At 41.0% G+C, this 144,179-nt stretch overlaps 1 protein-coding gene across 1 annotated transcript; it reads left to right on the top strand.

Annotated features, from left to right (window-relative positions):
• The first annotated feature begins 54,167 nt into the window (after positions 1 to 54,167).
• LOC126106390 (F-box/LRR-repeat protein 7-like) lies at positions 54,168 to 143,138 on the top strand. The gene is made up of 8 exons (XM_049912660.1): positions 54,168 to 54,365; positions 64,199 to 64,569; positions 84,280 to 84,448; positions 90,737 to 91,056; positions 105,169 to 105,357; positions 119,524 to 119,697; positions 138,311 to 138,535; positions 142,646 to 143,138. The coding sequence occupies exons 2-8, from the start codon at positions 64,202 to 64,204 to the stop codon at positions 142,800 to 142,802; spliced, it is 1,602 nt and encodes a 533-aa protein (XP_049768617.1). The 5' UTR covers positions 54,168 to 54,365; positions 64,199 to 64,201; the 3' UTR covers positions 142,803 to 143,138.
• Positions 143,139 to 144,179: the final 1,041 nt, after the last annotated feature.

The following is a 144,179-nucleotide window of genomic DNA, read 5'->3' as shown; positions in this document are numbered from 1 at the left end:
ACTGGCGGCCTAATGTGCAGACTCAGATACAGGAACTAAGACCCAACCGGGCGACCACTCACTGAGTTCTCTTACTGGCGGAGTGGAAAGACTCACTTGGTCGGCCTTAAAAGTTGATCCGAACGACAGACAGACACTTAACTGCCTAACAAAGACAGACTAGCAAGCTGGGGACGAGAGACTGACCCAGACTGACCGACTGGCGAGCTTATAGCGTCCCTTAAATGAACGTGAACAGGCAACCTTTCCCCTTTACCACCAGAGGGAAACAAAGCAGCGATTGCAACAGCGGCGCTACCGCCAGAAACGGAGGGCGACTGCTTCACAATACGTGCTGCGGCGCGCTCTTCAAAACAGCAATTTTTACCACGGCTCAGTCATATGACCTCGCCGTGGTAGCTGGGCTTACGTAACTAACAGTATCACACCCTTACACCCATGCACACTGAGTAGTACAGTTCGTTTAACGTCAAATATACACCTTAGGCATTTTCACATGATTCATTATTCATTTTTAGTCGACCAGTATTAAATTATGTGCTTACAACGCCATCTATTGCTACATTTTGTAACTATTATTTTGCTTCTGCCATACTTTTCCCCTTCTCCAATTATATTCCATTGCAATTTGATGTCATTCTGACCAGTGGTGTTATTCCTCCTGTATTTGAGGGGTAGATTTCCTGTAGTTTATTTATTATGCTGATACAAAAGACTCGACCTGACGTGCTTGGGGTCACAATACATAGCCTACAGACCTGCAGACTACTCGTCAATTACCGAAATAATACAGACACGCAAACAACTCGTAAATTGTCAAAATAATGGATGTAAACATGCTGCAAACACGATCACTAATTGTAAACCATCGAAGTAAGGCATTACACAACCAACAGATATGTTCACAATATAATGTAGAATACCGAAGTACAGACACATTCACTACACATAAAACTGTCAAAATAATGCATGTACTCTAACGATTCAACAGCTGAAACAATGCAGTGCTCAAACACTTATTGCATGTAAAAACGCTTAAGAAATTCTACCGCGACATATCAGTGATCTGTTCCTTAGAGATGCCCAAGGCGGAATAATGACTGGCTGCGTTGGGTGTGCATGCTTGCCACACAGGCGAGACGCTTTTTGGCGCGCAAGCCAGTAAAGGGCAGTAACGTGCTTACCTAGTCTCCGTGGCTGATGGGCTGTAGCATCACCTTTGTCCTGCAGGTCCAGCGCCGCCCTAATTGCCGAACGAGATGTTTTCCTATTCCGCCTTGGACATCTCTAAGGAACAGATCACTGATATGTCGCGGTAGAATTTCTTAACAATAGTTCGAAAGTGTTTTTACATGCAATAAGTGTTAGGGCACTGCATTATTTCAGCTATTTAAGCGCTGTGAGCGAGTCTGCAAAGTGTGATACACCCATTATTTTTACAATTTTGCGCGTAGTGAACGTGTCTATACAATAATATTCTACATTATTTTGTGAACATGTCTGTTGGCTGTGCCACTTCGGCAGTTTAAAATTAGTGAGCGCGTTAGCAGCGAGTTTTACATCCATTATTTTGACAATTTACGGGTTGTTTCATGTCTGCATTATTTCGGTAATTTAGGAGTAGTTTGCAGGTCTGTAGGCTATGTATTGTGACCCCAAGCACGTCAGGCCGAGTGTTTTGTATCAGCATAGTAAATAAACAATGTTAAATGCACCCCCTAAATATACTGTAGCAGCTCCCCAACTGAAAATAAATAAAGTACACTCCTTCCTATCCTGCACTTGGATCTGTAGGCTATGTACAGTGATCCCTACATGTCAGCACGAGTGTTTTGTATCAGTGTAATAAATAAACTATGCGAAATCCATCCCTAAATAAATGGATCCAGCTTCCCACTGAAAATAAATAAAGAACCTTCCTTCCTCTCGAGCACCTAAGTGGAGGGTGACCGTTTCCCGCGAATGCCAAGGAAGAGGTGGTGGTCGGACGACTTAGATTATTGGAGGTAGCCCAACTGACCCATTTTCCCGTAATTTTTTCCCGCCAAAATTATCGCGCCACTTTTTTGGGTTAGTGGAGGTAGCCCAAGTGACCTTTTTCTCGCCATTTTTTTCCTGACATTTCTTTCCCACTATTTTCCCCCGCAATTTTCTTAAGTTAGTTTAGGTAGCCCAACTGGTCTTTTTTCCCGCTATAATTTGAACTTCCCGCCATGATGTCATTGCGACATTGCCACATCTATGGCCGCCATCTTGAATAAATTTGGCAACAATGGAAGTGAGGTCATGTCCTTGTTGCCCTACCAATCTCAAATAAATCCCCAAGTCTATAGGAATCTTGGTTTAATCAACATACCCCAATGTATTTTTAACACTGAACGACTGGAATGGAAACTTACCAAATGATTTTATTCCTGTTCTTCATTTGTGAAATATTAAAATAACGACGATCGTACCCGTCAGGCAGAATGACATGCACATGCCAGGTACTGGTTACTTACCTATGAATTGCCAAACTGACAATGTGTTATTCACTTAGAAAGTAGTTGGCGTTTTAACTGAGAGGACAGAAGTGTGTAAAGGGCATTTCTGGGTCCACTTGAACGAATTCAGAGGCTTCCTTTACCAGGATACAGGTTGGCTGGCAGCTTTTCGAGGAGCTCTTTGCAGTGTGCGGGAGTAGCCATGTATGTGAAAAACAGCATCCCATTTGAGTCAATTGATGTTTCAAAGTACTGCACTGAAAAGGTGTTTGAATGTTGTGCAGGTGTGCTTAAATTTAACGGAGCTAAACTTCTAACTGTTGTTATTTATAGATCCCCAGACTCCAATTTCACAACATTTTTGCTAAAGCTAGAGGAGCTTCTTGGTTCACTTCATAGGATATACAAAAAGTTGGTTATATGTGCTGACTTCAATATTAATTGTATAAGTGATTGTGCAAGGAAGAGGATGCTGGTAGACCTCCTTAATTCATATAATCTTGTGCAAACCGTATTCTTTCCAACGAGAGTGTAAGGGAGCAGTAGAACAACCATAGACAACATTTTTGTTCATTGCTCATTACTAGGAGGGCATTCTGTTAGCAAAAAGGTGAATGGCCTTTCAGATCATGATGTACAAATTTTAACTCTAAAAGATTTTTGTGCTGCAACACGTGTTAAATATAGTCATCAGCTGTTTAGGAAAGCTGATCCAGTTGCTGTAGAGACCTTTGTAAACCTTATCAAGGAACAAGAGTGGCAAGATGTTTATAGCGCTGATACAGTAGGCGATAAATATATTGCTTTTCTCAAGACTTTTCTCGTGCTCTTTCAAAAGTTGCTTTCCGTTAGAACTTTCAAAACAGGGTACTAGCACAAACAGGCAGCCCGGGTGGCTGACTAGAGGGATAAGAATATCTTGTAGAACAAAGTGGCAATTATATCAAAACGTTAGAAACAGTCAAAATCTAAATGCAGCAGCCCATTACAAACAGTATTGTAAGGTGCTTAAAAATGTTATTAGGAAGGCAAAATGTATGTGGTATGCAGATAGAATAGCTAAGTCTCAGGATAAAATTAAAACCATATGGTCAGTCGTAAAGGAAGTGGCTGGTCTGCAGAGACAGGTCGAGGATATAGAATCAGTGCGTAGTGGGAATGTCCGTGTTACTGATAAGTCGCACATATGTACAGTATTTAATAATCACTTTCTGAATATAGCAGGTGAACTAAATAGAAACCTAGTCCTAACAGGGAATCATATAGCGCTCTTAGAAAAAGTGTTCCGAGACTGTTACCTGAAATGCTCCTCCATGATACTGACAAGAGGGAGATTGAGTTAATAATTAAATCACTGAAGACCAAGAACTCTCATGGATATGACGGGGTATCTAACAAAATACTGAAGTATTGTTCTATGTATGTTAGCCCAGTACTTAGCCATATCTGTAACTTTTCCTTTAGGAGTGGTCGGTTTCCTGACCGATTAAAGTACTCGATAGTGAAGCCACTTTATAAAAAGGGAGACAGGGAGAATGTTGACAATTATAGACCTATTTCTATGCCATCGGTGTTTGCTAAAGTTATCGAGAAGGTTGTATATACAAGGTTACTGGAGCATTTAAATTCACATAATTTGCTGTCAAATGTTCAGTTTGGTTTTAGAAATGGTTTAACAACTGGAAATGCTATATTCTCTTTTCTCTGTGAGGTTTTGGACGGATTAAATAAAAAGTTGCGAACGCTAGGTATTTTCTTTGATTTAACGAAGGCTTTTGACTGTGTTGACCACAAAACGTTACTGCAGAAGTTGGACCATTTTGGAGTAAGGGGAGTAGCTTACAATTGGTTCGCCTCTTACTTTAAGAACAGAAAGCAGAAGGTAGTTCTCCGCAATATTGAGAGTGGTAGTGATGTTCAGTCCCAATGGGGCACTGCTAAGTGGGGCGTTCCCCAAGGGTGGGTGCTGGGGCCACTGCTGTTTCTTATGTATATAAATGATATGCCTTCTAGTATTACAGGTGATTCAAAAATATTTCTGTTTGCTGATGACACCAGCTTGATAGTGAAGGATCTTGTGTGTAATAGTGAAACAGTATCAAATAACGTAGTTCATGAAATAAGTTCGTGGCTTTTGGAAAATAATTTGATGCTAAATCACAGTAAGACTCAGTTTTTACAGTTTCTAACTCACAATTCAACAAGAACCGATATTTTGATCAGACAGAATGGGCATATTATAAGCGAGACGGAACAGTTCAAGTTCCTAGACGTTCGGATAGATGGTAAGCTGTTGTGGAAAGCTCATGTTCAGGATCTTGTTCAGAAACTAAATGCTGCTTTATTTACCATTAGAACAGTATCTGAAATAAGTGACACTTCAACACGAAAAGTAGTCTACTTCGTATATTTTCATATGCTTATGTCGTATGGTATTATTTTTTGAGGTAATTCTTCTGATTCAAAAAGGGTATTTTTGGCTCAAAAACGGGCTGTTCGAGCTATATGTGGTGTAAGTTCGAGAACCTCTTGTCGACCCCTAATCAATAGTCTGGGAATTCTGACATTGCCCTCACAGTATATATTTTCTTTAATGTTGTTTGTTGTTAGCAATATTAGCCTATTCTCAAGAATTAGCAGCTTTCACTCAGTTAATACTAGGCAGAAATCCAATCTGCATGTGGAATGCACTTCCTTGACTCTTGTGCAGAAAGGAGTGCAGTATTCTGCTGCATCCATTTTCAATTAGCTACCACAAGAACTCAAAAATCTTAGCAGTAGCCCAAACTCTGTTAAGTCTAAACTGAAGAGTTTCCTCATGGCTCACTCCTTCTATTCTGTCGAGGAGCTCCTGGTAGAACTAAAAAATTAAGCAAATTCCAGTGTTACATTGTTGATTTTCTTTATTTAAATTTACGACTTGTCACATGAATATGTTTTTTTATATTTCATTTTATCTGTTTCTAATATCCTGTTATAATTTCATGTATGGACTTGTTCCCTGACCATGGAGACTTCTCCTTAATTTGGTCCCACGGAACAATAAACAAATAAATAAATAAAAAAAGAAGCAGCCACCAACATACTTTACCTAGTGACATTGGATTAACACATACTATTTCCGTTCAAATGCACACATTGCAGCGTAGAGCTAGTTTTAAGTTAGAATAGGCTAGGATCAGATAGGCACTTGTCAAAGATTTGATTACAGACAGTAGTATAGTTGGTGCTGATCATCAGGCTTTAAGTAAATATCATCATCGGTAATTGTTGGCACAGCTTTCAGTTTGCAACTGTACCATGGAAACGGTGGAATCACCGGCTTGTGATGTTTTATATTTTTTGGTTTGGGTTGACAATGCATGTGTGTAGCTTGTTTTTAACTTGTGATGAGGCGTAATGGCAAAAAAAAAAAAAAATATTTTTAATGTGGGTTATAACTCAGGATATCTGAAATCCTTTTATGTCTGTCGATATGAGGTGGAAGTTTTATTTGGTTTCCTTGTTTTCAGCACATGAAAATTGGATAATGTTGTCCTGAAACATGTTGTGGCAATAATCACACGACTGATTACTGGGCTGAATATCCTCAATATTGCTTGAATGACAGTTGTATGATGGCATCACATTATTTATTCTTTTGAATTGTTGAACTGGTAATTATACATGTCTCTCAAAGCTTTATCAATATCTCCACGAAAGGATTGACCGGGTTTCAATATACAAGGAGGTAAGTGAAATAACTTACCTTTTTGTAACAAGACGGGTGGTATCTTGCATCTTGTGCCACCAAGTCAGAGGCTTCAGGTTCTGGAGCTGTAAGTTTGATCTCTTGCTGGGGCCACTCATCACACCGCTCTCCAACTGCCTTGATGATCATCCAATGCACAGACAGCTGCTCCACCTCACGTACAGGATCACGCACTGTCGTAGGTAACTTCCCCTGTCTATGAAGATACCTTCAGTCATTTCTACAGTACAAAAAAAAAATACTTAGGCTTAAACTGAAATTTGGGACCACTCGATCTGAGGGAGTGAGTTTACGCTGGCGCTCCACCTATGTGAATGAACGCTAAGATGAGTTTTACATTCGTGTAGTTCTTTTGACAAACATCATGAACGTTGACTTCCGTCGAGCTTCTCAATAGCGATTGATGTGAGACGACTACTCGGTTCATACTTGTGTTACAAAGTGGGACAACTCTTCTCACCTTCACTGAAAGCACTTCATGGACACAAAAACTTTCGCCACAAATGAAACATTTTCCTACTTCCAAAGCTCATATTTTAAATCATCTCAACACAGTTACCTTTAACAATATCGACAATTCTTTCAGTCGGACTGCTCAAGTAAAACCGAAGCTTTGACAGAGGGTTTCGGTATTCAGGCCCCCTTCTAACCTTTTTATCGCGTGAGCTGTAAGAAGGAACCAAAAATAAGCAGACGCGCAATTCCGGCCCTTCCGACCGCTGTGACATCCTGGACTTATGGCGCTTTTTGGATGCAGTAAGGACGGGCTGCTATAAGCTTCCCAGACCTTATATCCGCTACTTCTATTTCACGTAGCTTATCAAATGGCATTATGAGGCTGAGTGGGCCGCTACTAATGAAAACTACTGGGAATTGAACTCGAGTCCTAGTAGTAAGCGACGCCTACCACTCAACTACACTGAAGTGCCAAAGAAACTGGTATAGTCATGCATACTCAAACACAGAGATATGTAGAAAGGCAGATTACGGCGCTGCGGTCGGCAACGCCCATATAAGACAAGTGTCTGCAGCAGTTGTTAGATTGGATAATGCTGCTACAATGGCAGGCTGTCAAGATTTAAGTGAGTTTGAACGTGGTGTTACAGTGGACACGCGAGTGATGGGACACAGCATCTCCGGATACAGATAATGTGCCTACTTTCGCGTACGATCATTCCACAAGTGTACTGTGAATGTCAAGAATCCAGTGAAAATCGAATCTCCCACATCGCTGCGGCCAGAAAAAGATCCTGCAAGAACGGCACCAATGACGACTGAAGAGAATGATTCAACGTGACAGAAGTGAAACCCTTCTGAAAATTGCTGCAGATTTCAATGCTGGGCCATCAAGAAGTGTCAGAATGCAAAGCATTCAACAAAACATTATCGACATGGCCTATCAGAGTCGAAGGTCCACTCGTGTATCCTTGATGACTGCACGGCACAAAGCCTTATGCCTCACTTGGTCCTGTCAACACCGACATTGGACTGTTGATGACTGAAAATATCCTGGCTGTTTGGGCTAGTCTCGTTTCACATTGTATCGAGCAGATGGATCTGTACAGTATGGAGGCAACTGCACGAATCCAAGGACCCTGCATGTCAGGAGGGGACTCTTCAAGTTGGGAGAGGAGGCTCTGTAACGGCATGCGGCGTGTGCAGTTGGACTGATGTGGGACCTGTGATATGTGTGGATGCAACTCTGACGGGTGACACATACTTAAGCATCCTGTCTGATCACCTGCATCCATTCGTGTCCATTGTGCATTCCAATTAACTTGGGCAATTCCAGCAGCACAATGCGACATTCCACATGTCCAGAATTGCTACAGAGTGGCTCGAGGAACACTCTCCTGAGTTTAAACACTTCCAGTGGCCACCAAACTCCCCAGGCATCAACATTACTGAGCATATCTGAGATGCCTTGCAACGTGCTGTTTAAAAGATATCTCTACCCCCTCGTACTCTTACGGACTTATGGACAGCCCTGTAGGATAAACGGTTTGAATCCCCTCCAGCACTACTTCTAACAGCAGTCGAGTCCACGCCACGTCGTGTTGTGATACTTCTATGTGCTTGCGGGGGCCCTACACGATATTAGGCAGGTGCACCAGTTTCTTTGGCTCTTCAGTGTAGAAGGAAACGAGTAGTGTTGTGTCACCAGTAGAGAACCAGGACCAGCAGAATGGGTCGGTAAGGAGAGCTCACTGACTTGAACGTGGACCAGTCTTTGGACGTCACGTCAGTACCCAATCCATCAGGGACATTTCCGGCATCCTAAGTCTGTCCGAGGCCTCTTCTCATGATGTGATTATGAAGTGGAAAAAGACAAGCAACAACCACAGCTAAATCGAGACCAAGCAGGGGTCATGTAGAGGTGGCCAGGGACCATCGAGCATTGTCGTAGGTGGTTGTAAAAACTCTTGGGAAATCAGCGAAAGGAATCAATTGTGGAGTCCAAAATGCTACCAGCAGTCCAGCTAGCACAATGACTTTGCACAGGGAGTTAAAAAGAATGTGGTGCAGTGGTCGAGCAGCCCATTAGAAGCCACACAGGTCTGCTGCTAGTGCTCAGCGACACTCGACGTGGTGTGAGGAGCAGCACTACTGAACAGGGGAAGACTGGAAATGAGTGATTTGGAGTAATGCATCGCCCTGTGGTGTTCCGATGGAAGGGTTGAGGTTTGCCAAATGCTAGGAGAACCTTACTTGCCATCACGTGTATTGCGAACAGTGCAGTGCGGATGACGTAGCGGTAGAGTGTGGTCGTGTTTTTCATGCTGAGGGTGTGGTCTACTTGTAGCGCTTAAGAAAACGCAAAATGTGGAAGTATTGTGTACTGTGTAGAGTAAAGGAACAGTGTGGAGACGATGACTGATTGTACCAGCATGACAGCAGAGCCTCTCAACAAGTCATCTGTGGGGCAATGGTCTGTGGACAATAACGTTCCCGTAAGGAACTGGTCTGCCCACACTCTCGATCTGAACTCGATGGAACATCTTTGAGGTGAGAGAAAGTCGACTTAGTTCTAAACCATAGCATCGAGCAACATTATTTTAGTGCATTTTCAGCTTTTCGCGGTGTAATGAATAGACCATTATGTTTCGGGATTATATCAGATCAAATCAATTTTGTTTCTCTGATATTACATTCTCTTATCGTCCAGCCATCATCAGACACCTATCACAAGGTGCCAAGAGCGCCCTTATATCCTCCACTGCGGTGGTAAGCTCCTGCGAATCACAGACGCTGGTCGGCAGCAAAGAGAGACGCTTACACACGCGCTGCTTGGCCTCCTCCTTACCCCCACCCAGTCGCCACTCCCATCATGCACTGGTGCTGCTGCTCACAATGTGGTTTCAGCTCTCTGAGAATGCAGACGTGTGTGTGTGTGTGTGTGTGTGTGTGTGTGTGTGTGTGTGTGTGTGTGTGTGTGTACTGCTGACAAAGGCCTCAATGGCCGAAAGCTATAATTGTGTGAATCTTTTTTGTTGTTGCGACTCAGCATCTCCGCTATATGGTGAGTATCAACTTTCCTTCTCGTATTGTAAAACTGAAACCATCCTGATGAAGATAGTATTTGAATTTTTAGGGATCTTTGTAAAATTTCCTTCTGTGCCATCTTTCAGCTGTTCTTCTCTTGTCTTTCTAAAATTAATTTGTTTTATTGTCCTCCAGAGCCGTTACCAAAACAGTCTATTTTTTATCATTCTTCAGAATTTTTTACATTCAATAACGTGGCAACATTTGTACCTGACTATTCTCTAGGTGTATTACAATATTTTGATTCCTTCCTATCCAGTCAACATTTAAAACATGTTTTCTGGTTTGGATTCATTGATGATATTTCCACGACTTTGGCTTGTGGCAGGAACAATGTTGCTCTTTCCTCCATTTCTTAAACATATACTCCCAAATCCATTTCACCTGATCCTTCTCAACCCAACAGGTCATTTTCTTAGATGTCAATCTCCACCTCTCAGATGGCTCCATAAAGTCTTCTGTTCATGTTGAGTGCACAAACCACTAGTGATACCCCTGCTATGTAAACTGTCAGTGATTCCATGTAAAAAAGTGTCTTCTTTACAATCTCACTGCATCTGCAGAGGAAAGCAAGAGTTGACTAAATATAATGATGACATTACCTACTTTACGTGATCAGGCCCAGAGGATCGTGTGCAGCTACGAGCCTCCTCTTCCACTGGATTCTGTCACTAATCACCATCTGTGACGATCTGCAGCAAGTCCTATACATTCCATCTCTCCACCTTTCTTTTCTCTTCCTAGTGGTTTTCTTCCACAGGAAGTAAAATCCATGGATTTAAAAGGCCATCAGTATTTATCTACCTGAGCGACATGTCCTGTCAATACTAGTTGCTTGCTTCTCATCAGGCCTGCAGTATTTGGTTTATGTAGCTTTATCACCTCATAATGAAGCCCAATCTTCCATTCTCAATGGTCTTGTCTTATATTAGACCATAGATCTTCCTTAAGACTTTTTACTGGAAAATGAGAAGATTATTTAAGTCTTTTTTTCTACACATTCCAAGTTTCTCACCTGTACAGACCTACAGGTAATGTCATGTTTTGTACAGGTGGAATTTGAAATTCCATTACAGACTACGTGATTTGAAAAGCAGACACAGATTGAAGTACAATCAGTTTGCGGCTCAGATCCTCACTTTGATTTCTGCCTCACATGATGTGTCTTCCATAAATATTATCCCCAGATATTGAAAATTATGAACCTTTTTGTATGATTGATAGTGACTGCCAGACGCTGGAGTGAGTATCTTGAACAGAAATGGGTTGAGCTCATCACCAGATACTCTTTCTTCAATTTATTCACAAGGAGATCTGTTCTGCCCGCTTTCACCCCAACACTGTTGCTCAACCACATCAGTTCTTCCTTGGATGTGGACGACAGGGCCACATCATTGTCAACTGGAGGTGTGTGATTTTCTCACCCTCTAGCTTGATCGCTTCAGGTTTGTGTGGAAAGCTTCCCTCATTATTTTTTTCAAACATTGGGTTGAAGAATATTGGTGATACTCTATCTCTTTGTCTCAACCCTGTTTTTATGTAAAAGCTCTCCACAGCTTGGTTCCTGAGCTTCACTTTCCCTTGGAATCAATGAGACAAGCATGAAGCAGGCCGATGAGTTTCTTGGGTATTGAAAATTTGGTTAGGCAACTCAAAAGGCTCAGTGCGTGCAGTATATGCCTTTGTAAAAGGTATGAAGAGCACATCTAGGTCTTCACCATATCCCCACATCTTGTTGGTGAGCCATTGCAGCACATAGATGTTGTCGACATTTTGAACAGCCGTTTTTGAAATCCCAATCACCTCTTCTGCAAACAGCTGGATTTTATCCAGTATAGAGTTGGACAAGATCTTACAGGAGATATCCAGAAGGGCAATATCTCTGTAGTCGGTGCAGTCCATTTTGTCACTTTTCTTGTATATAGAGCAGATGACTGTTGTCTTCCAGGCTTCTGGGATCTCCTCCAAACTCCAGATCCTCTTGATTAACTGGCGAAGTTTGTTCTCTCTCCTCCAGCTTGAATGACTTCTGCTTGGATTCCATCTTCTCCTGAACTTTTATTCTTCTTCAGCTTAATTATCTGAAGCTTTATTGCCTCCAATGAAGGCAGTCTGTATTTCATCCAGGAATCGAAATAATGTCAGAATGTAGAAACTCAAACATATCTTTTAGGTTCATCACAGTTGAGGAGCTCCCCAAAATATTGTTTCCGAATGACAGCAGTGGTCAAATCATTGGTGAGTATGGTGAGTTTTTGGCAGCTCTGGTATGCCTTCTTGAAGAAGTTGGCTTTACAGTACATCTTTTGCACCTCTTTCCCCAACAAATCTTGTTGAGCCTCCACTTCCCTTAACACACATTCTCTTTGTTCTCCTCAGAGTCGCTCAGGTATTTCACGATACTCCTTCAAACTGTGCTTTGCCTTGAATAAAATCTGTGCCTCGTAGCCAGCTTTCCTCAACTTCTCTTCATAATGACTTAAAGCATTCGTTCCCAAACCAAATATTCTTGCACCTTATCCACTTCTTGATGACTGTATTTGCCACCTCTTTCTGCATAACTTCAAAGCTTTCTCTACAGCTGTTAAGGTTCATTTCCCCTTTTTTAAAAATGTGAAAGGATGGAGGACAGGGAGTGGGAAGAAAGGGTGTTGTGAGACACACTTTATCTGGTTCGTCGACCTAGACCTGTCTGGCTCGGAAGACCCTCCCAGTAGCTATGCCACCACTGGCATAGCCCTTAGTGTCACACGAACATGCAAACCTCTCGACCTGCATGAATAGTACTGCTTTGAGGTGGTATCTCCTGGAGAGGTACTGATAATCATACCAGAACTTTTATTGACAGACATATTCTATCCAGTTCATCCATAAAGAGATCTCCAGTGCCATATCCTCTGGTGACACCAGTAAAGGTGTTAACCAGCCAATGACCAGCACTCCTCTGATCACTCAGTATCTCCCTCATCCTGAAAAGCTCAACCCACCCACCTCAAAGGCTTCAGCCACCTCTTGTTGTACCCTGATATGACAGATACCCTACCTGTATCACACGAAGTTATGTTCTGCGGCCACCGAGCTTACAGAATATCCTTGTTCATACTGCTGCCAGTCGTGCACCCCGAGGTCACTCCCTCCAGGTCGTCACACTGGCAGTACTGTGCCAAAGACTGCACACCACTTCCTACTACAACCCACTCACAGGCATTTCCTACCCTGTAAAATGTGTGGCCCAGTGTGAAGCAGCCATGTTATATATCAGCTATGCTGCAATTACTGTATACACCATTCTGTGTTCACATTACAAGCAACCAGCTGTCGACTCACATGAATCGCCACAACTAAACTGTGGCAAACTGCAAACTTGACCACCCAGGTGTTAAACATGCTGTGCAGCAAAACACAAATGTCTGCAACAGCTGCTTCACACTCTACGAACTATTTAGGTACTCCCTTTCGGCATGAGTTTCTCTGAACTGTGTGGGTGGAAATTGTGTCTCAAGCCTATCCTGTGTTCTCGTAATCTCCATGGTCTAAACCTCCACTAATCTGTTCTTACCGCATCACTTACCTCTTCCCTCATTTCTCCTGTCCACACCACTCCTTGCCCATCCAGAACATGTAGTGCCTTCTTTCACTTTTCAACTCCTCTCCACTTCCCCATGCTACCTACCTACCTACCTTCCTTCCCTCCTTCCCTCCCTCCCTCCCACTACCTATCTCTGTCCCTCCTTCCTTTCTTCTGACAGAATTACAGTGTCATCAGCAGACCACCTCACTGCACTTTGGTTCACTTTCCAATTTTTCTTTGTTTTCTTCACTAATCACTCAGCGTACAGAGTGAATCAAATTGTGATAGAGTACATGCCAGTCTCACTCCCTTCTTGACCACTCTTTCCATTCATGTCCTTAGACTCTCATAACAGTAGTATGGTTTCTGTATAAATTGCAGAGCATATTTTGCTTCTTATACACAGTGGCACACATAAAACTGACCCCTGCACTGAAAGGAATATGAATGAAGAAAATTGACGTACATCATCGCTTTCTTACATTTATATTGTACAGTTTCATTATTAACTATGTAATTAATAGTTTAAGTAACAGATTTACTTTTATTAGTTTAATAAGCATATTTTAGAAAGGAATTTAAAGTCTGTGTTCAAAATGTTCTCCATCAACATCCAAGCAAAGTTGTGCATTTCGAAGCATTTTAAGGAAAACACTTTTCAGTACTCTTTGAGGAATGTTTGAAATTTCTTCAAATATGTTGTTTTTTAATGTGTCAAGTGTTCTGGGATTGTCGCGGTAGACTCTAGCCCTTAGAAATCCCCACAGGTATTAAAGTGCGCGTCATTTATGTTGGCGGCCAAGTTTAGGTTCGTTCTGCGCATCTGACGTCACAAAACACAGTCAGCCAATGAACAGAGAACAACGTTGCCACATCTCGACTGCAGTGCAGAGCATCGACGAGTGTCTTCAGTTTTAGAAACGTTCAGTCATAAATAAAGTAATAGAACAAAAGCAATGTCTTGATAGCAGACATTCTTTTATAGAAAGTTTGGAAAAAGCATTCTTTACACCAATTGCTTCATATTCTATTAATTAATTAAACCAAACAAGCAATAAGACTCCTTAATTCAGGCGATAGCAAGGAAAGGTGTTTGTATCTCTCTCTCATGAACAGCTTTTTCGCAATAAAGAACAGCAGTAATTGTTTATTTCCTATTGTACTTCGACGAAGCGTGAGTAATTCATAGTCATACCAACAGTGTTATAGTCCTCATTGCGCTATGTGGTCAGACGAGGTGCATTAGCGCAACGGTTAAGGTGTGGGGCCACTACGCGGAAGGTTGTGAGTTCAAACCTTGTGTTATGCTTAATATTTTCATTATTTAAAAACAATATCGAAGTGCCTTACTTCCCGAATTATATTCGTTTGAATGCAATTTTTTGAAATATCTAGTGCTTTGTCTCTTCATTAACCCTTTCGCTGCTGCAGATACGTGCTCACCGCATTCCGCGCTGTGCGCGATTTTGTCATCACTGCACTGCTCGCCTGTGCAGACACATGGTGTTCCCACTGCTTTGACACACTTATCATTCGATTTCACAAAAACTATGTGGCCCAAAAATTTGATTCTTACATGTCTTCTTGACTGATACCTTCCCCCCATAAATGACTTAATTTTGTTTCGATGTTCAATGCAGTTATTATGCAGCATTAAATGTAGTAAACCATTGCACGAAATTTTGAAGAGTTTGCAGAGGTAGAAGTCCATAGTCGATGGTCGATTTTAGTTGTCACAATGTTGAGAATGAAATGTGGACAAGATACTTAAATTTCATATAAAATTTACTGTATAACAATATGTCATTTAATTTAAGTATGACAGAGGTGTCGTATGTAATATTGAGAAATATTCCGTCTTTCGCGACTGTAATAAAAGTATTATTTACACCGGACTCGTTTGGCTTTATTTTAAAGCACTTCAATCAAGGAAAGGTATGGCACATACACAATGGTACTCATGTTCTCTTTCTTGTTTTTGTTCCACAGTCGCAGTTTTACCAATGGTACTGAAATATATTCCTCTTCTGCAACTGTAATAAGGGGCTTATTTAGACCAGACGCGTTTCTCTCTTTTGAAGCATCTTCAGTGGACAGTATTTTGTCTCCTCCATTGCCAAGTAACCTTTCGTAGTTTTGTGTTGCGGTAACACAATATTCAACGTTTGTGTTGGCAGATCAGTGTTTTAGCAAATAAATGATGTTTGTGTGTGCCACACACAAAAATTATATTTGACATAGCTCAGAGCACTTCACTGATAGACGGTATATTCAAGTCCTAATGTTTTTGTAAGTCCACAGTTTTGTTTAATGTATTTTGTCTACTTCCTTTTGATTGATTGAAGTGCTTTAAAACAAAGTCAAACGGGCTCAGTGTAAATAAAACTTTTGTTACAGTCGCGAAAGGCGGAATATTTCTCAATATTACATACAACACCTATGTGGTACTTAAATGAGCTATCGTTATACAGTAAATTTTATATGAAATTTAGGCATCTTGTCCACATTTCATTCTCAACATTGTGGCAACTAAAATTGACCATACGGAAAGTATACTCTATGGACTTTTACCTCTGCAAACTCTTCAAAATTTCGTGCAATGGTTTACTATATTTAATGCTGCATAATAACTGCGTTGAACATCGAAACAAAATTAAGTCATTTATGGGGGAAGATATCAGTCAAGAAGATGTGTAAAAATCTAATTTTTGGGCCAAATAGTTTTTGTGGAATCGATTGATAAGTGTGTCAAAGCAGTCGGAACATGATGTGTCTGCACAGGCAAGCAGTGCAGTGGCAAAATCAGAATGCAGGAATGCAGGGAGCACGTATTCGTAGCAGCGAAAGGGTTAATGCGGCTGTGGTGGCTTTACTTCATGAACTGCGCGCTCCCCCCTAAACGTAAGCTTGCGAACTATGCTATACTATGGCGCTGCTTCTATTGGCGCGTGCGTCGTGTGCAACTGGCAACGCAGGAATCTCCCGCGTCTGGGCGGGCATGCGCGAGCCACCAAGATAAAAGGATTGAACTATAGTCACCTGGTGATAAGTCGGGAGAGCAGGGTGGCCACAAGCCCTTACTAATGGTTCTCTCTTCTGTAAAATCTGTATGTATATGAGCTAAGGACAAATTTGGCATATGAGAAGTTGACCCATATTGCTGTAAATATGCACAACATTTTTCGTTTGGAGTTAACAGAGCCGAAAATTCATTGTAGAGTTGTGAGTAAACATGTGTGTTGACTGTTTCGTGAAGAACAATGGACCAATAGTTCTGTTACCAGATACAGCACACCATACACCAATTTTTAAATCATGTAACAGCTTTTGCAGTATGCCGTGGGGATTCTCTATAGTCCAGTATCTTGTGTTTCGTGAATTAACGCAACCCGGCAGATGAAACCGAGCTTCATCTGTTGAAAAAAGGAGTAACGGATCAAGATGTCCCCCAGCGACATTTTCCAGCAACCAATTACAGTAATGTGTATGCTTACACTTGTCCGCTTCTTTTATTTGCTGAACAACACTCACACGGTAAGGTTTCATTTTTAAGCCACGAAGGACACGTTGACATGACCTGCGAGAGATTCCACATTGCTGTTTTAATCATCGTGTTGACTTGTATGGACTTCTTTCAGTGTGTCCTGTCATGTTTCCCACAACTCCATGTGTACATACAGTCGGTGCCTTATTTCTCTTTGAATTAACAACACTGCCTGTTGTAGTGAATTTGACTGAGTTGTGTTGCAGTATTTAGCTGTACACATCATCAGTATGTAAAGCCCTATTGTGCTCTTCTCCACAGGAGTATTGCTCCACTGCTGCCTGCTTGCGCCGAGATGCTGGAGCACCTCGAGCTGATAAACTATGACATCAGTGTCGAGGAAGCCACGGAAACATTCACTGCCCTGGGGAAACTTCACAACCTGCGCTGTCTTCACTTCGGTACCACTAAATGGGAAGTCCAACATTTGGTTCCTGCTGTGTTTGAGTGAGATGCATCAGATTAAATATTACACTTTTCTTTTAAAGTGGTGCTTGTACATGCCCGCAATTACACAGTGATCATTACACAAAGATCTGTCAGTTCTGCCATGCACGGAGTTAGTACACCACTATAGGACCACATCACACATCACACAGGTTGGTGATGTTACTAGTGTGTCTAAAATGACCATCCATCAACGTGATCCTATCTAGGAGATTGTGGACTCAGAGATTGAGGGCAGAGGGAAGAAAAAGCTCCGGTATTCACTGTGAGGAAAAACCTCTGTGAGTGTATAGACAGACAGCAGCACAAGTGGTGTGCCACTCACTACAGCTCATACTCTGTGTTGAGGTACATTAGTAATTGCTACTGTAGATGTCAGCACCTGCAAACTATATTGGTTTCTGGAAAAAAAAAAAAAAGTCGTAATTGGAATGACCAGTCTAGTTGTAAGTCTTGCTTCTTATTGTATTATTCACGTAGGGGCTGTTTGAATGGCTGTGCAGGAGGCTACCCAAGAGTTTTGAGCTCCACTGGGTGGAGCTTATGCTGTAAACAGTTCCCTCTCCCCTTCTCCCTCACACCCCCTTTGTGTATGTGTGCACAGGCATGCATGCGCACTGGTGTATGGGCATGTGCATTTCGTTTCTTACAGTGGTGAGGTGAGTGTAAGTGAAAAGCACCATCTGTGAAATTTTGCTTCCTCCTCAAGAAAAAATGCTTTAAAAGCTCTTGTGAAATCAAAGAAAATCACAAAGGTGACACTGTTTGGGAAACTTGAATATACCAGTGGTTTCCTCATTTCAAAGATGGTGAAATGTTGATTGAGGGCACATCTCATTCTAGATATCTTGCAGCCTCCTTTTCTTACAGTCCAGCAAAATGAGTATCAAGTGGAAGCATGCTGTGCTTTGACAGAATGTCACTGGACTGTCACAGAATTTTTTTCTGAAATAGTTACCGGTAATATCGCTTGGTACTAGGGTAATGGCCTCGAACCTAAATTGCAATTCAGGTGATAGATGTCAGTGTTGCCTCTCGCAGTGGGCTGCTTCTGAAATGAAGTTGCACATTGAGGTAGTGGTGCTTTGTTTTTGTTACTACTGGGCATTAAAATTGCTACACCAAGAAGAAATGCAGATGATAAACGGGTATTCATTGGACAAATATATTATACTACAATTGACATGTGATTACATTGTCATGCAATTTGGGTGCATAGATCCTGAGAAATCAGTACCCAGAACAACCACCTCTGGCCATAATAACGGCCTTGATACACCTGGGCATTGAGTCAAACAGACCTTGGATGGCGTGTACAGGTACAGCTGCCCATGCCGCTTAAACACGATACCACAGTTCATCAAGAGTAGTGACTGGTGTATTGTGACAAGCCAGTTGCTCGGCCACCATTGACCAGATGTTTTCAATTGGTGAGAAATCTGGAGAATGTGCTGGCCAGGGCAGCAGCCAAACATTTTCTGTAGCCAGAAAGGCCTGTACAGGACCTGCAACATGCGATCATGCATTATCCTACTGAAATGTAGGGTTTCGCAGGGATCAAATTAAGGGTAGAGCGACGGGTTGTAACACATCTGAAATGGAACGTCCACTGTTCAAAGTGCCATCAATGCAAAGAAGTGGTGACCAGGTGATATGCCAGTATGGCGATGATGAATACACGCTTCCAATGTGCGTTCACAGTGATGTCACCAAACACGGATGCAACCATCATGGTGCTGTAAACAGAACCTGGATTCATACGAAAAAAATGACGTTTTGCCATTTGTGCACCCAGGTCGTCATTGAGTACTCCATCGCAGGCCCTCCTGCCTGTGATGCAGTGTCAAGGATAACTGCAGCCATGGTCTCCAAGCTGATAGTCCATGCAGCTGCAAATGTCGTCGAACTGTTCGTGCAGATGGTTGTTGTCTTGCAAATGTCCCCATATGTTGACTCAGGGATCGAGACGTGGCTGCACAATCCATTACAGCCATGTGCATAAGATGCCTGTCATCTCAACTGCTAATGATGCAAGGCCATTAGGATCCAGCTTGGCATTCCGTATTACCCTCCTGAACCCACCGATTCCATATTCTGCTAACAGTCATTGGATCTCAACCAACAAGAGCAGCAATGCCACGATATGATAAACTGCAATCGCGATAGGCTACAATTCGACCTTTATCAAAGTCAGAAACATGATGGTACGCATCTTCATGTCAGCACATTGTAGGTGTTGCCACCGGTGCCAACCTTATGTGAATACTCTGAAAAGCTAATCATTTGCATATTACATCTTCTTCCTGTCAGTTAAATTTTGCGTCTGTAGCACGTCATCTTCGTGGTGTAGCAATTTCAATGGAAAGTAGTGTATGTGCCTAAAGTGTAAACCACTTTAATGCGAAAGAAATGTAGTAGTTCCATTCACAGGCCAATTGTGATGCCAGGCTGAACCCAATACAATGCAAAGAGTCCTGAGAGCAGAGTTCAGTTAACACGAGGACACAGAATAACAGAATGTAGTTGTGTGCACTCTGTTCTGGGATTATATCGGGTACATTGCCCGTGAGTCTCTCAAGGTTGCACTTTCTGTCATATGCACGTGTCAACCCTGATGTGTCCGATGTCTGATCATGCCACTGGGCACCAGAGCAGGCGAGTTGAATAGTGACAGTAGTGGCCGTGGAAGAGCTGATACATTATGAGAGGTGACACAGGATTATTGCAGTCCTGTCCGCCCCCGTTAATTGAGTGGTCAGTGTGGCAAGTTTCGATTCCTGGCTGGGGCAGGAGATTTTCTCCACTCAGGGACTGGGTGTTGTGTTGTCATCATCATCATTTCATCCACATCTCTGACATGCAAATCGCCCAATGTGGTGTCGAATGCAATACGTACTTGCCCTCAGCGACCCAACCACCCCAAATGGCGGACTCCTGGCCCACAATGCCATACGCTCATTTCCATTTACTGCAGTCCTCTCACCTCGGAGGGGTGACTGATGTGATGCAACCCCAGCATCCCTTCTCACAGCATGGGATGGTGCTCAGTACCAGCCACGGGGACAGTAACAGCAACTGGCTGGGACGGCTCCTTTGAACCACCAGGTGCCTCAGCACGATACAGCAGCTCATCTGTACCTGTTCTGAGGGCTGTTAAAAATGGTGGATGAGGGTGTTTTGTATTAGGTCTTACCTTATCTGGGTGAACTGCTGCAAACCGTATGCATTCTCCTCTTCATCCTGAAGTAGTCTTTACTTTGTCCTCTAAAGCTAACATGATTTTCCAATTTAGTAACAATAATGTCAGCTTCACCAATTCTCCTGATATTCATTTCCTCCAATATTGACAGTGTGAAAGCTCCCGGGTCAAATCCTAACCTATGTAGGGTCCGTAGTCTGCCAAAATTAGCACAGTTAGAAACTAAAGAAGTATAATATGCTACAACTTCATTAGCAGTTGTGAAAACAAATGTTGTCTTGGGGCATGGTTATTCTATCAGAGAGTTGTAACTTTCATTAGGATTTTTATTTTTTCCATGTGCATACTTTTGTATAAGTTCTGGATCTGCTAAACATCAAAACTTCCCACATTGTGACACATAAAACTAGAAAAAAAAACCACATGAATAAATAATAAGAAATATGGAACAACAGAGGGGTATAGCCCTGTGCAAGCTCTTGTTAATGATTATTTTTATCACACATAGGGGTGGAATTGGAACGTAATATTCAGGAATTGAAATTTCACTACCATGTAGTAACTGAAAGTCCAGTAAAAAATTTTTCACAGTTTTGGTCGCTTTCACATATGTCCACCATCCAATGATCCCCCCTTCCTTCATAATACCTAGTAAAGGCATATGCAAGGCTTAACCTCGCATCCCCTTAGAGCAGAACTAGGTTTTTTTTGTTTTTTTTATTTATTTTTATTTTTTATTTATTTATTTATTTATTTATTTATTTATTTTTGCAAGTACTGCGTTTTATGTTGTGCTACGTGGATATGCTTAAATATTGTGTTGTTGGTAACATTTTCATTGATTTATCACCAGTAGCATTATCAGACATTAATCAGTCTCTCTGCTTATTTACATGTAATATGTTACATTTATTTACATTCAGTATTATCTTCCCATCCCTACACACATCACCAATCCTCTGCAGTCTTCCTGTATTGTGCTACTACGTTCTGGGCCTGCGACCTCCCTACAGATGACTGTATTTATTTTCTGAGAAAAGCATCACAGAGATTCCAACATTATGCATGAGACAGCTTGCGTATATTGCATTTTTTACTATAATTGTAGTACACAGCTGTTTGTCATCCCTTTAGGAATGGACGATTGCAGAAACTACGGCAGCTTCAGCTGAGTTACATTGTGGAGCAGAAGACGTTGTGTGCTGTGGCGGAGCACTGCCCTGATCTGCAAGAACTTGAACTGCTCAGATGCGAGGGACACACGGACGCTCTTTTCAAGCCACTCCGCTGACTCAAAAAGCTGGAAACGTAAGTGTGAGCTACACAATACTGTGTTTGTTCTGCAATAGATGCTTGTAACTTAGTTACCTGTCTCTTATTATACCGTCAACTTCTGTCCATTAGAGGTAGGTGAAAACCTGCACACACAAAAACTCTGTACAGAAAGAACTTCATGCATTGGTGTCAGTTTAAGCTACAGGCACCCACAGTCATGGCCTAAAGTGCTGCTCATTTCTACAAGTCGATGCACGTCAGGTACACTGCAGTGTGCAAACTCACCTGTCTTTCATTCACTGTGCAAGTTCTTCACATTGCAAGTTCTTCTTTTGCTCCCCAAATAGCAAAACTCCTTTACTACTTTAAGTGTCTCATTTCCTAATCTAATTCCCTCAGCATCACCTGACTTAATTCGACTACATTCCATTATCCTCGTTTTGCTTTTGTTGATGTTCATCTTATACCCCCCCTTCAAGACACTGTCCATTCTGTTCAACTGCTCTTCCAAGTCCCTTGCTGTCTCTGACAGAATTACAATGTCATCGGCGAACCTAAAAGTTTTTATTTCTTCTCCATGGATTTTAATACCTACTCCGAACTTTTCTTTTGTTTCCTTTATTGCTTGCTCAATATACAGATTGAATAGCATTGGGGATAGGCTACAACCCTGTCTCACTCCCTTCCCAACCACTACTTCCCTTTCATACCCCTCGACTCGTATAACTGCCATCTGGTTTCTGTACAAATTGTAAATAGCCTTTCGCTCCTTATATTTTACCCCTGCCACCTTTAGAATTTGAAAGAGAGTATTCCAATAAGTCTACAAATGCTAGAAATGTAAGTTTGCCTTTCCTTAATCTTTCTTCTAACATAAGTCATAGTCAGTATTGCCTCACGTGTTCCAACATTTCTACGGAATCCAAACTGATCTTCCCCAAGGTCGGCTTCTATCAGTTTTTTCCATTCATTTGTAAAGAATTTGCATTAGTATTTTGCAGCTGTGACTAATTAAACTGACAGTTCGGTAATTTTCACACAGTAAAGTATGAAGTGTTATGTATACAGTGGGGGTGAAATAGAGCACGTGAATTTATTTTTTCATAATTAGTGTTTGAGATTTATAGCTGGCATCAACTTCACATCTTGGAGAAAAGAGCCTGCTGCCTCCAGATACAATAACATGGCCAGACCGATAGAATAGATAACTAATAGTGACCACAGAAACCTTTACATACCCACCTCCGTACGCCTGAACAACGGCAGACACATTATCTTCCACTGCAAATGGGTGTAAAATGTCTGTCGTCGTCCAAGATTGCAGATAAACTGTGCTTGTCAATCTTGTGATACGTGAGCATACTTAAAACAAACATCCGAACAGCAGGCTATACTAATTCTTCACCTAACAAAATTTTTTATAGTGGCGAACATCATTTGCAGTTCAGTGAATGCTTGTGCAACACATCCCTCACCAAAATCACATATTACACCATCAGGTAACTGGTTGCCTTTCCGATATTTCACATATTTTTCCATTCAGGAATTTCTATTATTGGTATGCACATGTATCATATTCCAAATCAAAAATACACTCCTGGAAATGGAAAAAAGAACACATTGACACCGGTGTGTCAGACCCACCATACTTGCTCCGGACACTGCGAGAGGGCTGTACAAGCAATGATCACACGCACGGCACAACGGACACACCAGGAACCGTGGTGTTGGCCGTCGAATGGCGCTAGCTGCGCAGCATTTGTGCACCGCCGCCGTCAGTGTCAGCCAGTTTGCCGTGGCATACGGAACTCCATCGCAGTCTTTAACACTGGTAGCATGCCGCGACAGCGTGGACGTGAACCGTATGTGCAGTTGACGGACTTTGAGTGAGGGTGTATAGTGGGCATGTGGGAGGCCGGGTGGACGTACCGCCGAATTGCTCAACACGTGGGGCGTGAGGTCTCCACAGTACATCGATGTTGTCACCAGTGGTCGGCGGAAGGTGCACGTGCCCGTCGACCTGGGACTGGACCGCAGCGACGCACGGATGCACGCCAAGACCGTAGGATCCTACGCAGTGCCATAGGGGACCGCACCGCCACTTCCCAGCAAATTAGGGACACTGTTGCTCTTGGGGTATCGGCGAGGACCATTCGTAACCGTCTCGATGAAGCTGGGCTACGGTCCCGCACACCGTTAGGCCGTCTTCCGCTCACGCCCCTACATCGTGCAGCCCGCCTCCAGTGGTGTCGCGACAGACGTGAATGGAGGGACGAATGGAGATGTGTCGTCTTCAGCGATGAGAGTCGCTTCTGCCTTGGTGCCAATGATGGTCGTATGCGTGTTTGGCGCCGTGCAGGTGAGCGCCACAATCAGGACTGCATACGACCGAGGCACACAGGGCCAACACCCGGCTTCATGGTGTGGGGAGCGATCTCCTACACTGGCCGTACACCACTGGTGATCGTCGAGGGGACACTGAATAGTGCACGGTATATCCAAACCGTCACCGAACCCATCGTTCTACCATTCCTAGACCGGCAAGGGAACTTGCTGTTCCAACAGGACAATGCACGTCCGCATGTATCCCGTGCCACCCAACGTGCTCTAGAAGGTGTAAGTCAACTACCCTGGCCAGCAAGATCTCTGGATCTGTCCCCCATTGAGCATGTTTGGGACTGGATGAAGCGTCGTCTCACGCGGTCTGCACATCCAGCACGAACGCTGGTCCAACTGAGGCGCCAGGTGGAAATGGCATGGCAAGCCGTTCCACAGGACTACATCCAGCATCTCTACGATCGTCTCCATGGGAGAATAGCAGCCTGCATTGCTGCGAAAGGTGGATATACACTGTACTAGTGCCGACATTGTGCATGCTCTGTTGCCTGTGTCTATGTGCCTGTGGTTCAGTCAGTGTGATCATGTGATGTATCTGACCCCAGGAATGTGTCAATAAAGTTTCCCCTTCCTGGGACAATGAATTCACGGTGTTCTTATTTCAATTTCCAGGAGTGTATATGTGCTACACATTAGAATCTGATGAGCCTTCATGGAACCATTATTTCTGAGTACATGTCTCCCCAAATTGATCACTACAAACTAACGACACCAGTGGAAGATAAGCCAACAGGCAGTCATTACACCCACACATTCAGAGATGCCTGTACGAAATATGCTGCCAGAAGGGACTTTATCATGTTTCCCCACTCAGTTGTGCCCGTAAGGCCAACTGCCATTATCTACCACAATATACACTGCAAAATTGTGTCCATAGCTCTACGTAGCAATGCAGTTGAGAGACGTGGTGCAGTAGACTGACATCAGCGTACGTGGTTTTAATTTGTGATGTCAGATAAACTACCAGTTCAGCTTAGAGCATCAGTGAGATTGTACTGCCTCAAGTGACACTGTCTACTCTCAGCCAAAGCCCGTCATGGTCTGCCTTAAGTAACAAGTGATGTCAGATACATCACTCTGCATAACAGCCATAATTAAAATACTTTTATTAGCCCCAGTGGTGACTAACACTTACAGTTAGTTAGAGCAACTCTAGCAAGACTTTTAGGAAGTATTTATCTTATTGTAACAATATTTCTATTGTCAGTTTCATGCCTCTCCCCTCCAATGTCAGGAATAAGTTTATTCTACTGTTGCCAAGGAACAGTTCTTCGCTCCAACTGCACCTTACTTTTTAGTTTCACAGGAAGAATTCCTATGTGAATCTGAATCTTACAGAGCATTCAAGATGCCCCTACGCCCCTCTTCGGAACACAGCTCTCTCCAACGTTTAGTGCCCTCGCTTCTGCCACAGCCATTCTGCATAACAGTAGTCAAACACAGTTGCTTTACATCCTTTCAGATTCTGCTGCTAAGCCTGATAATGTTCAGAAATGTGTGTAGGCAGGGAAAATGACATGTCACTGCCTCATTTCATCCAACCTCCATTGGTTTTAAATCTAATATAATATTGAAGATCAGTAAACCAGAACCAAATTTCTATACAAACTTAAATCTTTGGAATGACCACAATACCTTACTGTCAATTTTTAAACCATGTATAATTTTACATTTTTCCTTAGGTCTGTATGAATTCAAGTAGCATTCTCATATTATCATCATTACTGACAGTAAATAATTATTCAGTGCTATTCTAGACAAATTGTTATACCAGTATTTCTAGACATTCTTATCATTAATCTAAATTGTCCACGACCTCCTTGTCATATCAGATAATGTCAGTGGTGAATCAAGGGGGGCAGGATGCAGACTCCTCCTCCGCCCCCCCCCCCCCCCCCCTACCCCGGGGTCCGCCATTACATTGCTTTCACAATTTACAGTCTTAAAAATTTTCTCACTATTACACTTGGTTCTTCAGTCATACTTGTAGCTCAACAACAACTGTGGTGGAATCTGATCAAAAGAACTCAAACAAAATTTAGGTCAAATGAAAAGGCTATTAGTGGCACCAAAGTTAGTGTCTGGAGACTCATTGGTGACACAGTAACTCAAACTTAGTGAAGCAGAACAAAAGCAGAAATGATAAACTGCAGTTTAAAATGTCTTTCATAAAGGAAATAACAGGAGGACTCTCCCAGTTCAATTGTCACACGCTTGCCAAGAAGATTAATGTGAATGTTAGGGTAAGTGTCATCAAGAAACAGCTGAAATTGCTAGCATCAAACTAATTCCAGGGCCAGTGGAATCCCTGATTCTAAACAGAATTTGTGTATGAGATAGTCCCTCCTTTAGTGTAATCTACTGTAGATCACTCGAACAAGAAGCAGCCCGTTACTTAGAAGAAAGCACAGGTCACACCATCTGTGTGTTCGGTGACAGAATTGATTCGTGAAGCTGCCATCTGATATCTATAACATCCGCCTATTGCAGAATTTTAGAACATGTTTTCCACTCAAATCTAAAGAGTTATCTGGAACAGAATGATCTTCCGTGCTGACAAGCGTGAATGCCAGAAATATCGGTGTTGCGAAACCTACGTTATGTTTTTCCATGCGACGCTTGGAAAGCCACTGATTGATGCAATCAGGTGGATACCACACGTCTTGACTTTGAAAACCATTTGACTCAGTACTACATTGATGCTTATTAATCCATTGGCTTATACAGCTAGTTCACAGCCAGGTGCAGGTTTCAAGTGCGTTATTACATTGCTGGCTGTTAAGACGGTCTGAGGAGCTATAGCTGCCTCTTAGTGTTTCTTCTTTTCTGTTAACAGATGGTATGACGTACCTTCGGGGCTGTTGTGGACACCTTTGGAAAACTGAAAAACTGATCTGTTTACTGACGTATAACACACTCGTTTTCTTTTGATTTTTGCAAGATACAAGCAATTTTCACCAGCTGTGAAATAGCATGCAATGCTGTACGGTAAATAGTTTCTCTCAGATGAGGAAATTGAAAGTCTGTTGAAAAAAGTGACAGCGATGTAAATGATACTAGTGATGACAGTGAGGCAAATGAAACAGATAGTAACAGAGATGTTGCAGCAACAGGTGTGAGTGTTGCTAGAAAACATAAGGTAGAAAAATGGAAATGGGAATAAATCAGAATAAACCTTCTAAAATTTCATTTTTTTGGTTCTAGTGACAGTAGTCTTAGCGGTCAGAGACAACTCGCTCAAAAACTAACACCATTAGATATGTACAGAAAAATGGTTCATATGTCTTTCTGGGATAATGTAACGGTAGAAGCAAATACATATGCAACAGATTGTTATTTAAAAAAATGTCCTACTTGGAAATCAAACACTGCTTGGTTTCCAGATGAAATTGAAGCATATTTTACTTTATGTATTCTTATGGCACAGGTGCAGAAACCAAGACTCCGGTCATACTGGTCCTTAAAGTCGATTCATACTCCTTTCTAATCTGATGTCATGCCATGTAGGAGATTCTTAAATATTTCTATGTTCATTCATGTTGTAAATAATGAAAATGTTGACCCTGAAAAAACTGAACAAGTTTATCTGAAGTGTTTATTAACCTGAAGAAGATATTGCAATTGATGAAAGCCTCATGAAACTCAGAGGTAGACTCTGCTATGTCCAACACAGTCCCCAAAAAAAGGGCGTATTTCTAAATAAAAGTCTTCAAAATATGAGTGTCAGATACTGGCTATTGTTCAGGATTTGATATTTATCCCGAAAAAAAAAAGAAAGAAAAAAACCTGAGTCATGCAATAAAGAAATCCTGATTAGAGAAGCTGTTGTTATGGACCTCATGCAACTACAGGGCTATTATAAATGATTGAAGCAATTTCATAAATTCACTGTAGCTCCATTCATTGACATATTGTCACGACACACTACAGATACGTAGAAAAACTCATAAAGTTTTGTTCGGCTGAAGCCGCACTTCAGGTTTCTGCCGTCAGAGCGCTCGAGAGCGCAGTGAAACAAAATGGCGACAGGAGCCGAGAAAGTGTATGTCGTGCTTGAAATGCACTCACATCAGTCAGTCATAACAGTGCATCGACACTTCAGGACGAAGTCCAACAAAGATCCACCAACTGCTAACTCCATTCGGTGATGGAAGCGCAGTTTAAAGCTTCTGGATGCCTCTGTAAGGGGAAATCAACGGGTCGGCCTGCAGTGAGCGAAGAAACGGTTGAACGCGTGCGGGCAAGTTTCACGCGTAGCCCGCGGAAAATTGGCTCATGCCACAACTGGAGACCGACAGCGCCGACTTCATCTTTCAACAGGATGGTGCTCCACCGCACTTCCATCATGATGTTCGGCATTTCTTAAACAGGAGATTGGAAAACCAATGGATCGGTTGTGGTGGAGATCGTGATCAGCAATTCATGTCATGGCCTCCACGCCCTCCCAGCTTAACGCCATGCAATTTCTTTCTGTGGGGTTATGTGAAAGATTCAGTGTTTAAACCTCCTCTACCAAGAAACGTGCCAGAACTGCGAGCTCGCATCAACGATGCTTTCAAACTCATTGATGGGGACATGCTGCGCCGAGTGTGGGAGGAACTTGATTATCGGCTTGATGTCTGCCGAATCACTAAAGGGGCACATATCGAACATTTGTGAATGCCAAAAAAAACTTTTTGAGTTTTTGTATGTGTGTGCAAAGCATTGTGAAAATATCTCAAACAATAAAGTTATTGTAGAGCTGTGAAATCGCTTCAATCATTTGTAATAACCCTGTATATATGGACAATGGTCATACAGTATATGTTGACAACTGTTACACTTCCTGGTTTTCCAGTAATTGTTTGTGAGGCTTACTGAAAGAGGCACAAATGCCATAGGGACAGTTAGATCTACTAGGTGAAATATGGCAGACCAGTTCCAAAAATGTAAACTACAAAAGGAGAGGCTCTTGTGTTATTTTCACACGAGCTCATGACTCTGAAGTGGATAGATAAAAAAAGAAGTAAATATTCTATGAACTATCCATACAGATGTCAGTATAACAGCAACAGGAAAAACTGACAGGAAAACCAAAACCCCAGTCCATAAGCCCCAAGCAGTTATACATTTGAATGCAGTGACAGACAGGATCAGCAATTTGTCATCTCTCTTCTCTCCCATGAGAAAATATGCCAAAGCATAGAAGATAATTTTCTTTTATGTGATGGACATTGGAATTTTCAATTGATATATCCTACTAAACTAAGTGTTAGGGAAAAAAATCAGTTCAGAATTCAACTGTGGACATAATAGAGCAGGTCACTCTTCCAGACTACCCTAGACATGGATGGCCCCACTGGAATTTCCAATTACACTGGAAGTACCAAATTGGGCTATCCCCCCCCCCCCCCCCCTCCCAGTACCATTACGAAAACATCCTCTGTAAACTGTGTAGTGTGCAAAGTAAGGAAGAGGAAAAGTGACACATGGTATGAGTGTGAGACATGTCTAGTGGTGTTGCACATGCCTGAACTCAGGACCTTTGCATTTCGTTGGCAAGTGCTCTATCAGTAGACCACACAGTTTTAATCTGCTGGAAAGTTTCGTATCTCTGGTAGTTATGAAAATACAAGATGTGATAAAAAAAAATAATGGGAATTTTTCAATTTCATGGGCTTTTTGCATCTGATTGTCAATTTTTTTATCTTATTGGTACATATATTCCTGATGTATGTTTGCATTTTCATCTGTTTTGAATATTCAGTTTATTATTGACAGTCAAAAAGGTTATATGTGTTTTCAAATGCTGGGTGAAATTTTACTTTTAAAATTGGTGGCTCAAAGGATTTGCATTAAATTGTGCTTGAGAAATAGAATAAAGTGCAGCACCACATTTCAAATGTGCTATTGGCGAATCTGCTATGAATAAGACAAGAGTGAGTGATATAAATGTTTCAAATGGGGTCAAGAAGACAACGATCACCTTGGACTCCCTACCACATCAGTTACTAATGACAATGTGGAAGAGGTAAGAAAATGGTTATGGAAAATTGCTGAATCAACATCAGATGATGCTGTGATTCCTTTGGCTCATGCCAAGCAGTTTCTTTCAGATGTTTTGGGCATGAAACATGTAGCATCAAAGTTTGTTTCGAAATTGTTGAATTTCAACTAAAAACAGCATCATGTGGACATCACCCAGGAACTGATGAATTGAATTACAACAATCCAGAACTTCTAATGGTGTTTATAACAGGTGATAAGACATGTACATGGGTATGACATTGAAGCCAAGATGCAATCATTCCAATGGAAACTGCTAAAGAGCCGAAACAGAAAAAAAATTGACAATTTTGATCATGTGTGAAGGTTCTTCTCACTGTTTTCTTCATTTACAATGAGATAGCACATCATGAGTTCATGCCTTAGAGTCATATGGTCAATAAGAAATACTACCTGGAAGTTATGCAACATTTGAATCATGAGATACGAAGAAAACAACCACAATTGTGACAAAACCACTCACGGAAATTTCATCACGATAATACTACCTGCTCACACTTCAGTGTTTGTTCCAGATTTTTTCAAAAACCAAAACCATTGTGTTGCCTCAGCCACTGTATTTGCCCCCTGCAACTTCTTGCTATTCTCTGGGCAGAAGAGAAACTTGAAAGAATTTCATTTTGCTACCATTGATGAGTTAAAAACAGAATCACTGAAGGAGCTGAAGATCATAATGAAAAGAGTTTCAGAAGAGCTTCCAAGATTGGCAAAACTGCTTCCAAAGCTATATTGTATCTGAGGGGGAATTTCTTAGAAGGGGACAAAGTTGAAGTTTATGAATAAATTTGATCACACCTGGTAGACCACAAATGGAATATTGTTGATACGCAGTGGAAAAAGCAATGGACCAAGGACTTAACTTTGGAGGCCTGCAGAGAGCCACACCGAGCATGGTGGCGCAGTGGTTAGCACTCTGGACTTGCATTTGGGAGGACGATATTTCAAACCCAAGTTTGATCCAGATTTAAGTTTCCCTAAATCGCTTCAGGCTAATGTCCTAGTGCCCTCGAAAGGGCGCGACTGATTTCCTTCCCCATCCTTGACACAGTCTGAGCTTGTGCTTTGTCACTAATGACCTCGATGTTGACGGAACATTAAACCCAGCCACATTCCAACGATGACATCTTGACACATGTTTTTCAGGTAGCTGTTGAACTAATGTATTTGACTGTTTAAGCCTTTACATTCACTATTTGTTCATTCATTAAAAATCAGATGGACATCCCAGCTGCCAGACATAACAAAACTTAGCTCATTGTCACATACATGGGTTTACAATTATATAACTTGTTGCCAATAAAGGCATATGTGTGTTCAAAACCACTACATAAAAGTGGCTTAGAGAAAAGATGTTTTACACAGTACGAGAATTCATAAGGTTTTCTGAAGATTTTGTTAAGCAGGTACGGTGTCATGTCCAGACACAGAATAGAGGAAAGACATGGGTTTAAGGTCCATCTGCAATTTCCAAATGGTAAGGAGCAAATGCAGAAAGACAAATTCGTAGTGAGGACAGGACGACAACTCGGATCGGTGCCAAACACTGTCACAGGGCAGCTACGAGAGACGTGGATTTTGGGACTTGACAGGATGCTTGCAGCAGGAGACTCGTGTAATTCAGGAGTCTGATCAATACTATTTATTTGTGATCAGTCCTACTACTATGCTGAAAACTAATCCTAAACATTTTTAAGGAATCGTGGTGGTGCACCATTTCCCCCTTTCTATAATTGACCCACCAATTCACCTGCATTTAATGAGCTTTATCCAATCTGTCAAGTCATTCTACACCTCCAGGGTGCCTCCGACCAACCACATTTAGATTCCCCCCTACTCCTACTCGGTAGGCAGGGATCCTTCTGGATTTTACATTAACAAACTCCAGTTTGGTATCAACAGCACTCAGCTGAAAGCTAAATGCCACTGCCACTCCTATTATATCCAGAAAAAACAGTGTTTTACGTCACTCGGCCCTGCCTCCTGCCCTCCTCTGGGTGGGGACCGCTGTAGTAGCACTCTAACCTCTGTAAACCCACAGACGTGGCAGTTCTCAGGAACAAGTATCGAGCTCGCTGCCTCTGCTAAGACGTGCCTTTTTGTGACCATCTTCTACAGTGATGCCTTATGACAACATCTAGGTGGTGGATGGAATTACCAGTTAATTCTCTGAAGTGAAACTTCTCCAGTGGGACAGCATTAAGAGCATCTGCAATTTGCATGGCTCTAGTGTTACTGTTTATCACCGGTAAATTAAATGCTACCGCTTTTGCCTCCTCTCTGCATTGTATCTCTGATTTCCTACCTCGGGATGTCCTTGAAGGCTCCAGATAGTCTTAAACGTAACAACCCTACAAGTCGTTATGTCATCAATATATTACGGCAGCTTGTAATAAAATGGCCTGAGGTGGAACCACTCTGGAGGATGTATTAAAATATATTTCTCAACAACGAATTACAGAATTTAAATCACCAGGACATATTTTGTTTATTTAACACATGGGTGTAAATAATGACAGTGAATGTTTTTGGGACTGTTGATATCAAGTGACAATTTTCAAACCTGTAGTAGCCAAGTCATAAAGGTGTTGCATAAGTCCTATGTAGTACAGCTCTTACAGGCATTGTGAAGGCTCTGTTCATTCTGCCTAAGGGTCTCGTACCATCTCTGTACATACTGCTGCTGACGACGAAAGGGAACCGACAGAGTGGCTAAAACTTTGTTAGTGAAGCTCTGGCTCTGTATTTTTCTATTATGCTTTGATGGGTCATTAACCAATATTTAATATTAAACACAAAACTTTTTTTGTTCCTGACGTTGGCTATTGTATCCACTGCTGGAAAGACATGCTAAGTTAGAAATGGCTTCCTACATTTCACTAGAATGTGGTAGCATAAGTGGTACCATCCAGTGAGATTTCCATGAGTAATTAGAGGAAATAAGCATGCAAAACATGTCCCATCACCTGTAGTTACCAAGAATTTCCTCACTTCCTGATGGCATTTGAGGGATGAAGTGTGTTATTAGGAAGTTTCTTTTTGTACTGCATCATTTTCGAGTGCCTGTGGATTTTATTTTATTGTGAGTAACTATAGCATACCGTGAGTCTGAAAGTAGCACCATATGAATTCAGTGTAAAATTTATCAGGCAAAAATTTGAAACGCTATCTTAGGGAAACTGAAGAAACTTGGAGCACTCGTACCCAGTCTAAACATCAATTGAGAACAAAAAACAGTTCATATCTGTGCAAGGGTATAATAAGCAATATCAACAGATCAATGCACAGTAGCATGTTTGGTCACAAGTCACACTTCCTGATACTTCAGTACAACAAAAAAAGGTATTAAAAAGATGCCTTCTTCAGAGATCTTTAATGTGGTGTATCACTTAAACTGCATATTTTTGAAAGCCAACAGATACAGTACATTTGCTTCACAAAGGCTACAATCAACATGGGGGCTGCTCAGTTTGCTTCTTTCAGCCAAACACAGCACAGAATCCTTGACAACATATTACACAACTGTTTCATATCGTGAGCTCGTAAAGGCCACAGATTGAACATGTACAAAAAAAACATTAAACATTGCAGACTCGGAACTGAAAACATGAAAAACATTAAGTATGCAGCAAACCTAACATACACCACATTAAAAATTTCTGAAAAATGTGTTTATCATGATAAACTGTAAAAAAATGTGGCTTTGGTGGCTTAACATGATACCTATAGGTCTTATCTTGGAGTTAGCTTTTTGTGTAATTTAGTGGTTGATTACAAGAAGGAAAGGAGATACAGTCTGTAAGCTCTTTAGAGAGTCACGGTACCATAGTCCTGCTTGTTAGATGTCACAGCCTTCCCCTGTATGGAAACCGATAGTGGAATCTGATCTTGAGTACTAATGCTGTTTCATTTATATTGTTCATGTATGTGAGCAGATATTGAATGTGTCATACATCGTATATTGGACAACTAGTATCATGTGATATTTACAGCTGCTCCAGATTATAGACTGTTGTACCTATATTGGTAATAGTAGTAGATAACTTGTGTATGTACAAGGTATTTATAATTAAACTTTCACTACTTGAGAGGGCCCCATGAAAAAATGACTGATCATAGGGTGATGAAACTTTGTGGAAACATTTGTTAAGGACATGCAGAAGACAAATAGCGAATAAACCACTGAAAGAAACATCTTAAGTTCTATGTGAGAGGGTAACATTTCTTAATTGCATACCTTGTTTGGGTTCCAAGTTACAAATTGTGCACAGTGTGATGACCATCTGCATCCACAACAGCCTGGAAGTTTGTGCAGATTCCATTTCATAATTTTTCACAGCGCTTTTCAAATGGTGGACCGTGGAATGTTCAGGTGGCGTCACACTGCTTGTGCACTCCTTGAAGATTGCACGTCGCATCCAGCATTCTCAGCCACGACAACATAACTTCTGCAACAATTTATGCCACAGTTGGCTGTTGGCCTCTCCAATGAGCAATTCACAAATCACCAGTTAATTTGAACATCTGAATCACTGGCTCAAGTAGCAAAAGATTAATTATAACCACCCTGTGTCTTACTGTATCCTTTTCACAATGCACATGTGTGTGCGCGGTCCACATGTGCACAGAAAATGATGATCTTTAGTGCATTTAAATGCTTAATGATGGATTATAAATAGGTAAAATATTGCTGTTTTTAGAATGTTATTTGATTTAACGATGACCTGAACTATTGATGACAGCTTCCTATTACATTATCCTAAAAATCTTAATAGCCCAACTAAAAACCATTTCTGCTCAAATATTTACTGTTACCAACCTTACAGAAAGATAATTTTGCTATGTTTCAGACTGAAAATTACTTATTGTTGATGTCTTAGTGGAAAAGCAATGTCATACATAGCTAAGCTTCCAGCATTGCATGCTTTGGAATTCAGTGAGATTAAATTTTGTAAGTTAAAACCCAGTGTAAACTGCATCCTTGAAATGTCAGAGCTGTGCAGACTTCTCCTCAGTGGCTGTATCTGCTGGGCCATACCATTTGACAAGTTTCCTGGCAGACTGGTGAACCTCAGGTAACACTATATTCATACTAGTGCAGTAGTCTAGGCAATAGGCGTGGGTGTGTGTGTGTGGGTGTGTGGGTGTGTGTGTGTGTGTGTGCGTGAGAGAGAGAGAGAGAGAGAGAGAGAGAGAGAGGGGGGGGGGGGGGGGGGCTGCAAATGGAATAAGCTGTCAATGTGGCTTGTTCAACTATCCAGAAAGTAACATCTGCCTTTTATGTAATGTGAAACTGCTGGGGAAACACTGACTCACACAGTACATCATTGTGTACCATTCCTCGAAGTTAGCAATTTGGTATGAGCAGCAGAGTTGAAAATGTTTTCAGATATGAAATTCACTGCATAATACTGTTGTAGGTGGCAAAAATCTGTTGAGAATTAATGAAATTTGTGCTGTATACTGAGCAAATATGAAGTGTGAAGGTATTCCAGGCTATTGGCGTCTTCAGTTTGAGTATGGAAGGTCAAATGGTCTCAGTGATTTAGAAAGTGGCTCTCCGCCTGTAGTCAGCAAATATTTGTAAAAAATAACACTCAACATGAACAATGGAAAATCCAAGATTCAATCATGCAGGACATGTTAAAGACCTCTCCTTCTCCCAGTCCCTACAATGGAAAATTTTTTTTGCCACTAACCCTACTATCAATCAGACTAAACCAAAGACAAATGTTGAACTGTCTGACTCAGTTCACTCCTCTATCCAACTGTGATCCACTCCTCCTGCCCCCAAAACACCCCCTGTTAACTTTCCAGAATTTCTTAAACTTGAACTATGCCTCACCATCATTCCCCACATCCCTCAACTTGCAAACTAACCTTACATCTTCAGAAAGAACCACAGTGCACCATCTAAAAACTGATCCTGACCTTATGATCCTACCTGTGGACAAAGTCACCACCACCGTTGAACCACAAGGATTACTTGGCAGAAGAACTCTGCCAGCTTTCAGATATATCCATCCACAAACCTTGACACAGTCACCCTATTCCAGAAATCCAGTAGGATTTCCAGTCTCTACGCAAATCCTTAGGCCCACCACAGAACTTCTCCCCAGACTCCACCACTCTGCCTACCCCCACCACTCCCTGCAGTCCTACCTACTTCACACTTCCTAAAATAAATAAACCCAACCAACCAGGAAACTCCATTGTGGCCAATTATTTTTCGATTCCTGGGTGGGGTGGGAGATTTTCTCCCCTTAGGGACTGGGTGTCATGCTGTCCTCATCATCATTTCGTCCCCATTGTTGATGCACAAGTTGTCCAATGTGGCGTTGCACTCAATAAGACTTGCACTTGGTGGCCGAATTTCCCGCCTGGGAACTCCCGGCCACTGACGCCAAACACTCATTTTCACTGTGCTCCCACTGAGAGAATCTCTGTTCTCACAGACCAACACCTTCAACCTATTACCTGGAACCTACCCTCTTATATAAAAGATACTGACCATTTCCTCCACCGACTCTCCACAGTTCCTGTCCCTTTACTACATGGTGCCCTGCTCATCATTATTGATGCCACCTCCCTTTACACTAACATTCCTAATGCCGCTGGCCTTACCACTGTTGAACACTATCTTTCCCAACGCCTGATGAACTCCAAACCAACAACCTCCTTTCTAGTTGCCATGACCAACTATATCCTCACCCACAATTACTTCTCCTTTGAAGGCATTACCTACAAACAAATCCAGGGTATGGCTATGGTCACTGACATGGCACCATCCTATGCCAACCTATTCATGGGCCATCTAGAGGAATCCTTCCTAAACCCCAGAATCCTAAACCCCTCACCTGGTTCAGATTCATTGATGACATCTTTGCGATGTGGATCGAGATTGAGGATACCCTATCCACTTTTTCCAGAACCTCAACAGCTTCTCCCCCATTTGCTTCACCTGGTCCTACTCAATCCAACAAACCACCTTCTTAGATGTTGACCTCCACCTCAAAGATGGCTACATCAGTACATTTGTCCATATGAAACCTACTAACCTCATGCAATAAATTCACTTTGACATCTTCCACCCATTCCATACCAAGAAGTCCTTTCCATACAGCCTAGCCACACGTGGTCATCACATCTGCAGTGACGAGTGTTCCTCTCGAAATATACTGTTGCCTTCACAGACCGTAATTATCCTCCCAACCTTGTACAAAAACAGATCTTCCATGTCATGTTTCCAGTCTCCCACAGCCCCCCGAAGTCTCGTCGTCTGACCACAGAGGAGAGTTTCCCTCATAACTCAGTACCACCTGGGACTGGAGTAGCTGAATTACATTCTCCACCAGGGTTTCGACTACCTCTCATCGTGCCCTGAAATGAGAAATGTGGTGCCCACTATCATTCCCATCCCTCCCACAGTGGTAGTCTGCCATCTACTAAACCTACACAATATACTTCTCCATCCTTACACAATCTCTGCTGCTAACCCCTTACCTCATGGTTCATATCCCTATAATAGACCTAGATGTAAGATGTGTCCCATACATCCTCCCACCACCACCTACTCCAGTCCAGTCACAAACATCACCTATCCTATCAAAGGCAGGGCTACCTGTGAAACCAGTCATGTAATCTGCAGCCTAAGCTACAACCACTGTGCTGTATTCTATGTGGGTGTGACAACCAACAAGCTGTCTGTAAGCATGAATGGTCACCGACAAACTGAGTCCAAGAATCGATGGGACCACCCTGTTGCCGAGCACGCTGCCCAACATGGCATCCTTCATTCAATGACTGCTTCGCAGCCAGTTCCATAGGGATCCTTCCAACCAACACCAGCTTTTCTGAATTGCGCAGGTGGGAACTCTCCCTGTAGTATTTCCTATGTTCCCATAACCCTCCTGGCCTCAACCTTCATTAGTCATTTTTCTCAGCCTTCCCTGTTCCCATTCTAGTACTATACAGCTCTCATCCCACCAACACACCCAGTCTTTTTACTTATCCCCTTTTTTGCAACCCCCCTCTCCCCCCACCTCTCCCTTGCGCACTGTCTAATTTCCCAAATGCACCTAGCTGCCTACCCTCTCTCCACCTCATTGTTGTGCACTCCTAACAGCAATTCACTGTCCCCCATCCCTATCCTCCTACCCCTCCCCCTCCCTGCCATAGCATTCTCCTTACCCACACCCAGTTACCACTCCTATCATGCACCGCTGCTGTTGCTCGCAGTGTGGCTTCAGCTGCCAGAGAGCCTCTCTCTCTCTCTCTCTCTCTCTCTCTCTCTCTCTTGCTCTCTCTCTCTCTCTCTCTCTCTCTCTCTCTCTCTCTCTCTCTCTGTGTGTGTGTGTGTGTGTGTGTGTGTGTGTGTGTGTGTCTCTCTCTCTCTCTCTCTCTCTCTCTCTGTGTGTGTGTGTGTGTGTGTGTGTGTGTGTTTGGGGGGGGGGGGGGCGCACGTCATCTGTTTTCTACAAAGGCCTTGTTGGCCGAAAGCTTATATTGTGACAGTCCTCCTTTTTTTAAAAAAAAAAGGCTCGGCATCTCCACTATGTGGTGAGTAGCAACTTTCATGGAGAGACAAAACAATGGATTGGGATTTACCAATATGTTGCCTGTTAGGCAACTTCCACAGTTTTTGCAGAAGTATTTTACAGGAGATGCAAGTAGGTTACCAGAAGTTCTGTGGTCATTACAGTCGAAAATTCCATCTAAGAACAACTGCAGTCAACAGATGACAGCTTCTCTGGACTCTCTTTATCATTAAAATTTAAAAGGAGAAGTCTTACATAACAAAGCAGCGACCAGTGGTGAGAGACGAGTAGTCATTGCCAACATGGTGACAAAATGGCAGGCAGTCATGTGTGATCATATTGCCTAGGGGAACAGCAAAAAAAAGCTCACTAAACTGTCAGTGGAGAGGTTATGGATACTGTCTTTTGTGAAATCAGAGGAATCTTGTTTATGGATTTTATAAAAAGGATAAGGACTCTTAATTCTAATGTCTACTGTGAGTCATCAGGAGATGTGAGAATAACCATTCAAAATAAGTGCAGTGGTCTCTCAAGTACTGGTGTCTCAGTTTAGGATAACAGTTCTTGACTGTATTCTGCCTGACTAATGTCAGAATTGTTGCATCAGTTCAAATGGGACACTTTGGAACATGCTCCCTACAGTCAGACATAGCTGTGACTGATTTCCACCTCTTTTTGAACTTAGAAAAGAGACTCGGCTAGAATGAATAACTTGAAGAAGCTGTAACAGGTCGATTGTAATCTTAACTAGCTCAATTTCATGCAGAGACAACCTGTCAGTTCATTAAGAGATGGTGAGTATGTAGAGAAGTAAGGTGCTGTTTCAGATGGTTTTAATAAATGTGCTTTAACAAGTCCAGTATTTTATTTATAGCCTCATGAAGACTTCTTTGATAACTCACACATTTGATACAGCACAACATGTTCCTCAATAGTAAGTGCTCCCCTGCCTCATGTTGTACACAGTACAAATAAAATTTTTGTAGAAGGCGTAGTCTGACTTGTCTCCTTTAACCAGTGGAAGCTTTGGCTGAGTGTACTTATATTATATAGAATAAAAATTAACTGTGACAGTTCTTGATAATTATCATGTCAACTTGTCTTAACCAACCCTTTTTCGCCTTTTTTCACACCAGATCTCCATTTGCTTTCTAGTTTTACCTTTATCTCTCCCCATATATTTTTATATTTATTTTCATTTTCATTTCAGCCTCGTGTTCCACTTTCCACCTTCCAGTACCATGTCACTATCACAACACCTCCACAACGACCCCATTAAGTTTTATTTACATTCCCTCCGCAAACATGCCTTCGCCCTAGCCAGATTACACTCCCATATCTTATTTTCTCAGGCTTGTCTGACATTTGGCATCATCCCCAAAGGCCTCACACTTAAAGTTCCCATCTCTGGCTGCAACCCTTCTTTCCATCAGTCCCTATACCAGTTCCAAACCGAACAATCCATTGCCCTCACCCACCTAATCCTTCACCTACACATCCACTCAGCCAATCAACACACCCATCAACTCCTGTCCCTAATAAAAGTCCTCAATCTTTCCTCTCCCACATCCACACCAGTTGTTCAGAGCATCCTCCTACAGGCCAACCGCAAATTAGAACAGCATGCCACCCTCCACCTTAAAAAACTATCCAATCTCCTGGTTTCCCACCTCCGGAAAGGCAACTCACTCACCCTTCACAACCTTTCCAGCAAACCTCAACCTCCTCTCATTGCACACAAACCCAGTCTCTCCCATCTACCCAATCTCCCACTTCCAGCTCCACTCCCTCCAAAACCTCAAAACTCCAATCAACATAATCTGGAACCACAACACCCCAATTCAGTAGTTAACCTCTCCTCCAAACCTCTCTCCCAATCCGAAACCTCTGTCCTATCCAAAGGCCTCACCTTCAGCCCCACTCCCAGATTTAACCAAACAGCCCTTGTCAAAGATTTACTGTCCTACAGCCGTACTCTCTGCTGGAAATATCACTTTGCCATGAAGAAAAATGATCCTAATCCTACTCCTAATGATCCAACACCCCAAGATACTATCCAAATTGAACCATGCCTGGAACAGTTCCGTCCTCCGTCACAGCGGGACCCACCTCCTCTTCCTCAAAATCACCCTCTCCTAACCTTCCAGGAATTTCTGACTTCCAGCCTTGCCTCTCAATCCTTCTTAAAAAACCTTAATCCTACTCCCAACATCACCACTGCTGAAGCCCAGGCTATCCGTGATCTGAAGGCTGACCAATCCATCGTCATTCTTCCGGCGGACAAGGGTTCCACGACTGTGGTACTTGATCGTCGGGAGTATGTGGCTGAGGGACTGCGTCAGCTTTCAGACAACACTACTTACAAAGTTTGCCATGGTAATCCCATTCCTGATGTCCAGGCGGAGCTTCAAGGAATCCTCAGAACCTTAGGCCCCCTACAAAACCTTTCACCTGACTCCATCAACCTCCTGACCCCACCAACACCCCGCACCCCTACCTTCTACCTTCTTCCCAAAATTCACAAACCCAATCATCCCGGCCGTCCCATTGTAGCTGGTTACCAAGCCCCCACAGAACGCATCTCTGCCTACGTAGATCAACACCTTCAACCCATTACATGCAGTCTCCCATCCTTCATCAAAGACACCAACCACTTTCTCGAACGCCTGGAATCCCTACCCAGTCTGTTACCCCCGGAAACCATCCTTGTAACCATTGATGCCACTTCCTTATACACAAATATTCCGCATGTCCAGGGCCTCGCTGCGATGGAGCACTTCCTTTCATGCCGATCACCTGCCGCCCTACCTAAAACCTCTTTCCTCATTACCTTAGCCAGCTTCATCCTGACCCACAACTTCTTCACTTTTGAAGGCCAGACATACCAACAATTAAAGGGAACAGCCATGGGTACCAGGATGGCCCCCTCGTACGCCAACCTATTCATGGGTCGCTTAGAGGAAGCCTTCTTGGTTACCCAGGCCTGCCAACCCAAAGTTTGGTACAGATTTATTGATGACATTTTCATGATCTGGACTCACAGTGAAGAAGAACTCCAGAATTTCCTCTCCAACCTCAACTCCTTTGGTTCCATCAGATTCACCTGGTCCTACTCTAAATCCCATGCCACTTTCCTTGACGTTGACCTCCACCTGTCCAATGGCCAGCTTCACACGTCCGTCCACATCAAACCCACCAACAAGCAACAGTACCTCCATTATGACAGCTGCCACCCATTCCACATCAAACGGTCCCTTCCCTACAGCCTAGGTCTTCGTGGCAAACGAATCTGCTCCAGTCCGGAATCCTTGAACCATTACACCAACAACCTGAAAACAGCTTTTGCATCCCGTAACTACCCTCCCGACCTGGTACAGAAGCAAATAACCAGAGCCACTTCCTCATCTCCTCAAACCCGGAACCTTCCACAGAAGAACCCCAAAAGTGCCCCACTTGTGACAGGATACTTTCCGGGACTGGATCAGATTCTGAATGTGGCTCTCCAGCAGGGATACGACTTCCTCAAATCCTGCCCTGAAATGAGATCCATCCTTCATGAAATCCTCCCCACTCCACCAAGAGTGTCTTTCCGCCGTCCACCTAACCTTCGTAACCTCTTAGTTCATCCCTATGAAATCCCCAAACCACCATCCCTACCCTCTGGCTCCTACCCCTGTAACCGCCCCCGGTGTAAAACCTGTCCCATGCACCCTCCCACCACCACCTACTCCAGTCCTGTAACCCGGAAGGTGTACACGATCAAAGGCAGAGCCACGTGTGAAAGCACCCACGTGATTTACCAACTGACCTGCCTACACTGTGAAGCGTTCTATGTGGGAATGACCAGCAACAAACTGTCCATTTGCATGAATGGACACAGGCAGACAGTGTTTGTTGGTAATGAGGATCACCCTGTGGCTAAACATGCCTTGGTGCACGGCCAGCACATCTTGGCACAGTGTTACACCGTCCGGGTTATCTGGATACTTCCCACTAACACCAACCTGTCAGAACTCCGGAGATGGGAACTTGCCCTTCAGCATATCCTCTCTTCTCGCTATCCGCCAGGCCTCAATCTCCGCTAATTTCAATCTGCCGCCGCTCATACCTCACCTGTCTTTCAACATCATCTTTGCCTCTGTACTTCCGTCCCGACTGACATCTCTGCCCAAACTCTTTGCCTTTACAAATGTCTGCTTGTGTCTGTGTATGTGTGGATGGATATGTGTGTGTGTGCGAGTGTAAACCTGTCCTTTTTTCCCCCTAAGGTAAGTCTTTCCACTCCCGGGATTGGAATGACTCCTTACCCTCTCCCTTAAAACCCAATCCTTTTGTCTTTCCTTCTCCTTCCCTCTTTCCTGACGAGGCAACCGTTGGTTGCGAAAGCTAGAGTTTTGTGTGTATGTTTGTGTTTGTTTGTGTGTCTATCGACCTGCCAGCGCTTTTGTTGGGTAAGTCTCATCATCTTTCTTTTTAAATATGTCTTGTACAGAGAGTTGGAGATAAACCACTGTGATGGAGACCAAGATGTGCTGGACAGTATTAGTGCGCAGATGCCAGACCTGAGGGTGGAGGCTACCCTTGGGGCAGTCATCCCAGAAGATAGTTCCGAAGAGGGTGACTACGTCACAGATGATAGTTACGAAGAGGGTGACTACAAGTGACACCATTTCCAGCGTCTGTGCACACTCGGTGCCTGGAGCTGGGTAGCTTTGGGACTGGCACACTGCTGGACGCTGCACTGGTGTTTCAAAGACCCTGACTACAAAACTCAGCCTGTGCTCCATTTTTTTTAGTGTTCTCAGCTTCAGCAGGGTATTGGATGCCTGAAATAAAGAACGCGAAAGGGAAACAAAAGACAATATAACAATGGTGAAGATTTTAGTAACTGCAGATATGTCAAGTGCCTCAGTTTTGTTTTAAATTATTCTGTTTACTTATCAATGACTTGAGTGACTGTGTGTTATTGAAAAATCTACTGGCACAAATAAAAATTAGTTTTTGGAGTATTATGAGTGGCAGCCAATCTTTTTAATACTGTGCGGCTGAAAAATTTCTCAACATAATTCTAGATTCAAGTTTTTGATTATTTAGTGATGTCTGTCTACATTCACTAAATGATGTGTTGATCACACTAAAAGGAAACTAGTGATCTTTTTATTATTTAAAAGACAAATAATTGTTTTCTTCCTTAAGGATTTTGTTGTGAGGTGACATTATTGAAAGCAGCAAAGAAAATATATTTGAATTTAATCATAAAAACAGTTGCCAAGGATGTACAGGCTTGTTTTTGTGGTATGATTTGGTAGAGGGAAAAGGTTTGTGCTCCTAGGCTGTGAGTGAAGGATCTCAAAGGATTAACTGTCTTCAGAGTCCCGTCTTGCCATATAAACTGTGATTTTTCCTAAATTGTAAAATCTTGTAGTTTCTGGAAAAGATTCCTACAAGTTTTTATTTTATTTATTTATTTTTTAAATGGCTGTAGGTGATGTATTTCTCCATCTCTAATAATTTTGCCCTCCTTATCATGATGAACTGCAATCAGTGTTTCTTCAGGTTTCCAGAATATCACCCATTGAGATAAAAATTTCCATTCTCTTTCCAGCCTCCATTGCCAGTTCAGACTTTCTGTGACAACTATATTTTGCCTTCTTACTTCAGTTACTGTTGTCTGGTTTTACACAGCTCTCCAACCTAGTCTGCCCTTTGCTTTTCTTATCATAACTGTATAATTTGTGTGTCCTACATCCCCTTGAAGCTGTTAATTGTAGTCAAGCTTTGTTTTTCTTCAAAATATTAATATATTTCTCATAAAAGTTTTTCATGCTGTTACTAGTTTGTGTTTTATACTCTCTTTGTTTCTGACAGTGTCAGTTATTTTGCTGGACAATACTAATCTGCTGCAAGGTGACCAGTAGCAAATGGATCATTTTCAAATAAGCAGTAGAACGTTAATATTTAAGAAAAGGAAAATGTTATTTATTCAGTATCAGAAGTAAATGTTTGCTGTTATGTATGTGGTCACTTACAAAAAATGTCATCCAAGTGGCAGCCAAACCAAAAGTTACTTATAACTCAGGTCAGCAGGCATTTGGCAATAAAATCTGTGTTGGTCTACTATAATTGTGAAGACCGAGACAGATCGCCAATTGTACGAGATTCAAACTCCGGTGTGCCAGAACAAATAAACATTTATTAAGAAAATAAATGTAGAATAGATAACTGATAAGACCTGAGGCCAGTTAGCACTAGAGAATAGTTGACAAGAACTGTCTATAACTGCCAAGAAGTTATCGTTGTATAAGACAGTCAGGAATTATTATACTGTACACGGAGAATGAAACAAAATTCAGTGCCTCTCGCAGCTGGTGTGTGAAGTCTTTGAAAGCTGGTGTAAACACAGCAGCTGACAGTAAATGACCATCTTGGTTGCTGTCAGGCCCTCAGGAGGAATATCTCAAAAAGTATTAACCCCGCAGCCCATGAAAGGTTAGATACTTACACAGTATAATTATTGAGGAAATAAAACTGCACTGTAATACACCTTGTCTTATTTCAGTTTTATTGTGGCTTTTTTTTTTTGTAGATACAGTCAGATTATTTTGTTTTGGAGAATTGGCAACATGAATCTAACCCTTTTTTTGGGGGGGGGGGGGGGGCAGCGTTTGACATCAAATCCCTCCAACCTTAGTTGACTGGGCATAGTAACCGGAGGGGACCCATCTATAATCATTACGAAACTTCCTGGCAGATTAAAACTGTGTGCCCGACCGAGACTCGAACTCGGGACCTTTGCCTTTCGCGGGCAAGTGCTCTACCATCTGAGCTACCGAAGCACGACTCACGCCCGGTACTCACAGCTTTACTTCTGCCAGTATCTCGTCTCCTACCTTCCAAACTTTACAGAAGCTCTTCTGCGAACCTTGCAGAACTAGCACTCCTGAAAGAAAGGATTCTGCGGAGACATGGCTTAGCCACAGCCTGGGGGATGTTTCCAGAATGAGATTTTCACTCTGCAGCGGAGTGTGCGCTGATATGAAACTTCCTGGCAGATTAAAACTGTGTGCCCGACCGAGACTCGAACTCGGGACCTTTGCCTGATACTGGCAGAAGTAAAGCTGTGAGTACCGGGCGTGAGTCGTGCTTCGGTAGCTCAGATGGTAGAGCACTTGCCCGCGAAAGGCAAAGGTCCCGAGTTCGAGTCTCGGTCGGGCACACAGTTTTAATCTGCCAGGAAGTTTCATATCAGCGCACACTCCGCTGCAGAGTGAAAATCTCATTCTGGAAACATCCCCCAGGCTGTGGCTAAGCCATGTCTCCGCAGTATCCTTTCTTTCAGGAGTGCTAGTTCTGCAAGGTTCGCAGAAGAGCTTCTGTAAAGTTTGGAAGGTAGGAGACGAGATACTGGCAGAAGTAAAGCTGTGAGTACCGGGCGTGAGTCGTGCTTCGGTAGCTCAGATGGTAGAGCACTTGCCCGCGAAAGGCAAAGGTCCCGAGTTCGAGTCTCGGTCGGGCACACAGTTTTAATCTGCCAGGAAGTTTCATATCAGCGCACACTCCGCTGCAGAGTGAAAATCTCATTCTGGATATAATCATTACGTTTGACAGTGAAGTCAAGGCTGATGGCTGTTTTCCTGTTTTTTATTTACCGATTGGATTAATATTCACAGTGTCATGACAATTTAAGTTTCCTAACATTTATTGTGGCATAATTATTTGTAGACATAAATACCACAAATGTTGGTGGACTTCACATGTACTTTGTAGGTTCAGTTAATGTAAGGCAACACCATTGAAAAAGTTATTTAAGTCAGATCTGTGGTGAAAATTTTTGAATTTTAAGTTAGTTGTCTTTATGTCAGTACTAGCGTGTTTATGAGCACCGAATAAATCTTTGTTTAAGCTATATTCAATATGCATTTATTCCTAACACTAAGTTCTTGAGTATTCTTCTTAGAAGTAAAGGAAAAGTGTGGTAGAAGACGTCAGTGAGGTCTCGTCACTCACAAAAGCAAAGTTGTGCAATGAAGATCAGTGGGGAAACCTGAAGAATATAAGGAAATACACCCCTGAAATTGGTTGATTCCTTCAATGTTTAGCAGCAGCATTGAGGCAAACGTGGCAGGAGGTGACAACTGATTAATTCCATCAGTGTTTACCAGCAACATTGAGGCAGATGTGACAGGAGGTGAGGGTACTAGTGCTGCAATTGCATGGTTTCTATGTTTATATATGTAACCATTTTTGTCTATCACTATCACTTATTCTATTTTATGTTGTACCTAAGACTGTTAAGATAACTTTTCTGTAGTGAGTGGTGTTGTGGAAGTAGTTCAGCTGGCAGGTCATTTCTTTCCCTTACGAATCAGTAATTTTGTGTGACAAAGAAATCACAATCTCAGTGCCTGTAACTTCCAGCAGGATGGCGTCGGAAGTGATTTGTTTACTTTTTCGTCCAGGCATTTTTGTACAGTGACGGACGTTTACCGTTGCCAAAGGTTGGCATTTAGTAACATTATGGCTGTTGTTACGTTACTTTCTCAGGAGTATGAGAGGTCACTATTTACGAAATTAAAGTAAGTGTGCTACTGCAACTGTTAGCGTGTCAAGAAAATGCGGTCAAGATGCTCTGATTGTAGACCATCTGTAGTGTATGCACTGAAATGATTGTACCATTCCTGGATGCCATTCTTGACATCCTTCTTGGCTTACCTGCACCTGCTTTCTACAAATTAGCCTTAGTAAATTTTCTAAATATCTGCTTAGAAAGTAGCTTTTGAAAATGACACACAGTCTGGTTCAGGCCTGTTTGTCAGATTGCACTGAGAGAGAACTGTCCTGATACCAGTGTATTAAAAGTTTCACAGTGAATGAATTGTTCAATAGAGAACCACCCCAGTTTCTCTGAAAGCAATGACTTTGTAAAAGTTTCGTGAGCAAGTCCAAATGAAGACATTCTAATTTTGTTTTATTATGTGGGTGTAGTTAGTTACATATTCCATAGATAATTTGAATGATCCCTTCAGTCAAAATGGTGTAGAATGTGTCAGTACACAGGATATGTAACTCATACATGATTAGTGTTAACAGTAATAAACATTTTCTAGCCATATTCATGTAACTACACTTAAGAACTAGGTTCTTTTAATAGTCTACCATCTGCCAGTTCTTAAAAGAAAATTTTACAGGAGGATAGAAGGAGCTGTCCAGAAGAAATGAGTTTAAATTAGGTTTAAAACTTAATTATTTGAGTATTTCAGTAACAAGCTTCTGCGAGTTGAAGTTTCCATTAATGTGTACCCTTACAAATATGGACCATTCTACCCTGTTTATTGACTCCTCTTCATGTGTTACAAGTGATATCAGTTGTTAGTATGACTATATGTTGTACGGACTGAACATAGTGGTTTTTTCTCCAAATTAGTTTTACACTGAAGGCTTTCAGCACAACGGAGACTGGAGGTATTAGGTCAATGAATTGTTTGTGTGTCATATAAACTGTACAATTCCCTTTGTGTTTCCACTGCCCATTTGTTACCTTCTGTCACCTTGGGTTAGAGATCTAAGTTGTAAGGTGCAGTGATCACTGCGGGCAGCACCTCTGCAGCGTCAACTGATCATAGTTGTTACGATCTTCGGTACATTTTTGAGGAGACTGTGTTGTGCAAGATAATAGACAGACCGAAATATTTGATATTTGGATTTCTAGGAAAGTCACCAGTGATGTGTTACTTATGGTGTTAAATTTTATTAATGGACTGCAATTTTTGGTCAGTGCTTACATATTACAGTTCAGGAGAAATACCAATGAAGTATTTTTAATGCAGTCATTTCCCTGTGACAGTTTCCAAAATGGCCACTAGTGAAAGTGTAAAATATTTTCACATAATAATGGACATTCAATAATTCTCAACATTCTGCCTGAACAACTTGTCTTAGCTGAATTAATGAACAGAAGCTACTAACAGGTGGCAACCATGATTTCCCAAAACTACAGTTTTTGTTTCCTTCAAACATATGTTGTCAGCACCACAAGTGCACAGAGTTTTCATAAACATTGTCATACATTTTATTGTACTTAGTTCCCTGTACTGGTTAAAAAAATCATAAGGACTGGGTATACTTGTCAAGTATTGTGGTTTGTTCTCAGTGTGGAAACTTTGCGCACTCTGAAAGTGAGCAACATTTCAAACAAGTTTAAAAACTTACAAACAAAACAGCTTTGTCAACATGCCTCAAGGCACAGGAATTCTGTTATGAGATGTATTCTAGTATTGTGATTATTATTATTATTATTATTATTATTACTTTACATTTAAGGCCATGGCCTTGGTAGCCGGCTGGAGTGGCTTAGAGGTTCTAGGCGCTACAGTCTGGAACCGCGCGACCGCTATGGTCGCAGGTTCGAATCCTGCCTCTGGCATGGATGTGTGTGATGTCCTTAGGTTAGGTAGGTTTAAGTAGTTCTAAGTTATAGGGGACTGATGACCTCAGAAGTTAAGTCCTTAAGTGCTCAGAGCCATTTGAATCATGGCCTTGGTATTACACAAGAAACTGGCTGCTAAAAATGCAATAGATCTCAGAACTGACAGTGTAATGATGTTCTTGGATGAACACTTGAATTTAACATGTATTGTGAAGTGTGAATATTGCCATCAAGGTAGTAACTGGAAAAACTGTGAAGAGCACTGTGTATATTTAGCATTGGGATGACAAAGTTTTCTTCCCCACTTTCTGTAATCTTACAGGCACATATTTGTTCAAAAAACAAACTTATTGTAAGGATCTGGTACAAACTGCCATTTCTGGAAAGAAACCAAGCCAGATAAATCAATAGTGAGTATACTGGAAGAGCTGCATTTACTGTTAGTATAGGCTCATCCTTTGCAGAAGAAAGTTTTCAGCCGTTTTGGGGGGAAAAGGATTGGCATTGTACTGTGTTGTATTTATTGGTCCAGTAAATCTTACATGTACAGTACAGCACATCAGATATTGCACAGGTCAAAGTATATCTTACAATTAAAACACTTTAGAAACTAGAAAATTATGTTCACAAAATTTTACAGCACTTCATATACTGGGCAAGTCAATGTGTAAGTTATAATTAAACCACATTAGAAACTTGAAGTTAACAACTGAATACATGTATAAGTTAATATTAACGATTACAGTATTTGCATGATCCTCACTTAAGCTCTAAGGATTTTTGACAACAGAAGGGCCTGGAATATCTATCTATCTCCCCCATCCACTCCCTCTTTCCATTCCCCTCATCTGAGTCTCCAGGTATATTTAGTGATCTTATCTTTAGTGTGTATTACATTAATTTTTTTTGTAAATGTAGGTGGCCATTGTCAGAGTCAGTGAAATTCTTGTGTGTTTATCACCGCATTGTCAATGTGTAAAGCTTCTGACATTTCGGACGCTACTGCAAGAGGATGTCCCCCCCCCCAGCTGCTGAATTAGAAAAAGTATGATTCTTATATCCTGGCAGAAGATGCTGTTGTCAAACTTTGATAGGCAGTTGAGTTTGAGGAGAAGGGGTGTTAGGCATCCTTCATTGGTGTTTCCATTACTTCTTTTCATTTGTGGATACGGACATTCTTGACTGATGTTTGCTGCCCATTTTCCATTCACATATTTCCACCAGTGGCAAGCAATAAAGCAGTTATGAAGTAGAGCTGTTTACTTACTGCCTAGTGCCAGCTGAGATGTACCAGTACTCTCATGTACATGCGCCACTGTGGTCTCCTGCGCACCTGTGTGTGCTGTTTCACATAAACTGCTGTTCCATAATGCTGTTACTGCTGGTAGGCAAGACACTGGAAGTCAGAATCGTTCATGTTGGGGGGTCACCTGGCTGTTTCTGTCATCCCTCTAATCTTCCTCCTGGAGGTAAGAGGCAGTTTCATCAATATATCCGTATGCTAATGGGTTGCCCCATCTCACCTACGTACATGAGTTTGCACTCACACCTGGTTTCATAAACTGTGGCAGTATTGTAGCTTGTTAACTGAATCTTTTGTTGGGCCAAGAACATCATCTGTTCTGTTGCTGCTTCGAAAAACCGGCTAGCTACCTGCTCAGGAGAAAATTTTGGCCACATGTTCAGTGACCCCCTGAACATGTGGTGGTAGTGCGATGTTTCGTGCTTCCTTCTGGATTTCATTATTGCCTTCATGCTTTGCCACCATAGTTTTATCTAGCAGTCTCAACCTATCAGCTCCAAAAAATCTACCTGAGGGTTTGGGGTTCAGCCTTCAAATGTTCTTCATTGTTTATCCTGTGGGCTCTCTTGGTTAAAGTGTGCAGGTTATATTTCTTCTGCATATGGTGATGGTGGGAGGAGGCATTTAGGTACCTTTCAGTGCTGGTGGACTTTCTATATACTCTATGGCCAAGTTTACCCCATGACTTTCAGTAAACTTACAAATTAAGGAAAGGCAGCACCCCATTCTCTTCTATCTCCGTAGTGAACCATGGACCTTCCCGTCAGTGCGGTGGCTTTCATGCCTCAGCAATACAGATAGCTGTACCTTAGATACAACCGCAATGGAGGGATATCTGTTGAGAGGCCGGACAGCTGTGTGGTTCAAGAAAGGTAGCAGCTTTTCCAGTAGTTGCAGGTGCAAAAGTCTTGATGATTGACTGATGTGGCTAATTTTTCCCAAAGGCATGGACCTCTACTGTATGCTTAAATGATGACTGCATCCATTTGGGTAAAATATTCCAGATGTGAAATGGTCCCCCATTTGGATCTCCAGGCGGAGACTACTCACGAGGATGCCTTCATCAGGAAAAACAAAATTGGCATTCTGTGGAACAGAGTGTGGAATGTTACACCCCTTTATCAGGCAGGTAGGCTAGAAAAATTAAATAAGGAAATGGATTGGTTGAAGTTAGATATAGTGGAATTAGTGAAGCTTGGTGGCAGGAGGAATAGGACTTGTGGTCATGTGAATACAGGTTTATAAGTATAAAATTAAATAGGGGCAAAGCAATTAACAGTGAGTACGAAAACAGGAATGCAGGTAAGCTATTATGAACAACATAGTGAATGCAATAATGCAGCCAAGATCCACATGAAGCCAACACCCACCACAGTTGTACAAATTTATATGCCAACTAGTTCCGCAGATGATGAAAAGATTGAAGAAATGTATGGCAAATTAAAAGAAATTATTCTGATGGTTAAGTGAGACAAAAATTTGATAGTGGTGAGAGACTGAAATTAGATAGTAGGAAAAGGAACAGAAGAAAATCAGTAGGTGAATATGGACTGGGGGAAAGTAATGAAAGAGGAAGCCACCTGGGAGAGTTTTGCACAGTGCATAATTAAATCATTGCTAAATTTCTTTTAAGAATCATAAAAGAAGGTTGTATACATATAAGAGGCCTGGAGACACCGGAAGGCTGCAGATTGATTACATAGTGGTAAGACAAAGACATAAGAACCAAATTTTGAATTGAGAGATATTTCCAGGTTTGGATGTGGATTTGGACGACAAATTATTGGTTATGAACTGTAGATTAAAACTGGAAAACTGACAAACAGCACAGCAAAAAGTGAAAATAAACTGAAAATGTTTCTCTTTGACAACTCCTCCTATTCTGCAGATTATCTATTACTGTAATGGGTAAATGGTGATGGGCAGGAATTACTGACTAATGTATGTATGTCTTTAGTTAGGAGATGAAAAAACTAATAAATGATGAGCACGGAGACATATTTACAAAAGGATGATGTCAATGTACAAGACTCAGTACACATCATTATGGTTTGTCATGCAATTGATACTTTGAACATGAAACTCACTAACTATTGGCATAACACATAGCATTGTTTAGGCTTATATACTTTGAAATACTCAGAATGAAACTCAAAAGTAAAATCAAGCACACGATCAAAGTAGGCATACATTCCAACTGAACTAGATTTGCGTATTCTTGAAAAACTCACAATGTTACTAGTGAGAGTTACTGGGGGAAAAAAAGGCAAATACGCTACTGTTGGAAAGGTAGGCCTACATCTTACACAGGTTAGACTATCATTACTAAAAAAACTTAGGCCTACTTAGAAACATGTTAAAGCAAAATACCCATTTTACGGGGTCTTAAGCGATTTAGATCATTCCCTTACTTGCATTTATAACATTCCACAATTCTGGAAGATGTTTAAAAAATGTCCTTTTGTACCATGTAAAATGCTATACTTGGCCACACACTGAATCATGCCCCATATGTAAGATTTCAAAGTGAGAAGACATCTAAACTACAGTGAGACTAATGCACTGACAATCTAATAAAACAAGAACAATATTATGCAGGAAGGTACATATCTATGCAATTGTTTCTTTGAAATTTCAGTAATCATTCACTTTGAAATAATGTACACAAAGCTAGTCACCATCAATATATATAAAGTAGATTCTTCTAATACAACTCATGACTGAGCAGCCATTATTTATTTCGATTACAAGACAGGTTGCGGACCTATTCTTCACCTGTTGCATGCTGCAAGTTCGTAAATTCTTCATCTAATTGCCACACGGAAGATAGATTGCAAGCCCCGATTCTTTCTTCACAGCACAAGTTTATGGGCTAACAAAGAACATGCAGTTATGTTTTTTTTTTATTTTTTGGAAATGTAAACATTAAAAATGTGTGCCTATGAGTTGAAAGCTGAAAATGTGACGAACAAGATGCAGTAGTAGTAGTAGTAGTAGTACACAAACAAGCATTGTTTCCAGAGTTGGTTGGTTTGTAGATTAGAGATACTAAACTGCATGATTATCAGTCCGTTTTTGGAGTTCGAGCGTCATTTGCTATTGATACAAATATAGTAAACGTGAAATAATACGCATTACAAAACCACGATTTCCACATTACATAATTCTTGGTTAATCAAGTTACATCAACGAAGCCATACGTGTCTTATTACTGGAACAAATACACGTTCAAGGACAGAAAAAAAGTTCGAAATTGCCTTCCTTACACTATGTTATTCACGTACGGACTGCAATTTTTAGTATTTAAATCAGCTGTTGTGTGTGCACACGACAGACATAAATGACAAGAAGCAATCGCAAATGGTAGTCTGCTAATGTTTTCGGCTGTTTAAGACGCCGACAGGCCCCGCCCACTCTGGCTGTTGCAAAACAAGACGACCACCCATAGGCGGAATTGGGAAATCGGTTTACGAAATCTGGTTTTGGGAGCCCCATGTAATCAGGATGACAGCGTAAGTCTAAAGCGTCACCTCCCTTCTTTTTTATTACCTCCATCCCACGAACTGTCATAACTTTTCGGCTTAACCAATTTTGCCGAAAGACGTGTAACAGAGGTGGCAACACTGATTAGCGCTTTGGTCGGCAACTGTGAACAGTGTGATGACACAGACAGTGAGAGGGGGTACAAAACATCATTTCTGCGAAAATATGACGTATAGGATAGCACGAACTTCATTTTCTGGCATAGTGAAACCTTTTGCAAGGTGGCACAAAGTATTTCTAGATAGTTTGCAGTTGTATTGCGTCATAAGATAACAGACGGCAAGTGTACGCTGGTTGAATGTAGGTTAGTTGAAAATCCGAAACCAAATTAGTTTTAAGAATTATCAAAACTTTTTGGTAGTCAAGTTAGCGTTGTTATAGCTAACTAAGAATGACAAAGTTGCGAAGTGGAATGCAATGTTAATTTCAATATTGGACGATTCTGTTATTTAAAAATGTTTCGATGAAGATGAGGTATTATGCTTAAGGAACTTCGCCGCATTTCCCCAACTTGGGCATGTTAAACCCTAACCCAAGCACCTTGGGTGACAGGTGTCACTTTCCGACGAGTTGTTGGCTTTTGGGAACGTGCCTTTCAGAAGCTGAATGGTTACTACTTGTGTTTGTTGTGATTGCTGTAGCACGCTCGTGTTTACCGTCTACGGTTCGCAAGAAATAAATTCTCTCAGCAATAGAATGTTTGGGTAACAACTGCCAACATTTAAACAAAATGTGGTCCCCGACCTACTCACACTCAATATTAGAAACGATCCCTGACACTTCTGTGTGAATTAACTCACTTCATGGAGGACAGAGGTTTGCCAACAAATTTCAGTTAGCAGTGACATCTCTCTCTACTGCAAAGTTTAAGGCCAAATAAAGATAAAATTTACTGCTGGCCCATGCTGCTCACTAGATAAGTGTCTCAGTGTTGCACTTACCAGTGAAAATTTATATGTGATTCATTGTTGTATATTAATATCATTTAATAACATCGCTTATCATTAATTTTTGTTTCATTCGTGCCGCAGTTAAATAATCCAGAATGTGACAAAGATGCTAAGTTAAAATGTTTCTCCCTCCAAAGCAATTTACTTTGCAAACCTGTATTTTCATATCACAGTATGTTTTAAAATATAATACGTTACAAAGATTCTCATGAAATGACCTGACAAGTTCAGAAAAGCGATCGCCATGTAGTTTGCTGTGGGAAATATTATTATTATTAAATCTATAGTGCATATCAGAGTCACATAAATACTGAATAGATTCATCCTTGTGGATAAAGTTAATATAGTTATATGGTATCAGTACTGGATCAGGAAGCACACGAGATTACTACTGACAGATCACATGCCACCGACAGTACATATCTGAAGGTCCATAAAGCAGCTACTGACTGCTTTTATAAGGTTATGCAAATAAAGTTGGAGCATCATTGTTCATGGAAAATTAAATGATGACTTCATGTCAGATAGCTGTGATCAAGCATTAATACTAGCTCTGGATTATTTGCCATGTAAAATTCCCAACAGGAATGGAAGGAGTTAATGCAACAGCCATAGAAGGAGGGTGCATGAATATTTAATGTCCAGTCTACATTGGGGTCATTAGAACTGGAGCACATACTTGGAATGTTTCAGGGATGGGGAAGGAAACATCCCCACTTCGGGGAATCACAGAAAAACAGCCATGAGGGATATGTTTTTAGACTCATCACATCCACAGTTTATATGATTGTAATGGGAAAATGTACACAGTAAAATATGCGTAATAGTTAAATATAGATCACAAAATAAAAGTCTGATGGCCCAGAATCATGAACAGTGATGCAATCATAGTTATTTGAGAGAAGTTACATAAACGAGAATAAGAAATGGATAATTCATGTGGTTAAAGAATGTAGTTCAAGAAGAGACCTGTACGTGGTTGTGAAGAAAAGCTGTAGTCTGTAGTTGAAACTCCATTACCATCAGTATTCTAAACTCATCCGTACCATTGCTTTCTTTTTTTTTTCTTTTTTTTTTTTAAAAAAAAAAGAGAAAAGCGGAACACAGACATAAAGCTAAAAAAATTAAAACACTAAAAAATGTGACTGCAGCAGTGTTGAATAATATTAAGTAATAAACCATCAAAACTGGCACTCCTAATGAACTTCAGCATTCAAAAAATTGGTGTGACAGAAATCATGACTCTTTCAAATCATTTGCCACCAACTTCAGTTAGTATTCCACTGTGACAGCAAACAGAGCACCCACCAACCACCCCAAATACAGATGCATTGGATTTACTTGTGCAGACACTGTATGTATTGCAACAAATGTTAGTTTCAAAAATACACCCCCTAAAGTGATTATGAAGTTTGTCAGCAGAAAATAGTTTTAATTTGCTGACACTGACAATATTTGGAGCAGAGAATTGAAAGTCTGATTCTGACTTGGTAGAATTACCCATAAGCAGTCTTAGTTATCAGTCAGCAACTGCCTGCCGCTGTGGTCGAGCAGTTCTAGCCGTTTCAGTCTGCTACCACGCTGCTGCTATGGTTGCAGGCTGGAATCCTGCCTCAGGCATGGATGTGTGAGATGTCCTTACGTTATTTAGGTTTAAGTAGTTCTAAGTCTAGGGGACTGATGCTCTCGCATGTTAAGTCCCATAGTGCTTAGAGCCACTTGGACCATTTGAAGTCAGCAGCTTGAGGCTGCATTGGTACTTTGAACATCTCTAAAAGTCGTGGCTGCTGATAAATTTTGTCATTTTCAAGATTAAAAAACTGTTGTAGAAATGATAGTTATGTGGGAGTTTGTTTTAATGGATCTTTGACTGTAAAAGCGTCAATTCTCGTCTTCACAAGTAATAGTTTGAGCTTGGGGGGGGGGGGGGGGGGGTGAAGCTAATAGAACAGCTGTGACTTCCCGTCATTATAGATGATTAAGATAGCTTATTGCATCTCTGTATTGAACTTTCCACATATTATTGCAACATAATAAGGGAGCGTGTATAGGTATGATTACGAACAGTGTTGATATATTATTCCAGTTCTTAGAAACACCTTCAGTCTGTCTCATGTTTGTGGTACATTTACTGCTGAGTGGAAGTAAAACTTAGTTCAGTCAATACCCAGGAATCATAATCCAAAAATACAAGGCACATATAGACAGATTAGCATATTGCATGCAGTATTTGAGCCTCAGAGTACATTCTTCATGACCAGCTGACAGATTACCTTAAAACAACTGCGATAAATATCAAGCAGGCTTTGGAAATGAGTATAGTAAAACAACTACATTAATCAGTGTGACTGACAAAATCAAACGTACTTTTGGACAGGTGTAAAGCAATCATTTTAACAACTTGATTGCCACATGTGTTAAACATAACTCAGGGAAAATTTTCTGTGTGCCACATGAACCCATGAGCGAGTGCGTGGTGTACTTTGTATACATGTAAAGAGTAGATTTCGTTGTGTTACCATGGTAAACATGTATGGGCGAACTCAAGACTTTAATCTTAGTTTAATTAAACAGTGATAAAATAAACTTATGTAATATTACCTAAGACGCTGCTTTCATTGAGTCACTGATTACACGGACAAGTATTACCCCACAGTAATAACACATTTGAAGCATTAAACAGCACAGTTGCATCAGATCCCAGCCAATCACTTATTCAGTTACTAATTCTCTCATAGACAACTACTTCATTGTATTATTTTGCTGCTAGCTCACAATCTGGGTCTTTCCTTCATATGGAATGTAAATTTTTTTCCCACCTAGCTCACTGTTTATTTTATATTGCTGCTGCTTACTTGGACGTATGACAATACAATTTATCACTTTGTTAACTGAACAACCAATAATGAAGGAATAGGCTTGGGCTTGCCATTGCAAAACAACATTGGAATGGTGCAAAACACTTTTATTTGCGGTTGGCGCACTTTATATGTAGGCCCGCCCGCTCGAAGGTTAAGTAAATACGACTAACAGGTACATTTTCATTAAAGCTTCATGAAATAAAATTTCCCCAGGGCATCAGGAACCTCAGTATGCCATGACAGCCAGATTGTTGCTTGACCTCAGCAGAGCCTTTGATAATGTTGATTTCTGTGTATTATGAAAATGAAGCAGCTGAATTTATGAAAGAGAGAAGTACTGTGGTTTGACAAATATCAGTAAATCCTTAGTGGATCAGAGACGATGTCATGGGAACATATTTGCTGAGTTCTCTGGGGTTCTGTTAGTATCACAATACTTTCCTTACTGTACATCAATGATTTTGCATCTGTGCAACGTTATTGTAACTACTACTTCTATGTCGACAACATCTAGTAATATCTTTGTGCCAGTCATAACAACATTGTTGCTGGTGTATCAGTTATGATAGAAGACTTTTGTTCATTTTCACAATGGGCACAAACCTTTGGTCGTAAACTAAATGCTGAGAAGTTGCAGACAATCCTCATATGGCAACAAAAGTTTGTCACTGGACCTTTTTGTGAAGTGATTCCTCCAATAATCTTTGATATCCAGTTACCTTATCCAAAGTTCTTGGTGTAATTGTGCATGAACATCTACATTGGGAAGAGCAAAGTATCACAGTGTGTTTGTGATAGTTTGTAGGAAATATTTCTCTTGTCTATTTGCAATATGATGGGATTTCCTTTATGGAACAGATATATTTCTGGTAAGAGAGGACTTCCCTATACCTGCAGTTATTTACTTTCTATTTACTGGCCATTGCAGCCAATGTGGATACTTTCGAAAAATAATTTAAATATTACAGAACTTAGAGAATTTTACATCTGCATTGTTATGTGTATAAACTTTAGCCCCACTTTGTTCTAAAAATGCTCTTGAAAAATGAAAGCCCCCCAAAAAGGTCTTTTGTACATGTGTAGTCTGATGAGCTTTTGCGTGACAGCTTTTATTTTTATTAATTAGCTGAAATGATCAGCATTTGTGGGGACTTCAATGTAGATTCTCTGAAAGAGGGTAATAGGAAAAATGACCTTGAAGTATTACTCGGTTCTTTCAATTTGACACCCGTTATTGATTTTCCTACTCGGGTGGTAAAGGATAGCAGCTCACTGATAGATAACTTCTTTATAGACCAAGATAAGTTTAACCAGATAAATGCTCAGCCTGTTGAGAATGGTCTTTCTGATCATGGTGCACAGCTAGTTACAATATATGACATAGCTCCATTCAGCAATACTAAACAGTCCTCCAAAGTAATACGTTCAGTCAACGATTTAACAATTGCAAATTTCAGGGAAAGCCTACAACAGTTAGACTGGGATGAGGTGTACCGTGAACCTGATGCCAATTTAAAATATAATTTATTTCATGACATTTTTGTAAATGCATTTGAAAACTGCTTCCCCAAGAAAATAGTTAAATATACTCGTAAGAAACCTTGTAACAAACCATGGCTTACTAAGGGTATAAAAATATCTTGTAACCGGAAAAGGGAAATGTATCTGACAGCAAGAAAGAGTAGTGACCCAGAAACTATCAAACATTATAAAAACTACTGTGTTATATTAAGAAAAGTTATTAAAAAATCTAGAAGTATGTGTATCATCTCTGAAATCAGCAACTCTGATAATAAAATTAAAACAATTTGGAATATTATTAAAAGAGAAACAGGTCAACCAAGAGCACAGGAAGACAGTATTACCATCAAATTGAATGAAAACTTTACGAACAAAAAGTCAGAAGTTGAAAATATTTTTAATAATCATTTTCTAAATGTTGTGGATATAGTAGGGTCCAGGTGTTCATTAGAAGATGCTAGGCTGTTAATGGAAGAGGCCATACCTATGCAATTTGATACAATAGAAATCTCACCCACTTCTCCCTTTGAAATTAGGAAAATAATAAACTTGCTTAAAAGCAAAAACTCACATGGAATTGATGGCATTTCCAGCAAAATACTAAAAGCTTGTTCTCAACAGATAAGTAAGATTCTCAGCCACCTGTGTAATAGCTCTCTGGAACAGGGCATTTTCCCTGATAGACTGATATATGCTATTGTTATACCTTTGCATAAAAAGGGGAATAGATCTGATGTCAACAATTACCGTCCAATCTCTCTTCTAACAGCTTTATCCAAAATTTTTGAGAAAGTAATGTATTCAAGAGTAGCTTCACATATCTGTAACCATGAAGTACTAACAAAATGTCAGTTTGGTTTCCAGAAAGGTTTTTCAACAGAAAATGCCATAGATGCTTTCCCTAATCAAATTTTGAATGATCTGAATAACCGAACACCACCCATTGGGATTTTTTGTGATCTCTCAAAGGCTTTTGATTGAGTAAATCATGAAATTCTGCTAGACAAGCTCAAGTATTGTGGCATGAGTGGGACAGTGCACAAATGGTTTAATTCGTATCTAACTGGAAGAGTGCAGAAAGTTGAAATAAGTAGTTCTCATAATACGCAAAGATCAGCACATTCCTCAAACTGGGGAACTATCTAGAATGGGGTTCCACAAGGGTCAGTCTTGGGTCCTTTGTTGTTCTTAATATATATTAATGACTTGCCATTCTATATTCATGAAGAGGCAAAGTTAGTTCTCTTTGCTGATGATACAAGTATAGTATTCACACCTGACAAACAAAAATTAACTGATGAAATTGTCAATACTGTCTTTCAGAAAATTACTAAGTGGTTCCTTGTAAACGGACTCTCACTGGATTTTGATAAGACACAGTACATACAGTTCCGTACAGTGAATGGTATGACGCCATTAATAAATATAGACCTTAATCAGAAGCATATAGCTAAGGTAGAATATTCCAAATTTTTAGGTGTGTCCATTGATGAGAGATTAAATTGGAAGAAACACATTGATGATCTGCTGAAACGTTGGAGTTCAGCTACTTATGCAATAAGTATCATTGCAAATTTTGGTGATAAACATCTTAGTAAATTAGCTTACTACGCCTATTTTCACTCGTTGCTTTCATATGGCATCATATTTTGGGGTAATTCATCACTGAGGAATAAAGTATTTATTGCACAAAAGCGTGTAATCAGAATAATAACTGGAGTCCACCCAAGATCATCCTGCAGACATTTATTTAAGGATCTAGAGATACTCACAGTAGCTTCTCAGTATATATACTCTCGTATGAAATTTGTTATTAACAACCAAACCCAATTCGAAAGTAATAGCAGTATGCATAACTACAATACTAGGAGAAAGGATGATCTTCACTATTCAAGATTAAATCTAACTTTGGCACAGAAAGGGGTGAATTATACTGGCACTAAAGTCTTTGGTCACTTACCAAATAGTATCAAAAGTCTGACAGATAACCAACAAGTATTTAAGAAGAAATTAAAAGAATTTCTGAATGTCAACTCCTTCTACTCCATAGATGAATTTTTAGATATAAATATAAAAAAAATAAAAAATAAAAAAAAAAAAATAAAAAACAGAAAAAAATTAAAAAGTAGTTATATTAACTTAAGTATGTTGTTAAATTAACTTAATTATGTCATGTATTGGAAAATTTGACTCGTTCCACATCATTACGAAATATTGTATTCATGATCCATGGAACTAGTATTAATCTAATCTAATCTAAGCATCTAAAATCTTTCACATGTACAACAATGTGTTCCCCATCTCTGCTTGTAACTTACAACAACATGATTGATTACTATTTTATGTTATCGGTACACACAAAGAATGGTTATTCCTTTTTTTTCCATCGTTTGGTAGTTCAGTACTTGAAATTTCAAAATGTCTCATCACTAGCTGTGGTAATGTCATGTCTGGGTTTGAACTGTGAAGCCTTTCTGAGATATGTGCATGATCCTCTCCTTTTTAAAGAAGTCCAATAATAAGAGCTTATCCTTTCATATCAGGATGATGTTACTTGATGTTGGATTTCTGGATCTCTGTGCTTGTGTTTGTGATGCAAATTACTGTATATTTTAAGGACTTAAGTTTAGTCTAAAATTGCTGTATTTTATCATTTATTGTCTGAATATTCTGAAGAAAGATTGTTTGAGCTGTATGAATTCCAATATTGTGTAACCTTGTGTCCCCTGTCTGATTCTGATTTTTAACAAACAAGCTTTGTGCTGTGATGGAGTCTATCTTTTGTGAGCTGACTGTAGAAGTTTTTATGTCAATTGTCAAATTTTTCAAGCAGAGGCACCTTTTGCCTGTTTTTTTAAGTACCCATTCCTCCAAACAGTGACATGCGTGACCTGAGTTCCACCTACTGTGCTCTCCTAATTTGCTCACCCGTCCTCCCCTTGCAGTCCTGTGAGCTGCAGCCCTGACGTTGTGAAGAGCCAACTGTCAGTAGTCCCAATTGGTACCAGTACAACATGCCCCGAGTCACCCGGCACAAGTGCCATCCTCCCATCCTCAACCCTGCATCCAGCACTATTAAGGCATGGCCACTTGTGGCACTGGAACAATTCAGCAAAGTGCACATTGGTGTTTTTGTCTCACTGCTGTCTGTCAAGCATTCCCTATTGTTTCTTGTTCTTGTTCTGTCATTGATTTCCTTCAGTGCTGCCATTTCTGCTAGATGTCATTATTGGCATCTTACAAGAATGTAATCAGGAAACATCAACACAGTGTTAACACAACTGAAATTTCTGGAATTCCATATATATTGATTATTATTATTACTGTTGTTATGTACTGCTCATGCTACACATATTGTACTGCTAACACATGTTGTAATGGCGTGGATGACTGGTCAGATAGTAGTGAGGGCATGAAGGCCCCAAAGTTGCTTGGTGTGATAAATATGTAAGTAAATAAATGCGTAAATGAAATAAGGGCAAGAGTGCTGGCGTATTTTGCTTATTTTTTCCACTTATCTTATTGGATGGTGCGCCTGAAATAAATATAGTGTTTATTCAGGAGATGCTAACGGTAAGATTATAGTGTGGAGTAGATAACCTCACATCTTGCAGAAGTCTGTTGATGGATGTTTGAATTGTTGCACTTGCTTCCCCATGCATTCACTCTTTAATGGTTGTTTCTGACATTGAATACAGAAATGTGATGTACACAATCAGAATACAAGACAAAAATAATTTTCATGTGGACGCTGCTTTCTGGAATAGGATTCGTGAGAAGCCTCGTGCACTGGTAGTAAGACAACCATCAAGCACACATCTAACATAAAGGAATAAATTGGGAATAGCAACCAATTCAAAATAAAATTAAAAGCATACCTCATTAATCACACTTTTTATAATCTAGGCTAGAAATGTTCCATTAGCTACAGGCAAACAGCAGTGATTGTAAAGGTGCATGACAAGAAACATGACTGATTATTTACAGATTCAGATAACTATATTTTTCAGAATTCCTGGTATAATAAGATAGTTGATAAGCTCTCAGTAGGAGATAAAAGGGAGCCATTATGTATAAGTAAGGAGGCAGCAGCCGCTTTCAAAGTAGAGCTTTCTTGCTAATTTACTTAATCGAGTTTAGCTGGCATCAGCATCAGTAGCAGTAAGCAGCATAGTGATACTTTGCTGTTAATACAGTACACAAATTAATTTTGTACACTTTCTTTGTCTTTTGTTAATACATACCCTGGCTCATCCCACATCTGTAATGTTCTCCTTTTTGATGAGATCTGCAGAACAGAATGAATGAACTGAATGCTTGGGGTCATAGCCTCACAGCAAATATTAGTCAACCTTATATACTTGGTAAATAAATCAACTTTGGAGATAAATTATGCTTTCACCGTTAAGTCCTCACTGTATGGCAGGAAGGAAAATGGTGTCTCCTATCAGTGTAATCTGTACCACTGAATATTTATTTTGAATGGATTAAATACCACCTCATTTTCAATTGTGTTGCACAGAGTTTGTGTTTACTTTTGCCGGCCGGGGTGGCTGAGCGGTTCTAGGCGCTACAGTCTGGAGCCGTGCGACCACTACAGTTGCAGGTTCGAATCCTGCCTCGGGCATGGATGTGTGTGATGCCCTTAGGTTAGTCAGGTTTAAGTAGTTCTAAGTTCTAGGGGACTGATGGCCTTAGAAGTTAAGTCCCACAGTGCTCAGAGCCATTTGAACCGTTTTTTTGTTTACTTTTCTAAAATATGAAGTTATTCAACATGTTTGTGAAATCTATTTTGGTTGTTACAGGTCATGGCCACAAGGTCTCCTACTATACCTTTGAAAACATCAAAGGATGCCGATACAGTGTTTAACAGCAGTGTATCTCCTACATCTACTGCAGATGGGGATAACGTATCAGGTGTGCCACTGGTTTCGGACCTCGAACTGAATGACAGAAGACATTCAGAAGGAGACAGTCGTTCAAGAGCGGCCAGTAGTGCTTCGAAACTGGATTGCAGAGGCACCACAGTAGATGACCTGCCAGATGAACTGATGCTGGAGATTTTCTCATACGTGAGCTTCAGTGAAAACATTAAAGTTTTACAGAAGGTGTGCACTCGCTGGAGGATTCTGGCCCAGGACGCTCATTTGTGGCTTCATGAGAAGTACGTTGTCAGGTAAGAAGCTACGATTTGGTGTCACTTGCAGACAGTGATGAATTCAGAATGAGCCTTGTGAAGCTGAGTCTGTGCTGCAACATTGAGGTCTATTGTGGTGGCATTTCTGTATCAAATCACCTCACTGTTCAGACCACATCAGATTGGCGTTAAAATTTGAGCTTTCAAATACTAGCACTGTCTTCTTCGTCAGGAGAAGACTCTCTGCTGGGAGTAATATCCGCTTCCTTTATTGCATTTGTGCTCAACTCATCATTGGCCATGTGATGTCACCCATAGAACAGGAGTCGTGTGCACAAATGCAGGAAATCACTAATGTGGTGGTACGCCTACTACTCCTTCGACAGGCCCAGGAAGAAAAAATGTCGCAGAGAAGTGTCTTAGCCACAGGATAGAGGGAATGTTCCCATTTCCACAAGTAATGCAAGAGAGCTATTGTGAAATCTGGAAATTAGATGGTGATGTACTGGCGAGAATAAAGCTTTGAGGGCAAGACTGGGACAAGGATTTTAGAAGCTATCAGGCAGACAATTTTAATCTGGCAGGAAGTTTAAAAAATGAAGTTTATCATGTTTTTACCAACTGAATCGATATTCATTCTCTCCTTACATATTTATATTGAATTAATATAGGTTCTTGGAGCTTCAGTGATCATGTGCGTGATGTACTACTTCACTGCTATAAGTTGTGCAGGGTATGTCAACACTGAGATTAATATATCTGAAATAAATTGTAGGTTCTTTGCGTTCCTTCTGTTCTTGGACATTTGAGCTGTTTGATGTAGAAGAAAGAAGACATCTGAAAAAGACTAATTTCTTATAACATGGTCATTTTGGATAACTCTATCTGAAAAAGTTCAGATCACTCTTTTTGTATAAATTTCTGTTTATTTTCTCTTCACATGCCAGTAAATAAATTTTTAGCCGTCTAAAATGAGTATACTTCTTTGGAAATAGTCCTCTCAGTTCTTTTCCTTGAGTAGTTTCATGTTGAATCAGAGTTTATTAAGTTCCAATACAGAGAATTGCTATCGACAGCTTTGATACAATTCAGTGACAGATCTGTATCTTTCAGCTGAGAGGCGTGTATTGGCTTTCCCCCATTGCACACAACAAAGTTTGTTTACAATGAATATCTTTCTTATTTAATTTTGCAATAAAGAACTTAAGATATCATCAGAAAACAGTGGACATTTTCCTGCCGTCACTTCCTGTCGACTGAAAGATCTCTTTGTCTGACACTGCAAATATCAAGTTCAATGAAAATAATGATACTTCATCATCACTGCTCCCATAGAGATTGTACCTAGGAACTGTCAGGGAAGGGCAAGTGTCCTCAGTCCTTGCTGCCCTCCAGGAAGAAACACGTTACTGTGAGAGTACAACATGTGGCATTTGTAGTTTGTCAGCAGACACGAGTGTCTCAGAATAAGAGATATTGAAGATAGCCAATGAAAACTATATGCAAAAATTTGCCTTTATGTCCACAAAGCAGCAGGTTCCATAAGTTCCACCCAGAACCTTCTCTTTATGATATTCACAAACTGAACTTGGATTGTGCCCCACCTCACAGACAGGTGTATCAGTCTGAAGAAAGCCTGAAAAAGTAATGTACGCTGTCTAGTAGTAGTAACTGTACCCAGATGAATTTGGTGTAAAACCTCGAAACTATTTTGCTGTAAACCGCTGTCCTCCTTGCGATTGCAAATTCCACATGACTCTGTGTTCTAAAAGTTTCCAGTAATGTTATGGCTTCAGTTCACAGTGTTTTTTACTGTTTTTCCAGGCAGAGTCAAAAATGCAAAAAGATATGTGAATACAGAATATACTTGCATGTATCTGAAAGTTATCCACCTGACAGCAATATAATATGTAAAAACTGCACTGTCAGTTATGTGCATTGGAGGTATCAGGTATGTGTTACAAAGTGGTAGAATATATATGTTTGGTGATTAATAAACATAGTTTCAGTAGTTTCAAGTAATTGTGCTTTGTTTCCTCCACCACACCTACCTTCGTGAAACTAACGAGGACACAGCAGAATGCAGAAAACCACAATGTCTCAATTATTTACTGAGAATGGGTAGCAGGTATAAACTGCTACAGAACATTCTTCGAGGAATGACTCCTGGTAGCTGAACATCATCTTGTTTCAGAAACTTGTAGACATTGGTTTCACATACAACTGGGAAACTTTTTTGAGCAAGTAAAAGTGATTTAGTGATCACCATCTTATTGAAGGTGTTTTTTTCTTTCTTTTTTTATTTTACTCGCATAGAGCTTAAGACAGTTAAGTTGCATCACCACATCCTCTCCTCACTACCCTCCATGAGTGAGGTCTCCAGGGCCAATTCCCATTTTTTATCCAGAACTTCTTGTCTTGCTGTAATTTCCAGGTTCAAGTTGGTGCTTCCCACAGTATTCACCATATACAAGAGAATGGTGTCTGACAGGGCTCTGTATTGAGTGTTCTCATTTTTATAGCGGCTGTCAATGGTCTAGCTGCAACTATGGAATCTACAGTATCACCTTCCCTGTACGCTGATGACTTTCGCATCTACTGTTGCTCCTCAACTGTGAGTAGTGCAGAACACTGACAGCAGGGCGCCATATGCAAAGTGCAGTTGTGGGCTCTCACCCACAGCTTTGGGTATTCCATCACGAGGACATGTCACCATTTTACTGTCCGTCCCCAACTAGACCTCTACATCCACGATCAGTTCCTGAATGTGGCAGAGTCTTATCAGTTTTTGGGATCGCTCTTTGAACCTCGTTTGACGTGGCTTCCCCATCTTCGCCAGCTTAAGCGACGTGCTGGTCACACCTCAATACTTTTCACTGCCTCAGCAGTGCCATCTGGGGTGCGGAATGCTTTATAATTTTGCAGCTCTACAAATCTCTGATCCTGTTGTGTCTCAGTTGTGGGATTGTGGTGTATGGATCAGCACCGTCTTTAGCATTGCGGATGCTGTACCCGATACACCATTATGGGGTCTGACTTGTGACAGGTGCCTTTCGGACTGGCCTTACAAACAGTCAACTCACAGGGTCTGGCGTCCTTCCCCTACAGGTCGGGCACTGATAACTGCTGCTCAACTGAGCAATACACAATCACTGGTCCCCTGAGCATCTGCACTAGTGTTTCCTTTTTTCTGGTAGGGAGACCTATCTCCCACAACAGAGGCCACAGTGTGAAGGCATGATAACAGTTTGCATACAGGGTATCTACTCTGAACTGCACCTTCCCCCACTGTCACCTGTTGTCAGCACCCCCATGGTGTGTACCCACTCCTCAGATGTGCCTCGGCTACTCCTTCAGACTGAAAGACTCAATAGACCATACGATTTTCCTCTGCCTGTTTCTGGGTGTCCTAAACTCATTTACGGACTAGGATGTGGTATACACTGGCATCTGTATGGTCAACAGACAAACCATTTTGCCTTGCCACATCCAAGATGGAGTGAACTACCCTCTCTGCCAAATGGATGCTGTGTATTCACTGCAGAATTGGTGGCCATTGCTTGAGCCCTAAGGCACCTTTGTTCATGCACTGGAAAGTCATTCTTTTTGTTATCCTTGACACTCATTGGTTGTGACTATCCAGGATCTCCTTTATGACCTTCACAATGTAGGACGTCAGGTCGTTTTTGTATGGACAATTTGTCATGGTGGGATCCCAGGGAAAGTGGTTGACTCTATGCCGACAATTCTTGGAGGCTTGGAATGCAGATTGGTGTGCCCTGCTTTCACCAGATAAACTGCCAACAATAAAGGAGGCCATAAGCATGTGGCAGCCTCTCTTTGTGCTTATCACAGGGAATCTACTGTACTCTGTTGGCTTCGCATTGGCAACACTTGGCTGACCGATGGTCACACCCTACATAGTGAGGATCCACCCCACTCGATGTGCTTGTCTCACATCTTACTGGACTGCCATAATTTGGCCACCTTATAGCATAACCTTAAACTTGCTGACAGGTTCAAACCCGCGCCCGACCATCACAATGTAGGTTTTCCGTGATTTAAGGAAATCACTTCAAAAAAATGCCAGGGTGGTTCCTGTGAAAGGGCACGGCCGACTCCCTTCCCGATCCTTCCCTAATCTGATGGAATCGATGACCCCACTGTTTGGTCCTCTCCCCCGAACTGGCCAACTGACCGACCTTCCTGAAAGGCTCTCTCTGGTGCTAGTGAATGATGCCAGAGTTGCTGAATTGGTTTCAAGTTTTACTGGTGTAAATGGTTTCTACTCTTGTCTGTGACATAGGGCACATTAGTTTTGTCAACTGCCTGAAGGATTGGAAGGGTGCCCCGTCACCTGATCTGACACGGGGTACCCATGGCTACCCTTGCTCGGTGGATGGTTCCAGCTTGCTGCTTGCTGCCCTTCCCATATTTTTAATTCTTCTTATTTTTTTTACATCTGTCACTGGTTAACAGACTTGTTATCGTTTTTCTCTGTCCTGAGATTTTACGTTGTCTGTGTAGCTACTTTTATTGTGCTAATGATGTGGAAGCACCAGTCGGATGCAGAGGGTGTTTCTCCTGTCTCATAATGTGTGCTGTGGACCTCCAGCTTTTTTCTGGGATGGGCAGCTGCCCCACCTAACCCTTGTATCCTTCTCTCACTTCTGCTTGCTTCCATCTCATCGGTCTGTCGATTCCCATATATAGTCGAATCCATTGGAATTTGTCTTTGGTGTAATTCATCTTGGGGAACTATTCCAGTTTGACACAAAAAGGATTAACAGACCGATCACCTCGTAGTTCAGTCCCTTCAATCCCATCGATCAACCATCCATTGCAGAATCCATTTATAACTGACTTCTTAATAGAAAAGTATTGTAATTAGAAAAGTTCAAGTATCTAGAAGTTTCAGGTGCACGTAGGGAAAATTTAGGAAGACCAAACCGTGGTAGCTTGTGAGTGAGTTGTTCTGTTGTTATAATGCTATCAGAAGGTGACCTCATGGAAAGTACAGTTGTTTTAGAATAACCTATGTAAAAATTACTCTTGCGAGAAGAAAAATGGATTCACAGTTTATAAAATCATGTGGAATATTTTGCAATAAAAGAAACAGGAAATTGAAGTTGTTTCAATGTGATCTGGCTCACATCATTATTTCAACACACTTGCCAACCTCTTCTGATTGAACTTCTTTCCTCGAGTGCTGCAGTTACTGTTGGAAGTTAAGAATACAATCCAAAATCCAGTTCTTCAAATAAATATGATGTTTCTCATAAGCAGCATATTGTGTATTCTTCTCTTGTTTAAAACAACCATGTTGTACAAAAGTGCTTCATTATTCATAACATTATACTGATAAGGACTGAGTTCAAAAAGGTCTGTCTTAATTCAGATCCCAGTTGTGTGAGTATGTCACAATTTTCTCTTGATCCTGTGATGACAATGAAATTATCATGGTTCCTCTTGAGGCTAGTGCTTCCACAACTGTGGCATTCAGTAAGCCACTAATAAGCATGTGTCATGCTAAATGGCAAGCACCTCAGGCAGCTCAGCATTCACTTGTCAGGTACGGGTTTGACAAACATGAGTTTCCTCAGCTAGGGACTGGTAAGCATCGCCAGTCCTACATAATCATAAACTCTGGGCAAAGTTTGGGAACCACTGTGTGCCACAACAGCGGAGTGTTGTGTCCCACAGGGACTGGGGATCTCGGCTTAGTCATCCTGATTGTGAGGATGGTCAAAACCCCTATGAAAGAAATCCTCAGTCTCAAGGTGTGCCGTGTGCCCGTGAGATGAGTGGCTCTAGAGGTGGAACAGTTGTTTGTAGGCAACCTTTGAGGAGCCTCGCACACTTGTCGTATAAGTTTTACTAAGGTAAATGGGGCTCTGTGTGAGTGGACCTTTATTTCCCTGGCTGCTCACAGGACTGAGATGGAATCCTCGAACCCAAACTTACGGACTATTAGCATGATGGGTGTGCCGTCTGGGAGTACTCACACACACTCATCCCCACAAATGAGGGAGGCTAGTCCTCCTGATAATGAAATTGTATTTAGTTATAAGGATCGAGGAGTTGCAAATCAAAATGTGTTTGTAGCGGAGTTGCACTCTACCAAAACCCTAGTTTGGTAGTTTTGGTATAGTACATAAATAACATGATATAATGTTAGGATTATTGCTAGCATTGATAGGGAAGGAAAAATGAATATAAGAGAGAGAAGGTGGCAGCCACTGACTTCTCTTTGTTTTTTGTTTGTTTCTTTGTTTTGCATATAATTAGAACCGCACATTGATAAGTGTCAGTACATTGTGTATTTTATGTCCTGACAAAATACAAATTATATTTTATAAGTATTAAAAAGTGGTTGATCACGTAACTTCCACAATCTTATTTAACCAAAGCAATTACTTTTGATGATTCCTGTACAGTTAACATGCACAAACTTAAGAGAAGTATATAACTATTATTGTTATTTTGTACTCAATAGAACATTCTTCAACATGATCAAAGGCAAGAGTTTCTTGTTATTATTGATACGTGCAAAAGTTGTTTTTGAATTATGTTAACACGTTTTACATAAGCTCGACAAAGTACTGAGCAGAGAAGCAATGAGCAACCCACTATGAAGTGACAATAAACACCACTGATGAGCACACAGCTGCTTGCAGTTAGGTAACAGAAGCTCCGCCAACTGCCTCCTGCATAACATCATTTACAACCAATAGTTTAATTTATACATTGTCTCATGTTTATATTTTTTGCCATTACATCTATAATAATTACACTTTACTGCAATCTTATTATGAAATTATGCCGTACTCCATAACTGTTGCCTGTAAATGACATTATGTGGGAGACAGTGCGCAGAGCCCCTGCTATCGACCTGCAAGCGGCTGTGTGGTGGTGGTGGTGGTGGTGGTGGTGGTGGTGGTGGTGGTCGGCTGTTTTTATCGTTGCTACATAACGGGCTGCTCCTAGCGCCATTCTCCAGTTGTCATCATCAGTAAATATGGAATCGTATTATAATGTGTTAATGTAAGGAGAATAGATGCTGAATGATGAATGCATGCAGCTTGCCGCTAACTTTGTGTAATGTCTTGTCTGTATAGACGTGTATCTGTTGCCTTTCAGATCCCTTCACTTGCACACATAAATCTATACAGTAAAGTAAGGGCCTCCCGTTTTGTCTTTAGGCTGATCCGTGATAAGACAGGCGAAAAATTAGACTAATGGAGGATTATTAGTATTTTCTCTAATTTTCATTCTCTCTCTCTCTCTCTCTCTCTCTCTCTCTCTCTCTCTCTCTCTCTCTCTCTCTCTCTCTCTCTCTCTTTATCTATGTACAGTTTTTGATATAATATTTCATTACGTGAAATCAGCCAAATAGAATCTCTGGTGGAGCCCTTCGTCTTAGTATTCAGCGGCTGGCTTGCTGTAAGAGATCTTTACATTTATTATTATTGTTAAGCGCTGCATTCAGTTGGGAAAATCAATCGTTTGAACAATTCATTCCTTTTACGAAAGATTTCGAATTCCAGATGTGTACGAAGCCTTTTTGGACGATTTAACAAAGACTCGGTGATTGCAGGCTCTCTTCGACACAGCTGAAACTTCCCCACTAATTACAGGGCCAACGCGATCATCAATGATTCAGACAAAGAACTCATTCGTTCATTCACTCCAGAATAAAAGGGGTCACAAACCTTATTTATGAAGGAAATTGTATATTCAATCCATCTCCATTACATGTCCAGATCTCTGTTGGTTCCAAGTCTTAATTATTTTCCGTTACAATTTCTTTCTCTTCAAATAACCCGCTAGTGGCACAAATGTTAATAGCTCGCTTTAACGAGAAGAAAAGCAAATATTTATCTCTCGGAAAACACCTCAATCCTTCAACAGATACTTCGAAGCTGTCCTAGTTACCAGTCTAACAACCTTGGAGAATACATACATGTATCTCTGTTATTCCAAAGAATAAACGTACTAGAAAATACTTTGGCGTCGACGAGCTGTCGCCGCATATGTTACTAGAAAATCAGATCAGATACTTTTCCAAAGTAAATAAATGTGGATGGTTTGATTGACAATGATTAATTGTTGCGTGGTAGAGGGTATTTTTCTGTGGGGACATTACAATGCCCCTCGCAGCGAGCGAAGTTTGTGAGCTTAATTTTGATTTACCTAACACACTTCGCGAGCTGTCTATTAGTGTGGATAACCCGGAAGTGATGATTGTCAGTCCTCCGACTGAAAAAAACTTTGTTTAAGACAGACGAAGAAAAGAAATATTGACAACAGAAGACGTGAAGAGACAGGTACCGTGGCTGTATTGCTTTTACGTGCATCAAGGTGTTATGTCTGCTGTGCTCAAGCAAGGAAGATGATCTTTCATGAAACTGTTATCAGGGTCTACCCATTCGGGAACTTTCTTAAGCAGGGAAACCTTGGAAAACCTCTTAAGCCTAGACCCCCAGCCTACGGTACATAGAAGATAGGAAAGCCTACAGAAGAAAAAAAAAATTGTTTTTGAAATTGATCTCTAAAGGAAAGATAGGGATCGATTTATATAACGATTTGGAGAAGAGTGATTTGTGCCTCTAGCAAAAAAAAAAAAAAAAAAAACATTTTACAATAAATAACTCGAGTTTTCGTTTTACAATCTTGTTCCCAGGACAATATCTTGCGGTGCTGAAACTCCCCCGGATCTTGCATGTCCCCGACGTCCACATTTGTAGTCGGTCTTCTACGCGGCCCACTTTGTAGTCGGTCTTCTACACGGCCCACAATGGGAAGAGTAGAAGGGACAGGGATACCAGATTTCACATGCAACATTCATTCCAAAAGAATTAGCAATGTCCGAAAGGGAAACTCTTCCTGTAAAAGAGCTGGTTAGGTTGCACCGTCCAAGATTCTCCTTTTTGAAAACAAAATCCTTATGGCTTCATGCATCCTTTTTCTTACGATGTACTGCAAGGAATTTAGCCATTGACGTAAGGTTTTCATTTAGCCATTGACTAATGCTGTTGCTGAAAACATCATCATATTTACTCTAGTTTGAATTTTGCTTTTGGACTTTGCATCCCCACTTGTGCTTATAAGTCCAAAAATTCTGACACATTTCTGTCAATGATTTATTCTTCGTAATTTAAAGGATTCATGCAACTGACAGTAGATTTTGGATTCAAATCATCGAATAATGGAAAGTGTGGTTCATTTTATACAAAGACATAATCCATCATTTCCTTGAAAGGTCATATAATTTATCTATACTCAAAAAATTTTTATCCTAAATACATATATTTCTCCGCTTGATTGCTGTAACGTAAAAGTTATTAGCATTGAGGAATGCGGATTCACTTCTTTCATTTATTCTCTGATTCATTCGGCGTTCATACACGCACATATATGGAAATGGATTTTTCAAACAAAATTCCAAAACGAACAAGACCCATTAAATAACTACTAATTCTATAAATATTACTTTCTTTTAACATTAAACAATAAATTAAGAACTCTTAACATCTAATTATAACACTTTTTTTTTTACAGTTCAACATCAAACAGTTTACCCTCGCGTTTGATGCGAGTCTCTTACAAAGCATATCTGTGTCGTCTATACCGATTCTAACTCTCGCGCCGACGTCAACTGTTTTGCGCGGGAAATTATCTTTGCGGCGTTAACCGTCACTCATGATTCACTGCCTAAACGCATCCCTTCACACGTTTACACATCTAAGCGTGCACTTGAAATTATATATGAACATTCACTAGGAACCTCTTTTGATTATGCAGCGTCATTTGCGGGAAACATTTCATTCTTCTTGAAGGTCAGTCAGAGCCTTTGTAAATCTTGATGACATTAGCAATGCTAAAGTTCCATGTTTACCCAAACACAGGTGAAGCCTATCTCCACTATCTTCTTTGCAGCACTCGATAGTAATAGTTAGTCACTATTTCTATAATCTGTGTCACTGATTAATTATTTCAGTTCAAAGTTTTCTAACACTACACACACACAGTTTATTGTTATGTTTTTACGAGCGTTCATCTCTGTCACTCGCAACACCATTCCTCCCTATTTTCTAATCTTCATTAAATTTTTTCAAGTCGTTATGGGAAAATAACCCTTTAATCTTGTTAGATCCCGGGTATGCTAACAGATAAGCCCCAGGATTCGGAATTTGTAGAATAATGTATGGGCCAGTATATAATAACTCCCATTTCTTTATACTCTTCTTTATTAAGGATGATTTGGTATGTCTTTTGACTAGTACCTTCTCTCCGACATGGTATGTCTGTACCCTCTTGATTAATTTGTCATATTGTTGTTTTCTCTGATCAGCCTTTTTCGTCATATTTATGATGGCTTGTCTTATTTTTTCTTCCCAAGGCATCTCAGTTTCCTGAGTTTTGGGCATATGTTCAGTCCAGAAGTTTTCCTCTTTTGCTTCAAACATCAATTCATGAGGTGTATATCCAGTGGAGGAGTGGGGCATGTTGTTGTATATCTGCTCAAATCTTCCACATAATTTGCCCACGCAGTCTGCTTATTATGGCAATACGTCCTCATAAATCGATTGAACTCTCTAAAGATTCTTTCAACCAAATTGCCTTGTGGGTGGTAAAATGATGTTAGTACGTGTTTCACACCGACTTGAGACAAAGCCTGTTTCCATCAGAGTCCCGTAAATATCTTAGCATTGTCTGTTATGATCGCTTTAGGTGTACCAACATGTGGAAGATAATCCCTTGTCAATCTTAATACAATTACTTTGGCTGTAGCCGCCTTTATCGGGTATAGCTTTACGTATTTCGTACACACATCGAGAAATGCCAACACATATCTAACACCACCTCTTGAAGTAGGTAACGGTCCACACAGATCGCACGAAATTCATTCTTTTGGTTCTTGGACTAATATAGAGCATAATGGGTGCTTACTCCCTTTTGAATCTGGCTTTGTTTTTTGACAGATTATGCATTTCTTCAAGACCTCATGCACTCTGCGCTTTATGTTGGGAAAATAACAGTACCCACTTATCTTGTCTGCACATTTTGTCGCACCGAAATGTCCCCAGGTTAAATGGGTGAACCATACGAGTTTCTCTATTTGCGCCCCAGGTATACAAACACACCAACGGACTTTGTTTGGACTTCCACAGCGGAAAAATAATACGCCATTTACCAGCTTGTAATAATTTGCCATCTGATCCGAAGGTTGCTGTTGTAACCTTTGAATGACACTTCCCCGTTGAGCATCTCTTTTCTGTAACTGTGCCATATGCGCACACAAATTGACGTAGTATGTCTTAAATGGATTTTCCTGCAGCAGCAATACAGGGAATTCTGAGTTATTATTTACTTCAATCTCTTTGGTCAAACCCTGCGGTGACCTTGATAGAGCGTCAGCAATAATGTTTTGCTGTCCTGAGACATGTACGATCTTAAATTGGTATTTGTTGCAGAGCGAGAGTCCATCTAGCCAGTCTGGGGTGTAACAGTTTACACGTTTGTAAAAACGTTAATGATTGATGATCGCAATATACGATAGTCTTTGACCCATATAGATAATAATGAAATTTTTTTAATCCCCAGACGACCGCAAGAGCCTCTAATTCTGTCGTCGTGTAAGTTTGTTCACAGTTGGACAAAACACGACTAGCAAACGCAATAGGACAGAAGGTAAGTTGTCCATTTATCTTGCGTACTTGGAAAAGGCACACTCCAATACCCACATTCGACGAATCTGTTGACAAGTAAAATTCTTCTTGCATGTCCGGATGGTACAAAAGCAGTGCATTTACTAATTGCTTCTTTATTTCTTCGAATGCTTCTTGACACTCTAATGTCCAGAGCCAGGGCACATCCTTCTTCAGCAGACTATTTAGAGCTGCTGCGTTCATGGCCTGATTTGTTATGAATCTTCTAAAAAATGAGGCAAGACCCATAAACCCTTTTAATTGCCTCCTATTTCTGGGTGTTGGAAACTTACTAATCGCAATTAGCTTCTCCTTGGTTGGTAAAATTCCCTTTGCGTCAATTATATGCCCCAGGAACTTGATTCTGTTTACTGCAAAATGGGATTTCTGTAGGTTAGCAGTTATTCCCATGGTTTTGAACACGTCCAACACCCAGCTCAGTAAGGTAATATGCTCCTCCCAAGTTTTCGATGCAATAAGCAAATCATCAACAAACACTGTTATCCTGCTTCTGAGTTCTGGGCCTAGTGCATAATCTAGAGCTGCTATAAAGATTCCAGCACTAATGTTGAGTCCGAAAGGAACCACAGTAAATTGGTAACTTCTTCCAGAATAGATGAAAGCCGTATATTTCCTTGATGACTCATCCAGCTTGACTTGCCAATAAGAGCTCCGCAAATTAATGCTCATTAAATATTGGACATCCTGGAACCGTTGTAAAAGTTCGTCTATGTTTTCCGGATGTGTTCTCACTGGAATTATGATTTTATTTATTTCTCTGGCGTCGAGTACCAGTCTAACAGTCCCATTTGCTTTTGGCACGACCAACAATGGGGAGCAGTATGGGCTTGTAGAGGGTTCGATCAAACCCCATTTCAACATGCGATCTATTTCCTTTTGAACTTGAGCCTTTAACCTCCAGGGAACAGGATAGAAAGTTCTACAATACGTTTCGTGCGGCTTAATGTAGAGATGGCATATGTATCCCTTAATAATTCCTGGCCTTTCATCAAACACGTTTTCATAAATTAATAATAATTAATTGAGCTGCTTCTTCCGATCTTTGATAATGCAGTCGGATTCATTTAATTTTTCCAACACTAATTGACCGAAATCTTCTTTGACTTGGAACTCATTAATTACATGCTGTTTAGAATTTTGTGCCGTCCTGATTACTTGCACACTGATTCCACAATTATATTTTCTCGTAAGGCTTTCTTTTTTCAACAACTCCAACTCAATTTCTTTTTTAATAACATTCAACGAAATTTTTCCTGTTTTAAAATCTATTCTGCATCCGTATTGACGTAGGCTGTCGACTCCGATAATGCAATCTACCACCAAATTTTTCACAACAAGGAATGTGCTTAATATTGCTACATTTCCGACTTCTACACTAAGTAGTGACTGCACTTTTACATTAGCCGATGTAGCCCCAACGGCGCCTATTATTCTGCAATTTTGAACTGGAAAAATTGGTACTCGTCTTATATTTCTGATCTTGTTGAATAGAGCCTCCGAAATAACATTTGTGGTTGCAGCTGTGTCGAAAACCGCCACTATAGGTACAGTCTCCAAAATGACTTGCACTTCGGCTACTGCCACCTGTTCCTTATCCTCATCTTGTGGTTCTAAGTCCTTGGTCAGTTCATCTGCCAGTAATCGTCCATCATTATACGTTAGCATGGGTACACATATCCTGTTGCCCCTCAACCAATTGTTGACCGCTCCTCCGGGGCACGAGTGGGTCCTTACAAGTTTGTTGGATTTTGATTTGTCTGCTGGTTGACATCATCCTTCACTTCGGTAATTACCGGTTGATTCGCAGATGTCCGTCCCCACTGATGTTGGTTATTTGAACTCATTCCCCCCGGTTGATTCCACTTTCTATTATTGTTATTATTCCAGGCTTGGGGTCTGAAATTCCTTTCATTCCCCCACACAGGATTGTATCTTTTCCCATTCCTGTTGTTCCTTGGATAGCCCCTCGCAAGACTATTGCCAGGATTACTATTGAGATTTTGAGGGGTTTCTCCGTTATTTAACGATCTCTGTTCATTCCCTTGCCTACCGTTTGGCGGAGGTTCTATCTCCCTATATTGGAATCTGTTATTACGGGCTTTCTGGTTGTTCTCTTCGATAATATCTATATGATCTAACGTCGTGAGGAACGACTCCAAGTCTTTATCGTTGCCGTAAATCAATTGATTCCGGATGCTAGTTGGTAGTCTTGCCTTAAGTATGTTTATTATGTCTGGCAAGGGCATAGGTCTGTCCCAGTATCTTGTTTTATTTATATATTTTTCGAAATACTTCCTAAGGCTTCCTTTCAAAAAGGAGAAAGGCTCTGGGTAGAGCCCCTCCTACCTTAGGCGTTCCTGTACCCTTTCTGACCAGAACTTTGCTAAAAACGCCTTCTCAAAATCGTCATATGTCGAGCAAACAGAAGTCATGTCCGAGGCCCAGATCGCCCCCGAACCTTGTATATATCCTGTAACAAAACTGATCTTCTGCCACTCCGACCAATTTCTGGGTAGCACTCCTCTGAAACTTCGAATAAAAACAATTGGATGGACCCCCCTTTTGTCAGGGTTAAAAATCTGGAATTGCCGATGCTTTATCATTTTTTCTTCGGCATGGCAAAGGCTTTCGTAATCTCCATTAGATAAGAATTCACGCGAACAACTAGCTCGTGGCAATTTAATGTTTGAGTTACTTACACAAGTCGGTATCGTGTGCGAATGTGCAGTAACTGGCTCTATAGTCGCTGCCAACTTCTGCTGCTGGCCTGTATTCATTTGTTCTGAGCTTTGTTGTGAAGCGCGCATCGACTCTTCTATCGTTTGTTTCCAATGCTCGAAATCAGCACCTAACTGCTGTTGCACCTCCTCAAGTCCTTTCGCAAACAAATTCTCTTCCTGTTTGCCAGATAAACTCTGGAATGCTGCCTTAACATTTTGCTCAACGTTTTCACACATTAGCCTTTTGTTTTCTAATGTGATTTCGGATAATTTACCCGTTAATACATTAATTTGGTGGTCTATAACGTCTTGACGCTCTGTCAGATGTTCAACACTTTCCTTTAGGTTAGTCTGCGTACGTGCCAATTCAGGAAGTTGCGCAATTGCACATGACATGGCGTCTTGCTTTTGTACTAATTGCGGAACCATTTCCACCTGTTCCCGTACAGTATCTATCTTAATCGCCACATACTCCTTCATTTCTAAACGTACACAGTGAGTAGATTCCTCACATTGAGCTTTCACCAATTCTATTTGTGCAGTTAATTTTCGTTCCGTCTCTTCGGCCTGATCTTTGAGTTCCTTGGTCTTCGCCTCTATCCGCTGCTCTAATTCGGAAAAACTGTCTTGTAACTGCTGCTTAATCTCAGTCTGGACTAATTTCATTTCTTCTTGAGTTTGAGTAACTGCCACTAACTGTGCTCTAATATCGGTTTTCAGATTTTCCTGCCCTTCCATAACTGAGGCTAATTTCGCGTTCAAATCATTTTGCCCTGAGGCTAACTTCGCGTTAATGTCGGTTTTCAGATTTTCCTGCCCTTAGTAACTGAGGCTAATTTTGTATTCAAATCATTTTGCCCTTCAGTAACTGAGGCTAATTTCGCGTTAATGTCGGTTTTCATATTATTCATGCTCTCGGTTATCATCTGCATCTGTCTCATGATAATTACCAATGGATCTAATCCATGTTGCGTACTTGCTGTTACATCTCCAGCCGTGTCTACAGGGCGTTCTATTGCGCTATCTGTAGCGATCGGTTCTACAACACTTCTTACTGCATCATTATTATCAGTGCTAACAGCTGAAGGCTGTTGCATGCTACTATGCTCTGCTTGACTCATCCTAAACATTGCCCTAGTTAAAACCATATAAATGTTCTACTGTCAATATATATATATCTCCCTTCTACTGTCACTATATGTAACTCCGTTCACACAAGAGTACTTCTGTGGCTACTTTCTTACTGTACTTATACCAATAAATGCAACTGGGGCAGGTCAATCAAACTACATCTAGCATGAACACAATTAATCAATGTTCAAATATCCAATAATACTAAACAGAAAAGCGTATACTTCATCTATACTAGCAAGCTTTAATAATAAAATTATAGATCTGGCCTTTTCTCTGCACCCAGCGTGTTGTCTTGTGTTCTTATTTGTAGATCCACTTAATTTGACTGCGAGTATTTCCTCTCTTTTCCAAGCGTCAGTTAAGTTAGCTCGTCGTAGTTCACATGAAACAGAGAACATAATTATTTTAGCAACGTCCAAAAATGTGTCTTGTCACGGATTGGCCATTATAATGTGTTAATGTAAGGAGAATAGATGCTGAATGATGAATGCATGCAGCTTGCCGCTAACTTTGTGTAATGTCTTGTCTGTATAGACGTGTATCTGTTGCCTTTCAGATCCCTTCACTTGCACACATAAATCTATACAGTAAAGTAAGGGCCTCCCGTTTTGTCTTTAGGCTGATCCGTGATAAGACAGGCGAAAAATTAGACTAATGGAGGATTATTAGTATTTTCTCAAATTTTCATTCGCTCTCTCTCTCTCTCTCTCTCTCTCTCTCTCTCCTTTATCTATGTACAGTTTTTGATATAATATTTCATTACGTGAAATCAGCCAAATAGAATCTCTGGTGGAGCCCTTCGTCTTAGTATTCAGCGGCTGGCTTGCTGTAAGAGATCTTTACATTTATTATTATTGTTAAGCACTGCATTCAGTTGGGAAAATCAATCGTTTGAACAATTCATTCCTTTTACAAAAGATTTCGAATTCCAGATGTGTACGAAGCCTTTTTGGACGATTTAACAAAGACTCGGTGATTGCAGGCTCTCTTTGACACAGCTGAAACTTCCCCACTAATTACAGGGCCAACGCGATCATCAATGATTCAGACAAAGAACTCATTCGTTCATTCACTCCAGAATAAAAGGGGTCACAAACCTTATTTATGAAGGAAATTGTATATTCAATCCATCTCCATTACATGTCCAGATCTCTGTTGGTTCCAAGTCTTAATTATTTTCCGTTACAATTTCTTTCTCTTCAAATAACCCGCTAGTGGCACAAATGTTAATAGCTCGCTTTAACGAGAAGAAAAGCAAATATTTATCTCTCGGAAAACACCTCAATCCTTCAACAGATACTTCGAAGCTGTCCTAGTTACCAGTCTAACAACCTTGGAGAATACATACATGTATCTCTGTTATTCCAAAGAATAAACGTACTAGAAAATACTTTGGCGTCGACGAGCTGTCGCCGCATATGTTACTAAAAAATCAGATCAGATACTTTTCCAAAGTAAATAAATGTGGATGGTTTGATTGACAATGATTAATTGTTGCGTGGTAGAGGGTATTTTTCTGTGGGGATATTACAGTATTTAAAATTTTTTTATGTAATTCATATTCATGCCTAAGTCTTGTCCTCTGAAACTCTATATTAGCATTTTCACACGGTTTTAAGGTTCGGATGACGATTGTTCGACAATTGAGACCCGTCACCTGATTCATAAATTTTCTGTTTTGGCAATGTGCGTTCTGTTCTAGACAGTTTGTATTTAAACACTTTTATTCTAATTTTTTAATCTCTGCTTCCCAGGAACAGTGTTTCAAAAGATAAATAATAGCATTGCCAATTATCTGAAATGAAAAAAAAAAAATTGTTCTAAAAATCTTTAGACTGAATGTTATATGTTTAGTGTGTCACCACTAAATATGATCCAGTTTGAATTTTTTAGTACAGAACAACACTTGGTTATTGCTGATTTTTTTAAAGCCTAGTACATAAATTTTGTCTTTGAATACCATATTTGCTCGAATCTAAGCCACGCTTTTTTTCCAGTTTTTGTAATCCAAAAAACTGCTTGCGGCTTAGAATCGAGTGCAAAGTAAACAGAAGTTCTGAAAAACGTTGGTAGGTGCCGCCACAACTAACTTCTGCTGTCGAATATATGTAACGCTACACAGGCATGTTTTACAGGCACAATGATAAATACTGGCACCAAAATCTCTGCGTCAGTAAATAAATTAAAAAAAAAAGGTGGAAGACGAGCTTTTTTCTCCGCCCTGAGTTTCCACCACTGCATTTTCATACATTATTCAACAAAGTAAATACAAATTCCGTATTGGTCATCTTCGAATGTAGCAGCATTTCAATGTACTACGAAAATCCGACTGGCAAGACTGTTTGGGATGTTTGTCAATATGGCCAACTCTACGTTCTGAATTTTTTCCTACCTGTGAGAAGAGATGGTTGCTAATAGGAACTTTTTGAATTGTGAATCACATGCAGTATTCTCTTCACCATAAGAATAATACGAATATAAACATTTTGCCAAGTATTCTTTCGTGTTTGCTGCTATCTCATTTAAATCTGCTACGGTCGCAGGTTCGAATCCTGCCTCGGGCATGGGCATATGTGATGTCCTTAGGTTAGTTAGGTTTAAGTAGTTCTAAGTTCTAGGGGACTTATGACCTAAGATGTTGAGTCCCATAGTGCTCAGAGCCATTTGAACCATCTCATTTAAATCCTGTCTGCCTAATAAACTACGAAGCTAGAGTGAGACAACAGCAAATGCGGAAGAATATACATATTGTGTCATGTTTATATCCGTATTATTCTTATGCCTAATAGTGATAGAGTTAGAAATGAAGCATGGCAATTGACTAGATTTTTAAATCTAAGATGACCCCAATTTCTGTGCAGAATGTAATGTACTAAAGAGGTGTCTGCAAAGATTTTCAAACGGAGAAAAATTTTCGGTAAACTCTCGTTCAGAACATCTTCTATCATATGCAGTCTATTATTTAATTCTTGTTGATCATTATCAAAGAAAGCAGCAGTGTAAGTAACAACAAATAGCAGTCTCTTGCCATTGTTTCGCTAATGAGACGATTTCTCTTTTTAATTGTAAGCAGCGGTAGCGTGCACAAAAGCAAGCCATGCCACGAGCGGCGAGAGGCCGTAAACGCTCATTATCAGAATGTGACAAACTATGCATGACACAGTACAATAATGCATTTTCATCTTAGAGTGACGTAAACACCTATAATAAAAAGAACGGCACTTAGATTAAAGAAAAATAAGCAATCAATTCAAACCAGGCGAAGCATGTGAAAAAGGAAGGGTACCCGTACAAATACGGACGGAGCGCCTGACGCATAGCAGTGGCTACCTAGTAAAGCTTAACTGCTAAGCGTACGACTCGAACCAAACTATTGTAGCTGTATCGCCATTCATTCGACCTAAATTGTGTCTCATATTTCAATGGACCAACTTTGTTTCGATTTGGAGGTGCGGCCTAAAACTTTTCTCTCACCTTGAATTTCAAGTCTCAAATTTCAGGTGCGGCTTAGATTTGGGAAATTTTTTTGTTCTTGATTTCGAGTCTCATTTTTCATGTGCGGCTTATATTCGAGTGCGGCTTAGATTCAAGTAAATACGGTAATTGTGCGTTAGAATTATCTTTTTTATACTACATTTTGCTGGTATAATTTTGTAAGATACCATTTGAAAATGGACTGGTAGCTACAAAACATTGTGGAAAAAAAAGAAAGATAGAAGGGGATAGAGAGAGAGAGAGAGAGAGAGAGAGAGAGAGAGAGAGAGAGAGAAACACGGTGAGGTAGAATTCTATGCACTGCATCTATGTCAAGGGTTGGTTGTAATAAGCACTGAATAACCAGTGGAAAAACTTCTTTTATAGAGTATATTGTGAAAGTGTCTCCAAATATCTTCTTTTGAGACTGCTTCCTGAATTAGGTTGTGAAAGGAACGAAGTTGTTAACAGAAGTATACTTGTATGCTCATCAGGTCTGAACCATTGTGAATCGGTTAATTATGCTGCTTTGAAAGTGAAGATATCTTAATTTCCCACTCATACTGTTGTGAACAGGCAGTGGACACAACTGTGTCAGTAAAGCTACATTTGTAGTTATGTGATTTTATTGCTGAAAATGTTCTGCTTGTGCAAATGAAACTAAAATAAAATTACAACTCTCGGCACAGACAGGAAACGAGTGAAGAGGAGGCTGTTGCGACATTTTCTGCAGTGCCACAGCTGCGGACTGTGATCCTAGAAAAAGAAGTCTCACCTGGTGTCTTCCAGGCTCTGTCTAGAAGCTGCCCACACCTCACCACTCTCGAGACTGGCCTTCGGCAGATGCTGACTTGCTTGGTAAGTGTCTCCTATCAGTGCTGGAGAGGTCGCTGCTGAGGAGGAAGTATCTCTCACTATGAGGGGTGTCTGAACAGTAATGAAATTATTTTTTTTCTTCTGATGCTCCTGTCAGTCTCAGCTATGCTCCCACCCATCTCGACCAATTTGACTTAGATCGGTTAAACTGGGTGATGTCTGATCTTCACAATGCTGTCTAGCTCGCAAGGGCAAACTTCCTCTCACTGCTGTGATTCGTATTGGCAGGCTGTGTAGAGCTTGACTAGGACTTCAACATATGCAAATAGCAAGACGCAACATGCAACCATTTTTGAGAGAATCGAATTTGAACATTTTACATGTGGTTACACAATTCATGTGGTGAAATGTAACTGAGGATTCTGAAGCCAGGTGAGTAAGCGTGTAGTTTCGTAAGTGTGAGGTCTGTGGATCAACTATCACTTCCCACATAATTCTAACAACAGATATGTGTGATACAGGGAGAAATTGTGTGATGACCGAGAACTGCTTACGAATGTAACCCAAATTTGTTATGCAATAGACACCCTGAAAAAGCCATACACATGCAAAGATTTGACATTCATTACAGTTGCTACATCTCTCAATAATTAATGTTCTCATGATCAGTATCCCCCTTACTCATACAGTGCTCCATAGGTTACACATTACACTTGCCACATGTAGATGAAATAATATAAATAAAATGACTGTACTGAATTAATTGGAAGTTGCATATCCATTTTTTGTTTTTATTATGAAGCTTTTTTCAGCATAAGGACTATGAAAATAATAAATGAATGATTCAGTAATGATGGTTTGGACAGTCATAATAATTATGTGCGAAGGGAAAAAAAGTGCAGGTGGTGATATTCGATCCTAGGACCTTGCACTCCCAAAACCAACTGCTTAACACACTTACTGTGGACTTTGTTAGTACTACTGGCCATACAAAATATATAAATATCTGTAGAATGTTCAAACATAATTTTCTCGAAAGTGGTTGAGAGTTGTATCTTCGTATTTATGTGTGTTGAAATCATAGTCATGCCCTGCACATCCCATAAGAATCAAATCAGTGAGGGAAATTTGTACAGTCCCTTGTCAGTCAGCTTTAGACTTTGAGTATCAGTATTGCTGTGAACATCGTTACAGTTACATGTTGGCAGACACAGTGGACTTTATGGTCAATTAATGAGTCACGATGAGTTCTGTCCCAAACTCGGAGTCCCTTTTTTATAATTGTCTTGATCACTTCAGTCAGAGTTATAACAGTTTATTGGATTTGATTCTTATAAGACATTCCTAGAGTTGAAAAATACAGAAGAGGTGAAATGCAAAGTTACAATCGAATTAGAAAAAATTATGGTACAGGGCAAATAGGGGTATAAAAATATGGTCAATACCTTTCCCAAAAGTTACATGTCTGTTACATGCCTACATCAGTCAGTTGACATCAAGTTGCACAGCTTCTTATATGTTGTACTTGTCAGGCTGAACAGTTATCTTCATAGAAAGTGGCATATAAGTTTGGAAAGAAAAACTTAAAAACTATAACAGTCATTGTTTTTCATTATTTTAATGTAATACACTACAGTTTTCAGTATTTGAAGGAACTACAATGAATTATGAATAGACCACTCATCTGATAAGCAATGATTATGTTATAGGTGTTTTAAACATTCAGATTTTTAAGTAATTGTTCCGTATGTGGAAGCCAGGTACAGTTGAAACCCCTCTATGTACGTAGCTGTTCCACACATGAGCAGGCAAAGCAGCTGATGTCGAGTGAGTGAGATTGGTGTGAGGTGACTGCTTGGCATGTTAATTTTGTAATCAGATGTTGGGTACATTTTCCTCTTTCTCTTGCAGTTTTTAATTTTTTTACTTTTAATAGTAACTTTTGAATTTTGTCATCAAGTCAAATCTCCAGTGGGATAGAGACAACTGTGAATGAAATTGAAAGACCAAAAGTATTTTTGAAAATAGATTGGCTGCACCAATTTGACAGTGGCAAATTTCACTCAAAGTATGCTGAGATATGATGTGATGTATGGAAAAACTATAAGGACTCTGCTTCATAAAATTCTCAAGTTATGAAGCTGTAAACATCGTTTCAGAGGTGTCAGGAAGATGCCAATGATGCATCCCACTCTGGAGCTTCGTGCCAGCAAAAGTGATGAATCATGTCACGTCTTCATAACCTTTCAAATGGTGGCTGTCGAATGACTATACAGATCGTAGCAGAGGCTCTCAGTGTTCTGAAAACCACTATGCATTACACGGTTAGCCACAATTTGAACATGGAGAAAATGTGTGCTCAGTCAGTCCCCAAACTTTGACTGACCACCCTGAGAATGACAGTACAGTGATGGTGAAAAAAATATTGAAACACATTTTGTGTGTGTGTGTGTGTGTGTGTGTGTGTGTGTGTGTGTGTGTGTGTGTGTGTGTGTGTGTAGGGGGGGGGGGGGATGACTATCATTATCACCAGTGAAATGTGGAGGCTCGGATACAACTATTAGACAGGGCACTAAAATTAGGACGGCCCTCCTGAAACACTCCTTGCCTCGAGGAGCCGAGAGTGAGTTGATCAAAAATGAAGTTTCTACCAGTTGTCCATTTCTGCAGTGGTGGGGACTTTTGCAAAGATTTTGTAGCCCGAGTACACAGAGGCAAGGCTGTCTACCACATATATGTTCCCGTGAGGTTAAGGAAAAGGGCCATCCAAACACAAAGGGACAGCCACAGTGCCCACCAGTTGCATGGCGGCAATGCTCCAACTGCATGCCTCCTAGTTGTGGCCGAGTATGACTCGGCAGTGCTGCCACATCTCCATCCCGTCCAGCAGTGGCAGGCATTTTCCAATTTCCCGCTGCTCAGAATTAAGGCCAGTCCGAATGGACTCAGTTTGTTGACAACTGAAACAATCCAACCTCTGTCATGGACAATTGAGGTACAGACTGTAAAAGTTGGTTATTGCCAACATTATAGTCCGACAATGCTGTCCAACAACATTGTGGCCACACATGAGAAGTAGCATTTTGTGGATGTGTTATTTATTAAGTAAATGAACTGCCAGATGAATGCCTTTTCTAGAATGCTGAAACACTGTTTTGGATATATCATTTAAAAGCAATTAATAAAAAAATTGGTGAGACCGATACCAATATGAAATTGTTTCTACCAGTTAGAACCAGACTGGTGATCAACCTTCATTTCTCCACTGGCGGTGATTTGTGCAAAAATTTGCTGTTCCTCTTTGAAGTGTCTTTTTCATCGGTAGGCCTCTTGGTTTGAGGCATTTGCATTGCTGTGGTGGAAGGAACCGAGGGATCGATTGAAGTATGAATTTGGTAGTGCAATATGAATGTGGGATTTTACTTTTGTGGTTGTTACAACGGCTCACTCAGATAAACTAAATATATTTTTCCAATGGAAAGAACAGTTAATAAGAACTATGTATCACTGTGTGGAGCCATTTAAGATAAAATAACTCTGTGAAGTTGGGAATCACAAATAATAGTTTTGTGTATTTTCCTCACCAGCAGAAAAGCAGCGATAAAAATTCTGTCTGAGATTTACACATAATATCATACATAAATAGAGGAATTCAATAGTACATTTTGAGACTTCTAGGGCAATAAAGTAAGTTTCAATCTCTTTTGTTCCCCTCCCTGCTTAAGTGCAGACAAAGTCTCCAAGGATTTATATATGGCTTGTGAAGATTTTCAGTGTCACTCAGATTTGGAAAAAGTTTGAAAGTGTACCTCTATTGGAGTTCCGTCAAAAGTATGTGCGTAAGGAAAAATATTGCAGCCTTATTAGTGTGCTCTGTCCGTTTTGCATCACTTTTTTCTAATCACTGACACTCATGTGGAGAGTTGCGTCAAACCAGATATTGGAAGCCTTGTTCAAGAGTAGCAGTGCCAGGCTCTCCCCTTAATTAATCAGTATTTCTTTCTTGTACTGTTATATTGAACTAGATATAGCCATAATAACTATTTACATCAAATATATTGCACTGTGTATCAAAAGAAAAATGGGAAGATATCAAGGGAATGTGCTATGATAAATTTTTAGGTGATGTAGCTTATTTTCACACTTCACCAGCAAAATATTTACCTTCATAATTTGTGATTGTATGAATTCAGTTACAAATCTGTTGCTATTTTAAAATTTTTGAGTGAGCGCTTGTGGTAAATAACCTTTCAGTACGAGAAACAAATGGTAACTAACTAGTGCAACATTTTTAGTAAGCCGCTTTCACTCTCCCATTTTATTTGCCACACCCCTTCCCGTCCGTCCTCCCCCCCTCTCTCTCTCTCTCTCTCTCTCTCTCTCTCTCTCTCTCTCTCTCTCTAACCCCCCCCCACCCCCACACACACACACATTGGTACAGTTTTTAAGTAAATGATTAGAGGAACTGAATGCAATGTGCTGACTGGGATGGCAAGGATCTACTCCCAACACAGTATGTATATGAATCTGTGTTGTTATGATCCCCACTCATTCAACATCATACACATTTGAAATAACCATTTTACATTAATTACTAAATTATAAATATCAAAATTTTGTTAAACTTCTTTCATAAACCAATACCACAATAAGAAGGAAAAAAGAAACCCACCAGGACAGAAGCATCCAAATAGGATGAATTTGATAGCAGTAATGTAGTGTATAACAATCAAATGTTTACAATTTGAGAAAAATTGAATGATTTATTCAAGAAAAAGAGCATCACAAATTGAGCAAGCCAATAATGCATTGATCCAGCTGTGGTCCTTGTGCTAGCAGTTAGCTTGGCATTGATCGAAAGTGGTGTCAAATGTCCTCCTGAGGCATATCGTGCAAACTTCCATCCGACTGATGCATTAGATCATCAAAATCTCAAGGTGGTCGGAGAGTCCTGCCCGAAATACTTGAAATGTTCTCAGTTGGATAGGGATCCGGCAACCTTACTGGCCAAGGTAGAGTTTGGCAAGCACAAAGACAAGCTGTAGAAATTATCACACTGTGTGGGTGGGTATTATCTTGCTGAAATGCAAGCTCAGGGTTGTTTGCTATGAAGGGCAACAAATTGGGGTGTGGGATATCGTCAGTGTCCTTCCGTTCTCTAAGGGTGTTGCAGATGATAACCAAAAGGTCCTACTATGAAAAGAAATGGTACCCCAGGCCATCACTCCTGGTTGTCAGGCCATATAGTGGGCAACAATCAGGTTGGTATCACACCTTCGTCCGTGTCATCTCGAGATACGTCTTCACTGCTCATCAGGGCTCAGTTTGAAGTGGAACTAATCTTTGAAGACAGTTCTACTCCAGTCAATGTGATTCCCAGCCAAATGTGCCCAACAGCACTGCAAATAGGCATGTCGATGTGCAGATGTCGATGGTAGTCGGTGCATGGGCTGCTGTGAGCTCAGCCCCCTCTGTGTGAGCCTCCTATTAATGATTTTTGCAGTCACTGAAGCACCAGTTGCACAATGGATCAATGATAATTATGAATTTGAGGCTCTTAGTGCCTCTCTGACTATTGCTCGGCTGTCACATTCTGTCATCTCTCTAGGTCATTGCTTCCTTCGTGACACTATGTTTTGCCACCATTCACCTATGCCTGCCGACATCTTCGAATAGTGGTATCACTTCCTATTCAAATGTGGAATGATTCGCTGATTATTCTGACCGGGTTCTTTGAGCCCAACTACATGTTCTCTCTCAAATCCCAACATGTGCATATATTGTTCATGCTCTTGTCTGTGAGGCATAGTTTCTGTACAGCTGATTACACATAATGAAATTTGCAAAAACTTTGTGCCCTGGTATTAACATTCCTCTTTTTACTACCCTTAACAATTGCATGATGACATTATGCTGCAGCATTACATATCCATCCGTCAGCTGCCAAGGTCTACAGTTTTGCGTCATTCATCAATGCCTGTATGAACATCAGTTTGTGACCAGTTTGCTTAACTCCTTTGTGGTCATTTTTTTTGTCTTACTGTATTTACATTGCATCATTCAGATGGCAAGTACTGCAGTGTAACTGAAATTCTGTCACACGTAGCACAGACAGATACCCCTGATGTTGTAATCCGTGTAATTTTGGAATTCTGGGGCAGTTTTGTCACCCTTTTTATCCTTCCTTGTGTCTAATGAGTTGATTTGTTAAGATGTGCAGTTTCGATGTCATGTATATACGCGATTGACTTTGTTTTTGTACTCGTATCAGTTCTGCAAATTATCCAGTGTATCATAAACCTGACTCGTATCTGCTTCGCTTTGATTCAGGAAGCGGACAACCTCTTTGCTGGCTGTAGAAAGATCCGCACATTGTCCATTTCTGACAAGGCTGTCCGGGCAAACGTGAGATTCTTGGACGCCGTGGCACTTCTGGCAGACCTGCGAGTGCTGCACATACGAGAAACTGAAGTTGCAGACAAGGTGATTCCTCTGCGCATTATAGCTGATGGCTGCCCACATTTAAGTGACTTGGGCTTGGGGGACATTTTCGGCCTATGCTACCAGTATCAAGATGCAGAGTATTTCATCAGTTCCCATAAATGTGTGCTCAAGAGCCTATGTATCAGGTGGACATCAGTCAACGGCAGGTGAGTTTAAAGTCGTGATGCTCATCTTGTACGATCAATCGCTGTGTTGCGACCTCCGCTGTGCGCACACTTTCTATCCTTCAATTTCTTCACTACAGGCGAGTTCTTCCCATCCTGGCATGTGACCTGCCCTTCCTGTTTAACCCTCGCCGAACTGTCCCTCCCTCCTTCCTGAGGAAGGAACTGTTGGTTTTGAAAGCTAGTAAGTGTATCAGTTTTACTTCGGTATGCATTTATCAACAGTACTGATGCTAAGTGCTATCCGGCAATTTTCTCTAAAAAAAAAAAATTGCGTTTTCTTTTAAAAAATCTTATTTTTTGAAAAAACTGTATATATACCAAGGTAACTTACAATGAAATCAGATGTAAACTGAAGCTTCTGTGTTTGATATTTTGTAAATTATTTAGTATAGTCCTCCATGAGCTCAGTGCCCATCTCAGCAGGAAAATGTACAACTTTCAGTTTAAGAAGTACATGTAGAGCATAATCAAAATGTTCATTTCTGTGCAAAGGACCTGTCTTAAAGAACTTGTCACTCAAATCAAAGCTTTTGAAAAAAATACGCATTTTATCATAAACAAAACAATTCAGTCCCATTACTAATCATTTCTGGAATTTGATTGATTCCTACTGTAATAATTTCATTTTTTTGTGTCTAGGTTCTGTCTTACAATTTAATGTATTGGCTGTTTTCATTTATGTTTCAGAAGATTAATTAGGATAAAAGATGACTAAGTCAGTAGAACTGAAGACAGGTATCAACTACTATTATTTATTTTTCAGTTTTCATAGAGTCACATGAGCGAAATCATGTTTGCCAGTTTGCTGTTTACAAACTTTTGAAAGACTCTAAAATCCAAACACATTGGTTTGTCTTCAGAAGGGACACAGAATTATGCTTTGACACACTGGTAATAAAGAAAATTGAAAAATAACGAACTGAATACTCCTCTTGTAGTTTTAATTTAAATTCATCACAGGTACTTTTGACAATAAATAGCTTTTGCCATCAACTATGACGAATATACTGTAGAGCACAGAAAGATATTTTACTCCACTTGACGGTGCTTTGAGGAAAGAGACCACAGTTAATACTAAAATTTCATTTTAACTGTCTTTTTGTCTCCTCAGAGTATCTGAATAAAAATTGATGATTTCAGTCATATTAGTGTGATCTGAATATTCTCTGAACTTTACGTGCTAAATTCCACTTTGGAAGTAATTACCATTGATAATGGAGCAAGAGTTTTGGAATTTAGTCAAGCTTGGTATATTGGGACCTATATTTTTACTATTCAAATTGTCTTAAAATGTTTGTGGAATTGAATTCATGCATCCAATGTGTAAAAGATAAATACAAAAAGTATTTTTCCAAAAAATTTTCAGTTAAACCTCACACGCCTCCAAAAGTGTTGATATTTTTTGTCATAGTATTTTTTACCTGCTCTCTTCTGTCGGAAGTTAAATAACTGAATTATTTGCAAAATTATGGGCATTAACTGAGTAATAGATTTTAAATTTATTTTGAAATCCACTTATGTGTAAAATTTAACGCTGGAAAAACCTGAACAGAATAACAGGGTGAATTAGGATAGGTTACTGCTCACCCCATTGAAGACGCCTTGAACCCCCACAGTTTGGTTCAGCACCCAGAGACACCAGTGACCATGTGCTTGTTTAGTTGTTGTGATAGTATGGGGAAAGTAAGGGGGGGGGGGGCTTATAATTCTGAGTAAGGGCTTTGTCCCATAGCTTAGCTTACTTTTAAGTGTGCCCATCTTCCGCACAACCCCTCCTCTGTGTGACTAGTACCACTGTCCTAATTCATACCTTTTAATTTTGGTTGGTTATCTTTACATTCCCAATTAGCCAAAGTGAAGTTTACACATCATGCCGTCATTTCCAGAGAAGGCATGTAATTCTGATCATTACATATCACTGCGTTTATTGCTCAGTCTTTGACACAAACAAGTTTTGTCATGTCCATCCTCTATAAGTAAATGATAATTGCACAAAATATTAGCAATTTTTCTGTCTGTTTTTCCATTTTATTGTACTCCAAAGTTTCGAAGTTTTGTTGTTTTTACCATTGTATTGGCACGAAATTACACTTTAATATTTGGAGAATAAATGAAATTTCTTTTTTCTCAAATGAAACGATACAATTTTCGAGACTTTTTTGGTCTGATACAGCTATGATTTTTATGTATTTTTTATCAGCCAATCTATGTGAAATTACGTGGTTATATACTCTCTAGACCAGGGGTTACCAACAAAATTTTCTCGAGGACCCCCTCATTGAGCATGATTGGTACCTTGTCATATCACAGTATCAGGCACCTAAAAAAGCCAAATTAAGAGTCTTTTTATACATTTTCAATTTTTGGTACTTAGAAAAAACATTGACATATTCATTATTGAAAAAATATTGAGCTTAAAACTTTTTCAATTTATTGTTATTGTTAAAATTTTGATTATTGCTAGACGCAAAAGTTAGCATTCGCTAAAGCTCTGCTCATGCAGGAAGTGGCCAAAACAAAAACTCTGTTATCATACAAAATATATTTAATATATTTTTTATTCTAATAGCATCTTGCAGACCCCTCTGGCATAGCTCGCAGACCCCTGGGGGTCCGCGGACCACCTGTTGGGAAACAGTGCTCTAGACTATAGACTGTAAAGAAAAATTTCACACCCCAAGGGGCCCACAGTCCTTTTGTTGGTACATGTGTGGTACGCACGGGCCCCCGAGCTATTGAAGTCTCCTTTCCTTTCCTTTGAAGGCTGCATTACCATCCCTGTTCCTCTCCCTCCCTATCCTTGCTCCTTTGTTCCTGCCCCCCCTCTTTTCCCTCTTAGTGGACTTCTTTATGTCGACCTGGCTATTCTCATGGCTTCGTTTTGGTCTGTGCTATTGTTTAGTTTGCTGTTTCCGTGTCCTTTTCGGCGTTTTTTGTCCCCTTGGGGTTTGACCTCCATTTCCAAAATTTTCCATTCAGTGAGTCATTTGGGGATGAACTCCCTACCTAGCTTCCATAGTGCAGGTTCCTCTCCCCCTCCCCTCCCCTTCCCCTTTGCACCATGGCCCCCCTCCTGCTAGGTCACCAGCACCATAGCCAGTCCGTGTGGTGGGGCTGTTAAGTACCCACTTGGCATAGCCCCCTGAAACCACAGGGATCACACTACTAGCACCTGAGCTATTAACACCTCGTGTATATCCAAGAGTCGATGCTCATCATTTTGGGGCACCAGAACTCCCTATAATGGCCACCGTGCCATATGGCTCTTGCTGCGGTTGGGTGGTGCTCACAGGGTGAGCCCCTGATCGGAGTGGGTGGTAGTAGGGCAGACGCCTTGTGCATGAAGCAAAAAAAGCTTCACCATCCTGGCCATCCTGTGGCCGTCTCTAAGAGTGGTAGCAGACGTGACACTCCTTCTTCTGATCTTTCAGCCTTCCCTCCCATGGCCACCCCCTGGGAGGAGGGTCAAACTCGCCAGCTTGGGTTGAAACCTTTCCCTCAGTACCTGGTTTGTACCAGAACGGATGGCGATAGTTTTGCCATGACCAAGCCTTTGTTTTTCATGGAGACGATTGAAGATAAGTATGGCGAAGTTAAATCGATGAGTAAAATGCAGTCCAATGCTTTGCTCATCGAGACATCTTCTGCTGTCCAATCTGATGCCCTGCGTGCTTGGAGCTGTCTCGGTGACATCCTAGCCATCTTTGAACTCAGTACAGGGCATTATTTTCCACCGAGATCTTCTCCTGCAAACTGACAAGGAGCTCCGTGCTAACCTCGAGTGGCGAAGGGTTCGTTTTATCCGCCGTGTGCAGCGAGGCCCTCCAGACAATCGCATCACTATGGCCGCCTTTGTCCTGGCCTTCGAGGGGAATGTCTTCCCAGAGAAGGTCAAGGTAATGGTGTATCGGTGTGATGTAAAACCTTATATTCCACCACTGATGAGATGTTTTAAATGCTTAAGGTTTGGACACATGGCTTTCCCCTGCACCACTGATCACCTCTGTGGTGACTGTGGGTGCCCCCTCCATGAGGGGAGTGCCTGTGCTCCCCTGCCAATTTGTGTAAATTGTAATGGACAGCATTCTTCACGCTCGCCTAAATGCCCGGTGTTTGTGAAAGAAAGGAGGATTCACGAGTGCAAAATCTTAGATCGGCTCACCTACACTGAGGCTTGTCAAAAATATGACCGGCTCCATCCTGTGTCTATGACATCTATTTTTGTTTCAATTATGCCCATTCCCCCTCCTACTCCCTCCTCTTCCCATCCCCACCCTATTCGCCCCATGCCTTCAGCCTCCTCCTCCTCCTCCCCCTCCCCCCTCCCCCCTCCCCCCTCCCCCCTCCTCCTCCCTCCTCCTCCTCCTCCCTCTCCCACTCTCCCCCCCCCTCCCGCTCTACCCCTTAGTATTCATACCCACACCTTCAGGTGCTGCTACCCCTCCCCCGCCAGAGAAGAGCTCTCCTCCTTCGGAGGCCACCGGTACTGGAGCTCCCTCCCGGGACTCCTCTTCCCGGCACCCCCCTGAAAGGTGATCTGCTGCTCCACGTCGGCAGTGTGATTCCTTGCCTGCCCTCGCTGAAATCTGCCCTGCTCTTCCTTGCCAAGAGAAGAAGCAGAAATGCAGGAACAAGGTCAAGGCCCCTCTGGTACCCCCTGAGGTGCAGCCTTCCCCTCCTACAGTCAATGAACCAACAGAGTCTGGCCCCACCTATATTGATATCACCCCATCCTTATCGGTGACGGATAGTGACTCGGTGGCGTGACTGACTCCAGTCCATTCACTTCCACTTTGGACTCTGACTTGAGAATCCTCCAGTGGAATTGTAATGTATATTTGTGTCACCTTCCAGAGTTGCAGCCCCTTCTTTCCTTCCACTCTGCTGCTTATATTGTGCTCCAGGAGACCCATTTTGTCAATTCTTACTCACCCACCCTTCTTGGGTTCCACACTTTTGTCGGAACCGAATTGGCACCTTGCGGGCTTCTGGTGGTGTTTGCACCTTGGTCCATAAGGACATTGTTAGTAAATGGGTTCCCCTCCATACCACTCTGGAAGCCATTGCTGTCAGGGTCCATCTGGCGACTCCAATCACAATCTGTAATCTCTACCTCCCACCTGACAGGCCGCCCACATCCCATGCCCTCACCACCCTTCTTGAACAATCCCCTTCTCCCTTCCTGTTATTAGGGGACTTTAATGCCCACAACCCTCTTTGGGGTAGTCATGCGACTACTGCCGTGGGCAGGACAGTTGAAGCTGTTCTGGCAGGGCTTGACCTCTGTTTACTAAACACAGGTGCTCCCACACACGGCACTTTCTCAACCATTGACCTCTCCATCTGCAGTCCTGGCCTTCTTCCCTCCGTTCAGTGGAGCGTCCACGATGACTTATGAGACAGCTACCATTATCCGATTGTTTTGACCTTCCTTCAGTGTCTCTCGCTCTGTCACCCTCCCAGGTGGGCCATATCTAAGGGTGATTGGGGTGCTTTCTCCTCTGCTCCCATCCCCCCTGTATTGCCACATGACAGTGTTGATGAATCTACTCAGACTTTGACTGCCTCCATCCTTTCAGCAGCTGTTTCAGCAATCCCTTCTTCTTCAGGTTCCCCCCACCGGAAGATGGTTCGTTGGTAGACTCCGGAAATTGCTGCAGCTATAAAAGACCGCTGCCGATTTCTTCAAAACTCCAAGAGGCACCCTTCTACTGCTCTGGTCTTTAAACAACTCTGTGCCCGGGCCCACTACCTAATCAAATTTCAGAAACAGATTTGCTGGGAATGATATGTAGCTGCCATAGGTCCCCACACCCCATCTTCACAAGTCTGGGTGAAACTCTGACGAATTTTTGGCCACCTTCCTCCCACCGGGGTTGCAGGAATTTCTGTGCATGGTGTTGTCCTTACCAATCCAGACTTTGTGGCAGAAAATTTCACTCAGCACTTTGCTCAAGCTTCGGCATCGACTCAGTATCCACCCACGTTCCTTCTCCTGAAAGAGCGTTCAGAACAACTGCCTTTGTCTTTTGTTTCTCACTGCTCAGAGCCATATAATGCCCCATTGAGTGAGTGGGAATTTGCCAGCACCCTTGCCCTTTGTCCTGACATGGCTCCTGGATCGGAACGGATACATAACCAAATGCTCCAACACTTACCAGTGGCTGGCCACTGTTGTATACTGTCCCCTCTTCAACCTTCTGTGGGATGAGGGGGTATTTCCTACACAGTCGCAGGAAAGCATTGTTGTTCCGGTATTGAAGCCAGGGAAGCTGCCCCTTCAGTTGGATAGCTACGATCCAATTAGCCTTGCTAACACCATCTGCAAGCTCCCTGAATGCATGGTGAGTCTGCAGCTGTTTTGGATCCTTGAATCCTGCGATCTTTTGTCGTTGACTCAACGTGGTTTTCGCTGTGGCTGCGCTACGGTGGATAACTTGGTCCACCTGGAGTCTGCTATCTGTCGGCTTTTGCCCATCAGCAACACCTCCTTGCAATCTTCTTTGATTTGCATAAAGCTTATGACACCACCTGGTGCCACAATATCCTCACCACCCTTCAAAAATGGGGCTTTCGTAGTGCTCTGCCCGTTTTTATCCGTAACTTCCTTTCTTGTCACTCTTTTCGGGTCCAAGTTGGCTCCTCCTACAGCTCTCCCCATTGGCAAGAAAATGACGTTCCACAGGGTTCCATGCTGAGCGTCCCTCTCTTTCTCGTAGCCATTAATGATCTGGTGACAGCTGTTGGGCCGAAAGTGTTCCTCTCTTTGTATGTTGACGATTTTTGTGTCTACCTCACCTCCTCCATAATGGGCACTGCAGAACGCCATTTACAGGGCATAATCTGCCGGCGTACTCATGGGCTCTCTCCCATGGCTTTCAGTTTTCGGCGGCCAAGACTTGTGTCATGCATTTCTGCCGTCGCCATGCAGTCCATCCCCATCCGAAACTGTTCCTCGATGGCCAGCCCCTCGAGGTGGTGGACACTCATGCTTCTTGGGTCTGGTCTTCGATGCCCGGTTGACATGACTCCTTCACCTTCGCCATCTGAAGAGGACATGCTGGTCCCATCTCAATGTTCTTATGTGTATGTGCAATACCACATGGAGTGCAGACCGCTCTGTTCTCCTGTTCTCAAGCGTTGGTCCAGTCTCGTTTAGACTATGAAAGTCCTGTCTATGGTTCTGCGTTGCCTTCGACACTGCAGGTACTAGACCCCATCCACCACTGTGGGGTCCGACTTGTGACTGGTGCCTACCGGAGTAGCCCCATACTTAGCCTTCTCGCAGAGATGGGGATTCCACTACTGCAAGTTTTGCGCCAGCAACGTCTGATATCTTACGCGCTCCGCATTCGCTGCACCCCAAAGCACACTAATTATGGTGTCCTTTATCCAGACATGATCACCCTGCTGCAGTGGCGGCCACGATGTGGGCTTACCATGGCTGCCCACATTCAGTTGCTCTTTCCTGAGCTCCAGCAATTCAGGGTTCAGAAGTGATCTATACTGATGGCTCCATGGTTGTTGGCCGCACTGGTTTTGCTTACACTTATGCGCGACGCATGGAACTTCGTTCCTTGCCGGATGGCAGTAGTGTTTTTACTGCTGAATTGGTAGCCATCTTGCATGCACTGGACCATATCCGCTCCTGCTCAGGACTACCCTTCACTATCTGTAGTGATTCATTGAGCAGATTGCACGCTATCGGCCAGTGCTTCCCTCGTCACCAATTGGTCCCTTTATTTCGTCACTCAATGTGGATGCTCGGTGGTTTTCATTTGGACCCAAGACCATGTTGGGATTCCTGGCAGTCAACTTACCAGTCAACTATCTAAATTAGCTACTACCAGGCCATTTCTTGATATTGGCATTCCAGAAATAGACCTTCGCTTGGCATTACAATGTCAGGTTTTGGGCCTTTGGGATGCAGAATGGATCACGCTTTCTTCGCCGAACAAGCTCAGGGCAATTAAGGATTCCACAACTCTATGCCGGTCCTCCTTATGGACCTCTTGTAAGAACTCTGTTGTCCTCTGCTGGCTCTGCATTGACCATACTTTTTTTTTTGACCCAGGGTTGTCTCTTCCGTCATGAGGACCCGCCTATCTGTCGTTGTGGATCGATGTTGACTGTGGCTCACATCTTATTGGATTGCCCCAACTTATCCACCCTGTGATGGACTTTAAGCTTTCCAGACTCGCTACCCCTGGTGTTGGCTGACAATGCCTCAGCGGTGGATCATGTTTTATGTTTTATTCATGTTGAGGATTTTTATCGCTTTATTTAAGGGAGGGACCTTCCACCTTGTCGGTGTTGCTTCCCCCTTCATCCTGTCTGGATTGGCTTCAACTGGGCTTGGTGGTTCACCCGGCCCTCTGCCTTCCCACTCCTTTCGTTACAGGGTCTATTATGTCTTGAGCATCTCTCTTATCTTGTGTGCTTCTTCCTTTCCACCCTGTGGGAATGGAAGAAACCTCAATTTTTGTTATTTGTCCCTTTATATTTTTTGTTCGTGTAACAAATAATAGTTATTAATTTTTCTTTGAGAATGTAAAATTAATAATTGAAGATTTGAGAGGCCTGGATAATATACTTTTGATCTAACTGGAAATTTAATTGATTAAACTTAGAAATAGGTTCAGTTACCAGTAATTTTTTCTAAACAGTGCTACATACATTTTTTTCTGAACAGAGCACAGATACTACTTTGTTAACTGGTAAGTTCTCCCCACTGATGTCTTAGGATGCTCAACAACAACAAGCACACGAGAAATGTGAACCTCTCATTTGGGCTAATGGAATGATGGCAAAGGTCCTCAGGAATGTGTAAATTGTACAGTGACATCATGTTGTGTTGTATTTAGTTCTATGATTGTCCGAAAGATCCACAGTTCTAAATATTTAAAAGCTACATACCTTGCTGGTATCAAATTTTTTTCTCACACAAAATATGCTAATTTATTCTTTAAGTTATATTATGAGGTGGTCTCGAGACATCACAACACTACTCCTCCTCCTTGCTTGCAGGTTCCCTAAAAACTCTCACATGGTTTAAAGTTATGGAAACTTCTGCCTTCAGGATGTGTCTGAATTCTGAGGACCATTCTGCACAAGACGAATTTGCCCAATTCTCTTCCAAAATAAAATACAACTGAACTTTGGTGATGATAACATGTTAAAACTGAAGCTAACTAGATGAAGATAGTATTTGATTTTGTAGGTTCTTTGTGCTATCTTTCAGCTGTTCTTCTCGTGTATTTTTAAAATTAATTTGTTTAATGTTCCCTCACAGTCATTACCAAAATAGTGGTTTTTTTTTAGCATTCTTCAATATTCTTTTAGATTAGTTATAATAGGATGTACAGTGCAGCGGTATTGCTGCGCTGTGTCCCTGGATAGTAAAAGAATAATTTTCACTTGAGCCCACTGATATTGTGCCAACATTTAAATCGGACGATTCTTTAAGTGTCTTACAACATTTTGATTCCTTCCTATCCAGTCAACACTTACAACAAATTGTCTGGTTCAAATTCATTGATAATATTTTCACGACTTGGGCTCGTGACGGGAAAATCCTTGCTTGTATCTCCACTTCCTCAACATCTGCTCTGAAATCCACTTCACCTGGTCCTTCTCAGTTTAGCAAGTTATTTGCTTATATGTCAATCTCAACCTCTTCTGTTCATATCGAGTGGGCCGACCACCAACTATATCTCCACTTTGTAAACTGTCAGCCACTCCATCTCAAAAAGTGTCTTCCTTACAGTCTTGCTGCATCTGCAAAGGAAAATAGGAGTTGGCTAAATGTAAAGATTACCTTACATACTTTATGCGATCAAGTCCAGAGGATCGTGCATGGCTACGAGTCTCTTCTTCCATTGGAATCTGTTTTGTGCCTTCTGTCACCAGTCACCTTCTGTGATCTGCAGCAAGTCCTTGTACATCCATTTCTCCACCTTTTCTTTGGTCTTTCCAGCAGTTTTCTTCCACATGAAGTAAAATCCACGGATTTCAAAGGCCTTCGGTATTTACCCATCTGAGTGACTTGTCCTGACAATACTACCTGCTTGCTTCTCATCAGGTCTGCAATGTTTGGTCTGTTACAGATTTCAGCCACCTCACAATTATGTTGGATCTTCCATTCTCCAATGATCTTATCTTCTGCCAGACCATAGAGCTCTCGTAAGACTTTTTACTGGAAAATGAGAAGATTATTTAAGTCTTTTTTTGTGCGTATTCCAAGTTTCACAACTGTACAGACCTAGAGGTTATGTCAGTGTTTTGTACAGGTGGAATTTGAAATTCCTTTAGAGACTATGTGATTTAAAAAGCTGACACAGACTTAAGTATCATCAGTTTGCAACTCTGATCCTCGCTCTGATTTCTGCCTCACACGATGTGTCATTCGTAAAGATTGCCCCCAGACATTTAAAATTGTGAACCCATTTGTATGATCAAGTTTTTAATTTCAAAGGCTGGAGAGGGTCTCTCGAACAGGCATGGGTCGAGCTTATTACTGGATACTCGGTGTCTTCAATTTATTCACAAGGAGATCTATTCTACTCACTTCCACCTCCACCCTGTCGATCAACCGCATCAGTTCTCCCTTAAAGGTCTAGATGACAGGGCCGCATCATTGACAGATGGAGGTATGTGATTTTCTCAACATCTACCTCTGTCTCTTCAATTTTTTATGGAAAGCTTCCCTATTATTTTTTTGAATACCAAGTTGAACAATATCGGTGACACACCATTTTTTTGTCTGAACTCTGTTTTTATGTAAAAGCTCTCCTTGACTTGTTTCACAAGCTTCATTTTCCCATGGGAATCAGTGAGACAGGCTCGAACTAGGCTGAGTTTCTTGGGCATTGCAAATTTACTATATCAAAAAATTCATCTAATGGGTAGAAGGAGTTGCCATTAAGAAATTCTTTTAATATCCTTTTAAATGCTATATGGCTATCTGTCAGACTTTTGATGCTATTAGGTAAGTGACCAAAGACTTTTGTGGCAGCATAATTTACCCCCTTCTGAGCCAAAGTTAGATTTAACCTTGTGTTGTAGCCATGTACACTGCTATTACTTTTGAATTCGTTCGGATTGTTAATAACAAATTTCATAAGTGAATATATGTATTGTGAGGCTACAGTGAAGATTTCTAGCTCTTTAAATATTTGTCTGCAGGATGATCTTGGATGTGCTCCAGCAATTATTCTGATTACACGCATAAGTAGCTGAACTCAAATGTTTCAGCAGATCCTCAGTGTGTTTTTTCCAGTTCAACCCCTCATCAATGCATACACCTAAAAATTTTGAATATTCTACCTTAGCTACCGATTTCTGATCGAAGTCTATATTTATTAATGGGGTCATTCAATTTACTGTGTGGAACTGTATATACTGTGTTTAGTCAAAGTTTAATGAGAGCCCATTTGCAGAGAACCACTTAATGATTCTCTGAAAAACATCGTTTACAATTTCATCAGTTAATTCTTGTCTGTCGGGTGTGATAGCTATACTTGTATCATTGGCAAAAAGTACCAGCTTTGCATCTTCGTGAATATAGAATGGCAAGTCATTAATATATATTAAGAACAGCAGAGGACTCAAGACCGAACCTTGCGGCATCCCATTCTTGATTGTTCCCCAGTTTGAGAAATCACCAGTTTTTTGCATATTACGTGAACTGTTTATTTCAACTTTCTGCACTCTTACAGTTAGATATGATTTAAACCACTTGAGCACTGTCCCATTCATATCACAGTACTTGAGCTTATCTAGAAGTATTCCATGATTTACACAATCAAATGCCTTTGATAGATCACAAAAAATCCCAACGGGTGACTTCCGGTTACTCAGAGCATTTAATATTTCATTAGTGAAAGTATATATAGCATTTTCCATTGAAAAACCCTTCTGGAAACCAAACTGACATTTTGTTAAAACTTTATTTTTTACAAAGGTGTGAAGCTACTCTACAATACATCAGTTTTTCAAGTATTTTTGGATAAGGCAGTCAGGAGAGCGATTGGGCGGTAGTTGTTGACATCAGACGTATCCCCTTTTTTATGCTGTGGTATATCAATGGCATACTTCAGTCTATCTGGGAAAATACTCTGCTTCAGAGAGCTATTACATATGTGGCTAAGAATCCCACTTATTTCTTGGGAACAAGCTTTTATTATCCTGCTGGAAACGCCATCAATCCCATGTGAGCTTTTATTCTTGAGAGAGTTTATTATCTTCCTAATTTCAGATGGAGAGGTGGGTGGAATTTCAATTGTATCAAATGGTGTGGGTAAGGCCTCTTCCATTAACTGCCTTGCTTCTTCTGATGAACATTTAGATCCTATTTTCTCTACAACATGTAAAAAATGATTATTCAAAATGTTTTTGACTTCCGGCTTGTTGTTTATCAACTTTCCATTCGCTTTGATGGTGGTGCCGTCATCCTGTACTCTTGATTAACTGTATTTTCTTCTGGAGTGTCTCTCCTTCAGCTTGAATGACATCTGCCTGGACTCAATGTTCTCCTGGACTTTTAGTTCTCCTTCAGCTTCATTATCTGAATCTTCATTTCCTCCAGTGTAGGTGATCTTAATTTCCTCCAACAATTTAAATCTACAATGTCAGGATGTTGAAATTCAAGCACATCTTTAGGATCATCACAATTGAGGAGCTCCCTGAAGTATTGTTTCCATCTCACAGCAGTATTGAACTCATTGGTGAATGTGGTCCCGTTATTGCCCTTGATGAATTTTTGGCAACTCTGGTATCTGTTCTTGAAGGAGGTGACTTTACTGTACGTCTTTTGCACCTCTTTCTCCAAGAAATCTTGTTGAGCCTCCTCATTCCTTTGATGTACATTCTCTTTGCTCTTGTCAGGATTGCTCAGTTATTTCTCGATATTTCTTTGAACTGTGCTTTGCCTCGAGCAATATGTGCAACTTGTAGCAAGCCTTCCTCGGCTTCTCTTCTCTTCACAATGCCTTAATGCATTCATCTCCAACCCAAATCTTGTTGCTCCTGATTTACTTGTTGACGACTGCATTTGCCATCTCTTCCTGCAGAATGTCAAAGCTTTCTCTACAGCTGTCAAGGTTCATTTCCCCATTCTGAAAAATGTGAAAAGCTGAAGGACAAGGAATGGGAAAATAGAGCATTCTGAGATACACTTCGTCTGGTTCTTCGACCGAGACCTGTCCAGCTCGGGAGACCCTCCCAGTAGCTATGCTACCGCTTAGCTCTTAGTGTCACACGAACATGCAAACCTCTCGACCCACACTAATAGTACTGCTTTAAGACAGTCTCTCCTGAAGAGGTTCTGATAAGCATACCAGAGGTTTTATTGACAGACTATTCTATCCAGCTCATCCACAATCAGATATCCACTGCGGCCTCCTCTAGTGACACCAGTAAATGTGTTAACTGACCACTGACCAGCACTCCTTGGCTTTGAAGAGCTCAATCCATCCTCCCCAGGGGTTCAGCTCTGAGATGAGTGACATCCTGCATGCATCACCCAAAGCTGTGTTCTGCAGCCCACCAAACTTACAGAATATCCTTGTTCATCCTGCTCGCAACCCTGCTCCCGACCCTGCACCCCATGAGTCATTCCCTCATAATCGACCAAGGTGCAGTACTGTCCCAAAGACTACCTGTGACCTCCTACCATAGCTAGTCACTGGCTTTTCCTACCCTGTAAAAGGTGCGGCTATATTGAAAGGAGCCACATTATATATTAACTATGCAGCAATTACTGTGCAAATTGTTTCTGTACAAATTGTAGATCATGTTTCGCTTCTTATGTTTAATCCCTGCTGCCTTAAGAATGTCAGACTGTTTATTCCAGATGGAATTGTTTCAAAATTGCTTGAAATCTGTAAACACTATAATGTATATTTACTTTTCTCCAATAGTTGAGTCATTGCTTCAGGTCTTCCTACATTTCTGTGGAATTTTCAGATGTCGATTGAGTGCTGACTCCCCACGTTTGACTGATTTAGAGTTGTGAATTTGACTGAGTAGTGTAGAAGGATTTACCTGTACACCTCATCAGGACATAAAGCCGTATTGTGCTCTTGTCCGCAGGAGTATAGTTCCGCTGCTACTTGTGTGTGCCGACGTGCTGGAGCACCTCGAGCTGATAAACCACCGCGAGATCAGCGTCGAGGAGGCCACAAAAACTCTCAACGCCCTGGGGAAACTCCACAACCTGCGGCGTCTCCACTTCGGTGCCACTAATCGGGAAGTCCGACACTTGGTTCCTGCTGTGTTTGAGTGAGTTAAACCAGATTAAATATCATACTTTTCTTTTAAAGTGGAGCTCGTCCATGCCCACTATTACACAGTGACCATTACAAAAAGATCTGTTAGTTCTGCCATGCACAGTGCTAGTATACCACTATAGGGCCATATCATACAGTTGGTCAAATTATCTGCATGCGTAGAATTGACTGTCCATTAATGTGGTCCCATCTAGGAGATTGTGGACTCAGAGATTGAGGCCAAAGGGAAGAAAGCGCTGCAGCATTCGCTTTGGTGAAAATACCTCTGTGAGAGACCAGACAGAGAGCAGGGCAAGTGGTGGAACTAAAGTTACGTGCCACTCACAACAACTTGTACTCTGTACTAGGGTACATCGGTAATTGGATCTTCGGCATGTTGCCATAGTAATCTGCACCTGTGAAGGCTCTTTTTTCTGTAAAAAGCCTATAATCGTTGGAGTGACTAGTCTAGTTATAAAATTTGCTTCTTATTGTATTAGTGTGTAGGGGCTGTTCGAATGGCTTTGCAGGGGACTACCCAAGAGTTCAATGCTGCGCTGTGTGGAGCATCTGCAGCATGCAGTTCTCTCCCTCCTCACTGCTCCCTGCTCCCTGCACCTGTCCCTCTCCCTCTACCTGTCCCTCTCCCTCTACCTGTCCCTCTCCCTCTACCTGTCCCTCTCCCTCTACCTGTCCCTCTCCCTCTACCTGTCCCTCTGTCCCTCTCCCACTGTCCATCTATCTCTCCCTCTCCCTCTCCCTCCCCCCCCTGCCCCCCCCCCCCCGCACGCGCGCGCGCGCGCGCGCGCACACACACACACACACACACACACACACACACACACACACACACACACACACACAGAGAGAGAGAGAGAGAGAGAGAGAGAGAGAGAGAGGGAGAGAGATGAATGGTCTGCAAAATTTTCTCTGCCTGTAGTGAATTTTTTTGTTGCATTTGGTTCATTTCTCTTTTCTTACAGTGGAAAGATAAATGTAAGTGAAAAGCACCAGGTGTGAAATTTTGCTTCCCGCTCTGGGAAAAATGCTTCTAAATCTCTCGTGCAGTTGAAAATGTTCGCAGAGTTGATGCTGTGTGGAAAACTTGAACGTACCAGTGCTTTGCTCATTTCTAATTTGGTGAAATGTTGATTGATGGCACACCTCATTCTAGACATCTGGCAGTTTCTACATTGTACAGTCCAGCAAAATGAATGTCGACTGGAAGCGTGCTATGTTTCAACAGAATGTCACCAGACTGTCACAGATTTTTTTTCTAAAATAGTTATTATTAGTGTTTCTCAGTACGAGAGTAATGACATGCAACCTAAATGACAATTAAACAGATGGAAGATGTCTGTGCTGCCTCCCCAAGTGGACACGTGAAGTGAAGTCACACATTGAGGTAGTGGTGGTTTGTTTTTGTTTTCTGTGTGAGGAGGATAGTGAAATCAGAGTTTATACCACCAGGTCAGACCGTAATAAAGTTTCCTGTTTAGACATTAGGAGAAGACAAAAGTGTGCAGTAGGAAGGTCTGATGTTTGTCAGCAAGTGACTGGTTTTCTCAGCATGACAGTGCCCCTGTCTATAGCAACTACACACCCAAGTAAGTACATGCCTAAAGTGTAAATCACTTTAATGAGAAACAAGTTTAGAAGTTCCATTCACAGTCCAAGTGTAATGCCATGCCAAATCTGATATGATCCAAAGAGTCCCAAGAGTTGAGTCGAGTTAACATGAGCATACAACATAACAGAATGAAGTTGTGTGCACTCCGTTCTGGGATTATACGGGACAGATTGCTCATGGCTCATAAGCGTCTCAAGGTGGCACCGTCTATCGCCTGCATGTACTGACCCCAATGCATCCAAAGTTTGATCATGCTGCTGAGTACTGGAGCAGGGGAGTTGAATAGTGACAGTAGCAGTCACTGAGGTACATTATGAGAGTTGACTTAGTGTTACCGCAGTCCTCTCCCCTTGGAGGTGTGACTGAGATGCTGCAAATCCCCTGGCATCCATCCTCCCAGCTTGGGATGGTACTCAGTACCTGGGAAAGTGATGTCCATATTGTTCTGAGCATCGTCGGCTGTCACCCTTGGCAAGAACAGGAGCTCCCAGTTAGGCGCAACTGGAGAATAGGGCTGAATATGGTCCATGAGGTGACGAATTTGTCATACGCTTTGAATGAGATTATATTTCTGCTTGTAACCTGGCTCTTAGACCCATTTAATATATTTTCAGTGGTTAATTTCTTATGGCAAGGGACTTTAGTTTTATGATTACACAGCAAAATTTCCTTACCCCACATTATGCTGGAACATAAAATCGTATCATAAAGATGCCAAAAAAGTGTAAAGTGTTTTTTAAGCTATTTTTTTAAATCTATCTTACATGTCCAATTGTTGAATCCAGTTTGGAAGGAACCCCACCAATTGTATCAGACTTGGGCTATGGAGTTGTGAGGTCTTAGCCACATGCACCATTTCGTTACTCCTGAACCCAAGGAATCTTATGCAGATACTTGTGTTAAGGATGCCATCTTTAGACTGACTCCCAATAAGAAGGCCTGTCAACTGGCATTGTGGTTATAAGGCCCTCTCCTTTGCAAAATGGTTCTTGTGCATTGGGCTGTCAGTTGGATTCCTGGGCGGAGATGGCTTCTGTCAAATTAGATGACGGTAGGCTCTCAGTTCCAGTCCAACTTCGGAAACTGACATCGCAGTGGTGCGCTGTGTGTGGCTGCTGTGCTCCACACAGTCACATCTGCAGTGCACTAGTTCCCACAAGACTTTGCCTTCCTGCCGCACTTGTTTTGTCCCCAGCAGTGGCCTTCTTGTTACTACGGTGGGAAGAAAGGACGCATTGCGGCTCAGGCTCCATCTTTGACCTCTCAGTCTACTAACACCGTCTGCCCTTCAAGTGACAAACTGGCGACTGCTTCTAACAAACTATTCATCAGTGTGTGTATATTAATGAGACACCCATATGGTTGTAAGTGATACAGGTACTGCAGCATCACTTACAAAATCTAACGCATATCTGCACCTCGGCTCCCCACCATTTTCTCCTGCCTCGAGTCTTCTTGTCAGTTAGCGCAGGCAACAAATCTCTATTCTCGTACAGTCGATAGCAGAGGCGGCATACAAGGCCCTGGTCCTCTCATTGACTTTCCTTATATTGGACAGTGCTTTTACTGCAAATCTTTTTGACTCAGCTGCTCTGGGTTTATGGTCATAGATTTGGTTAACTTAGTTTCTGACCTGGTGCCCTCTCAAGAATTGGGCGAACTCTGCATGCAATTTTCAGACACTTTTCCACCTGGGAAAGGCAAGGACAAACATTACTCTTAACCCCAAAGCACAACCTCAGTTCTTCATAGCCAGGCCAATGCCACATGTGCTTTGTGACCAAGTAAAGGAGGAACTCGACAGGTTCACTACTTTGGATGTAATTGAATCTGTATTGTCTAGCCAGTGCACTACGCTGTTAGTGGTTATTGAGAAACCGACTGGCAAGCTGTGTCTTTGCAGCAGTTTCGAGAGGACAATTAATGCACACTTTATGGTCAACACGTACCTCGTCCTGTGTACATAAGCACTCATTGAAAAGCTGGTGGAGGACAGTATTTTTCCATATTTGATGTGTCGGAGGCATATTTCCAACTACCACTAAGTGAGGAGTTCCTGCAGTTGCTTGGAGTCAACTGGCCCTTTGGTCTCTACAAGTTCAGCCAATTATTTTTGGGATCTTGAGTGCTATGGCCTTTTTTCAACTTTATTTGGACCAACTCACAGAACAGGTCTCTTTTTGTATAGACTATCTAGCTGAAATTGTAGTCATGAGTCCGGTTACCGAGGAACACTTACGGAATCTGTGGCTTCTGTTTCAGACACTGCGTGATGCGGGTCTCAAGTGCAAACTGAATAAATCACATTTCTTTCAGCGATCTATTGAATACATATGATGCATCATTTACTTTCGGGAGATCCAACTGACAGTCATGTCGAGGTCATAGAGGCCTTCCCTCGACCTGATTATATCGAGGAGCTACACGCAATTTTACGCAATGTTGCTTATTACCACAAATTCATTACACATGCAGCTATTATAGCATATCCTCTAAAGCAGTTGCCCAAAAATGGCACATTGATTCTTTGGATGCCAGCATGTGAACTAGCATTCAACAGCTTGAAAGACAGTCATAATTTGGACTTGTGCTTGGCCACATTTCAGCTGGGCTGACAGTTTGTTGTGGCTACAGATGCATCTCGGTAAGGCTAGTGGGTTACACTGGTCCTTTGGAATCCCAACAATTCCTATCAGCCAATACTACTTGTCTTAGACACTCAACACGGTGCAGAAGAATTATTCTCAGATTGAACAGGAAGCTCTTGCCATTATTTGCTCCATCAGAAAGTTTCATGTGTTCCTACATTGTGTGAAGTTTCACCTGGTCACTGATCACACGTCCTTAGTCTCTCTCTTTAGCTGCACAGTGCATCTGCCAGTCAAGATGGCACACAGGTTTCAACAGCAGGCCAGTTCCTCAGCTGATACCAGTGTGACATTCAGTTTTGCCTGATGGCTCAGCTGTCCAACCCAGATGGACTCTCATGTTTCCCAATGGGACCTGACCCCCAGCTTTGACTGGGAAGAAATCCTCCATTTTTACCTCAACAAAGAAGCTCAGCAGACCATAGACGGGTTCCCTATTATGAGCTCATGAGGTCAGCTCAGCTCTCATTCTCTGCCAGGTGAGGCAACATATCCACAGAGGGTGACCGGGTGGCCTCTGGCTCGAGGCTCAGACCCTGTCTGTAGTTACTTTCTTCTATGCCACAGACTGACTCTTGTTGACAACAGAAGACACATTGACGCGGACAGTGATTTTGACGTCCTTCCAGCAGAACAACCACCTGCACATCTTGCACTGTGGTCACAAGAGGGGGAGGGGGGGGCCATTGAGGACGAAGATGCTGACTCATTGCCATGTTTGCTTGCTGTGGGCAATTGTGGGATTTAACATTTACTTTCTGTTTGCCCCCAGTTTTCAGACCACCAACCTACTCTGCAGCAATGTTACTCACCATGAGCAGCACATATATAGCCTGAGGAATGTTTTCACCTGGATTTTCTCCTATCTGCACATATGAATGTGTTCACCTGGATTTTCTCCTATCTGCACATATCTGTATATCCCATAGTGTAATATCCCAACACCCACTGCTAAATGCCACAAACAACTTTCATCTTCATATAAGCTTGGGAGTGGGAGGTGCCATTCTAAAAATGTCATGTCAAACTTCAATACAGTACAGTGATACTCCACAAACTGTAATACGCTGGTGTCCAAAATTAAAGCAGTGAATGGAAATTTTGCAATGCTGCATTTATTTTGGGACAAAACAGTATAAACAGGTTATGGTAAAGTAGACACAAGGTAAAAAATACAGAATGTAAACAACTGCAGCACAGATAAGAATAGATAAAAATGTTCTTCACTTTTTCCAACTTAACGGATCTGCATACACATTCTGACAACATATGTGCTCAGTACAGGGTGTGACTACCACTGGTACCAGTACAGGCATGATGACAACGGGGCAAGCTGCGAATGATGTCATCGATCTCGTGTCGAAGGAGTAATGCATGCAAGTATAGGAGAGTCGTCAGTGAAAGTTGACGTGATGCAACCCCTCTCACTATGCATTCCAGACATGCTCCATGAGATCCAAATCGGGAGAGCAAGCAGGTCACGCCATGGATGCAATATCTTCTTTTCCCAAGAGAACAACCACCCACGATCTACGACGTCGAGCGTTATCATCTGTCAGTATGAAGTCCGGGCACACAGTACCTCACAACAACCGCACATGAGGTCCCGAGATCTCGTGACAATACCTGACGGCAGTTAAAAGCATGCCAATTCACCTGCATAATTTCGTGAAGAGGTGTTAGTGTGGCTAACATAATCCCTGCCCACACCATTAGGGATCCTCCGCGATATCAGTCTCTTTTCACAGTGTTTCTGACCCGAAATTGAGTTTCACGTTCTCTCCAGATGTGAATCCATTGAACTCACTCTCCAGACCAAATCGGGACTTGTCTGTGAAAAAAACATCGGCCCACTGTTTCACCATTCATGTGACACGCTGACAACTGCACTCTAGACATTCCCATCTGTGAGGTACACGTACGACTGGTCTCCAACAGTAGAGGCCACTCTGCCGAAGCAATCTGTACACCGTCAGCCTCGATACGACACATCCAGTGGATGCTGTGGAGTCAGGTGTCAGTTGCTGTGCAGTACTAAGCCAAATAACAATCCTCTCTTTCTGATGTCACAAATGGTAGCTTCTGACCTGGTGTTCGGGATACGGTTTCGGTCTTTCTAAACTGTTTCCACACCTGAGAAATAACGGAACAATTCACATTAAGCCTTTTCCACTACCCTGCTTCCATTCTTCCTACGGCTCTCCACTGCAGAGAGTCTGGTAGGTGTCTTCTCTGTGCTGCAGTGCACCATCTTTGACTGTGCACACAGCATCTGTGGATGAGGAACTACCTGGAGAACATTATCCTGCTTGATAGGTGCCCTGGCCTCATTGTTGGTGTGGTTTTCCATTGGCTGGAATTCCATATTCTGTACACAACACAATCGTACAGATGTCTCTTGACAGTTTGTACGATTACATCGTGAATTAGACACAGAATAGAGAAACAGGGGTTTTTTGCTTTAATTTTGAATACCGAATAATAGTGCTCTCAAACAAATACGTGCAAGGAGCAAAAATGTTAAAGTTTTGGCACTACAGACAGATCAAAGTCCAAGTTGGAAAATTACTGAAGCACCTTTTGTTCAGCATATGTTAGCATATGTGTGATAACTGCTATAGATGATTTAAAAATAAAGAAATGTATTTATGTAGCTATGTTCACCAGTGAGTTCTGGAACCTTTCTTTTGGGCAGAGGGGCTAGGTTCAACTTAAGGGGATAGTAGTTCGAGAAAACAGAATTGTGTTGCAATAATTATAACAGGTGTTTGTTCTAGGACATCCTGCTGAGATTCTTTTCATAGAACTTAGTATTTGAAAGCTATTTGACAAATAGATACATTCATTACTTACATTAGTCATTACTAATACCTGTCTTTTCTCACAAAAAGAGGGGGAAAATAAGAATTTGCTATCAGGACTATAAATGATCTCTAGATTTAGATTAGTGCAGGAAGTAGTCAGGTTGGTGGTGGCACACGTATTCAACAACTTGCTGGAGTTTCAGACTGAAGTAAAGAACATTCTGTTGGGTAACCCCTCCTACTGCATTGCAAATATCTTCACAGAAACACTTAAAATTGAGGGTTAGCTTACTTATAATCAAAATTAGCACTGTAATACAATAATGTTTTGTGGTAACGACTTAAGTGATATTAACACACATAAGTAAAATGTACATGTTTGAGTACTTTTCACACCCCAGAGCTGCCTCTGTACAAGATCCGTGGAATGTAACTACTGTACAGTAATGTGTTGTGATGTAATAAAAATTTTAATGCTTTTTCAAACCTGCCTGTTTCAGTCCACAACAAAAAAATTTCTCTTCCCATTGTTCAGCTGTTCCCTAGAGCCCTTCGAAGCACGATGTTCTAGCTTGGTGCACAGGAGAGACACTTTCCTGGTAAAAGGAGTTCGTTTTCTCACAGTTGAGATGTGGCTAACAAGGATAGTGTGAATCGTAAGGGTGTTTCGTGAAAAGTTACCGGTGGAGCTTATGTCGCTACGGCGATGTCAAGAGTATCAGCTGTCGACTGTTCCCTCGCCACGGCTGGACTGTGTCTCATGTAGTGGCAATATTGGACCCACCGTACAGATTGGGTTAGGACCTGGTGGGAAGTTAATTTAAACAAAAAGTTTCCTTTTGTCTGTGATTAGAAATAGCCCTAGCCAAAGTAGATAATGTAGCTTATCCTACAGTATCCAAGTATGGCTACATTTTTCCATATGAATTTCAATTTTTGTTTCCTAACAAGGTCTTTTGGTATGTTCCAAAGCTTTAATGTTTGCCAGTGGCACAACTGAGCTAATCTAATCAAACTGTTACCAGACTAGCTCAGAAGATAGCAGTACGAGCCTGTGAGTGCTTTTGCACCTAACAGTTTAAATCTTTATCTCTCACAACCCGGTTAGTCAGCACACTGGGCTCACATACAGGAGGACTGTAGTTCAAATCTGTGTCTGGCTATCCAGATTTAGGTTTTCCAAGATTTTCTTAAATCACTCCAGGCAAATCCTGAGAGGGTTCCTTTGAATGGGCACGGTCTACTTCTTTTCCCATCCTTGAAGCAATCTGAGCTTGTGTTCCGTTTTTAATAACATCGATGTTAACAGGACATTAAACCCTGGTTTTATGTATACAAACTGAAGCGGCAAGTGAAAATTTGTACCAAGGCTGGGAATTGAACTCGAGTCTCCTGCTTACTAGGCAGATGCGTTAGCCACTAAGCCATCTTGGCGCAGCAGTTCACACAACTGCACGGATTACCCTGGCTTGCCTCTCCTCAACCCAAATTATCGTTGCCGCTCCATACTACTTTTAATTCTCCCCCTTAAACGTGAACAGAACTACAGAATTACTGAGGCTCCGTGTTTTGGAATACCACCTCAGCATCAAACGTAAATGGAGGATCCAGCCTGAAATGCAGGTGCAAGTACTAATGCAAATGACAGGGCACAGTTTCAGAGACCTTGCTGGTCTCATACAGATACGATTTTTTTGTGCATATATACTGAAGCAGCGAGTGAAAATTTGTATCAAGGCTGGGAATCGAACCCGGATCTCCTGCTTACTAAGCAGTTGTGTCAGACTGGGGCAGCAGTGAGCAGTTAGATTGAGGAGGGGGGGGGGGGGGTGCGGTATGCCGGGTTAATCTGTGCAGTTGTGTTGTGAACCACTGCGCCAGGAGGGTTTAGTGGCTAACACACCTGTATAGTAAGAAGACCTGGGTTTGACTCCCAGCCTCAGTAAAAATTGTCACTCGCTGCTTCAGTCTACATACATAAAATCACATTTTTCTGAGGCCAGTAAAGTCTCGGAAATAGTGTAATTTCATTTAAACCCTAGTCTTCATTCTTCCCTTCTTTATCTCAGAAATACTAATATTTTTCAGTTTCAGACAAGTCAAAAGGCATGTTTGAACTGTGAGATATCATTAATGACTGTACTGTAAATGAAACACACTGTGGAAAGTCCTTTGTATGGAGCTGCTTAACAAGTCAGGATGGAGTCGACACACAGGTAAAATAAGCAAGAAACTCAGTTCAGTGTGTTTTGCCCTTAGAAGTCACTCCTGTATGTTGACCTAAAGACAAGAGTGTTGGTTTGTTTTGCATGGTTTCACTCCCTATCTTCTATAGCAGTTCACATAAAGTGAAGTAAGTGTTTGTTCAACAGAAGTAATCAGTATGGATATTGTGTAAAGTAGATAATTGAGCAACTTGTAGAAGAATTTCTAAGGATCTGGAAATTCTTACATTCAGTTCCCAATGCATTTACTCCTGTATGCTTGTAGTTGTTGTGTCAAGATATTTGAGAAGTTTCTATCTAAAGTAAAGCAATAAATTGGGAATTCCTACCAAAAAAACATACGAGTGTCTTGTGAAATGCACACAAGGAGAAAATCAGAAAAAATGAGAGCCTTTATATGGGGATTCAGCAACATTCATTGTTTGCAGTTTGTGCGTGGAACAGGAAAGGGGGAAGAGAGATTGGTGGCAGAAATACCTCTGCCACACAATGTGAGGTGGCTTGAGGAGTATAATTGTACCCTGCAAGAAAAAAAGAACTGTGTTCAGTGGCACGAGTTTATAATATGTGGGTATGTTCCCTGATGTATCGACACGCGTACTGTCATTTTATTCCTTCTTCTTTCTGTGGTTTTGGCACATTCCATCCCCACCAATTCTGTGAAGAACTTCCTAATGTTTTGTCTTATGAGTTTACTTAAATGTTGAGTTCATGACAAACAATTAAAGGGAAAAATCACAACACTATGTTGAGAAAGCAACTGACATTAAATTCAATCATATAAATGTATCACCAACTTCTGAAATTAAGAAAATTGTGTATTCCCTCAAAAATAAAAGCTCACCTGGTTTTGATGGTGTTTCCAGTAGTGTACTAATGATTTAATCACATACAGTAAGTTCTGCCTTCTCTGAAATATGTTATCCATCACTAGCTCAAGAATTTCCAGAGAGAGTGAAATATGCCGTTGTTAAGCCCCTCTTTAAGAAGGACGATAAGAGATAAAACAATTGACCAGTTTCAGTACTGACATTTTCTAAACTTTTTGACAAGTTGATTTATTATAGAATAATCTCTCATGTAAGCTCTAATAATATCTTCAGTAAATCACAGTTTGGATTTCAAAAGAGTTACCCTACTGAGAATGCCATTTACATGTTCACTCAGCAAAATTTACAAACGTTAAACAAGAGAACAGTGCCAGTTGGTATTTAGTACAACCAAAATAAGGCATTCGAGTTTGTGAATTACAGTACTGTCTTAGATAAACAGAACTTTTATCTAATTGATGGTATAGCCAAGCAATGGATAATGTCAGATCCAACCAAAAGAATCAACCATTTTAGTCTGGGGACATTGTTCTGATTGGGGAGAATCACATATGGGTGTCCTTGAGGTTCAATATTAGGTCTGCTATTATTCCTCATATGTGTAAGTGATCTTCCGTCTAATGTACATCAAACAGAAATTGTTATTTCTGCAAATGACTCTAGTGTTGTAATCACTCCAAGCATACATATAGCACCAGAAGAATGGTAAACGAGGTTCTTAAAAGTATCACTGAATGGTTTTCTGTGAATGGTATCACCTTCAATTTAAAAAAAAAATGCATTCAGTTTTGCAAATACTGTGGTTGCTACACCAATGGTAAGTGTAACATAATTAGGGAATAATAAATAGATTGGATGGTTCAAAATTTGTAGGTATCCATGTTGATAAAAATTTAAGTTGGTAAAAGCTCATTTTGTAACTCCTGAAACAACTTAAATCAGACACATTTGTACTTAGAATCATCACAAATCTTCGGGAGAGACGTATCTGTAAGTGGATATATTTTGCGTATTTTCATTCAAGAATTTAATATGGAATAATGTTGTGGGGTAATTCATCTATAAGAAAAGGAAGTCTCCATTACCGAAAAACATACTATAAGAATAATACATGGTGCTCACTCATGATCATCTTGTAGACATCTGTTTAAGGAGTTGGGCATTCTGACTAGTGCCTCACAGTATATTTATTCCCTCGCACAGTTTGTTTTGAAAAATCCAGCACTACTCAAAATGACAGAAGGAAAAATGAAATTCATTACTCCACATTAAGGTTGTCTTTAGCACAAAAAGAAATGCCCAATGCCACAACTAAAATTTTTGATAACTTAGGCAGTGTTATAAAATGTCTGACTGACAAAAAGAAAAATTTGAAAACAAAATAAAGTTTCTCATCGACAACTTCTGTTTCATAAAAAAAATTCTGTTATTGTGATGTGTAAAAGGTGGTGGGCAGGAATTACTAACTCACGTATGTATATTTAAAAGTGATTGTAAGTACAATTATAAATGTTCAGGATGAGCCATATTTACAAGTTATCTTGCAACGTGAATGAAAAATGACTCATTCCACTTTACAGTTTATGGTGCAGTTGAATTGTGGTACATGAAACTAACTAACTTGATTTTCAACATTTCCTATAGCATCACAGCTCAGCTGGATTCTCATCCTTTCCATAGAAAATACACCTACTGCTTGTAAAATTTGAATTAGTTAAATCTTAATTTCTTTGTTTTCTGACCCTCCTGTTCCAGGAAGCTCCGCTCCTTATTGAGGACTGCAGAACACAACAAATGAATAAATGAGTTTCATATGACTGAGTATGAGTGTTTCATATATACTGGAAAAGAATTCATTTCATGTCATAAAATTTTAATTAGTGTCTAACAAGGAATACTGGCAATAAACAACAGTGTGTCGAGGTAGGACTTCCGTGTATCAATGTAGGAATTCCTTACCAGCACAAAAAAAGAATTTTTTACCATGTTACATACCAGGAGGCACAGGCCTATCAACATATATAAACTTATGATGTAGTTGTACACCTCCAAGTTTTCCCCACGAGGCACATTACAGTGTGTGTTGGAGGGAACTGTCATTTCACCTCATACCTGTTCTGCCTGCAAACGGTGCACAGGGCATGTAATATAATACCTCGTGCGAGGTCTAGATTCTCTTTATTTTCCAGTCACAATCATTTTACAAGCTGCGTGTGAGGAGGAAGCAGTATCTAGCTTTTCACTTCATGGAACAAATTCTCTCAAAATATTAACAGTAAGCTTCTGCACAGAGCAGAATGCCTCCTGTAACATCTGCCACTGGAATTCATAGGATTTCTGTTACAGTGTTGCACATACTATATAATGCAGAGAGAAAACTGGCTGGTCTATGCTGGATTTTCTCTGTTGGCTCTTATAAGGGGGGACTTAATGCAAAGTTGCAGTACTTTGAAAAAAATCTGAAGTTCTCAAGGCAATGTAACTAAATTTGGCACAATTGTTAAAGAATGTCATATGGATACACACATATGTTTTCATGCTTATTGAAGTTATATGTTTTAATTATAAATAATTGAAATTTTTTCAACGAGGTGAGTACAAATGTCCCTTCTATGAAATTCTGTCAGACTGGAATTAATGTCCTTGTGTACAAAGTTTGATATATCATTATTGCAAATATCTGTGGAACAGAATATTGATACCTTCTTTTGCTAGATTTTTATAGCTATTCAAATTTCTAGGGAAAAAAAATCTTAGGGGTTTGCCTTACTATAGTAGTAATTGAAAATTCCTTCCACAGAATGTTTCACTATAGTAGTGACTGATTTATGCCAAATTTAATTACATAAAATTGGCAAAATGTAGATTATGGGAAGCCTGAGTCAAAGATTTGACAGTGTTTATATTAGGCCTTACCTTATCAGTGCAAACTAGTGCAAACCATATGCTTTCTCCTTTTCATCGTCAAGTAGTCTTTACTTTGCTTGTCCTCTTAGGTTAATCTGATTTTCAAATTGAGTAACAGTAATGTCAGCAGCATCAATTCTCCTGCTTGTGATTTCCTCCAATGTCGCCAGTGTGAAAGCTCTTGGATCAAATTCTAGCCTCTCTGGAGTCTGTACTCTGCCAGATTAGTACAGTTAAAAACTAAACAAACATCATATGCTGCAAATTCATCAGCAGTTGTGGAAACAAATATTGTCTTGGGGCATGGTTACCCTACCAGGGAGTTGGAAATTTCATTGGGATTTTGAGTTTTCCATGTGCATACTGAACCTACTAAACACCGAAATATTCCCCACATTGTGGCTCCATAAAACTAGAAGAAAACACTGCTGGAATAAATAATATGTGGAAATACAGGACAACAAAGGGGTGTGGCCCATGTAAGCTTTTGTTAATTATTATTTTTATCACACTTAAAAGTGGAAATGGAAGATAATATTGAGGAACTGAAATTTCAGTTCCATGTAGTAAATGAAGAGCCAATAAAAAAAATTCTCACTGTTTTGGTCACTTTCATATACATCCTCACTTAATGATACCCAGTGAAGGAATATGTAAGGTTAAGTCGATTCAGTTTTTTTTTTTTTTTTTAATCTTCTTTTTTTTTTTGTGGATGAATATCCTTACCAGTCTTCCAAGGAGTCGTAATCTGGCATCTGCTTACAACAGAACTAACTTTTTATAGTCATTAATTTTATATTGTTCAAGGTGTATATACTTAAATATTTTATTGTTAACATTTTCACTGATTTATCACCAACAGTATTACCAGACATTAATCAGTGTCTCTGCTTATTTATGTGTAGTACGTTACATTTATGTACATTAGTATTATCTTCCAGTCACTGCACACATCACAGATCCTCTGCAATCTTCCTGCTTTGTGGTACTATACTCTGGGCTTGTGACCTCCCTGCAGACAAGAGTATTGTCTGAGAAAAGCCTCACGGAGTTTCCGACATTTTGCATTAGGTTGTCTTTGTATATTGTACGTTTTGTTATAAGTGTAGTACACGCCTGTTTACTGTCCCTTTAGGAACGGACGATTGCAGAAACTACAGCACCTTCAACTGAGTTACATGGTGCAGGATGAGATGGTGCGCACCGTGGCGCAGCACTGCCCGGACCTACGAGAACTTGAACTGATCAGATGTGCGGGACACACAGATGCTGTTTTTGAGCCACTCCACCGACTTAAAAACCTGGAAACGTAAGTGTGAGTAACACGACAGTGGGTTTGTTTTGCATTAAATGCTTGTAACTTCATGTCCAATTTTCTAATATGGCATAGACTTTTATTTATACAAGATAGGTGAAAAGCAGAACTCGCACAAAATCTCTAGAGAAGGAACTTACACACATTGGTGGCAGTTTGAGGTACAGGCACCCGCATATGTGCCCTAAAGCGTTTTTTGTTCCTAAAAGTCGGTGCACGTTAGCTACACTGCAACCTGCAATACTCACCTGCCTTTCATTCACTGCGAAAGTTCTCAGATTGTGGTGGCACATGCATACACTTTGAATGAAATTACAGGGTGGGGAAGTGGACAGTTGGCCAGAAACTAAGTACTCAATATGCCCAGAAAGAGCAGACTATATTGTTGAGGCCCTGTGTTCTCAACTAAGTTGGTATTCATTCTGCTGTGTTGTGTGTGTACACTTTGGTGTCTGTGTGGTTGCATGTGTGAATGTGTGTATTCTTACTGCAAAATAATCGAGAGCTCAAAAGCTAATTTTAACCATTTTCTATGATGTGTTTGTGTGGCCAACACTTCAGTCATCTGTAGGTTGCGATGTTCTACTTCTACTTTAGCGCGATATTGGGTGGCGATGTAGAGTAAGCTTGTGTATCAAATTTTATATTCTGAATATAATAGAGGGAAACATTCCACGTGGGAAAAATATATCTAAAAAGAAAGATGATGAGACTTACCAAACAAAAGCGCTGGCAGGTCGATAGACACACAAACAAACACAAACATACACACACAATTCAAGCTTTCGCAACAAACAGTTGCTTCGTCAGGAAAGAGGGAAGGAGAGGGAAGGACGAAAGGATGTGGGTTTTAAGGGAGAGGGTAAGGAGTCATTCCAATCCCGGGAGCGGAAAGACTTACCTTAGGGGGAAAAAAGGACAGGTATACACTTGCACACACACACACACATATCCATCCGCACATACACAGACACAAGCAGACATTTGTAAAGGCAAAGAGTTTGGGGGCAGAGATGTCAGTCGAGGCGGAAGTACAGAGGCAAAGCAGATATGTTGTTGAAAGACAGGTGAGGTATGAGCAGCGGCAAATTGAAATTAGCGGAGATTGAGGCCTGGCGGATAGCGGGAAGAGAGGATATGCTGAAGGGCAAGTTCCCATCTCCGGAGTTCTGACAGGTTGGTGTTAGTGGGAAGTATCCAGATAACCCGGACGGTGTAACACTGTGCCAAGATGTGCTGGCCGTGCACCAAGGCATGTTTAGCCACAGGGTGATCCTCATTACCAACAAACACTGTCTGCCTGTGTCCATTCATGCGAATGGACAGTTTGTTGCTGGTCATTCCCACATAGAAGGCTTCACAGTGTAGGCAGGTCAGTTGGTAAATCACGTGGGTGCTTTCACACGTGGCTCTGCCTTTGATCGTGTACACCCTCCGGGTTACAGGACTGGAGTAGGTGGTGGTGGGAGGGTGCATGGGACAGGTTTTACACCGGGGGCGGTTACAAGGGTAGGAGCCAGAGGGTAGGGAAGGTGGTTTGGGGATTTCATAGGGATGAACTAAGAGGTTACGAAGGTTAGGTGGACGGCGGAAAGACACTCTAGGTGGAGTGGGGAGGATTTCATGAAGGATGGATCTCATTTCAGGGCAGGATTTGAGGAAGTCATATCCCTGCTGGAGAGCCACGTTCAGAATCTGATCCAGTCCCGGAAAGTATCCTGTCACAAGTGGGGCACTTTTGGGGTTCTTCTGTGGGAGGTTCCGGGTTTGAGGAGATGAGGAAGTGGCTCTGGTTATTTGCTTCTGTACCAGGTCGGGAGGGTAGTTACGGGATACGAAAGCTGTTTTCAGGTTGTTGGTGTAATGGTTCAAGGATTCCGGACTGGAGCAGATTCGTTTGCCACGAAGACCTAGGCTGTAGGGAAGGGACCGTTTGATGTGGAATGGGTGGCAGCTGTCATAATGGAGGTACTGTTGCTTGTTGGTGGGTTTGATGTGGACGGACGTGTGAAGCTGGCCATTGGACAGGTGGAGGTCAACGTCAAGGAAAGTGGCATGGGGTTTAGAGTAGGACCAGGTGAATCTGATGGAACCAAAGGAGTTGAGGTTGGAGAGGAAATTCTGGAGTTCTTCTTCACTGTGAGTCCAGATCATGAAAATGTCATCAATAAATCTGTACCAAACTTTGGGTTGGCAGGCCTGGGTAACCAAGAAGGCTTCCTCTAAGTGACCCATGAATAGGTTGGCGTACGAGGGGGCCATCCTGGTACCCATGGCTGTTCCCTTTAATTGTTGGTATGTCTGGCCTTCGAAAGTGAAGAAGTTGTGGGTCAGGATGAAGCTGGCTAAGGTAATGAGGAAAGAGGTTTTAGGTAGGGTGGCAGGTGATTGGCGTGAAAGGAAATGCTCCATCGCAGCGAGGCCCTGGACATGCGGAATATTTGTGTATAAGGAAGTGGCATCAATGGTTACAAGGATGGTTTCCGGGGGTAACAGACTGGGTAGGGATTCCAGGCGTTCGAGAAAGTGGTTGGTGTCTTTGATGAAGGATGGGAGACTGCGTGTAATGGGTTGAAGGTGTTGATCTACGTAGGCAGAGATGCGTTCTGTTAGGAAGAAGGTAGAAGGTAGGGGTGCGGGGTGTTGGCGGGGTCAGGAGGTTGATGGAGTCAGGTGAAAGGTTTTGTAGGGGGCCTAAGGTTCTGAGGATTCCTTGAAGCTCCGCCTGGACATCAGGAATGGGATTACCTTGGCAAACTTTGTAGGTAGTGTTGTCTGAAAGCTGACGCAATCCCTCAGCCACATACTCCCGACGATCAAGTACCACAGTTGTGGAACCCTTGTCCGCCGGAAGAATGACGATGGATGGGTCAGCCTTCAGATCACGGATAGCCTGGGCTTCAGCAGTGGTGATGTTGGGAGTAGGATTAAGGTTTTTTAAGTAGGATTGAGAGGCAAGGCTGGAAGTCAGAAATTCCTGGAAGGTTTGGAGGGGGTGATTTTGAGGAAGAGGAGGTGGGTCCCGCTGTGACGGAGGACGGAACTTTTCCAGGCAGGGTTCAATTTGGATAGTGTCTTGGGGAGTTGGAACATTAGGAGTAGGATTAGGATCATTTCTCTTCGTGACAAAGTGATATTTCCAGCAGAGAGTACGGGTGTAGGACAGTAAATCTTTGACGAGGGATGTTTGGTTAAATCTGGGAGTGGGGCTGAAGGTGAGGCCTTTGGATAGGACAGAGGTTTCGGATTGGGAGAGAGGTTTGGAGGAAAGGTTAAGTACTGAATTGGGGTGTTGTGGTTCCAGATTGTGTTGATTGGAATTTTGAGGTTTTGGAGGGAGTGGAGCTGGAAGTGGAAGATTGAGTAGATGGGAGAGACTGGGTTTGTGTGCAATGAGAGGAGGTTGAGGTTTGCTGGGAAGGTTGTGAAGGGTGAGCGAGTTGCCTTTCCGGAGGTGGGAAACCAGGAGATTGGATAGTTTTTTAAGGTGGAGGGTGGCATGCTGTTCTACAGGTTTTCCCTTCTCCCCATGATGTCATAGGCATTGTCACAGCCACTTTTCTTCTGTGGTTCACACTGTATCTCTAAGGCTGGATCTGACTACTCGGAATAAGCCGTCCGACTAGCTGTTACCACTGAGGCGTAATGTATTACATTCTCGAAAAGTGATGGGATATTCCATCTGTCTAGTGCAAATGACAAAGACCAGTCTTTATTGTGAATTTGGTTAAGTTGTACACTGTGAGAAAGTATAAACCATAATGTATACAATGGCAAATACAGCAAATGAATTTATTTTTTCATAATCGGTCTTTTAGATTTATAGCTGACACAGACTTTGCATCTTGGAGAAAGGAGTCTGCTGTCTTAAGATGTAACGACATGGCCAGGCTGGTAATATAGATAACTAATAGCAACCACAAAAATCTTCACAGTCCACCTCCGTACTATGCCTGAACAATGGCAGGTGCATTACATTCCACCACGAATGGGTTTAAGATGTCTGTCATTGGCCCAACTAGCAACTGTGTCGATCTGTCTCATGATACGTGAGCATAAATAAAACGTACAGCCAAACGTCGGGTTATACAAATTCAGTACCTAACTAAACTTTTTACACTGGCAATCATCATTCATTTTTGCGGCACATCACTTCACCAAAGTCACACGTTACACTACAAGGTAAGTGGTTGCTTTTCACATATCTTACGTATTTTTCCATCCAGGAGTTTTCATTATTGGTATACATATTTATCATATTCCAACTCAAAGATATATATGCATCATGTTATATATCATGTTAGAATTCGCGGAACATTAATGGAACCAATAATTCTGAGTAACTGTCACTCACTGTGCTCTCTATGAACTAGCAACACCAGTGGAAGATAAGCCAATGGACCATCAGTACACCTGCTCATGCAAAGGTTGCTGTATGAAATATGATGCCATAAGGGACTTTATCGGTGAAACACTAGGATATTTAAGACACTGCTCGGCACCATTCACAATAAGATCCACCACTATTGTTGATTTTCCCCACTCAATTATGACCATAAGGTGAAACACAATCATCTTCCACAATATGCACTGTAAGATAGTGTCCATAGCCCATGTACGTACCAATGCATTTGAGAGACATTGTGCAGTAGACTGTCATAGGTGTACATGGTTTTAATTTGTAACTTCAAATAAACTACCAATTCCGCTTAGAGCATCAGTGAGGTTGTGCTGCCTCAAGTGGCACTGTCTGCTCTCAGCCAACGTCCATCATGTTGAGCCTCAATGAACATCTGATGTCAGATACATCACCTTGCATAACATTCATAATTCTTATTATAAAATATTTTTATTGACCATTTCATGTCTATCCCCTTCAGTGTGCAGGGACAAGTCCATTGTACTGTTGCCAAAGAGTAGCTCTCCTCTCAAAACTGTATCTTCCTTTTAATTTAACATTAGATGCTCCTATATCGACCTTCCAGAACATTCGGGGTGCCTCTTTCGCTGCTCTCCAGAAACACAGTTTTCTCCAACTTCTAGTGGCCTCGCTTCTCCCACAGCCATTCTGTGCTTTCCTGAGTGACAGTGGTCAAACACAGTAGCCTCACATCTCCTCGAACTCTGCTGCTGTGCTCAATTGTGTTCAGAAATGAGTTTGGAAAGGGAAGAGTACATGTCTGCCCCATCTCATCCCACTTCTGCTGGTTTTAAAACGTACACAGTATTGGAAATTTTATTTATTATTTTATTCTTTTTTATTTTTTCTAATTTTTTATTTTGTTCTTATTTTTTATTTTATTCTTATATTTTATTTTATTCTTATTTTTTATTTTATTTTTTATTTTATTCTTATGACTGACGCTAAAGGATCATTCAGTGCTATCCTAGACAAACTGTTATACCGGTATTTCTAGAAATTATTATCATCAATCTTTATCATATCTGATAATGCCCCCACCTCCCACCCCCTCTAGAAATACCCCTTTTCCTTCTTAATCTCAGAAAAAAAGTTTCTTTGCAACATATAGCTTCCACACATAACAATCTCGAAAATTTTCTCACTATTGTACTTGGTTCAGTCAGAACTGTGGCACAATCTTATCAAAAGGACTCTTTTGAACTCAAACAAAATCCACGCTGACCGAAACGACAATTAGTGGCCCCGAAGTTAATGTCCAGAGTCTTGTGGTGAAACGGTAACTCATACTGAGTGTAGCAGAGCAAAAGCAGATATATTGTACTGCAGTTTAAAATGTTTTTCACGAAGTAAATAACAGGAGGACTGCCCCAGTTCAATTCTCACACCATTGAAAATAAGAGTGATATAAATGTTAGTGTAATTGCCCTCGAGAAACAGCTGAAAGTGCTAGAGTGAACTAGTACCGTGGAATCCTTGGATTCTAGACAGAAATTATGTATGGGCCAGCACCTATTTTAGAGTAATTTACTATGGATCACTCAAACAAGAAACTGCCTGTTTGTTAAAAGAAAGCACAGATCATACCATCTATAGCAGAAGTGATTCGTGAAGCTGCCATCAGATCTCTCTGACATCCACCTATTGCAGAATTTTAGAACACATTTTGCACTCAAATGTAATGAGTTATCACAAACAGAACGATTTGCTTTTGTGCCAACAAGCACGGAGTACAAAAATACTTGTGATGCAAAACCCACCTCGTATTTTTCCTCCATGACAACTGGAAAGCCACTGATCTATCCAGTCAGCAGAACACTGTGTTCTGACTTTGGAAAAACATTTCACTCAGTACAGTATTGACATTTATTAACCCATTGGCTTATACAGCTGGCTGCAGGTTTCAAGCTGCTGTTACATTGTTGGCTGGTAGTACAGTCAGCTATAGCTTCTTCTTAGTGTTTCTTATTTTCTGTCAATAGATGGTGTGTGGTGCATTATGTTGTGTCTAGACAAGACAGCCTAGACACAATGCGAGAAAGCCGAAAGGCACGCGCTTAAACTCACGCAGGCTGGCGTGAGGTCTGAAACAGAATACGTAATGAATGCTATAAAGAAAAGTACGTAGCTTCTGGAATACTTAACTTTAATCCAGATTTGTAGAACAATGCTCTTGATGATACATTAATAGAATCTCAATATCTATACTGGTAATGGCGCCTTGCTAGGTCGTAGCAAATGTAGCTGAAGGCTATGCTACTATCGTCTCGACAAATGAGAGCGTAATTCTCAGTGAACCATGGCTAGCAACGTCGGCTGTACAACTGGGGCGAGTGCTAGTGTGTCTCTCTAGACCTGCCGTGTGGCGGCGCTCTGTCTGCAATTACTGACAGTGGCGACACACGGGTCCATCATATACTAGCGGACCGCAGCCGATTTAACTGCTACCACCTAGCAAGTGTGGTGTCTGGCGGTGACACCACACATTATATATCATTGGAAAGCTGAAAAATTGATCTATTTAGTGATGTATACCACATTTGATTTCTTTTGGTATTTTGGGAGTTATAAGGAATAATTTTCAGGCTTTTTCACCAGCTGTGTAATAGCAAGCAATGCTGTATTGCAAAAAGTTTTTTTCTCTTGGACAAGGACATAAAAATTCTTTTGAATAAAAGTTACAGCCATCTTTCTTGAAAGTGATGTCCCTTGAAAGTAATATTTCTTGAACGTGATGTTTCTGATAGTTATGATAATGATGACAGTGAGGCAAATGAAACAGATGGTGACATTGATGTTGCAGCAGCAGGTGTGAGTGTTGCTGAAAAACTCAAGGCAGAAAAATGAAAAGGTGAATAAATCAGAATAAACCTTTTAAAATTTCATTTTCTGATTCTAGTGGTATCAGTCCTGGGGGTCAAAGACAACACTCTGAGCAACCAGCCCCCTTAGATATGTACAGAAAAATGGTTCATGTGTCTTTCTGGGAGGATGTAGCAGTAGAAAGAAATAGATATGCAACAGATTGTTATTAAAAAAATGTCCTACTTTGGAATCAAACAGTGCTTGGTTTCCTACAACATCAGACAAAATTCAAACATATTTTGCAGTATGTATTCTTATGCCACAGGTCAAGAAGCCGAATATCAGTCATACTGGTCCCAAAAAGATAAAAAAAATTGTACTCCTTTCTTTTCTCACATTATTCCATATAGAAGATTCTTATATACACTATGTGATCAAAAGTATCTGGACACCTGGCTGAAAATGACTTACAAGTTCGTGGCACCCTCCATTGGTAATACTGGAATTCAGTATGCTTTTGGTCGACCCTTAGCCGTGATAACAGCTTCCACTCTCGCAGGCATATTTTCAATGAGGTGCTGGAAAGGTTCTTGGGGAATGGAAGCCCATTCTTCATTGAGTGCTGCACTGAGGTGAGGTACCGATGTCGGCCAGTGAGGCCTGGCATGAAGTCAGCATTCCAAAACATCTCAAAGGTGTTCTATAGGATTCAGGTCAGGAATCTGTGCAGACTGGAATGTTACAGGGATGTTTTTATCTTGTAACCACTCGATCACAGGCCATGCATTATGAACAGGTGCTCAACTGCATTGAAAGATGCAATTGCCATCCCTGAATTGCTCTTCAATAGTGGGAAGCAAGAAGGTGCTGAAAACATAAAAAAAAAGGCTGTGCTGTGATAGTACCACACAAAACAACGAGGGGTGCAAGTCCCCTCCATGAAAAACATCACCACACTATAACACCACTGCCTCCAAATTTTACTGTTGGCGCTACACTCGCTGGCAGGTGACATTCACTGGGCATTCGCCTTACCCACACTCTGCCATCGGATCGTCGCATTGAGTACTGTGATTCGTCACTCCACACAATATTTTTTCACTGTTCGATCATTCATTGCTTACACCAAGCGAGATGTTGTTTGGCATTTACCGGTGTGATGTGTGGCTTACGAGCAGCCACTCGATCATGAAATCAAAGTTTTCTCACCTCGCGCCTAACTATTATAGTACTTGCAGTGTATCCTGATGCAGTTTGGAATTCCTGTGTGGTGGTCTTGATAGATGCCTGCCTATTACAAATTACCACCCTCTTCAACTGTCAGCGGTGTCTGTCAGTTGACAGATAAGGTTGGCCTGGACAATTTTGTGCTGTACATGTCCCTTCACATTTCCACTTCACTATCACAGCAGACACAGTGGACCTAGGGATGTATACAGACGTGTGACACAAGTGACACCCAATCACCTGACCATGTTCGAAGTCCGTGAGTTCTGCGGAGAGCCCCATTCTACTCTCTCACATGCCTAATGACTACTGGGGTTGCTGATATTGAGTACCTGGCAGTAGGTGGCAGCAGAGTGCACCTAACATGAAAGACATATGTTTTGGGGAGTGTCCGGCTACTTTTGGTCACATATTGTATTTCTAGGTTCCTTTGTGTTGTAAACAATGAAAATGCTGACCCTGCAACTGTCTGAACAAGTTTGAGCATCTTGTTGGCCATCTGAAACAAAATTTTCAAAGTGATTAGTATGCTAAAGAAGGTATTGCAATTGATGGAAGCCTCATGAAATTCAGAGGTAGAATGCTGCATCCATTTCAGTTTCCAAAAAAGGGTGTATTTCAGAACAAAGTTCTTCAAAATCTGTGAGTCAAATACTTGCTACTGTTCAGGATTTGATGTTTATTCAGGAAAAAAGCCTGAGCCAAGCAATAAAGAAATCCTGATTAATTAAGCTGTTGGTACGGACCTCCTGAAACTGTATTTAGAAAATGGTATATGGTGACAGCTCATACACTTTCCTGTCGTATTATTTTCAAACAAGCTCATGGCTCTGAAGTGGATGGATATAAAAGAAGTAAATATTCTATCAACTATCCATACAGATGTCAGTACGACGGTAACAGGAAAAACTGACAGGAAAACCGAAACCCCAGTCCAGAAGTCCCAAGCAGTTATACAACACAAGTAATTCAATGAATGCAGTTGACAGACAAGACCAGCAGTTGTTATCTTTCTCTGTCATGAGAAGATATGCCAAAGGATAGAACAAAATTTTCTTGTACCTGATGGACATTGGGATTTTCAATTCATATGTCACACTAAACTAAGCGACAGGAGAAAAATCTTGTTTTAATCAGTTTAGAAGTCAGCTGGCTGAGGACATAATAGAAACAGGCACTCTATCAGACTATTCTAGACATGGACGGCTTCAATATGGGATTACCCATTAAAAGTGCAAGCAGCAAATTGGGCACATTTTGCTAGGTTTATCCCCCTTCTCCCCAATGCCATCAAGAAAACATCCTCCAGAAACTGTATGGTGTGCTGAGCAAGAGAGAAGAAAAATGACACACTGTATGAGGTGAGAAATGTCTAGTGATGTTGCACATGTCTGAACTCGGGACCTTTGTCTTTCATGGACAAGTGCTCTAGTGATAGACAGCAAAGTTTTAATCTGCCAGAAAGTTTCATATCACCACACACTCCATTTGCAGAGTGGAAATTTCATTCTGGTCATCAGTAAAACTTGATACGGCAGCAGCAATGTTCTCAGAGCTTGCAGTTTTTCCAGTTTCTTTATCTTATTGGTACACACATTGCTGATGTGTGTTTGCATCTTCAGCTGTTTTGAATATTTCGTTTATTGTTGGCAGTTGAATAGGTTATATGTGTTTTCAAGTGCTTGGCAAATTTTTACTTTCAAAACTGATGAATCAAAGAGTCTGCATTAAATTTCTCTTGAAATATGGAATAAAGTGCAGCACTGAATTAGAATTGTTGACTGGCTTTTAGCAGATCTCGTCTGAGTCGTATAAATGTTTCAGAGAGAGTTGAAAAGACGTTGAAGATGGTGACTGCCTTGGACGCCTTAGCACATCAGTTACTGATGACAGTGTGGAAGAAGTAAGAAAATTATTTTCTTCTGGAAAATCACTGAATCACCATCAGAGAGGTTACTGATGATGATGTGATTCCTGTGTCTTCATGCCAAGCAGTTTTTTCAGATATTTTGGGCATGAAACATGTAGCTGCAAAGTTTGTTCTGAAATTCTTGAATTTCTACCAAAAACAGCATCATGTGGACTGAGGTGTGGTACTTAGGGAAGGTAGGATTCAGTGTGGACGGGGCCTTACTTAGTTACCATTGGTTGCTAAGTTTTTTTTTTTTTTAGTCATGTACGCTTTATTTGGAACCAATTGCAAACAAAGTTGACAATAAGGAACAGTTATCAAATCTGGCTGTTAAGACACAATGTTTAATAAAAAATTCTTAAGCAAGTGGCACTCATGGCTAAGGCCTTATTGACCAGAAATGTCTCGATAACAAATTCTTAAGAACAGTAAACTTCTCCAAGAGGTACTAATATATAAACACAATCATCAAAATTTCACTATTAGGAGACAATATCTAATTAAAAATTCTTTAGACAAATTGCATCTATGGCTGAAGACCTTATTGACAAGAAATTCAAATTACTTATCAGCTGAAGGCTCCAATAGTAATAATTCAAAATTAAAATATTTAAAAAAAAATTAAAAAAAAAATCAATCATCACAATCTGATCAAACCAAGAGAGAAGCGGGCCTCAGACAGTGCTCCAAGGATTGGCCTGGGAAAGTCGCTCAACTTCGTAACCGATGAGACAGGCAACCAAGAGTTGTGGTCACTTAACCGAATGGCAACTCAAACCAACACTCTTGCAAAAACTACCTAACGTCTGGTAACCAACACAACGATGGAATAACCCTGGCAATGCGGAACTAATGGACAGCATTGCGTCTTGAGAATCTGGTGTTTAGAACATCCAGAAGCAGAAGGAACCACTACGACCAAGGTAATCCAAAAGAACAAAATATCTGAACCACAATCATGGAGGCTGTCGAAATACATGCCTTACCATACAGCAGTGGCAAGGCGAGGAAAGGTACACTGCCTTGAAAATACGCTAACCCCCATGGCAGGTAACTGGGGCATTAGCGGTGCTGCCGGACCTCACTGCTGCTCTGTCCCAACCGAACTGCCGACACACCCGACCCAGAAAACACTTCGCGTCCTTCCAAAGATAGTACCATGGTACTAGATATCGCTAATGCTGCTGCTGCCACTTCCGGACAGACAACGCCAGCAAACGTAGTGGCGCCAGTAAACACAAGAAGAAAATGAGACACCACTACCCGTATTACACGATGCCAACCTACCAACGGCACCAACGCGAGCCGCAACACAGCTCATGGACGTTGCTCAGGAATTGCTGATTAGTGTTGAGAATAATCCAGAACGTCTAAAGTTGCTTTTTAGCAGGTGATAAAACATGTATACACAGATGTGACATCAAAACTGACACCCAATCCTACCATTGGACACTGCCTGAAGAGCCAAGACTGAAAAGAAATTTGAGAAGTTCAATCACATGCAAAGGTTGTTCTCACTTTTTTCTTCAGTTATCATGGGATATGGGATAGTGCATTGTGAGTTTCCTGCCTTATGGTTGTATGGTCAATAAGGAGTATTTCCTGGAAGTTGTACACCATTTGCATCAAGCAATCTGAAGAAAATTTAATCACAATAATTCTTCTCCCCACTCACACTTTCACACTTGTTCGTGATTATTTCCCCACCCCCCCTCTCCCCCTCCTTGCAACCACAAAAAAACTAAAAATAAAACTGTTACATTGTCTCAGCCACCATATTTGCCGGACATGGCCCCCTACAACTTCTTTCTATTCTCAAAGCTGAAGAGAACTGTGAAAGCCGTGAAAGAATGTCATTTCCCACCATTGATGAGATAAAAACAGAATCACTGAAGGAGCTGAATATCATAACTTTTGTGGCGGTGTTTGTAGCGACAAACACTTCGCTGTAGAAACGGCTTACGAAGTCACCACCACACTTTTAATAGCGGGCCGACCGGTCCGCTGGAACAGTGAACAGAAAGATGAAAACCCAAACACTCTGATTAAATAACAGTCGGTACTTATCTTTATTAACGAAGATACAGAAACACAGTAGTGAACTCCGTGTCTACAGAAATCTGTCTAGTTCGAGTCGGAGCGGCTAGGTCAGCGTCGGCTGACGACAAACAACAACTCTGCTGCGATGAACACACAACTGACTAGCAAGTACACAAATCGGTGGCGAGTATACAACTGAGCGGCGAATACAGAACTCCTAGCGCTCGCGACTCCAGCGCTTCAGAAGCCAGAAGCCAGCGGTGGCGCGCGCAGACTTGCGGCGATTTCCTGTATCGCTGGCGCTGCTTATGCGGACGGCGTCCGGACTTTGATGCTGCCAACCTTTTGGCAGCGGGCTCGGTTGGCATTACTGGCTAGGATATAACAATAACGAAAAGAGTGTTCCAGAAGGACTTCCAAGATTGGAAAAAGTGTTGCCACAAGTATATTGTATCCGAGGGGGATTATTTAGAAAGGGACAAGATTGATGCTGATGATTGAATAAAGATTCTTTAAGAAAAACAAAAATTCCCAATACTTTTTTTATCACACCTTGTAGACCACAAATGAAATATTGTTGATATACAGTGGCAAAAGCAATGAACCAAGGACTTTAACCCTTAGACAGCTCATGGACACATGATTTTCAGGTAGCCATTGAACTACTGTATTACACTGTTTGAGCCTTTACACCCACTATTCGTCCATTCATTAAAAAGCAGATTGACATCCCAGCTGCCAGACATAACAAATTCAGCACATTATGACATACATGGGTTTACAATTATATACCATATTGCCAGAGAAGACATGTGTGTGTTCAAAACCTCTACACAAAAGATGTTTCTACATCTACATCTACATCTACATCCACATCCATACTCCGCAAGCCACCTGACGGTGTGTGGCAGAGGGTACCTTGAGTACCTCTATCGGTTCTCCCTTCTATTCCAGTCTCGTATTGTTCGTGGAAAGAAGGATTGTCGGTATGCCTCCGTGTGGGCTCTAATCTCTCTGATTTTATCCTCATGGTCTCTTCGCGAGATATACGTAGGAGGGAGCAATATACTGCTTGACTCTTCGGTGAAGGTATGTTCTCGAAACTTTGACAAAAGCCCGTACCGAGCTACTGAGCGTCTCTCCTGCAGAGTCTTCCACTGGAGTTTATCTATCATCTCCGTAACGCTTTCGCGATTTCTAAATGATCCTGTAACGAAGCGCGCTGCTCTCCGTTGGATCTTCTCTATATCTTCTATCAACCCTATCTGGTACAGATCCCACACTGCTGAGCAGTATTCAAGCAGTGGGCGAACAAGCGTACTGTAACCTACTTCCTTTGTTTTCGGATTGCATTTCCTTAGGATTCTTCCAATGAATCTCAGTCTGGCATCTGCTTTACCGATGATCAACATTATATGATCATTCCATTTTAAATCACTCCTAATGCGTACTTCCAGATAATTTATGGTATTAACTGCTTCCAGTTGCTGACCTGCTATTTTGTAGCTAAATGATAAAGGATCTATCTTTCTGTGTATTCGCAGCACATTACACTTGTCTACATTGAGATTCAATTGCCATTCCCTGCACCATGCGTCAATTCGCTGTAGATCCTCCTGCATTTCAGTACAATTTTCCATTGTTACAACCTCTCGATACACCACATCATCATCTGCAAAAAGCCTCAGTGAACTTCTGATGTCATCCACCAGGTCATTTATGTATATTGTGAATAGCAACAGTCCTATGACACTCCCCTGCGGCACACCTGAAATCACTCTTACTTCGGAAGACTTCTCTCCATTGAGAATGACATGCTGCGTACTGTTATCTAGGAACTCCTCCATCCAATCACACAATTGGTCTGATAGTCCATATGCTCTTACTTTGTTCATTAAACGACTGTGGGGAACTGTATCGAACGCCTTGCGGAAGTCAAGAAACACGGCATCTACCTGTGAACCCGTGTCTATGGCCCTCTGAGTCTCGTGGACGAATAGCGTGAGCTGGGTTTCAGATGACCGTCTTTTTCGAAACCCATGCTGATTCCTACAGAGTAGATTTCTAGTCTCCAGAAAAGTCATTATACTCGAATACAATACGTGTTCCAAAATTCTACAACTGATTGACGTTAGAGATATAGGTCTATAGTTCTGCACATCTGTTCGACGTCCCTTCTTGAAAACGGGGATGACCTGTGCCCTTTTCCAATCCTTTGGAATGCTAAGCTCTTCTAGAGACCTACAGTACACTGCTGCAAGAAGGGGGGCAAGTTCCTTCGCGTACTCTGTGTAAAATCGAACTGGTATCCCATCAGGTCCAGAGGCCTTTCCTCTTTTGAGCGATTTTAATTGTTTCTCTATCCCTCTGTCGTCTATTTCGATATCTACCATTTTGTCATCTGTGCGACAATCTAGAGAAGGAACTAGAGTGCAGTCTTCCTCTGTGAAACAGCTTTGGAAAAAGACATTTAGTATTTCGGCCTTTAGTCTGTCATCCTCTGTTTCTGTACCATTTTGGTCACAGAGTGTCTGGACATTTTGTTTTGATCCACCTACCGCTTTGACATAAGACCAAAATTTCTTAGGATTTTCTGCCAAGTCAGTACATAGAACTTTACTTTCGAATTCATTGAACGCCTCTCGCATAGCCCTCCTCACACTACATTTCGCTTCGCGTAATTTTTGTTTGTCTGCAAGGCTTTGGCTATGTTTATGTTTGCTGTGAAGTTCCCTTTGCTTCTGCAGCAGTTTTCTAATTCGGTTATTGTACCACGGTGGCTCTTTTCCATCTCTTACGATCTTGCTTGGCACATATTCATCTAACGCATAATGTACGATGGTTTTGAACTTTGTCCACTGATCCTCAACACTATCTGTACTTGAGACAAAACTTTTGTGTTGAGCCAACAGGTACTCTGAAATCTGCTTTTTGTCACTTTTTCTAAACAGAAAAATCTTCCTACCCTTTTTAATATTTCTATTTATGGCTGAAATCATCAATGCCGTAACCGCTTTATGATCGCTGATTCCCTGTTCTGTGTTAACTTTTTCAAATAGTTCGGGCCTGTTTGTCACCAGAAGGTCTAAAATCTTATTGCCCCGAGTCGGTTCTCTGTTTAACTGCTCAAGGTAGTTTTCAGATAAAGCACTTAAAAAAATTTCACTGGATTCTTTGTCCCTGCCACCCGTTATGAACGTTTGAGTCTCCCAGTCCATATCTGGCAAATTAAAATCTCCACCCAGATCTATAACATGGTGGGGAAATCTACTCGAGATATTTTCCAAATTATCCTTCAGGTGCTCAGCCACAACAGCTGCTGAGCCAGGGGGCCTATAGAGACATCGAATGTTTTATTCAGTATGAGAATTCATTAGGTTTCCTGGAAAATCTGTTAAGCAGGCGTGGCTTGTAGTAAAATGGTCTGAGGTGGAGCCATTCCAGAGCATGTATTAAAATATATTTCTTGGTAATGAATTACAGAGCTGAAATCACCAAGACACATTTTGTGTACTTACCACAAGGGTGTAAATAATGACAGTAAACATTTTTGGAATTGTTGACATCGAGTGGTGTTTCTCGAACAGGTAGTAGCTAAGTGTTAAGGGTGCGCGTTGAAATTCCAATTAGCTCTATGTATCAAAAGTTTGGGTGCCTAAGTCCCATGTAGTACAGCTCATACGGATCCGTAGAACACTCTGTTCATCCTGCCTAAGGGTCTCCTACCATCACCTCACGTACTGTTGCTTACGATGAAAGGGAATCAACAGAGCAGCAGAAGCTTTGTTATCAAATCTCTGGCTCTGTACATTTTTATTATACTTTGATGGGTCATTAACCTACATTCAATATTAATGTTTCCATTATCTTGAAAACAGTTTTTTGTTCCCGACATTGGCTTTTAGATCCACTGCTGGAAAGACACACAAGTTTGTAAACGGCTCACTAGAGTTCGCTAGAATATGGTAACATAGGTGGCACCACCTAGTGAGATTTTCACAAATAATTAGATGAAATAAGCATGCAAAACGTGTCCCATCATTGGTAGTTACCATCAATTTCCTCACTCACTGACAGCATTCCTTTTTGTGAACGTATTGTTCCTGAGTTATTGTGTGTTTTATTTTATCGTGAGTATGTATAGCATACCACGAGTCTGAAAACAGCACAACATGAATTCAGTGTACAACTTATTAGGTAAAAATTTGAAACAAGAGCTTAGGGAAACTGAAGAAACTTGGAACACTCGTACCCGACCTAACATCAAACAAGATCAAAAAACAATGCATATCCATACAAGGGTATAATAAGTAATATCAATAGATCAATGTACAGTAGCATGTTTGGTCACCAATGTCACACTTACTGATACTTCAGCACAACAAAAAAGGTATTAAAAAAGATACCTTTTGCAGAGATCTTTTATGTGGTGTACCATTTAAACTGCATATATTTGCAATACATAAGTATTGATTAAAAACTCGACAGATACAGTACATTTGCTTTACAAATGCTTAAATCAACATGGAGGCTGATCAGTTTGCTTCTGTCAGCCACACACAGCACAGAATCCTTGATGACAAGTAATATAACTGTTTCATCACACAATCTCTTAAAGGCCACGCATTGAACATCCACAGAAAACATTAAATATTTCAGATTCAGAACTGAAAACATGAAAAACATTAAGAACACAGCAGAGCTAACATACACCACATGAAAGATCTCTCCAGAATGTGTTTGTCATGATAAAATGTCAGAAAATGTGGCTTCAGTGTCATAACATAATATCTATAGATCTTATCTCAGATTTAGCTTTTAGTGCTATTTAGTAGTTGATTACAAAAAGCAAAGGAGATGCAGTTTGTAAGCTCCTCAAAGAGTCGTGGCACCATAGTTCTACTCTTTAAATGTTGCAACCTTCCCCAGTATGGAAACTGATAGTGGAATCTGATTCTGAGTTCTAATGCTGTTTCAGTTATATTGTACATGTATGTGAGTATATAATAAATGTGTCACGTGTTGTACAATGGAGTGGTAGTATTTTGTGATATTTAAAACTGTCCCAGCTTATAGACTGTAGTATCTATATTGGTAATAGCAGCAGATAACGTGCGTATGTACAGGGCATTTATTTTAACCTTTTGCTACTTGAGAGGGCCCCCGTGAAAAAAGTGTGATCATAGGATGATGAAACTTCGTGGAAACATTTGTGAGGACATGCAGAAGAGAAATAACAAATAAACCATTGAAAGAAACACATCTTAATTTCTGCATGAGAGGGTAACATTTATTAATTGCATACCATGTTAAGTTCTGGGTTACATAGCATTGCTCAGTGTCATGACCATCTGCATACACAACAGCCCCGAACTTTGTATGTATACCATTTCATAAGTGTTCGCAGCACTCTTCAAATGGTGGACTGTGGAATGTTCAGCTGTCCTGACACAGCTCATGCACTGCTCGAAAATAGCACATTGCATTCGGCATTCTCAGCCATGGCAACATAACTACTTCAAAAATTTGCGCCACAGTTGGCTGTCAGCCTCCCCGAGGAGCAATTCACAAATCACCAATTAATTTGAATATATGAATAATATTCCTCAAACCTAGTGTGGAAAGAGGACCTCTCCATATTCCTTAAATGCATTGATACTTGTGAAGAATAGCAGCACTATTGCTGCTGTTTTGATAAAACAACCTTACAAATAAAGCCCTGCACACCTTGTCCAGACTGTCGTCAGCTGTAATGCGCTATCAGTACTGGCATATATTGACAAGTCACGACACTAATACTGCTAACATCACAAATCCTGCAGCGCACAGTCTGAAAACATAATTTATAGAAAGTTGGGTTCCCATACAGTAAATAATTTTGTCACTACTGGCTCAAGTAGCAAAAGTTTAATTATAACCCCACTGTGTCTTACTGTATCCTTTTCACAATGCACATGTGTTTGTTTGCATGTATGTACACAAAGTGGTGGAATTGAGTGCATTTAAATGCTTAATGATAGATTATAGATCAGTAAAATATTGCTGCTTTTACACTATTACTTGATTTAACAATGATTTGAATTACTGACAACAGTGAACTATTTATATTATCCTAAAAATCCTTATAAACATTACTAAAAAGGTTTCTGCTTAAATATTTCCTGTTAGCAGTCCTACAGAAATATAATTTTGCTGTGTTTCAGATTGAAAATTACTTATTGTCAATGTCTTGGTGGAAAAGCAATATCATACATAGCTAAGGTATCAGCATTGCACACTTTGGAGTTCAATTCTGTTAAATTTAATAAATTGAAGCCCAGTGTGGACTGCATTCTCGAAATGTCAGAGCTCCGCAGGCTTTTCCTCAAGGATTGTATTTGCTGGGCCATACCGTTTGACAAGTTTCCTGGCAGACTGGTGAACCTCAGGTAACACTACATTCATACTAGTGTAGTAGTCTAGCTAACAGGTGTGTGTGTGTGTGTGTGTGTGTGTGTGTGTGTGTGTGTGTGTGTGTGTGTGAGAGGGTGAGAGGGTGGGTGGGTGGGTGGGTGGGTGTGGGCAACTTCCACAAACATCTTGGAGTGTTGTACAGGAGATGCAAGCAGGTTACCAGAAGTTCTGTTGTCATTGAATTCCAAAAATTCTTTCTATGAACTACAGCACTCAACAGGTGACTTCTTCTCTGGACATCTGTGATCATTAAAATGTGAAAGGGGGAGTCCTACAAAACGAAATTGTGACCAGTGGTAAGAGACAAGTAGTCGATCCCAACAGGGAACTAAATGGATGGATGTCATGTGAGGTCATACTGCCTACCATAACAAAACAGAAAAAAGGACACTAAACCCTGTCAGTTGGACAGTTTATGGATACTATCTTTTTGGGACATCAAAGGAATCTTGTTCTGGATTTTATGAAATGTGAATGGCAATTAATTCTCAAGTCTACTGCTGAAGATTAGATGAGTAGATCACATAACTAATGAGGAGGTATTGAATAGAATTGGGGAGAAGAGGAGTTTGTGGCAGAACTTGACTAAAAGAAAGGATCGGTTGGTAGGACATGTTCTGAGGCATCAAGGGATCACCGATTTAGTATTGGAGGGCAGCGTGGAGGGTAAAAATCATAGAGGGAAACCAAGAGATGAATACACTAAGCAGATTCAGAAGGATGTAGGTTGCAGTAGGTACTGGGAGATGAAGAAGTTTGCACAGGATAGAGTAGCATGGAGAACTGCATCAAACCACTCTCAGGACTGAAGACCACAACAACAACTACTACTGTGAGTTATCGAGATAAGTGAAAATAACCATTCAATATAAGTGCTGTGGTCTCTAGGGTACTGGTGTCTCAATTTAAGATGAAAGTTTTTGGCTGAATTCTGTCCAACAAATGTGAGAATTGTTGCATCAGTTCAAATGGGACATTTTGGAACATACACCCTACAGCCCAGACTTCGCTCTAACTGGTTTCCATCTCTTCATGGACTCTGAACAGAGGCTCGGCTACGATAAAGAACTTGAAGATCCTGTAACAGGCCGGTTGTAATCTTAGCTAACAGGGTTTCACGCAGAGAGAATCTGTTGCTCATTAACTATTTGTGCATTGTATTTAGAGAAAAATTGGGAAAAATATTTTTTATGAATATTTACTATATATGTTGTACATATGCCATATGCTTTGCTGAAGTTGTTCTGATGCTACTGGTTAAAAAATAAATTAATTATTCTAAATGGCATCGTTGTCATTGAAATTCATTATAAGTATTACTTAGATTTAAAGTAATTAGTATAAATACATAAACTAATTTCTTATTTATTTTATTAGAAAGTGTTAAAACTTTTTACTGTTCAGTTAAGGAATAAAACAGCATGTTTCTTTGAATCTTACATTTATTTTTATCACAAAATCATTCTACAAAATTGATTTTTTACTGATTTATTTTTAATCAAAACTTCTGAAACAGTTGTTTTGTTTGTTAAAACACAATGCAACATTTCATCTGGAGCATTTGACTGTTGAATAGGCCTTTGTACAAAGTTTGCATCTTGATTCTGAATCTAAATGCTCAGGCCAGTATCCGATTTGGTCAAAGTGCACGTCAGCAACTGGGCAGATAGCCTTAGGCTTTCTTTTGGGAGCAGGTGGTCTTAGAGAATCTGTGATTGGGCGGCCCCTCTTTCTTTCTGGTGTACCAGTTCCTTTCTTCAGTTAGGCACTTGCTACGTCTGCTCGAAACTTCAGCAGTGGTGTATATTTCTCATTTTTCTGACCACAATGTTATCTGTAAAACAGCCAAGCATTTACACAAGCCACACTATGGAATGGAAAGTAATTCTCAGGTATTCCCTTTTGCTTTTTATGTTTATTCGGTATATCAGGACGGACATATTCCTCCTGCTTGCATATTATACTTCAGCACAATGGTGGGACATAGAACTCCTATGTACAATCTGTTTCTTTTACTCCAGTGTTCCACATTTGTGACAGGTTCCTTGCCTTTATAAAGAGAAGTCAGGTGGACAGCTTTATTGTCAAACCATTTCAAAACTATAATTTTGTTTTCTTCATCTACCCTATAATCACAGGTTCCTTTGGCTGCTTTTTTCATCTCTGCATCAGTTTTCTTTTGGCATCCACCCAGTTTGTTTTTTCTGGTGGTTCCCACAACATATATTCCTTCATTTCTAAGCTTTGCTGCTGCGTTGAGGGATGTAAACCAATTGTCCGTAAAGACTTTGAGATCGCGCCTAGGCATGCCAATTTCAATCAGCCACATCACTACATTTCCACTCATTCCTAACTCAGGATTACATGCAGTGTTTATTCCCTTCCCAACACACACTTTAAAATCATAAATGTAGCCACTTGCTCCAGCTCAAACAAATACTTCTTTGTCCCATCTGTGTGGCTTCGATTTTATATACTGGCACATAGAAGTGTATGATTTTAAAGGGACAATAAGTTCATCAATGTCATTGTATTCTTCAACTTCAGTTTTGAGAAAATTGTTCGTTAGTTGATCTAAAGATAGTGTCACCTTGAACAATTTGTATGCTGTGTGTCACATCTGGGCAACATATTTGCATTGTCGTTCACATGCAAATACTTCCTCAACTTGTAGAATTGACAGAGTGGCATCATGTCAGCTATCTGTTTATGGCTTGTCTCATTTGCTTAATTCATCTTGTAACTGGGAACACTCAAAATACCACTTACTAAAAGAATGCCAGTGAACTGTCTCATTGCGTTGGCACTAGCATTTATACTTCACCTTACCCTTGAGTTGAGTATAGATTACTCTGTGTAACTAAATTGTAAATTATAGTCTCATCAATAAAACTTTCACAATATTGGAAGGAGGTATGTTCTTCACTTAGTGGATCTGAAAACTGCACAGCACACTGTACATCCATGGCCTGCAGATCCTTGCATACCCACACATAGCACGGGCAATTTGCATTTACAGCTCCTAAAGTTTCTAGGCATAACAGCTATAGGAGTTTCATCATTAGTAGGAGGATCATCAAAACTGTGCAGTGCAACATCTGTCTGTTGAGGCAATGCTTGCTGCACTGATGGATCATCATCAAATTCACCACCCGAAATAATTTCGTCATCTGTTATTCAGATTCATCACAACACCGAAGAATAATTTCATATCCTGTAGAGCTTTGTGTTGTCCATGCTTAACCCATAAAGAAAATATGATGCAAGAATATTATATAAGAACAAATACAATACACTTTCATGATACAAATTCATCTTTGTATACCCCATATGTACTAATGCATCAATGACTCCAAATGGTGACATTAGTAATTACGTAATAATTAGAGGTAAAAATGCATACATAACTCTATTGTATACTCATAGTTTTTCCCCCTTCCCCTTTAGGAACAAAGTAAAGTTGGTTCTGTAGCCGAGACTTTCAGTATACACAGAACAAAATGAAACAAAACGTGCTGTTCACTGACAAATGCAATAGCAAAACTCATGACTCTACTGTGTTCTGTACATCAAACGAACGACAAGTCACAAAACCATATGCCTCTGTGATCTGTTAGCCAAACTCAGAACTATGCAAACTGATGCCAAACACCATCACTGAAGTATTTGGAAGCTCAAAGAAGCCATGAATACTTAACGGTGGCATATGGAATCACAGATGCAGAAAGGGTTAAGAAATATGGTGAATATTTAAATCCGAATGGTGATTGTATAGAGAAATAGTGTAGTTTTGAGGATCGTTTTAATAGATGTGCTTCAACTATTCCAGTATTTTATTCATAGCCGAGTGAAGCTTCTTTTTTGATAGCTCTCACATTTGATACAGCACAACATATTCCTCAATAATAAGTAGCTTTCCTGCCTCGTGTTGCCCACAGCCCGAATAAAATTTTGGTAGAAGCAGTAATCTGACTTGTCTCCTTTAACCAATGGAAGCTTTGAATGAGTGTATTTATATTACGTAGAATAAAAATTGACTGTGGCAACTCTTGATAATTACCGTGTCTCTTGTCTTGTGCAAACAGAGAGCTGGAGATTGACTACTGTGACGGAGACCAGGACGTACTGGACAGAATCAGTGCCCAGATGCCAGACCTGAGGGTGAAGGGCACACTCGGGGCACAAATCACAGATGATAGTTACGATGAATACGAATATTATGAAGAGGGTAACTCCGAGTGACACCATTTCCAGGGTCTGCACACAGTCGGCACACAGAGCGGGGTAGCTGTGGGATCGACACACTGCTGGAAGTTGCACTCGTGTTCTAAAGACCCTGACTACAAAACTCAGCCAGTGCCTCCATTTCCTTACTGTTCTCAGCTTCAACAGGGCATTGGATGCCCAAAATATGGAAATGAGAAGAGGAAAAGAACTGACAATATGTGAACAGTGAAGGTTTTAGTAATTGCACATGTCTCAAGTTCTCAGTTTTGTTTTAAATTATTACATTTAATTATTGATGTATGTTACTGGAAGGTCTGCTGATGCAAATAAAAATTAGTTTTTGCAATGTTACGAATGGCATGCAATGTTTTTAATACTGTGTGGCTGAAAATATTTCTTTCCATGATTGCAGATTCCAGTTCTTGGTATGTAGTAGTGTCTGACTACATATGTTGGTTACACTAAAAGAAAACTTGTAATTTTTATTATTCCTTGTGCATTTAGTTGTGAGGTGATGTTACTCAAAGCAACAAATGATATGATATGAATTTAATCATAACAATTGATGCCAGTGATGTGCAGGTGTGTGTTTGTGGTACAGTTTGGTAGAGAAAAAAGGTTTGGGTCCCTATGATGAGTGAAGGACCTCAAAGGATTAACAATCTTCAGTCTTGTCTCACCATTGAAGCTGTAATTTTTCCTAACTCATAAAATCCTGTAGTTTCCAGAACAGATTTCTGCAAGAGTGCCTTGGCTTTTATTTTATTTTTTATAAGTGGCTGTAGATGATGTAGTGCTCCATCTCTAATGATCTTGTCTTCCTTATCATGATGAACTGCAGTCAGTGTTTCTTCAGGCTTTCAGAATATCACTACAATCTATATAAAAATTTCCAAACCCTTTTCAGCCTCCATTGCCAGTTCAGACTTCCCATAACAACTATAATTATGTCTGCTTACTTCAGTTACTGTTGTAGTAATGGGACTGAAGACTGGTTTTACACAGCCCTCCAAGTTAGTCTCTCCTGTGCTTTCCTCTTCATAAATGTATGTGTGTACCCTACATCCCCTTGAAACTGTTAACTGTAGTCAAGCCTTGGTCTTTTCTAGCTATTAATACATTTCTCTATTCCCAGAAAAGTTACTAGTCTGTGTTGTATACTCTTTTTACTTCTGGCAGTGTCAGTTATTTTGCTGGCCAAATACCAAAATTCACCTGCTGCAGGGTGACCAGTAGCAAATGGATCATCTTCAAATGAGCAGTATGTTAATATTTAAGAAAAGAAAAAGCTTATTTATACAATATCAGGAGTTAATGTTTTTCATTATCTATATGGCCACTTAAAAAATGTCCAAGTGGCAGCCCTTCTCTTCAACACAATTTTCAACTCTC

This window comes from Schistocerca cancellata, chromosome 10, assembly GCF_023864275.1.
Source record: "Schistocerca cancellata isolate TAMUIC-IGC-003103 chromosome 10, iqSchCanc2.1, whole genome shotgun sequence".
Classification (NCBI taxonomy): Eukaryota; Metazoa; Arthropoda; class Insecta; order Orthoptera; family Acrididae; genus Schistocerca; species Schistocerca cancellata.
Note: the sequence above shows the minus strand (reverse complement) of the source record. Positions and strands in the feature narration are given on the sequence as shown.

Excerpts from the sequence above, each read along its gene's own strand:
- LOC126106390 (XM_049912660.1), top strand. The coding sequence starts at position 64,202 with ATGGCCACAAGGTCTCCTACTATACCTTTGAAAACATCAAAGGATGCC. Across the intron at positions 91,057-105,168 it reads TGGACATCAGTCAACGGCAG|GAGTATAGTTCCGCTGCTAC; the intron begins GTGAGTTTAAAG and ends TCTTGTCCGCAG. Across the intron at positions 105,358-119,523 it reads TTGGTTCCTGCTGTGTTTGA|GAACGGACGATTGCAGAAAC; the intron begins GTGAGTTAAACC and ends CTGTCCCTTTAG.